We start from the raw sequence: 138270 nt of genomic DNA, 5'->3' as shown, positions 1-138270 counted from the left end.
ACACAGCGTGGAGCAGAGAATCAAGCTAATAGCAGACGCTCTGTCTTTGCTCTTGAGACGTGTGTGGTAAATCTCAACAGATAATTACTAAGAGTGGGGTTGTCATACTCTTCCTCAGAGAGAACGGGAGAGAGGGAAGGACAAGGCTCTTGAATATTTGGTATATGAGGAGGCTTCGTTCCTGGGTTTCTTTGGTCCATAAATACCTTTTAGAAGGGCCAGCCCAGAAGTGTTCAAATCATTGCTAGAGGTGTACTTAGAAGGGGCTGGTATGGAGAATTTCAAATATTTTGTGACATCTGAGATGTACCTAGAGAAGTCCTCTACTCAGAGAGGAAGCGGGTTTTAAATGCAAGGGGTGTAGGGGTCAGCCAGGTGGTTGTGCTTTGGAAAGGAGAGTGAGGTGGGGCAGGGCAGAAAAGCCAGTGCTCGTCTAGATTCCGCCAGAGAAGCAGTGTGTTCCAGAAATATCAGCGCTTATCTGAGGAAGAGAAGAGAATGATCTTGTAAGGTTCCTTGAGCTCCAGTCAGATGGGCAACCTGTTCTTGTGGCTTCTGTAATCAAAGGAATCTACTCCCTCCCACGTGGAAGAAAGTCTGCCCAGAGCTACCTCCATGGAGAGGCCATTAAATGTGGGCTCTGTTTTGAAAGACCTACTTAAATTTTGGTTGACTTCGTCAGAGACATTTTTCTGTTTTGCTGACTTCTCACCCCCATGTCTTCCCACATCCTCACCAGTTTTGCTAAGCACGTTAGGGAGGCCTGTGGCAGTGCTGACAAGATCTTTCTTGCTCTTTGAGTGGGTTTCCCTCCAGTCCCTTCAAACCCTGTGACATTGTAGGATCGGACTTCACTTCAGAAAGTGAAGGTTTAGGGTGCCTGGCTGACTCGGTCAGTAGAGCATGTGACTCTTGGTCTCAGGTTCATGAGTTTGAGCCCCACGTTGGGTGTAGAGATTACTAAAAAAAAAAAAAAAAAAAAAAAAAAAAAAAAAAAAAAAAAGTGAAGGTTTATAATTCAAGTGAATGCAGGAGAAATAGGCCTTTCTTCTGAACATATTGGAAAGGCTTTCCTTGCTTGAATGACTTCTTTTTCTTGGCTTCTCTCTTTTTAAAAAATTTATCATTTTAGAAAAACTTCCAACACATGCAAAAGTGTAGAATAGTATCGTGAAACCCTCATGCAACCAGCACCCAGGTTCAGTAGTGATCAACATGTGGCAGGCAGTCCCCTTCCTCATCTCCTTCATTATTCTGAAGCAAATACCATATCATTCCCCCCCCCATACATTTAAACAATTTTTAAATGTGAGTGAACACACCAAACTGTGCCTGGCAGCTCTCTTTAGCTTTTATCACATAGGTTTCTCTGTGGAAAAGTCCTTTTCGTTAGAAAAAACTTGTCGGAATGACACTATGACATACAGGACTGAATATCTTAAATCACGGATTTCCTTTCATTCTGCAGAGAGTATTGTCTACTAAATATGAGGGGAGCAGAGACCTGGACGGCAGCTACCCCAGAGTTCACTCTCTGATTACTCATTAAACCGTACATAAGCTTTATGTACTTTTCTGTGTATATTTCACTTTTTATGTACGTGATGTAGATGGTCCCTGTCCTTCAACATGCTTAAACTTCAGTCCAGCCCCCAGATATTTGAAAGGCCACCTGCACCAACACACCAGCCCTGGAGAAGCGTGATCAATGCATCCTAAGAACATACCCAGTGCGGTGGGTGGCCACTGTCTGATTTCCTGGAGGAGGAGGGCATTTGAACTGGCCCTGATGAACAAGCAGATTTAGATAGCTAAAGAGGAACAGGCAGTGATGAGCACAGAGACCAGCATGAAAGCACAGGGGTGTTCTGGGAAGAGACTGGATTGAAAGAGAGTCATGGAGTAGAATCGGGCCTGCGTTTTGCACAGCCTTGAGCGCATAGGCCTGTGACTCCCAAACCATCCCGAGGGGCCCTGGGGGCCGCGGTAAACTCACAGAGGCACTGCAACTTGTTTTCAAGTTTTGAGAGAAGCATAGCAGTACTCAACAAACAAATGTCAGACACCCTGTTCGAGATAGTTTGGGGTTTCAACATCAGCTTGTGCTGCTTTCCTTTCAACGACGTATCTTTGCAAGGCTGAATTTTTGGTGGTTGCTGTAATAAAATTCAAACACCACATGAAAAGCAATGCGGAATGGTAATGAGGGTGGCAGTGTCTAATCCGATTATAAGGTTTGGAATATGTGTGGCACCCAGCAGGGACACATCCCATTAGTAAGTAGTTATGGTTAAGAATGAAATAGTTTTCTTTCCATTTACATGTATTCCTTTGTTTCAAGTGGCTTTGAAGTTGCTAGTCCCTACATATTTAGGCCATTTGGAACTAACTGCTTAATAAATGGAACTGTTAGGCATTTCTTTTTTGCCCAAGGCCCTATGAAGAATTTACTGACACACGAAGGGTGTTGTGAACCAAGAAAGTTTGGGAACCTCTGACTCGAGCCACAGAGATGGAAGGTATTCCGTAGGCAGAGGGAGGAAGGAACCATTGTAGGGGTTTATGTGGAGGAAAGACGTGAACAGATTTGCCTGTGCCAGGCCCTTGCAGACAGTAGGTAGAATGCATGTCCAAAAGCCCAAGATGCCAAGATCTGAGACAGGAAGCTGGTTAGGAGACTGCTAGGTAGACCCAGTGAGATGATGGCTGCCTAGTTTTGGCAGTGGTAAAGGAGGACGTAGGTTTTGAGAAATGTGTGCTGGGTCGAATCTTACATGACTCAGCATCTAGTTGAATGGGAGCGGGTTAGAATTAAGGGGAGAGTCGAGGACAGCTCTGTGTTTCCGGATTGTGTGACAGGGCAGGAGTGGGGCTGGCCAGCCAATCTGGGAATGTAAAGGAGGATCAGGTTTCGGGGGGGTGTGACCTCAGGGTTGAGATACCGTAAGCAGCTCGAAGTGGGGCTGAGTCATGGATTCCACGGGAAGACGTCGTCAGATGCCATGTGGAAACCTAATAATAAGGATTTGCAAGTGTTAGATTTGGTTACTGGAACTGGACAGTGGCAGTTCTGGTCTTACTCCGAGGGTAGGGGCCAGAGAGCCGTGAGGTGAGAAAGACACAGAAGGCGAGAAGGTGAAATAAGATCCAGGATAATGGTTTCCTAGTTAAGAACTCAAATTCCCTGGCCTTACCCACAGAATCAGCTTCCTGGGGGAAGGACCCAGGAACCGACATTTAAAAAACCATAGGGAAACTTATCCTCTGCTGGTGGGCACCTAAAATAGCACGACCATTTTGTTTTGTTTTGTTTTGTTTTGTTTTTAACATTTATTTATTTTTGAGACAGAGAGAGACAGAGCATGAACGAGGGAGGGGCAGAGAGAGAGGGAGACACAGAATCGGAAGCAGGCTCCAGGCTCTGAGCCATCAGCCCAGAGCCTGATGCGGGGCTCGAACTCACGGACCGCGAGATCGTGACCTGAGCCGAAGTCGGACGTTCAACCGACTGAGCCACCCAGGCGCCCCTAGCACGACCATTTTGAAGCGCCGTGTGACAGCTCCTTGTCGAGTCCCATGTAAACAATATGGCTCCACGTTCCAGGTATTTTCCCAACAGAAATGAAAACGTAGGTCCCAGCGAAAACTTGTACCATAAATGTTCATAGCTGCTTTAGTCTCATTTTCCAGCCCCAAACTGGAAAGTGTCCCTCAGCAGATAAATTATAGCATATCCACACAGTGGAACACTGTTTAGCAATATAAAAGGACAGACCATGATACATGTGACGATGTAGATGAATCTCAAAAACATGATGCAAAGAAGGAAGCCAGACACCCAAGAGAACCTAACGTATGAACTGGGTTTGTGCAATTTTAGAACAAACACAACGAACCTGTCAGTGTTTATGTGGGGGTGAGAGTTGGTGCGTGAGAAGATGCTTTGGAGTGATGGGAATGTTCTAGGGTGTAAGGGTGGTTACGTGGATATGTATGTTTCTCAAGACTCGTTGAATCGTACCCTTAAAGTGGCTGCCTTAGGAGAGAAAGAAGAGCGTGTGCCAAAGAGAAGGGGGAGCCCAGAGGTTTAGTGTGTTTGTGGGCTGAGGGGAAGGAGTTAGCCAGGCAGAGGAGGACCTGTGGGTCCTTGGAGACATGGTACCACCTGGGGGCTGGGCAGTATCTATGAATATGGAGGTGGACGCATTGTCTCTGTATGGAGAAGTGAAGAGTGGGATTGGGCAAACTTGAGGAGAAAGGTAGGAATTTTGGGAGAGCTCACTCTGTCCCCTCTTATTCCTCCTGTGCCACAGAAGGCAGAATCGGGTGTGGAGGGAAGGAGGCCTTGAGGCAAGGAGTGCAAGTTTGAAAGAGGCCAACCAGGAAATAGACAAGTGTGCCTCCTACAGCATGGGGCCCAGTGGGCCATAGATGTAGAATGGTTTTTCCAAGAGTGACTGTAGTGTTTTCTTCAGCACAACTCAGAGCCTGAGTGGAGGAAAGGGGATTGCACAGTAGATTTTGGGGTGACGGATGGTAGAGCATATCTGCTGGATTATTAAAAGTAATTAATGATGGGGGCACCTGGGGTTAAGCTTCCGACTTCGGCTCAGGTCAAGATTTCGCGGTCCGTGAGTTTGAGCCCCGTGTCGGGCTCTGTGCTGACAGCTCAGAGCCTGGAGTCGTCTTCAGATCCTGTGTCTTCCTCTCTCTCTCTCTGACCCTCCCCTGCTCGCACTCTGTCTGTCTCTCTCTCAAAAATAAACGTTAAAAAAAAAAAAAAAAGTAATTGGTAATGGATGTCCAGGCTGGGCACGAATAGAAGTAGGAAATAAACTAACATGTAGTGATTGCTCCATTCAGTCAATATATTGAGCACCCCTCTGTGCCAGGCACTGTTTTAGGTGTTCAGAATATGGCAGACAACAAAAGACAAATCCCAGCCCTTATGTAGCTAATAGTAGCTAGAGTCAGGCATTTATTTATTTGTTAAGTTTATTTATTTACTTTGAGAGAGAAAGTGAGCATAAGCAGGTGAGAGGTGGGGAGAGGGAGAGAGAGAATCCCAGGCAGCCTCTGCACCGTCAGCGCAGCACCCAACACGGAGCCCGTGAGATCATGACCTGAGCGGAAATCAAGAGTTGGACACTTAACCAACTGAGGCACCCAGGCTCCCCAGAGTCAGACAGAGTAAGTAATGTACTGTACTTCAGAGGTGGTAAGTGTTGTGGAGAAAAATCAAGTAGGGAAGAGGGGTAGGGAATCCTTGGGGGGGGGGGGGGGGGGCGGTAAGAGGTGGTCATGGAAGACCTCTCTGAGATGGTGATATTTAATCAAAGACGTGGGCAGAGGGGGCAGCAAATGCAAAGGCCCTGAGGCAGGGACAGGCTAGACGGTATTTGAGGAATACAAGGAGGCCAGCTCGGCTGGAATAAGCAAGGAGGAAATAGTGGGAGAGCGTTAGAGGGTGGGAGAGTGGAATTGTGTAGGATTTGCAGGCCACCGTGTGGCCATTGACTTTTTGAGTGAGATGGGGACCACCAAAGGTTTTGAGTAGAGAGTACTCTGACTTCTGTCCTTAAAAGGATCGCTGTTCTCTGTGTCAAGGCACAGACTTAAAGTCTTGACAAACATTTCATCCTATTTAACCCACCTAGAGATGCCTCATGAGGTTGGTATTATTATCTCTCTGGGGTTTTTCCTTTATTGATGAAGAAATTCAGGCCCAGAGAGATTAGATAATTTTGCTGAGGTCACTCGGCTGGTAACTGGCAGAGCTAGGATTTAAGCATAGACTCGGCTGAATCCAAAGGCCACATAGGCTAGACTCCTTGAGAGGGAAGGGGCTTTGATGATGTTGGAGGGATATTGGGTGTAGGAAACAAAGTGATGATTATTATAGACATAGACCCTCAAGTTTGGCGACCGATGAGATGTATTGGGGAGAAATGAGTGTCAGCAGAGTCATTGGAGCCTGTCTGCCTTCCAAGAGAATAGTGGGCCGTTAACAAAATAGGGTAATCAAGAGTAGAAGTTGATCTGAGGTAAAAGACGGAGGGCATGACTTTGGGCAGGTGGTAGCTGAGTTCTGGTAGGAAATAGTGGAAGTGTCCAGTTGATCCAGAAAGAAGAGCTCAGGAAATGGGGGCCCTGGACTCTCCCCATGTAGGCTGAAGTTACGGAGATGGGTGTGTTCTCTGAGAGAACTCAGGGGAGCACCCGGAAATGTTCCTCCCTGTTGGGAGTAGAGAAAGAGGGCGCCAAGAGGGGGGGGGCCAGAAATCAGGCTGTGCAGGGCCACAGAGGCTGAAGGGCGGGATACCCGAGGGGCGGGGCGAGCCACAGAGTGGGAAGTGGCAGTGGAGGGGCTGCCTCCGACTGCGTGGTCCGGGGCAGTGGGCACGTGGGATTGCCCAAATGGTCGAGAAGCGGCAGAAAGGGTGGGTGGGGCCGTTGGTGGTGCTGGATGGAGCCACGAAGGCCCGTAGCTCAGGAGGGGAGCGGAGTCGAGTCCACGTGTGGCCCAGTCCCGAGGGAGAGGGCATGAGGTCCCAGACAGGACAGAATGGAGAACGAAGGTGAAAGAGGTATTCGTGGAACGACGAAAATTCACATCTTTTGGAAATAAAAATGTCCTTAGGAACTTGGGCAAAAGGAAGGGTGTAAACATCTGTTTTGAGCCATTTCTGTCCCGGGTTAAAAAGGAGGATTCAATTAGCACAGCAGTAGCAATGAGTTGTCACATAACCTCCCCCACGTTTCTCTGGGTGTGAAGACTGGGCCGTTTCGGGCTCGAGCTGGAGCCACTAGGAAATCGGGTCCCGTCCAGCGTTTGTTCCCTGGGGAGCAGTGAGGAGGTTTCTTCCTGCCCAAGTCAGTTCCTCCTCTGAGATCCTTGCCTTTACCTTGAGTTACACCTGTTTTCGTGCTTGTGAAGTAACCTCCTCTCCCACCCCCACCCCCTGCTTTTTTTTTCCTTCTGAAAGTAAAACAGCTTTATGAGATGGCTTTTATCCTTATCAGTCTCCATATAGATAGAGCGGTTTATTCTGGAGCAGTGTTTGTTTATAGCCTTATAGTTAGGCCAGGTTTCTGTTCACATGGCTGAATTGTTTGTTTACTTTTTTTTTTTTTTTTAAAGCAAGAATCTTGCCTGATACACATTCTCGTTATTAAACAAAAACAACCACTTTTTCACGTTGGGCTTTCGTTGCACATTTTCAGATGACGCCGCTTTTATTTTGCTGGCTTTCCAAATATTTTTATCTTTAACCTTTCACGTTATGGGAAATTTCGAGCGTCGGTAGAAGCCAAGCGACTCCCCACCAGTCCCACATTCGTCTGTAACAGTTACCAGCAGGCGGCCAGTTTTTGTTTTATCTGCCCTCCCCACTCCTCATGTGGGTTTTTTTTTTTTTCTGTAGTATTTTAAAGCAAATCTCGGATTCAAGCGATTCTTCAAGAAACAAACAAACAAATGGGGCGCCTGGGTGGCTCAGTCGGTTAAGCGTCCGACTTCAGCTCAGGTCACGATCTCGCGGTCCGCGAGTTCGAGCCCCGCGTCGGGCTCTGGGCTGACGGCTCAGAGCCTGGAGCCTGCTTCCGATTCTCTGTCTCCCTCTCTCTCTGCCCCTCCCCCGTTCATGCTCTGTCTCTCTCTGTCCCAAAAAAAAATAAACGTTAAAAACAAACAAACAAACAAAAACCCTAGGGCCTAGGTCACTGCCGTCCCTCAGAAGCCAAGCAGCGCTTGCTCGCCTGTCAGAGCTGATGTAATTAATTAATGGTGGTGCTGTTACCTGGCCTACGACTCCACGCATGTTCCTTCCAGGGACCTTATTTTACCGAGTGGGTGGGAATGCTAAGCCGACCTTCCTCTCCTCTTAAGCCCAGAGAAAGCACAGATCCTCAACAGCCGCGTAGCTGTCCCACTGGTCAGCTCCCGCCGAGGGCCTGTGCCTTCACTGGACACTGAACCTGTCTGGTGCAGGACACGTTTGGGGACTTGAGGCCTCAGTGTCAGGTGACCCGTGGACGACCTCTCGAAAACCAGGAAAATCCGCAGCTGAAGGCAAGACCCTGAGAGTGAGCCGGTGCCCGTACGGCAAAGATAAGCCTGCGAACAGGACTCGAAATCCTGTCAGTCTCCGTGTCTCATTTCTGGTGAAAGTGCTAGAATCTGGCAGTGTCTCCTCTTCCTCTGTGTGTGTGTCTGTGACGCCTTGAAGCAGCTGAAACGGACAACAAAGATGCCTCCCGACTGCCGTGTTTTCTTTGGAATGTGGCATTCCTGCTTTTCCTGGCTTGTGTGGCGCCAGGGCTGTGTAGAAGTAGCGGGTTATAATTGCACCTTGACTTTTTTCGGTGGGGTGAACGCCGCGTGTCCGTATTTCCTGTCTCTTGCATCAGTCTGTTTGTACCGAGAAGTGATTAATGGGAACGATAAACGCAGGCTTACTAACTGAAAGTTCCTCCTGTTTCCTAAAATGTTTTTGGTTTAATGAATTGTTTGTTTGCCGCCCACAGACCACATGTTCTGTGCGGTCTGTGTGGCTTCTGTCACTGTGAACACCGTATGCTTTCATGTCAGAGCTGGGCTTGTAAAGCAGAGTCAACAGATGATAAGGCTTGAAAGCGTTTTCTTCATCTGAGAGTCCCAGGTGACTGGGGGAGTCAGGCAGCCGTCTGTCACCACATGCACAGCCAGTGGAGCCCGGAACCCTGTATCCAAAAGTCCTGTCCCAATATTAGCCCTCCTTACCCCCAGCTTTGAAGTGGCGGACGGTGGGTCTGTGTAGCCCGTGGGGCTTTGGTTGCTGGGAACCCCCTCACGACTGAGCTGCCTCATGCCTGTGGACTTTAGCCCTGGTCGTGTCACTGTGTTCTCATGCCGCCATTGACCCCAGGGAACCAGGAGCGTCCTCTTGATTCGTGCCTGGGAGAATCAGGAGAGAGAGAGATAATGCTGTTTTTGACTACTGCAGATAGAAAATTGACTTTGGGAAAACCCTTTTTTTTCCAGTGTAAAAAGTACTGCCTGTTGTTATACAAGTTTTGGGAAATAAAAAAAAAAAAGAGGGGGTCATGTATACTTCCAACAAATATAATTCACAATTAGCATTTTCTGCCTTTCTGTTTTTTTCTGTGCATTGAAGATTTTCTCCCCAGTTGCATTAATACTCTATGTGTAATGTTATCTTTTCTCTTGAACATCATAATATAAAGATTTGTACCTTTTTTAAAAAATTTTATAAGGCCTTCTAGAAGCTTTGATTTTCTGCCAAGTGGCCAGTCCTTAACTGAGCAGAAATCAAGAGTCGGATGCTCAACTGACTGAGCCACCAGGTGCCTCCTATTTTGTGTTGCTTTCAAACTAGATTTTATAGAAATGGATCAAAGGGAATCAAGGGAAACAAGCCCTTGGAGGCTCTAAGATTGCCCTGTTGCTGCCCCAAAGGGGCATTCATTTACCATTCAACAAAATTCTCATCAACAGGAAAGTTTATTCTTAAGTCATCGTTTTGATTTTCCTAATGGGAGTACCTAGTACCACGCCAGATATCTGACAGGGTGATCATTTAGGTTTTAAAAGTCCTTGATATGTCAGATAGTGACGTGTGACCCATTGTCCACCATGGGTTGTGACTGGTTCTTCCTTCAATGTCCATCCCCCAAGTTATGTGCACATTTCTTTTAAAAAAATTTTTTTTTAATGTTTATTTTTGAGAGAGAGGAAGACAGAGTGTGAATGGGGGAGGGGCAGAGAGAAAGGAAGATCCAGAGTCCAAAGCAGGCTCCGGGCTCTGAGCTGTCAGCACAGAGCCAGACATGGAGCTCGAAATCACAAACCATGAGATCAGGACCTGAGCTGAAATTGGACTTTAACCAACTGAGCCACTCAGGCACCACCCCCCCTTTTTTTTTTAATGTTTGTTTGTTTGTTTGTTTGTTTAGAGAGCTAGCAGGAGCAGAGGAGGGGCAGAGGGAGAGGGAGAGAGAGGAGGAAATCCCTAACAGGCTCCACACTGAGTGTGGAGTCTGACGTGGGGCTCGGTCTCAAGACTGTGCAAGATCATGACCTTAAGCTGAAATCAAGAGTCCGGTGCTTAACCAACTGAGCCACCCAGCTGCCCCTGTGTGTATGTTCCTTGACAGCAGTTTTCTTCTACTCTGTTCTCTATCCAGCCTCGGAGACCATCATAAGAGCCTACGTCTGTGTCTTTGGGTGTGTGTTTCCTAAAGTACCTTCACGTGCATTATCTCATGTAGGTAAATTTAAGTTATTGGTGTCACTCGTGAGTGAGTCCTGGGGGCTCTCTCGGAATCCCGATATTTTAAAGTCTGTCTGACGATGCCTTTGTTGTTCTTTTGCACAGATCCGGTTCTGCAGGTTCCAACGCATGTGGAAGAGTAAGTCTTCTGATTTGCTTAAGCACTTCCCTTTAATTCATTTTCTAAACTAGTCAATTAATATTTAGGAAGCTAGCTGTTGGGAGTACATTATGTGCATAAAGGTAAAGTATAATGAGAGTGCTGGAGACAGGAAGTCTTACAGGTTCTATGATCAGGAAAGGGTGGTCAGCTGCTGGGGTGGGTGGCAGAGGCAGGGATATTAAAAAGTCTGATGAAAGTCAAGTTGAGTTTTGAGCTTAAGCTGCCAAAGTCCTGCCAGAGGGTTTAGATCTCTCCCTCTTCACTGTGTCGCACCATGGAGGGGAAACATGGACGTGACCTGCTTGTGCGTTATGGCCCCAGCAGGATCTCACATGATGGGACATCCTAAGTACAGAAAAGATTCAGCAACAGGTTTCTGAGTGACTAGTCAGAGCGCAGACTTCAGAAGCTTAACGTGACCAAAGACCACGTTGTATCTGCTTCGTGAGGAGCCATGTACTGGACACCATCCATCTCCTTGGCAGGTCCTGTCCGATGTCAGGCTTTCAGAGTCTGCTTTTATTGCCTCCAGTTTAAAAATAAATGTTTGTTGAACACTGAAGGTAGATTTGTCCTACCTGTTTATGTACTGTTCCATGCTATTAAATATTGATTATTAAAGTTCTGTACACAATTGACTTGGAAACTGGAAAGCAGACTTACTGGGTCCTTTTCACTTATTTATCATCATCCAGGATGCTTTGACCAAAAGACAGTTTACTCTTCTGTGGTTTTTCGCTTTTTTTTTTTTTTTTTGCAGGTTGCTTTTTTCTGCTCAAACATAGCCTGTCACCATAGGGATATTTTATTTGTGGCTAAAAGTGAAAGAGCCGTGGGTGGAATTGTCTTATACGCACACATCCTCCCCCTTCTCCCAATCATGGCTTTGCATGGCTTTGATATTTTGTTTTGTGCCCTGGGCTGTAATTTATTATTGATACTCATTGCTTAATCTCTAGGCCTGCCTTCCTCCCAGATCCCAATGATGGCAGCCTGTATACACTTGGGGGCAAGAATAATGAAGGCCTGACGGTGAGTGCATTTAGCTTCTTTGTGTTCTTCAGAGGTTCCAGACCAGTGGTCCTCAACTGTCGCACACCGAGATCACCTGAGAGCTTAAAAAAAATTCCCGGAGATCCTAATTCAGGAGGTCTGCAGTGAGACCTGGGCATCAATATCTTTTTTACAGCTCCCTAAATGAGCTTTTAACTGGCAGCCAGAATTCAGCAGCATTGATCTAGACCAGCAGGTTCTCAAGGCCCAGCCAACACGCTAGAGGGGTACGATACTCCCTTTAACAGCAGGGCTTACTCCGACTAGTGATTTCAAATTGGGGGTGGAGGGTAGTTTGCAGCCCTGCCCACCTCCACCCGAGCAGACATCCCTTTACGAGGTAGGGGGGCAGGTGATGTTCCATTCCCAACTTTATCTGAGAATCTAGACCAGTGGTTCTCAACCTTAGGTACACATTGTAATAACCTGGAGAGCTCTAAACCAAACAAAAAAAGACTGAGTCTGGGTCCCAATCCCAAAAGCTTCCATTTAATTGATCTAGGTCATCAGGAATTTTTAAAAGCTCCCTAGATAAGAGAATTTAGAAACAGGCCCACATAGACGGGCACCTGATTTCTGACAGAGGTGTGGCTGCAGTGCAGTGGGGAAGGGTGGTCTTTCAGCAAGTGGTGAGTCACCTGGGATATCCACGTGGAAAAAGAAGCTGAGCTCTTGCCTCACACCAGACATACAGAACTCCGTTCCAGAGAGATTGCATGTCTAAGTGTGAAACGTAAAAACAAAACTTTAAGAAAAAAAAAGAAAGTAATGGAACATCTGCACGACCTTAGAGTAGGAAAAAATTTCTTGGATGAGATAAACAAAACAAAACAGAACCCCCCCCCCCCCCACTAATGAGAAAGGAAAAAAAAATAGATATATTGGACTATATTACAATTAAGAATTTTTCTTTGTTAAGAGACACCATTAAGAGAGGCAGGCCACAATGTACTTGAAGTACACCTATGACTCCAACAAAAGATTCATAGAACTCTTGGACGCTGCTGGTGAAAGTGCAACTTGGTATATCCGGTTTGGAAACTGGCAAAATCTCTAAAGCCTTATGACCCAGTTAATCCTTCCTGGGTCAGCGTTTACCCACAGAAGTGTCTGTGTCTATGTTCCCCAAAGGCAGGTACCAGATGTCCCACAGCATGATGCAGAATAACCAAAAAGTGAAAACTGTCCAAACAGCATCAATAGTGGACAGGATAAATAAATTATGGGATAGTGATACACCTTCAATGGTCTCCACCAGTGAGGACCAACGGCCTGTGACACTACCCAGGAGCATGGATAAACCTCACCAACGGGAGGTTGGACAAAAGATGATAAACCAGAAAGGCTACACGCTGAATGATTCATTTATGTAAAGCTCAGAGACAGGAAAAACCAGCCTATGCTGTTTTGAAGTCAGGATAATGATGGCCCTGGGAGGGGATGATTGGAAGAGAAGGCGAGGGCTTTCGGAGCGCTGGAAATGTTTTGCTGCTTCATGTGGATGCTGGTTACATGGGCTGGTTCACTTTGCAAAACTTAGCTGAGCTGTGCACTCAGTGTGCTGTTTGTATGTTCTGCTTCGATAGGAAATATTTTTTCAAAAGCCTCCAAGTGACTCTGACGTGCAGCTAAGGCCGAGAAGCAGCGGTCTAGACTATAAGTGGCTGTGAACTCTGATTGGCATATTCTGACATTGTTTTATGAACGCCTGTGACTGGAACAGATGGGAGGAGGGCAAGCCTTGTGGAGAGGTGTGTGTGTGTCTCACCTCGAACATCTCTCTCCACATTCCGGAGCCTGTTTCCGAAGCACTTTTTGCTAGACCCTGTGTGGGACTATCTGTAGAAGTTGTCTCCTGTTTCAGCAGCCCTCTGGGATACAGGTGTTATCCCATATAAGACATGTGGAAACCTCACCCACAGAAGTGAAGGAATGTGCCCAAGGCCAAAGCTTCAAGTGTTGGAACCGGCCTTGAGCTCTAACCTCCAAAGGATGCTTTGACCACCACCCTTCACACCTTCCTGTGTTCCGGGAGCAGGAGCGAGGGGTGTGTTTCCCCCTTGGGCCAGGGAGTCCTGTAGAGCTGTTTAGCAGACGCTACAGGATTCCAGACTGGAAGCCTTGCGATGACTTTCTGATTCTCCAAAACACCTGACAAAAATCCAGTCAGTCACGACAGCCTCTCTCTGGCATTTGTCCTTTTCTAAGGCTTCATTTAAGTGTTGGGATAATGGGAAAATCCAAACGATTGATTATTTAAAGTTCTGTTTGTTAAAGCTAGAGAGAAATCTTTTTCTTTTTTGGAGAAAAAGATGACAGTGTGGTAGAAGCAGGCATATGTATAGAATAGTTTCAAGAACACAGAATGTTCCAAAAATAAAGTATACTGAAACGAATGTTAACCAGAAGAACCCCTCAGATGTCAGCTGTGTGGACTCAGAAGAATCAGTTTTCTGATGAAATGCAGTTGAAACATGTGGATTCCTTTGAGTTTCTTTTCCTGGCGCCTACCATAATTTCTTTCTAATACTGAAAAAGGCTTAATTTTCTGTGTTTTTCAGTAGAGAATTATTTTCTGAAGCAAACATCAGAACTTCTTTTTCCACCCCAAGCTCCTGGGTCACCCACATAATGCTGACTTCTCCTTTCCCTTCAAGCTTCAGCTGGGTGCTGGGGTCGCTTCTCTTCAGAATGAATCTCTTGGCTCGCACACACTCTGAAAACATGTCATTCCACTCAGCCTCGCTGGCTCTGGGTCAGTTTTCCAAGACAAGAGAATTCTTTCTGTCCACTCCTCCCCCCTCCCCCCCCCCCCCCGCCCCAAATTTCAAAGATTCTGTCACTCTCCATATTTGTGTGTTTTCAGCAAAGGTTTGTGTCTTCCCCAGAAGTGCTCTGGACAAGACACTCTGAGGGGCTCCTGGAGGGGACCCGGCGGCTGGAGTCTTGTCCACAGTGGATATGGAAGCCTAGGGCATCTAGGCCCCCCTTGTTCTTGGGTTTCCAGTCAGGAAGACTCCCATCTACCATCAACACTGCTTCTCTCTTTTTCGCAGAATTGGGTAACAGAAAGACTACAGTAAAATTATAATAATTGCACAAGACTTGGTTAACTTATTTTTTCCTTTCCTTTTTTTTTTTTTTAAAGAAACTTCCCTTTACCATCCCAGAGCTCGTACAGGCATCCCCATGCCGAAGTTCAGATGGAATTCTCTACATGGGTAAGAGTTCCTGTTTTCAACACCGAAACTTTGATCTCTTTGGAAACGAGTCCCAGGTTCTGGGACAATGGTGTGTCTGAGAGAGAGGTGTGCAGTCAGTCCCCACCAACCCTTCTGGGAAAGGTCTTTCTTGCCTTGGTTGTGCTTGTTCACGCCAGGATCAGCTGACCAATTAAGGAAAGGTTCCCCCCACTTGCGAGCAGACTTGACACATTAATATGGTTACTCATTTAACAAGCTTTTTAGCTGCTGTGTTGACTTACCCCTGTGATTTAAAGATTGCAACATACCCAGAAGCAATTGGATGAAATTTAAAGTGAACACAAGACTCTGAGCCAAGAAAGGGAAGCCAGGTTCTGCCTATTAATTATAGGACTTTCTTAGTATTTCCTGCTATCAGAATATTGGATAAAACAGCACTTAACAGCTTGGCTAGATAAGCTGCCTTCATACCTATGGGGGTCACCTCTTTCAAAGCATCAGATCGCCTCTTTTCTTTTACCATGTTGCTGCCAAAATGTCAATAAAAATGCATTTGTAATACAAAGGAGAGCTGTGTTTATCTTGAAATCATAGTAGTAATAATATCCTGTATTTATACAGCAGCTTTCCTTCTGAGGAACTGAAAGTTCTTATTGCCTATTCATGCCTCGGGAGCTTTATGTGTGTTTCTGGGCATTAAGTGCAGGCTGGATTTTTAAGTTTTTGCCAGGGACGCTGGAGCTGTTGCTTTCTCGCACACCTTCAGAAAGAGGAAGTCCCAAGCCTTGAAATTCAGAGGAAGTGATCAACAGAGGCTTTCTTTCTCCCCTGGGCCTCGCTCTGGGCCCATCTGACCATCTGTGTCCCTGTTTTCTGTCTAGTCTTCTAGCTTTTGCCAGCAGCTCATCCCTTATGATGCATTTAGGATAGTGTGTTTCCATCATCTTCGTGTGGTACCCTCTTAAGTGGTTCATTAAACATATTTAAAATTGTGGCAGTTGCCCCATCCATCATTAAAGAGGTAACTGAGTTACGCAGACTGTAATGGTTCTTGAAGTAAGGGTGCCATGCCAGATGGAAAGGGCTCATGGTCACAGCTGTTGGGTGATGTTTTCACTCTATCTGCAGATCTTTTTCATATTAAGATTTTGTTGTTGAGAACAGAAAGTTATCGACAAGTTTCACATATGTAGACTAGGCATATACATTGCATCTGTTAGAACTAAGTGTAGCTTTAGCAAATTCTGACGACCTGTGATCTTCCTGACATCCCTGTACTCTGCTTCCACGTTTCCCTTGAAAGAGGAACCTCGGCCAATAAGTTAGGAAGATACAAGTGACCACGTAAGGCCATGCCTTACAAAACGGAAATGCACACATTACGGTGAATGCGTTGACTTTCAGATGAGAGGCCCACGCTACGGGCTCACTATCACCGGGATGATGTTCTGGTGTATGTTCCGTAGATCGTAGATGCATATGCTTTGAGATTCCCCAGGAGTGTTGTTTGGCTGTGCTGTCTGCCTGTTCATACCTTTTAATCAGCTGACCGAGGAGTAGGGTGTAGTGTGTGGCTGGCAAATAACTTGCTGGCTGGCGTCAGGGGCTGAGAAAAGTTCGGCCTCATTAGCACCAGGTTGCAACCGACTACTGCCCGGTCAGAGGTATCAGCTAATGAGAGAGATAAACAGTGACGGTAGATCCTCTTAACATGTGGGCTCGTTAGTAGGGATGCGGAGATCTATGAATAATGGTTACCAGAGAGATGAACCCTTGGGTCCCTTTCTATATATAGATCCTAGTCTATGGGAAAAGGATTGTCCTTTATAGGCCAGGCTTTTCATATATATTTTTTAAGTTTATTTATTTTGAGAGGGAGAGCGAGCGGGGGAAGAGCAGAGAGAGAGGGAGAGAGAGAAAATCCCAAGCACGCCCCGTGCTGTCCGCACGCAGCCGGATCTCATGAACCAGAGCCAAAAGTCAAGACTCGGATGCTTAACCGATTGAGCCACCCAGCGCCCCCCCCCCCCCCCCCCGCCCCGAGGCCTTTTTATATTTAAGGCCACTAATCAAAGCAGTAAAATCTATGAGTTATTAGGTTAGTAGGTTTGAAGAAATTTTTAAACCATCATTAGGTTATTAAGTTATTATAAGACCCAGCGGCTCAACAAGTTTTATTATCTCATTTCCACTTACCTTGTCACCCTTGGAGCATCACGGGAATGTCTTCAACATCACAAGCACTTCAGGCCTCTCGGCACAGAGAACGTTTTGGCAGAGATACATTTTTTTCTCATATTGGATGAGCGTAAACCACAGCGTGTCCTCGTGACCTTTCAGGTAAAAAGCAGGACATTTGGTATGTTATTGATCTTCTGACCGGGGAGAAGCAGCAGACTTTGTCATCGGCCTTTGCAGACAGTCTCTGCCCATCAACCTCTCTGCTGTATCTCGGGCGAACAGGTAAGAAGGAACCTTTTATTACCTACCAGCTGCCTCTTTCCAAAAAAGAACCTGAAGTAGCCTTTGCCCGGGGCTTCATTCTCTAGAAGGTCTCCAGATCTGTTTTCTCCAAATGCGGATTTTTCCACATTGTTCCCCTTTAGAAGACCCCACAATGGCTCCCCATTGCCTGAGGGATTAGCCCAAACCACCGCAGCCTGCAAAGCCTCCACTGACTTCCCCTTTTGTCCCCTGCCTGCCTTGGCTGTGTTTCCCTCGCTCAAACATTTCCCAAGCAGTTCCCAGAAGAAGCAGTGCTATTTTTAAAGATGTTCAGTAGCGGGTCCCTCTCCGCCAGGTATGCACATTTTTGCCCTGATTTGATCTTGACCTTGAGGCCTTTTTTTGCAGTGAAAATCTTTTCCAGCTCAGCTGGGGCATCGGTTCTGAACCCTCTGTATTTTCTCTGTATTCACTTGAAAACTGAATGGTTTCTTCTTCAGCTTCTCTGTCCTGCATTATATTCAAGAAACTACTCGGGGTGCCCGGGGGTCGGGTTACCTCCACCAGATCCACAAAGTTCCCAAGGTGCTTTCTTGCACTTTTCCAAGTGACTGCAAGCACTGGTCTTCCTAATAGTGTGACCACTGTGTAACCTGGGCCATCCCTTTGCAGCTTCCGGTAGCATTTCCTTACTGCTCTTTCAGTCTCCACGGTGACCTGCCAGCCTCCAGCTGCCACCTTGTCCCGGTCAATGCTACATGCTTCGTTTTTTTTGTTATGGCCCTACCCCACTTCTAGGTACCCTTCTCTAGGATCAGCTATCTATTGCTGTATAACAAAGTACCCCATAACAGGTGGTTAAAAAAAAAAAACCATGATAAAAAAAAAAAAAAAAGTGATGTACAATTAAAAAAAGAAAACAAAACACCAACACCACCATGATATTGATTCGGTGAGTCATGAGTTCAAGGGTGCATGCAGTGTGACTGGCTTATTCCCGCCCCACATGCCATCGGCCGGGTTCACTCGTGTCTGGGACTTCAGTTCTCATCTACGTGGCCTTTCTCTTTCTACATGGATGGCCTGGACATTTTACACACAATTTAGAGAGGATGTGTCTGTAGTAATTTATTTACCTTAAAGCGTATTTATGTATTTTGAGAGAGGGTGGGAGAGAGAATCCCAACCAGCATGGAGCCCTACATGGAGCTCGATCTCACGAAACCGTGAGATCGAGACCTGAGCTGAAACCAGGAGTCGAGCACTTAACCGACTGAGCCACCCAGGCGCCCCTTGTCTGCTGTAGTTTAGATACGGGCAGCACCTCAGCGGGAGCCGTGGCCCCTCCAGGTAACAGGCTGGTGTGTGTTCTCCAGAGTATACAATCACCATGTACGACACCAAAACCCGCGAGCTCCGGTGGAATGCCACCTACTTCGACTACGCGGCCTCACTGCCGGAGGACGACGGGGACTACAGTAAGTGCTCCCTGGCGGCTGTGCGAGGTTGGCTGGGTATTTGTGACCCATGAGGAAGCAGTCTCTCCTGGACGCTGGGTTTTCTCTTAAGGCACTCTCGATCGCCAGCTTCTGGGCTTCTGGTAAATAATTTGACAGTGTTGAAGGCCGGGGCCGGGGTGAGAAGTGTGGAGGGAAACCTCAGTGAAACAGGTGGGGAGTTTAGCCTGAGAGGAGGGAGGGGTGTGCTTTGGTGAGTCCCTCCGTGTCACAGAAGGAATGCACCAGAAGCCCATGGGAGGCAGAATTAAGCGTCAGCTGTGACATCGACAGCCCACCCCGTTTCTCTCGCAAACACTCCCCCAGCTCAAGTGGACGCTAAAAAAAGGTTTTGCCATCTGAACACCGATACCTGAAAGTCTGCCAGAAATCTCCTCTGTGGGCAGACGTGGGCAGTGTCGGTGGTCAGCTTTGACTTTCAGCCTGATCAGTCCGTTCAAAATGATTGCTCTACAATATCAGAACCATAGGCCCCTCCTCTGGCTCTTTTCTCCTCCATATTTACTCTCACTAATTGAACAGAGTGCTGAAGAATCTCCCCCAAGTAAATAGCCTTCCAGGGAGTGATCCTCTTTTATGTTTAGAGCAGGCAGCTCTCACTGTCTGCATCGTGTCATAGAGCCTACACGGGTTCATTGGAAACCAGCGAAATTGTCGGGAGGATATCTGAGAATACTCCAGAAGTCTTGTTTCCTCTAGCTGAGTGACTGCCACTTGCCAGGAGAGAGAGAGGATGTGGTCACAAGGTGGGGTGAGACCGCATGCTTTGTTTATTTGATCTGTACAGAGATGTCCCACTTTGTGTCCAACGGCGATGGGCTGGTGGTGACCGTGGACAGTGAATCTGGCGACGTCCTGTGGATCCAAAACTACGCTTCCCCTGTGGTGGCCTTTTATGTCTGGCAGCGGGAGGGTCTGCGGAAGGTGATGCACATCAACGTCGCAGTGGAGACGCTGCGCTATCTGACCTTCATGTCTGGGGAGGTGGGCCGCATCACCAAGTGGAAGTACCCGTTCCCCAAGGAGACGGAGGCCAAGAGCAAGCTGACGTGAGTCTGGGTTAACTCGGGGGCAGAAGAGGGCAGCTGCGACCCAGGCGTCCCAGTCCTGCTGTAGCGTAGCGTGCCAGGGCTCGAGGCACACATCTCTGAAGCCGTGGGGTGTATAAAGAGCCAAGACGGGCTTACTCAGAAAGCTCATAATACGTATAAGAACCGGGGCATCCCTTGATGCTTCAGAACTTTTGAATATTAAATAAATTAAAATCATGAGCAGGGATAAGAAAGACACTGCCAGTATATAGCTACAGTACAATTTGGATATGTCTCAGCTGGCGCGAACACGGGAGGTGTATTTGTTTTTTAACTGTGGTTTCTGGATTTTTGCTGTTATTGAAACATTGTAAAAATCGGGAAGAGTGTTACAGTGTGTACATCTAAGACGCCCCAGGCTTGTGTTCGCCATCCCTGCCTGTTAACAACCTGAAACAAGGTCCCTTGGACTCACTGCCTCCCAGTCCCCACCTTACAGAGCTGCAGAAAAGAGCAAAGGGGACTGGAAAGTGTTCTCTGAGTTGTACACCTTTGAAACGTAAAATATTTGTTGAGAGAAGTTTCAAGAATTCAGTGGACGACCAACCCCAAAGTGGCTGTTGACAGAAACCAGAAGGGTCTGGAGGTGCCACCCCGACATCTTCATGCCGACACCACAGCCAAAGCCCAAGCCCACTCACCCCGGGGAATGGAAGTCTTACCCGGTTGGAACTTTCCGTGTATCCCTTGGCTCTAGCCATCCTGATTAGAGCAGTTGACTGTCTCTTAGGGCTTCTGTAGAACCTCTAGACTCCTTGAGAATCTGGAGAGAGAATGGCAGCTTGGTTGCTGGAGCGTGCTGTGGCCGGGACCATCTTATCTTAGAGGCTTTGCGACGGTTGCAAACATTCGGTCCTTCCCGGATGATCACCGCACATGGTTCTTTCTGCGGACATCGTGGGCATGCCGTAGTGTGGCCCTGCCATTTGCAGAGGAGGAAACCCAGGCTTGCACTTAGGTGACTTGTGCACATCTTTGTTTGTAGGCAGTGAGTGACAGCGGGGGCCTGCAGTCCGGGTTCCCAGGACAGTAGCTCGGCCTTTACATCCCCACCGCTCGGAAGGCTAGGGGTTGATCTGGTTATTCTTCTGAGTGGCATTTGGGGCTGGGATACTTCTCTCCAGAAAGGCCCCTCTTGCGGGATGCAGGAATTAAATGGCTGTGGAATGTGTGTGTCTGTTTGTCTCCTAGGCCCACCCTGTATGTCGGGAAATACTCTACCAGCCTGTATGCCTCCCCCTCCATGGTGCACGAGGGGGTCGCCGTTGTGGTAAGTCTACTTTGGGGGGCTCACAGATGCAGCCTCCTCCTAACTGCTCCTGTTCCATTTAGCAAAGATGACTCTGAGTTATAAGTGGACATGCTGTGGGTAAAGCATCAAGACACAGGTCTCAAATCCTCAGAGACAATCCCTGCCCGTACCGCATTCTACTTTGTGAGGAAAGATGCGTGACAAGAGCCCTGGTCGTGCCACTTTGCTTTCATGTTCAAGTCTAGAGTCCCCAGGCTGGTGTTCACGCCTTCCTCAGTCCAGTCAACGCAGGGCCCTTCGGCCACACTGCTGGCGTCTCTGGGAGAGTCGGATGGTCCATCTTCTCCCCGTTTCCAGAAGTTTCCTGTTCGCCTTTCTCCACCTTTGTTCAGGCGGCGCCTCGCGCTTCAAACGCTCTCCTTTCCTTTCTCCTGTCCGAAGCCTTCCCAACCTTTTGTGACCCGTCGAGGTCTCCTCAGACCTCGCCGGCCTCTCCAGACTGCTCTGTCTCTGCACGTTCGAGGCGTGATGATCGTGGCCGCTGGTCGGGTCCTTCCAGCACTGGAGCTGTCTGGTCGGCATCTCTTGTCTTCTCGGTTAGACTGTCGGCCGCTCCTGTGAGCAGGGCAGCGCCTGCACCCGGCTCCTGGCTGGAACTTGTTCTACCCTGGTCAGTGTCACCCTGCGGACTCCTTCACTTCCCTCTGCTCCTCACAGGAGCCTCTGGGAATTCCACACGCCTTCTGCCTGGTTCCCAGACCTAAGAATTTAAAAAGATGGCCACGATATAGGGCGCCTGAGTAGCTCGGTCAGTTAAACGTCTGGCTTCGGCTCAGGTCATGATCTCATGGTTTGGGAGTTGGAGCCCTGTGTCAGGCTCTGTGCTGACAGCTCAGAGCCTGGAGCCTGCTTCGGATTCTGTGTCTCCGTCTCTCTCTGCCCCTCCCCCGCGCACACTCAGTCTCTCCAAAAAATAAACATTGAAAAAAAAAAAAAAAAAAGACGTCCGTGATAAAGATGTCAACACGGCCTTGTCACATGTCGAAGGAGGGGCCTCTGCCGTCTTAGGGCCTTTGTGTCTTGTTCCGACTGTCCTGGACCAGCCCCACACAGAAATCCCTTCCCTGGAGGGTGGCCGTCCCTTGGGTGCTCGTCCGCAACGGCTGCCACAGGCCTCACTCCTGTTCTGTCTTCACAGCCCCGGGGCAGCACACTTCCTTTGCTGGAAGGCCCCCAGACTGACGGGGTCACCATTGGGGACAAAGGGGAGTGTGTGATCACGCCCAGCACAGACCTAAAGTTTGACCCTGGGCTCAAAGGGAAGAGCAAGCTCAACTACTTGAGGAACTACTGGCTTCTGATAGGTAAGAGTGGGTCTCTCGGCTCCTCAGGCAATGGCGTGCTGCCCCCTGGTGGACAAAAGCCCTCCGTGCTAGTTACTGTGGTTAATGCGCTGTGCTCAGTTCAGGTCCAAATTAGTCTTTTCAGACCTGGGAACAGTTTTACCCCCAAGGAAAATAAATAGAGTAGCTGTGTTACCAAGTCACTTCTCAAAAATTGCTTAATGTTACAGAACTCAAGTACCGACTAACATAAAATTCGTGCAGTTATCTGGCACGCTGAACGTCTTCCGTGTCGGGCATTGGCAGTAAGCACTTTAGAACCCGTCTCCTTATTTCTCACAGCGGCCCCTTGTGAGGTAGACACTCTTGGTATTTCCACTTATGGGGAACCAGGGCGGCTCCTATGGAAGAATTCCCTTGGGGTTGGTGTGGGAGCCAGGGCTGGGGGAGGAGAGGGTTGGAGACCCGGGAAGGATTGGGTGGGGTGAGGAGTCTGGTTCAAGGCTAGACTTGAGTCAGGGAGCCACAGCACAAGTCCCTGGTGTGTGTGGGGGGGTGGGGATGGGGGTGGGGAGGTGGTCCCTTTTCCTTTCTCTTCCATTTGTTGCTGTCCTTGCTAACGGCCCTTGGGTTGAATTGGGGGTCCTGTGAGCCACAGAGATAAGTTGAGATGACACCCGAAGGCAGTGAGTGTGACAGATGAAGGCAGTCATGTGAGAGGAGCTGTGTCTCTGGCAAGTGTCCCAAGCAATTAGAGCAGGACAGCGTTTTCTTGAATCTGATTTGCCTTCCTGTGCCCTGTCTCCCCCAAATCTGCTGACTGTCAGCCCCAGAGGTGGTGAGAGGTGAGGATGTAGCCTTGTGGGAGGAGAGAGGAGGCAGGGGGTGCCAGAGCACACGGGTTGATGAGGTCCCCCCACCCACCCCCACTACCCCTTTCTCTCCCCCGCCCCCCTACTAGCAGCTGACTGGAATGGAGGAGAGAGAGGGCAGTGCCAGAGGCACAGGGAAGGCACATAGAGTGGCGTGGAGGCGTGTGGGCCCAGGAGGCCGCAGGATCTGTCCCGCAGCGGCATCCGGACGGGGGTGTGTAACTGGGTGTTGCAGACAGGAGCCTGAGCGTCCTGGAGTCCCGATCGCTTCCTTCGTGGTTGTCCCGGTCCTGTTCTTTGTTCTTCCTGACTCCCTGTAGCCACTTTCTTCTGGTTATTTTTACAGAATAATGGGCAAAGGAGATAACAAAGTAATTCTACCTTTTTTTTGAACAAAAGTAGTTTCAAGAGCATGTGTGAGTGGACCCAGGTGAAGAAAAAAAATAGCTGATGAGTGGAGGCTATTAAAATCACAAGGTCACTTAGTTTTATGTACCAGTTAAGGGATACATAAATTGCCCACCAGTGGTCACGAAGTGAACAAACTGTTGGAAACTAAGGAAATGTGTATGTAAGAGTATAAAAAACATGGGGAGAAAGTCTTCATGGCTAGGTTGCAAAAAGATACCCTTTTTAAAAAAAAAAAATTTTTTTTAATGTTTATTTTTGAGAGAGAGACGGAACATGAGTGGGGGAGGGGCAGAGAGAGAGGGAGACACAGAATCCGAAGCAGGCTCCAGGCTCTGAGCTGTCAACACAGAGCCCGATGCAGGGCTCGAACCCACAAACTGTGAGATCATGACCCGAGCTGAAGTCAGACGCTTAACTGAGCCACCCAGGCGCCGCAGAAAGATATCCTTTTAAGATGTAAAGGTTGTCCAAGTAAGACAACTGAGAAACTCAACAAAGTATAAAGAAGTAATTAGGGGATCCTCTCACACCTCTGAAGTCCCCTTGAGGAGCTCCAGAGCCAGTCATTTTTAAATAAGGCAGTGGAACGACTTGACCATCTCTGCATAGACTCAGGGCCACAGGTACAATAACATGCGCTCTTTTACGTCCAGCCTTGTCCTTTGATTTGGTGTTTGTGGAAGACATTAAGGATCGTCCCTCTTTCCCACTGGTCTGGAAAATAAATTGAGTCCATTCACCTTGAGTGGCACAGCCTTAGGGTTTCCCCCAAGCAGTGGCCCTAACCCGGACTGCCCTTGGCTTCTCCTGGGGGCTCTGTCACAGAAACACGTGTGACCCCTGCAGATCCCAATTCAGTAGGTCTGGGGCAGGGCCTGTGCTTTTTGCTCTGGAGCCCAGACATGGTGATGGGGACAGATAAATCACTAAGACCAGGTACTGTTTGTACACGTTTGAGGATCTCATGATTGGCCTTGTGGAGCCGCTGGTTCGGAGTGTGCAGAATGAGATTCCTAAAGGCCCAGATTCGGGAGAAACCTGTTCAGGAGAAGTAGCCCTGGAGGAAGCGGGCTGCGGGCTAATCAGGGCTGCAGTGGTCTGTTGTGGGGGGAGTTGCAGGGTTGGGGGAGGCCCCCGCAGCACAAGGCGGCACATGGAAGGCACCCTGCTTTCCCCTAGAGCAAAGGTTTCTCATTAGTGAACCTCAGAGGCACCGGGAGAAATTCACATTCAGACCCCCGGGCCCCATCAGTAAGTCTGATCTCAGGGCTGAGGTAGGTGGACCCCACCTGAGGACACCCTGCTTCACGGCAAAGCATGTCTCACGGTCCTCACCTGGCGATGGTTTAAAACAAAACAAGGTTTCCCTTAAAGAGCAGTCTTCTCTTGTAGATAGAGAACTGACCTAAAGATAAAGGTTTTTTCCAGATCAAGGAATGTACACAGCTTGGACTAGTTCTTGCTTATTTTTGTCTTGGAAATACAGATCATAAAATCTTTGATAGGTTTGAGAGAACAGTGGAGGGATCCATAGGGTGAGACCCAAATCACAGTGAAAGAACAAAAAAGAAAGTATGTCAGGGGGCTGACAGCCCAGCGTGAGAGTGAACTGGTTCTTCTGGGTAGTTAGTACAGGAGTCATTTAATGTTAGAGCTAAACAGACTTTCCCGCCAGATCAAGTCCCAGTTGCTTATTTTATATTCAACTTTGTCTCTCTTACAGTGAAATGCACACAGTAGGCGCTCATTCAGTGTGTAACATGTACTAGATAGTGTGGAGAACAGGGAGTGGGCGCTGAGAGAGCCGTGACCCTCTGCTCCCCAGCAAATCCATCGTGTTTCTCTTTTATGCATAATTCACCACTTCCCAGGATGGAAGTATGCATGCAGATCATCGGAATAGAACTCCGCCTGAGCAATTTAAATATCAAGGGGGGAACGTGAGACGCTTAGTAGAGGGATATTACAAGGTAACTGGGGAGAACTGCGTGAATTTTTAATGAAGCTTCATGATGCTTGGGCAGCATACAGCCTAAAGTAGGAATTACCCACACAAGTCTTACTCTGAACACGTCTCGAAGGTCCTGATTCTTCTCATGACAAGGACACTTCTTTGTCCCTCATTATGAAATTCAGAATACTGTATACGTGCCACCGGGTAATCAAACTTCTGTCTCGATGAGATTTTTCTGGTAATTGCCTGTCGTTTTCTCTCACTTTACAAATGTGGGTGTTTGCGCTGTGGGCCCCTCAGCGGGGAGCCACTGTAGGCTAAGCTTAGCGTGGGGGGCTTTCACCGTGTGGGGGGGCTGCTCTCATGGAAGGCTTGTTTCCTCTCATAGGACACCATGAAACCCCCCTGTCTGCGTCTACCAAGATGCTGGAGAGATTCCCCAATAATCTGCCCAAACATCGAGAAAATGTGATTCCTGCCGATTCAGAGAAGAAGAGCTTTGAGGAAGTGAGTGGGGGCGTAAACAGTTAGTTCCTGGCTCCTCATGTGAGGTGTTGGGGGCTAAGGCATTTGCCCTTGGCTTTAGAGCTTACGGTGAACTCGGGAGGGGAGAGGGATGCTCGGGAATCCGTAGCACGCATCACCCCATGACAGACTGCTGGGGGGTTGGTGCTAAGGGCTTAGTGACAGCTGTAAGAAGGGTGGAGGGATGGGGGCGGGGGGGTCTGGCTCGGTGGGAGAGAGGCAGAGGGCACTGGAGGGAAGAGAGCAGCAGAGATGAGGGCCTGGAGGTGGGACTGACCTTGCCTGGGCACCTCTGGGGCCGATACCTACTCCGAAGCCACCGGGGGGGAGTCGTGAGAAGTGGGGCCGTGTCCTACAGAGGAACCATGTTACCAAGGTTCTCTGGCACGTGGCAGTGGAGCAAAGGGTTGATGAAAAGAGGACGTGGGAGACCTGAAGCTTCACGAAGCCAAGAGTGGCCCTTTGGAAGCAGCCTGCGTGGCTGCTCGGTCTGGTGGGGACCCAGGGTGCCCACGGGATGGAGCTTTGGGCAGTGGGGAGGCCCACCCAAGCGGTAGCTGCCATGAGCCTCTGACCTGGGCTGCCCTCCTGCAGCCCTGGGGAGGCAGGGTGCCAGTCAGGGTCTCAGCTGGACACCAGTGGCCACTCAGATTAGGACGATCGGAGGGCAGTGTAATGAAGAGATTGTTCACACAGATGTGGACAGTCCCAGGGCTTCTCTTAGCATCCTTTAGCCCGAAGTTGGGGGGAGGGAGTGGAAAGGGCCCCAGGCCAGGAGCCTAGAGGTTCAGTTGACATGTTCAGCAACCCCACGGAACTGGACCTCATTCTCCTCCCTCTGGCCCATCTGCTGGTGTCCCAGTCAGAAGCCAGGGGGCTGGGAGACCACTGCTATGCCCGTAGGTGGCACAGAGCAGGTGGAGAAGGCAGGAGGGTGGCTCTGCAGGCAGGGGTCCAGCATGGCCAGTGAGGTGGGGGCGGGTCCGAAGGTCCATTTGGACTTGACGAGTCTTGGCATCCTTGCCATGGAGACCCCAGGCCCGAGAAGGGGCCTGAGAAGGGACAAGGTCCAAGGAAGACGAGAGGGGCTGGCTTGCGGGGGGACCACGATCACGGCAAGTTCACTGTAGGGGTCCAGATTTTATCCAGAGAGAAAGGAAGGAAAAGCATGTGCCTGTTGAAGATTCTAGAGCAAGATATCTTGAGTTGCCTGTTACTCTAGAGGTAGCCAGTTGGGAAAATACATGGAGTCCTAGGACAGTGATTTTGGAAAGCATTGGTGCCCTAAAGTCTCCATCTGATTTTGATCTTATCAAAGTGACTCCTATCCATCCTGGAACGCTTAGAAAATAAAAGTATAGAGAAGAAAGAGGACAGTACCCTTAATGTAACACCCAGAGGTAGCCACAGTTAGGATTTTAATAATCATCCAAACTTGAACAGAGTTTTCTAAAACTCCATTAAAATACTCTGAAGTACATTGATATGGCAGTAAGGCACCTTCTTTAACAAACGCGTTTGAACAGAATCTAACCAAAGGAGGGTTGCTCCTGGTCACGTGCTCAGCAGACATTCCTGAGCTGCCGGCTCCACACCAGCCGTCCCACCCAGTCCCATGCACTGTAGGGGTGGGGCAGCTGCTGGGAGAGAGCCCTAGGCAGGAATTGGGACGGGAGAGGTGGGTGCGTGGGGTCGGTGTTGGGGGGGATGCCAAACCCTCTGCACTTGCCCAGAGGCCGTGCAGTCACTTCATTGGACAAGCAGTAATGGCACTCCTGGAACCCTGGATGTTCGAGAATGAATCGACGTGTTCTATAAACTGTTCTTGAAGTCCTAGAGCCTCCAAGAAGTTCAGACGGAAGGTCCACTTTTATCTGATTTCATTCTGGGCTTCCCAAGTAAAAGTTTTTTTAACAAAAGATTCTGATGTTTTTCTGAAACTTTGAAACAGAGTGGAATACTCGAGAAAATGATTTTGTTTTTGGAGTTGCACCGAAAGTTTATAAGCCACAGAAGCAAGCTGCTTCATTACTCTTCAGCCGCGTGTGTGAGCACACACATTGTTTTCCTTTTTATTTTTTAAATTTATTTATTTATTTTGAGAGAAAGGGCACATGTGTGCACACGAGTGGAAGAGGGGCAGAGAGTCGGGGTGAGAGAGAATACCAAGCAGGCTCTGCACCGTCAGTGTGGAGTCTGACACTGGGCTCGATCCCACAAACTGAGGTCATGACTTGAGCCAAAATCAAGAGTCTGACGCTTAATCCACTGAGCCACCTTTTTAATGTGACATGGTATTAATGACCGCCAACATTTTTACCAGACTTTGTTACAGATGATTTCAGAGTTTTCCCAGTTACCAAATCTACCATCAAAGGAGGAGGTCTCTGCCTTCAGTCAGGCTTTTCAAAAGAATATGGGATCTGAAGCCATTTCCCAAAGTACTGCTGTTAGAACTCTTCCTCAGTACTGATACAATCGCTACAATAAAGCATGGCCTCTCAGGGCAGTCACTTTGATAAAGACAGCGATTGTTTGGCTTTGTGATCTTTGATGAGCTTTAAAAAAAACACATTTTACGGTGGGGGTCATTCCTGGTAAATAGTCATGACTACTCTTGACTGTTTGGCCATTTCGTATCTGGCTCAAATTCTGCAGTGACATAGTCCCTCTGTCCCACACAAGGTTATCAACCTGGTCGAGCAGACTTCAGAAAATGCGCCCACCGCCGTTTCACAGGAGGTGGAGGAGAAGTTCGAGCATGCCCCCGCTAAGCCCGAGGCCCCCGTGGACTCTGTGCTGAAGGACATAGCCACCATCATCCTGAGCACCTTCCTGCTCATCGGCTGGGTGGCCTTCATCATCACCTACCCCTTGGTAAAGCTCGGCCCCTTCCCTTTGCCTTCCTGTATGTTTTTGAACTGTGCTGGTCACCTGATGTGCATGACAAACGAGCAGATATGTTTCCTTTCACATTTAAGAGTAAGTATGTGCTTCTCTTCAGAAACATTGTAATCAAAGAGACACTAGCTTCTCAGGAAATTTTTTTACCTATGTCTTAGAGTTAACTCATTGTAAAAGCTGATCTGTAAACCTTGCTTGCAGATCATTTTAGGGTTTTTTGTTTGTTTTTATTTTTGTTTTAAGAGAAGGAAGTCCTTCTTAAAGTTTATTTATTTATCTTTGAGAGAGACAGAGACAGCGTGAGCAGGAGAGGAGCAGAGAGAGAGAGGAGGAGAGAAAGAATCCCAAGCAGGCTCCTCACTGTCCGCACAGAGCCTGATGTGGGGTTCAAACTCATGAACCCGTGAGATCGTGACCTGAGCCGAAACCAAGAGTTGGGACGCTTAACCGACTGAGCCATCCAAAGTTAACTATTTCCCTTTTTGAGAATAGTCATAATAGATGAAAATCCACTTAACTTTCCTCCCTTACAAACTGCCTCTTAGAGACACTGGCACGAGTGAAAACGGCGGCCCCCCTTGCACTTTCTAGTTGGAAATGAGCGAGCTAAATTTACATGGTTGAATATGTTGTGGGTTGGATAAAACCTTGTAGAAGAATACTCCATATTCGAGTTGCTCAGAGCATTGAAGTGTCATCACCTGGGAATACTAGTGCCCAGGAAGCTCATGTCCCCTGCAGGAATGGCGATGACAGACCCTTCCATTGGTACAGATGGGTCCACTCCACGTGCACTGTTTTTTATTTTACCTCACACAGTCCTGCGAGGTCATTATTACTGTGCCCTGCCCACAAATGAAGAAGCTGGGCTCTGGGAAGTTAAATAACTTTCCCAGGGTTAGTCAGCCGGTGATGGATTTGAACCCAAGTTCAGAGAGAGAGAGAGAGAGAGAGAGAGAGAGTGTGTGTGTGTCGGGGGGTGTACACGAGAACCAGAAAACTCCCAGGGGGTGTTGGCTACAGACCCATCCCTTCGGTCCCCTTCCCACACAGGCAGTACAATCATGGCTCACTGCTGCTTCAAATTATGACAAAGAATTTCTCAGAACAGAGAGAAGAGTGTGGGGTATGGGGAGGGCAGCTTGATGAGATGGGGCTGGAGTGGGGCCTTGGCCAGGCGCCACATTTCAGCCACATTCTGGCTGTGTGGCCGTGGGAAGATGGCAGCAAGGTTCCGAGCCCCCGCTGCTTCCTCTGCCTGGTCGGTGGCTGTCTGTGCACTCCCCTCTGTCAAGTGCACAGCCGTAGTGGACGGCAAGCCTGGAGCTGCCTGTGTCCACCATGCTCCAAGCTACGTGGCATAACCATTCTTCCTCTTTGGTTTCATTTTTGCAACCACTCCCAGACTTCCGTGAAAGTCCCAGGATTTTAGACTTAAGTGGAGCCCCCTTCTTCTGGCCCAGCCTCCACCTACAGCTCAGTCCCCCCTCCCGCCCCTGTCGGGCCCGTCCAGCGGGGGGCGTGGGCTGTCCTGGGAACTCCTAACTGGCGAGAAGCACTCGAGTCTTCCAACCACCCTATCCCCCCTCCTGTGCCTTCTCACTGGTCTCCTCCCACCCCCACCCCTTGGGCAGCGTACCTGCTTCCTCTGCCACAGGGAGCCTCACCCTTCCAGCCTCCCTCTGTCCCCGGGGGAGCGGGCTGCACGTGTCTGGATGTGCGTTTCTCTCCCCAGAGCATGCATCAGCAGCAGCAGCTCCAGCACCAGCAGTTCCAGAAGGAACTAGAGAAAATCCAGCTCCTGCAACAGCAGCAGCTGCCCTTCCATCCCCCTGGAGACGTGGCTCAGGATGCTGAGCTCCTGGACTCGTCCGGCCTGTACTCAGAGAGCTCGGGCACCAGCAGCCCCAGCACATCCCCCAGAGCCTCCAACCACTCGCTCCACTCCAGTGGCTCTGCCTCCAGGGCTGGTGCCAGCCCCTTCCTGGAGCAGGACGATGAAGGTAAAGCGGGTTGCCATTTTGGTGCTGTTTTCTCTTTCATTTGAACACAACCCGAGAGGCATGTTCTTCGGGGGAGTCTCCGTGGGACTGTGAAGTGTCGTTTCTGAGGGCTCACCGTGTTCTCACCTAGGTCCCTTTCCCCCTGGGGGCCAGGCTTGCATGCCATCCGGGCCTCTCCCACTCGGGGGGCCTTTTGGGGTCTACCTTGTCCTCCTGCCATCTTGCCCCATAAGGGCTGGCAGTTGCTGCTGACCAGAGGTGCACTGGGCATCTGGCTTGGGGGAGTCCCTGCAGCCAGTCCGTGGCCAAGTGTGACTGCTGATCCCGGTCCCTCTGGGAAGTGGGTTCGGGCCGGTTGTCAGGGCCGATGTTCTGAGGGGATGGGTACAGAGCTAGTGTACGAGACCTGAGCCCCAGACCAGGCCACCCCTGGTCTCTTCATTGCACATCCACTGCCTGGAGGCTCCAGGCTCAAATCGTAGGCGGGTCTGTGGAGAAGCCCTGTCTTCTGACAATAATGTAAAGGCAGGAACAGAGGGCAGGAGGCGGGGGAGGTGGCAGCCCTGGGTGTCGATGCCCTGCGGGCGCTTGTTACCGGGGGGCTGGGAACCTAGAGCCTGTGAGATCCCATCTCTGAACCTGAGCTCAGGACGCTGCTACCGTTCTGGCCTCAAGGTGTTTCAGGTTAGGTTTGCTTAAAACAACTTCTTCCTGTTTTGTCCCAGATGAGGAAACCAGCATGGTGATTGTTGGGAAGATCTCATTCTGTCCCAAGGACGTGCTGGGCCACGGAGCTGAGGGCACGATTGTGTACCGGTGAGTGGATTGGAGAGCTCTGTGACTTGCCCTCACGTCCAGGTCTGTCGGCCTGCAGGTGGCACGCCAGGCTGGGGGGTGCCGCAGGGTCACGGTGGTGGCCAAGACGGAGGACTTCACCTCCAGGGAGGAAGTGCTGGCCGCGTGGTGGTCGGTCAGGGGCTACGAGGCTCCCAGGGTGGCTGCCGCATCGCAGAAGGAGCACCATGGGTCTGCGGGGTCTCCCGTTTCCACAGCCTGGCTCGCCCCCCCCCCCCCCCAAACCAACCTGTGGTCCTTGTCCTCAGGGGCATGTTCGACAACCGCGATGTGGCCGTCAAGAGGATCCTCCCCGAGTGTTTCAGTTTCGCGGACCGTGAGGTCCAGCTGCTTCGGGAATCAGACGAGCACCCCAACGTGATTCGTTACTTCTGCACGGAGAGGGACCGGCAGTTCCAGTACATTGCCATCGAGCTGTGTGCGGCCACCCTGCAGGAGGTGGGTGCCCCCGGGGCCGCTTTGCCTTCGTCCTGCGGCCTCCCTGCTCCTGGAGGCAGGTGGCGCGAGAGACTGTCATTTCTTTTCCCTTTATTTCTCTGTATTCACTTTACTGAAGTTACAACACCGCACACTCACGTAGATGAACATTTGGTGCATGTGACGGGGCTCACACCCATGTAACCACAAACAATCCGGTTGGAGGGTATTTTTATCACCTCAGCTTCAGTTGGGTGGGATGGTCTTTGGTTACAGTTAGTATCTCTGTCCCTCCGCCTCCAGAAAACCTGGCAGTTGTTCTCCCGGTGGGTTAGGGCTGCTCTGGGCTTGGAGGATGCTGGTTGAGGAGTCAGGTCATTGAGACCATCCAGCGAACTCCTTTTGCTCAGTCTCCAGGCTCACGTGACACTATGTCAGTATCAGACACCTGCAGGTTTGCCTGTAGGAGGCAGTGAACTTGAGTTCCTTGCCCTCTTACCTTTCTCACCGCACACGAGCCAGCTGGAACTTTTAAGTTCGCCTACGGCTGCCAGAGAAAGTCCGTGAGCAAATGTGCATTTGGACAGAGTGTGGTCAGTACAACTTCCCGTTTCTTTCTTAAAACAGGATCAGAGAAAATGAGCCAACCTAATCCCAAACATTAATTAAGGCCAAAAGTTGCAGGCAGGACTTTCCTGAATACAATTGAATCACTTAGAGAAAAAAAGTGCTGTGTGGAGGGGCCCGTCCCCAAGGGCTGTGTGCGTGACCTGGCTGTCGTGTGTCTCTTGCAGTACGTGGAGCAGAAGGACTTCGCCCACCTCGGCCTGGAGCCCATCACCTTGCTGCAGCAGACCACCTCGGGCCTGGCCCATTTGCACTCCCTCAACATTGGTGAGAAGCTTCCCCTGTATTTACCAGCCGCGGCCCGGTGGGGAGCTCCCTTGCTGGGGAGGGGTCCTTGCCTCTGCTGAGAATCTCAGCGTCCTCGCTGGTGTGCCTGTGGGGTTTTTAGGTGGCCTTTTGAGAATAAGAATTTGAGGAGGAATCTTTCACAGCTGCAAACCAGAAAACCCTTAGAGGTCTGGCGGGCCCGCTGGGAGTCCGTGAAGAGTGCACTCCCCGCCGCAGGAGGAGGCCCGACGCCACTGGTAAATACCAGACTGATCTGGAGTTTTCTATTAGTTCACAGAGACCTGAAGCCCCACAACATTCTCCTGTCCATGCCCAACGCACATGGCAGGATCAAGGCCATGATCTCTGACTTCGGCCTCTGCAAGAAGCTGGCTGTGGGCAGGCACAGTTTCAGCCGCCGCTCAGGAGTGCCTGGCACAGAAGGCTGGATCGCTCCGGAGATGCTGAGCGAGGACTGTAAGGACAATCCCGTGAGTAGTGGGAGCAGCTCTGGGGAAAACTGCCAGCCTCCCGCATCTTCGGGGACGAGAGCCTCCGCATTCAAGACTTGGGGGCTGCGGCGCACGTAGCTGGAACATGACAGTTCTTTATCAAAGAGCTTCTGTGTGAATAGCATGCTGCTGGCGTTTTCCATGTGGTCTCGTGTTCAGACAAGTGAAAGGGGCAGCTCCCGTAGTAGTGTGGGCAGTTGTCCGTGTCTCCCCCCTACTTTTCAGTCACTTCCAACCCCAGCCAGTCGGCTCTAGAGCCCACGTTCCACTGCAAACACCGACCCTCATGCAGCCCCTGCGGGTGCCAGCGCTGCTCTGGGCACTTCTGGCGTGCTAGTCCAGTCTCCCTGGACCCTTCAAGGTGGTAGAAGCAACGGCAGCACTCCTGTCCTTGCTGCTTCTCAGTGAGGATGAGAATTTTCCAGAAGCCTCTCACACCCTGCGTCTCTCTTTTCAGACCTACACAGTGGACATCTTCTCTGCGGGCTGTGTCTTTTACTACGTGATATCTGAGGGCAGCCACCCTTTTGGCAAGTCCCTGCAGCGGCAGGCCAACATCCTCCTGGGCGCCTACAGCCTCGACTGCTTACACCCGGAGAAGCACGGTGAGGGGGCGGCAGAGGACGGTCGGGAGCCGCTCCGGCTGACCACGTGGCCCCTGAGCCCTGGGAGGGCGCCAGCCCTGTGCTTCCAGAGGCCCTTCTTTCCAACCGCTGGCCCTGTGAGCCTCAGTGCATCGCTGACTCACTCCAAAGCTGGTAGAAGGTTGGGTTGTCTTTGGAGCATCTCCTCCTGAAGGCACACAGCTCTGAGGTTCCTTCAGGTCCCCCAGTTACCTGTGTGACCCGGGCAAGGACCTCTATTTTCCAGCTTTGGCTTGTGAGCATTTAATAGTCCCTTCCTGCGCTGATATTCAGGACAGTCGTCCGTGCTCCATAAACTCGTGTGCAGGCCAGTGATCAGGGGGTGTGGCTGGGCGGGGGGGCAGACACCTGGGTCTTGCTCTTTGGGTGCAGGGGCGACAGGTCTTTTTTCCTGACTTCAGCGTTTCCTGTGTTAAAATTGGCCCATGACACCCAGTGCCACCTTTTTAAAAAATGTAAAACTAACTCACTGTTTTGGATTAATTTTTATTATTCCTTGTAGAAAGAGATTAGCATAAAAGATCCATAATCCCATTACACAGTGATGAATTCCTGCTATTAATACTTTTGTATATCTTATTCCAATCATGTATTTAGTTAGATATGCGTACTTTTGTAAAATAAATAAATAGTACATACTCTTTTTTGGCATGCTTTTTTCTTACATGCCTTTATTTTTATTTTGTTCTTTTTTATGGGTAATTGTTTTTTTTTAATTTATTGATTTATTTTTAGTTTACATCCAAGTTAGCATATGGTGCAACAGTGATTTCAGGGGTAGATTCCTTAATGCCCCTTACTCATTCAGCCCATCCCCCCTCCCACAACCCCTCCAGTAACCCTCTGTTTGTTCTCCATATTTAAGAGTCTCTTATGTTTTGTCCCCCTCCCTGTTTTTGTATTATTTTTGCTTCCCCTCCCTTGTGTTCATCTGTTCTGTGTCTTAAACTCCTCGTATAAGTGAAGTTATATGATATTTGTTTTTTTCTATTTCGCTTAGCATGATACCTTCTAGTTCCATCCACGTGGTTGCAAATGGAAAGCTTTGATGCTTTTTGATTGCCGAGTAATAACTCCATTGTGTATATATATACCACATCTTCTTTATCCATCCACCCATCGATGGACATTTGGGCTCTTTCCATACTTTGGCTATTGTTGATAGTTGGCATGCTTGTTTTTTAACATCATCTTGAATATCTCTCCAAGTTGATAGGTATTTCACCAGGGCATCGTTTTTTTTTAACATTTTTTTTTTTTATTGTTTATTTATTTTTGAGAGAGAGCGGGAGACAGAGAATCCGAAGCAGGCTTCAGGCTCTGAGCTGTCAGCACAGAGCCTGACACGGGGCTCAAACTCATGAACCATGAGATCGTGACCTGAGCCGAAGTCAGACCCTCAACCGACTGAGCCACCCAGATACCCCTTACCAGGGCATCGTTCTAATAGCACAGCCCAGTACGTGGAGGCAGTGTTACCAAAGCCTCCGACAGTGGGTATTTCCAGTTACTTCTTTTCACAGACTGTGTGGTGAGGACTCCCCTTATCAGCTGAAGCTTGTGCAAGTTCTTAATTACGCTATTGGAGTGAGGTTGTGTCAGTAGAATCTTGAATCAAAAGGCACATGCACTGTTAAGGTTTGAGTATTTCATGGTGGCTGTGGGCCGGTGATAATCAGTTACTTGTTTATTTTCCTCCTCTGTAGAAGACGTCATTGCCCGGGAATTAATAGAGAAGATGATCGCAATGGATCCTCAGAAACGCCCCTCTGCGAAGCATGTGCTGAAGCACCCGTTCTTCTGGAGCCTGGAAAAGCAGCTCCAGTTCTTCCAGGTACATCTCTTGTTTGTGGTTTGTTTGTTATCAAAAGTCTTCATTTAACTTCTTCCAGATTTTGAAAGTACAGCAAAAAGCAAAAATAAAATAAAATAAAATAAATAAAATAAAATAAAATAAAATAAAATAAAATAAAATAAAATAAAAATAGAAAAATAAAATAAAATAAAAAAATAAAATATCAAAAAACAAATGGCTCCTAATCCCATAACCAAGAGATAACCATGGTCGACATTTTAACATACCTTTTTCATATAGATAAAAATGTGATTAGGATCAAACCGTATATACAATTTTGTATCTTTTTTTTTTTTTACAGTACATAATATTTTAATATATTTTATTACAGTATTAATAGTACTGTATTAATATGGTCTTTAATGTAGAATTTTAACATAATCTTTCTCCATGTTAAAGTTCTAAAACTTTAATGACTAGTGCTCTGTCATATGCTATATTCTGGGAACTTTCAAATACACACAAAAGTGGAGGGAATACTATAATGAACTCCCGTTTACCCATCAGCCAGCTCCAGCAATTACTACCTGAACCTCTGCTCTCTCTCCACCGCTCTCCACCCGATTACTTCGAAGCAAATCATAGGCATCGTATTTCATTCAAGTCTCATAAATCTAAACGTTTACTTACATTGGGCTCTTTCTATCCTTTTTAACTCAGTCTTTGCCCAGATCTCTCTTTGCTTGAGGTGGATTCTGAGATGTTAAATTGTAGGATCAGTAGCTGTGAGCTCCTTCAGTGGTTTGACTGTGTGAAGCCTTTGTAGTCGAGCCTTCTGGGGTCAGATCAGCATGGCTCAATCCAGACACACCAGCTCTGAGAAGCAGGCACACGCGGGCAGTGCTTTTCCTCCTGGGCCTGGATCAGAGGGGAACTTGGGTTTAGGAGTGATCATCAAAGTGTCCTGGAGTCTGACTAGAGCTTTGGTTCTGGTGTAACTCCCAACATGTAAGCGCCTTGAGGGCAGGAGTGGTTGGTTTCTGGATTCGTTGCTGTGTCCCCACTGCCCAGGACATAGCCTGGCACATGGCAGGTGCTTAGTCACTGTTTGGATGGATTGGGAAGGGGAGGGTTTCGTGCCCTTCTCCATGGCAGCAGTGAGTGTGGATAACATCAGGCTCGTTCTCTGTGTTGCACAGGTCATAACCTTCGAGTTCTGAGGTCACTTGTCCTGCAGGGACTTCTGAAAACTAGCCAGGTTCCTTTGATGATGATCAGATGTAGGGCAGGAATAGAGCTCACAGAAAGGGACCTTCACCCCTCTGTGGGTTAGGATTAAAACTCTTAAGTTTTGCCAAGTCCCATGTCTTGTGAACACACCGGGCTTCCGTTGTATCGACCAGCTATACCCGCTTTGCAGAAGTTGTCCCTCCAAGGCTTGCCCATGGCGGGTACAAGTCCTAGAGTTGGCCAGCCAGGCTCCATCTTCATCAGAGAAGGAAGAGACCGTGGCTGGTGACGCTGTGCGGCGCTAACGTGTGTGGGGCTCGCCGCTCCCGTTTCCTCGGCTGTTGGAGCTCGTGCCCAAGCTGTGTCCCTCAAACACGGTCCAGGCCCTCTGCAGCCCACACTCTTGTCAGCAGCTCTCTCCCTCTACAAGAGGGCTTCATCTGTCTTCTCTAATTGTTTGCATGAGGACTGATGGCCAGTCCTAGATTTGCGCTTGTCCCGTTGCCCTGGGTGGTGGAAAAGCGCAAGATGCAAATCAGAATTGAGCTCTGGTGGTGGTGGTGGTGCTTGTTGTCCGTTGATGAACACGGGTTGCACACAGGGGCTCCGTGTGGCACGTCGTACGTGTGCACATGGGTGACACGTGGGTGAGGCGTTAGGGTTTGTGGAGAGGTGTGGCACGTCTCTGTCACGGAGATGTCCGTGTGGGCCCCTCCCCTGTGAACCCCAGACACGGCTGCTCACGGGGGAGAAGTGAATGGATCGTGAGGGGACAGAGACAGGACGCTCGCTGCCGGTTCTGAGGCAGACTTCAGTCTGGGCCTGCGGCTTGCGGGGCAGTGACCGTTCCGTGACCTGGTGTTTCACTCCTCCAGCTTCTGCTTCTCTGCACACTGACCGTCACCTGCTGCCCTTGTCACCCTCATAGGACGTGAGTGACCGAATAGAAAAGGAATCCCTGGACGGCCCGATAGTGAAGCAGCTGGAGCGAGGCGGGAGAGCCGTGGTAAAGACGGACTGGAGAGAGAACATCACCGTCCCCCTGCAGACAGGTGACCGTGCCGAGGCCCTGACAGCAGATGTTGGCAGACGCGTTCCAAGAGCAGCGGCCGTTTCTAGGAAGTGAACGTGGAATTGGCAACTCCAGGCTGTTTGGGCTCCAAATCCCCCTCGCAGGGTTGAGGCTTTTGTGGGCGTGTCCTCTGGGGTTTGGGCACAAATCAGACCTTTACACTGACGTGGGTTTCGTGTGCGTCCCTTAGGGTGACAGGTGAGTGATGGCTGCCCTGCCCTCACTGGTTATTCCTGGTTGTGGGTGCAACCAGGAGGCAGAATTCAGACTGCCACTGCCCTCGGGTTCACTCTGGGGGGCACACTCCTGTCAGTCACAAGTATGGCAGAGTTATGTCGTGTCTCAGTCTGATCGCTTAATCCCGGGGAACCCCAGCAGTCCTTTTCTTTGGAAATGTGTTTGTTACATTGTAGTCCTTGTTTTTTTCCCTAGATCTGCGTAAATTCAGAACCTATAAAGGTGGCTCTGTCCGCGACCTTCTCCGAGCCATGAGAAACAAGGTAAGGGGGGTGAACCCCAGATGAGACCAGCAGCCGGGGTACAACCACCCTCCTCCTCCTTTCTGTCCTCTGGGGCCTTCCATTCATACTAGAATCCTGACCTCGCGGAGGCTCTTCTGTGTTGCCTTGGACGGGTTTTCTCTTCAGGGACGTTGTGAGGAGTTCCGCTCTGGGAAGCAGGCTCTCTGATGCTGCTGTTGTCTGTGGTGACTTTTGTATGCCCTGTGCCTGCCTGATACAGCGCCGCCGTATAAACTCCCTTAATGGAGACCTTCCCACGCAGGCCTGGTCCGCGGGCCACTCTGGTAGGGAAGCTCCCTCCCGCCTTCACAGCACTGGGCCAGGCCCAGCTCTGAGGCCCCCTCCTGAGGGAGGGGAAGCAAGTAAGATAAACAGATGGACTGTGGGTCCCTAAGCCTTTTCTCCTTTCAGAAAACCAGCTAACATCCTGTCTTCCTTGGATAGTAAGAGGGTCTTTTAGCGGTGTTTCCCAGCTTCCCAGCTGCTAACCGCCGTGTCTGTGTGTCCGCCCTGTTTGCAGAAGCACCACTACCGGGAGCTCCCCGCGGAGGTGCGGGAGACGCTGGGCTCTCTCCCCGACGACTTTGTGCGCTACTTCACGTCCCGCTTCCCCCACCTCCTCCCCCACACCTACCGGGCCATGGAGCCCTGCAGCCACGAGAGGCTCTTCCAGCCTTACTACTGCCACGAGCCCCCAGAGCTCCGGCCCCCCGTGACTCCAGACGCCCTTTGAGCCGGGGTGGCCGCCGTTCTGGTGGCCCCAGCTGTGACTGAGGGCCTGGTCTCTACCAGCCCGAGCCTGATGCCTCCCGGCTTAGCAGGGAGACCAGGCCCCCAAACCAAGTGCCTTGAGCCCGCTCTACAGCCAGCAGATGTTCACCCCAGGAAGTGGGGAACACGACCCCCCCGCCTTGGCCTGTAGGATGCTGGGAAGCTGTTGGCCATGAGAGCTTTACGTTCGGGGGTCCTCTGCTGAGGAGGGCCCGTCGCAGAGGCAGCGAAGGAGGCATCCTCCACCTCCTCGTGGACACACGTGCTTCAGACTTACACTTGTTTGTAAACTTCCTGTTTGATGTCGGCCTATGAGGAAGAGAGAGGAGGGAGTGCTACGTTTTGCCTACAGGCAGGACCAGGAGCATCTCTCTCCTCGACCAGCTAGGCTGAGACGCACTCAGTGCAGCCTCTGCTCGGAGTGGGGCTCCAGAGGTGAGCGGCGCTAAGGAGGAGGAAGACGTTCAGAGGGTGTCGTTCCCCAGGGATCACAGATGCCTCACTCATCATGAACGTGCCCAAAGCCTCCCAGGTCACTATAACCAGTGTTCCCTGGGGGCAGCGAAGAGTCTGGAGTGTGGGGCGTGGCATTGGGACAGATCAGCACCACATGCCCCGGTGGCCTTCGGTGGATTTAAGGGGGTGCTTAGGAGCATTTGGGGGCGAGGGGTGGTAAGTTCCCCATCACGAAGAGCAGCACCCAGGCGAGAGCAGGCCAAATAGGACCCTCTCAGCCACCCTGGGAGAGCCCTGGGCCAGCAGGTGGGCAATGAGGTTCCCCCATCCCTGGACCCGGCAGGACGGGCCAGGGGGGCGGAGCCAAGGCCAGGGTCACCACTTGCTTCGTGGGCAGGTTTTTATGTTTCTCCTGGCAGATTTTAATAACTTTCTCTTTTGAACATACTGTAGAATGCTGCGTTAGCATAGGTAAGCTGAACTTGAAGTTTACTTGTGAAGAAGCTAAATGCAAGATCTATAGTACACTTTCTCTTTTGTGTGGCACCAAAAGTCTCCACCCCCTCCAGAAAGAGCGTTCGTGTTCAGAACGTGCTCTACTGCTGTGGAGTAAAACATTAGAGCAAGGCTATATACACCCATGAAACAGCTTCGAAGTGATATTCTCTACATTATGTCAGTACCATCTTTTTTGCTAAAACTAGTTTAATTTTTAACTTTAGTTTCAGTCAAAAATTCCTCTGTCTTTTCTCTACCGAGAGCCTTAGCAGTTAAGTGAGATCAGGGTACGAAGTAAGGAGATGTCTCCCGTGTCCTTTGTCCAGCCGGGTGAGCACATCATCACGCTGCCTTCAGTGCTGGCGACCGACCTCCGAGACTCCACTCAGGAGCGAGGGTGTACTGACGGACCGAGAACTCACTGTTTCTTCTGTGACGTGCTTGCTGATGGATTTGTACGAGGGCCTTCTGCCTTCGTAGAATTCAGTTCCCTTTCATAATGCCTGAAGTCACTTTTTTTCTTAAATTAGCATTATCCTGCATCTTTAAACCTCATCAGTTACCTCATTGATACCTTGGAACCCTGGCGTTTTTGGCTGACATCGTGGGATCTTCTGCCATACTTCCCGTTTTTCAGGAACGCAGCCAGACGCCTCTCCTCTCCCTGCTCTGATGCACCCGCACCATTGTCTGTATGGCTCTGTGGTTGGTCATTTCACAGCCGGGCCTGAGTGGTGATGGCCTGCCAGGCAGTCAGGCAGAGAAGGTGCCACAGGGGACGAACAGGGCCGTCGGCCCTCTGTGCTGCCGGCACCTGGCCTGCTTTGGTCTCATGGCTGAACAGTGTCCTGGGGGGAGTAGTCAGGTCACTTCTGGCTGCCCAGGGTTTGTGTCCTCTCCGTATCTGGGCCCACCTTGTCTCCAGGATGGCTGTTTTTTAAATGCCTTTTCTCTTTATCCCCTTCATTTCTAACCACCCCCCTTTCTCAAACTCCTGTATTCGATGTATTTTATTTTGAGTAGTCACTGTGTGAGCAGGCAGGATCCTGGGTGCTGGGGATGCAGAGGTAAACAAGATAGGCAAAACCTCTGCTTTTTAAAGAGCGTGGAGAGAGAGAGAAAGTAAGAAAGTAAGCAGAAAGTAAGCACCAGTACTCCCGGAAAAGCCAGAGGGTGGGCAAGGGCATTCATTTGCTGTTCACACTTCTTCTTTCTTAAAGCTGCCTGTGACCCAGAACCCGTCTGATCTGGTCAAGTCTGCTCCGTTGGCCTTCTGTCCGTCGCTTTTCAGAATCTGGTCACTCATCAGTCCCTCGGGTGGTTTGAAGAGGTCTCTCGTGTGGGCACTTGTCGTGGAAACACCTTGGGCATCATCTGCTATATCTTGTTCTAATCTGTAGAATTCTGGTTTCCTGTTGTGCTCAGCGTAGCGGGAAGGTGTCTTTTGCTAGAACAGGGTTTTTCAGCCGTGTGCGTCGCGTAGCAGCTGAGCTATTTGATCTTTAGTGTGATTTCTAGAAGGCTGTTTAACTTTTTAGAAGTACGCTACTTTCATTTTTTCCGACAGAATTTAGTTGCATCTGTTAGGAACCCCAGGGACACTCTCATTAAATCTTGTCTTGAACCTCGCGTTGAATCGGTCTTCGGTGCGCCTGCCAGAATTTCTCCTGTTGCTTCTTGAGTCTTTTTGACTTCAGCATATAAAGAGCTCACGTGTCACTAGGTATCAGAGCACTTGCACTTTTGGGGAATCACTGGTGTCCTTGGTAAGTCACCGAATCATCTAGCGGCCGACATAAAACCCGGGGCGCGGCAGGCTCTCCCTCCCCCTCCCTCTCCATGCCATAGTCCTCCTCGGTTCTTTCCGGTGAGACCTCACTCTGGCACATATTAGAGGATCCACAGGTTAGCGGGTCCAGCGAAGTATTTTCTTTCTGCCAACTCTAGAGGAAAGGTGTTTATCTCAGAGTCAACTTTGGTGAGGTTTTGTGCGAATGTGACTTGTTTCCCGTTGCAGTTTCTCTCTCTGCCGTGAAAGATGAACCGGCTGCCCCCCTCGCACTTGTAGGGGGCCTCTGGCCTGTAGGCCTTTCTCCTCTCAGCTGCTGTCTCTTCAGAAGCCGCACTCTGGCCAGGCCTGGATGTCCCGAGACTGCTTTCATTCTCCAGCCCTGTTCATTGCATCCTTGGCCTTGAAGTCCTCACAGAGGGTAGACTGGTTCTTTGCCCCCCAAGAGCTGGATGAGGAAGCACGCAGCACACCTGTAAAGAGTCTCTAAGTTCTCTTTAGCTTTCTCTCTGCTCGTTTAGTTCCTGAAATCCCTTTTCTTTGTACGTGTCAGTGTCTTTTCCTTGCTGATGCCTTCACCATCCCGGAGCAGTCCTTTCAGTTGAGTTTGGCTTGGCATTGGTCTTTCCTAGGAGAGAGTCACCAGGTGTCCCATACGGATGGGCCCAAATTCCGCCTTCCAAGGTTGGACCATTACCTTTTAAATCAAAGTGTCCCTTCTTCCCATACTTTGTTTCTTTTATGAAACAGTGATTTCCCGTGAGTAACCCAGGTTCCCGTTTCTTGTATCAGCGCGTAAACCCTTTCTGTTTTCATTGGACAACCACAAAGAAAGCATCTGCGACGAGCCTACCACTGGAGCAGCCTTAACGCTTCTGGCCAAAGCCCGCACCCCGCTCGCTTCACCCTGTGCTCTCTGTGTGTTCGGCGGGTACAGTATTTCTTTTCAGTATCCCAAAAGCTGTGACGGGGGAGTCCCCACTTACCTAGAAAGCATTACCAGTCAAACATGCGGCATTCTCAGATGCAGACCTTACGTAGTGTTCCTTTTGCAATGACCTATTTATTTAACCTATTTATATTTATTTAATTTTTACTCTGACGTATACCCGGTTACAATTGCACTTGCTTTGAAAGCACATCAGATTTGTTTTGGACAACACACCCCTGACCATTTTAAAACTGGAAAAGTTCTACTGTATCCTTCCACGGAATGGATGCCTCACAGTGGTTTTGTCATTAAAGGGTGAATGATTTGGTCAGGGTAAAAATTTTCATTTTTAAGTGATTTTTTTTTAAAGAAAATTCTGTGCCATTGTGTCTTCTCTGTGGACGGTTGTTTAATGGGTATGTGTTAATTGTGTGATAGAATCCTCTTTGTGAACCTACAATCCTCTTTTTAGCTTTATATTTTATAAACTGCCAGATTGTACAATTTTTATGTGTATTTTTAAAGCTTGATGTGAGGGTAATTATCTAAGTTAAACAGCCTATTTTTGTACCTCCTGTACAGTTTTATAATTCTGCTGATTCATGATGGCGTCTCATGTTGCGCCAATGATAAATAAAGGTAGTTTTAGATCCGGAAGTTGATTTCATCTTCTTAAAGACTTGACCTTGACCCTCACCTTCAGGCAAGGGGTCACTCCCAGCTCTCTTCCTGGGTGTGATGTCTGGGTGGTGAAGGCGAGCGGCTGACTCAGCGGGTAGGGGGACGCGGTTGCCCGCCGGCATCCACGGCAGGGTCCGGGGGGCTGGAACGTCCTCCTTGGAGGCTGTGGGAAAACGTTCTTTGAAACCCTGCAGGGAGTCCCCAAAAGTATTGGTTTGGGCTGAATTCCAGGAAGCTGGCCAGGCTGGGACCAAACTGCCCCATGGCAAGTTTGGGGTGTGTGTACAGTGAATGGGGTACTGGACCGAAAAGCCCGTGAAGGGATTAAAGCCACTGCAGTCACGGCCAGCACAGTGCTGGGAAAGCCATGATCTGAGCGTGTCAGGCGCACGTAATCCGTCCACCCACACGCCAGGGAACGAGCCCAGTGGCCAGTCTGGTTGGAATTTTGGATCCTGCCAGCGTGCTTCCTGCTTTCCTCCCCCCATCCCGTCTGGTGAAAGCGGAGGAGGCTCCTCTTTCTCTTGCATCATGGAAAGGGAGCGCTCACAATGCACTGGGGCTGGCTTCTTCTGCTCTGCCTGCCACCGTCCCATCCTCCGGCCTCAGTGGGACCCCATGACCATCCCCGAGAACCGTGGACACACCCTCCCTCCGAAGCTCTGGGTCTTGGATGTGGACAAATCCCAGGAAGTGTGAGGGGGCTGCGGGATGCCGTGGACGCCTGCCCGCTGCCTCCTACCATCTGATGCAACAGCACAGACCGCTCTTGGGTTCCCCACGGAGCTGCTAAGCCAGGGCAGGGGCCACATGTTGAATTGGCCCAGGCCAGGGAGGCAGACAACTGGCTGCAGCCTTAGCTGGCTCTGAGAGCAGTGAGAGAGGTGCGGGTCCTCAGGAGGAAGGCCAGCAGGTAGTTGGGACACTGGCATGGCCAGGGCCATGGTTCTGGGCCACCGAGGCAGGGCTTGCTGTTTTGCATGCTGAGTCAATGTTGGGCTGTGAAAAAGGGTACTTTTTTCTGAGCGTTTGATACATTTCATGAGGTAAATGTGTATATACACACAACGGTATTTCATCAGCAAAGGCACCCGCTTGTACTCCATTATTTGTCCCCTTCATCATTTATGCTGGATGCATGCCATAGCTAGGAGAGCTCATGAAGAGCCAAGTAACAGCCCCACCCGCCTGCCCTTCCCACTGGGCCAGGCACTGCTGGGGCATCCTGTGCCCTGATCACACGTTGGCCTTCTTCTCTCCCCCTGCAGACCAACATTTCCTTTAAGATCAAAAACATACATCTTTGACTTTAGTGAGAGACTGACCAGACCCTTTGCCAAGGCCAAAGGTCCGGTGATGAGCTTGTATCTGGACCAGTTAGCTGTGGGCAGAGATAGTAGGGCTGGTAAGAACCTGGCAGCCTCTGGGAAACCATATTCAAAGATATCAGGCAGCAGAGGGAGCAGTTTCCAGAAACAGGAGGGGCTGGGCCGGAAGGACAGACCTGAGTGAACTTGGCCTCTGAGAGGGTTGGCAGGTGAATCCAGGAGGTGTTCTTTCCTGCCCTCCCCAACCTATGCCTCTCCAAATTCACCTTCTCCGTCCCAGGCCTGCTCAGTGTTTTGGGTGAAGCCACTGCAGTGTGCTCATTGGGTTTGCCTGCTGGCAACACAAACCTGGAAAGAGTGACGAATCACCCAACGCAATTCAGGGCCCAGTCAAGATTCCAGAAGATCTCGAGAAACTGGAATGCCAAGCCCAAACCCCAAGGATGATGGGAAGCCCTGCCTTGACATTACAACGGGGTTGGGGGAGGAGAGCAGAGCCCTGAGGAGCTTGGAAACTGTCACAGACACTTGAAACAAGAGCTGTCGTGGCCTCAGACATCTGTCACGTGATGAGAAACTGGCTTTGCAGTCTTGTCCCAGAGGGTTTAAGCTAGCCCAGTGGGGAGCATGGTCCGGACGGGATGTTGAGCTGCCCAACGGTGCCAAAGGAGGCTTGGCAAGTGAGTGAGCGCTGGGTCTCTGGAGGGATCCAGCAGAAGGGAAAGGCCTCATCCTGAACAGATTAGGAAGAAATTCTTCCTTGGGTCACGGGCTGGACTCTGGTCCCTTCCAAACAAGCATCTATGACTAAGACCCACCTCTTGCAGTGATGAGCTTCTGGAAAACACTGCCTGACCGGGTATGAATCACAGGAAGCAGGGAGTGGAGGCCTGCAGGAGAACTGTTGACAATTGGAGGGGGGTGGGGTGGTGTTCTCCAGGATTCTGCCAGGGCTATGTGGTATTCCAGACATGGGTGCCCTGAGAGTGGTTATACAAGGTAGAAAAACCAAGGGCCACAGTTGACTCATTTAGGACAAGTTTGCACCTCAGAATACCAGTTCTAAGGAATATTACACTTAGGGAAAAAAGGTTCTATGACCAAATAAACTTGGGAAATGATGGATTGAAGACGGTTTTCATATTTACTGCAGTACTATTCAGAGGCTTTTCATATACTAACAGAGGGGCGCCTTGGCTGGCTAAGTCAGTGGAGCGTATGACTTTTGATCTTAGGGTTGTGAGTTCAAGCCCCACATTGGGTGCGGAGCCTACTTAAAAAAAAAAAAAAAAAGAAAAACACCATGTACTAACAGGATATTCTCTGAGAGGGTACATACATATATCTCGAATTACTGCCTTCATTTTTTTTTTTAAAGCATGTTTGGAGTGGCAGAGATAATAATGTTTGTTAACAAATCTTATTTTCCTCTTTCTGGATTCCTAGGAAGACAACGTTCCCAGCCTCCTCTGAAGTTAGGTTGGGGTGTGTGACTAACTCTGGCCAATGGGGGGGGGGGGGGCGGGGTGGGCAGGGAAGGCGGAGTGGAAGTAAAATGTGGCATTTTTGAGTCTCAAAGCATTTAAGAGCTGGGGCACAACCCTCCAGCTCTGTCTTCCTTTGACACAGTGACGGTCCAATCGTGGGGTCTACATATTGAAAGGACACAAAATGGAAGCAACCTGAATCATGCAGTCACCACACGGAACGCAGCTGTCCTGAAAAGTCTCCTGACTCGGAATAAACTTCTTATCAGTAAAATAAATAAACAAACAAACAACAAACCCTTGTGTTAAGCCGCCCAGACGGGCTGGGTTAGTTACCACAGCCCAGCTGAGCCCATCTTGACTAAAACTTTAGGTGGAAAGTATCCAGGAGAAAGGCTGCTACGCTTCACCTGAAAGTTAAAGGTCAATGCCAAGCCATTTGTGCTTTTAGCCAGCTAAGGAAGTCGTACTGTTGACAATCTGAGGGGTCAGAGAAGAGGGATCCTCCTCCTGCTGCTTTTTCATCCACCTCCCCTACCCCCATCCTGAATACCCTGTTCGGTTTCTATGGTTACCCGCGGTAACATGATGGCTTGGCGGTTAGCTGTGCTCAAGGTGACCCGCGTTGAGAAGTGGCTGAACTCAGCAAGGGAAGGTGGGAGGGGCAGGGCCATAGCACCCCCCACCCCCAACACACACACACACACACACACACACACACACACACACACACACTCTTCCCTCGGCCCCACAGGGCCTGCCGGCTCCATAGTGATCTCTCCCAGGGCTTGGGAGGTCTGGGTTGGCGGAACTGGAGGAGGGTGAAGCTGGGAAGGAGCGTTCCTCTCATTAGCACCCACCTCCCCAGAACAATTTTAGGGGGAGGGAGGCGGGGACTGAGGGGCAGAAGGTGGACCATTTATGTTAGGCCCCAGGCAGCATGAAGCTGAGGGTCTGACCTCCATTCCGGAAGGCTCAGAAGCCCACCTTCTTGCTCTTATGCTGCAAAGGGAGGAAACTGAGGGATAGACACAGACAATAATGAAGAGAAAACTCGGGTGCCTTGGTGGCTCAGTCAGTTGAGCGTCTGGCTTTAGGTCATGATCTCACGGTTCGTGGGTTCAAGCCCCACATATGGCTCTGTGCCGACAGCTCGGAGCCTGGAGCCTGCTTTGGATTCTGTGTCTCCCTCTCTCTGCCCCTCCCTCACTCACACTCTCTCAAAAATAAATAACCATTTTTTAAAAATTAAAAAAAAATAACACCACAACAGCTATTGCTTAGCAAATACTGCTTTTTCCCCTTCCAACGTGTGCACCATGTTTTGTCACTCTAAGTGGTCAGGTGGCCGTCACAGGGAGTGGGAGGGCAGACGGAGTGGAGAACACGTTGGTTGGAAAGGAAGCCCTCTCAGGTAGGATTTGCTATAACCAGGATAACTCAACACACTGCTGTTGTCTGTAGGTCTTAGGATTTTTAGCTAGGTCAGTGTTTTTTGAACCTTGATCATATCAGAGTCATAGTGTGGGAAACAGGAAATTTACACAGGCCCGGTCCTATCCTGCTTTAACAAGCCCGTAGCTCTGCATTCTTTGATTTCCAGGTGATTCTGGCATACCCCAGAGTTTGAGCACCATTGATCTAGGCCATAGGGCTTATTGCAAAAAGGAAGCTCCCAAGACATACGGTCAATGCTTTGGCATATCTCTCACGTATTAAAAATAAATGTGTATCAGTTTTTAAATCCAACTTGAATGATATCATGTATACTTTTTAAAAATCCTGCTTTCCACAAACCAGTCCCTGGGGCTGAGAAATAGCTGTGGTCATCAGATTTCCGGTGGATTCTCTTACTACAGCAGAGTGAGCAAGGGGTCATCACCTGGTTTCCTTAAGCTACCAGCTCCCTGAAGAAACGTGGCCAAGCCCGCAGTCAGAGACCCCCTGCACCCACCACTGGCCCCCCGTAGAGTGTGTTCCATGGAAACTTTGGGGAGGATCTCGTTATTGCTTGTCCCTAAAGGCGTGTCTGCATGTGGGACTTCTTCCATTGTGCTGGACACTGGTGAGTTCTTTCAAACCTCAAGAAAGGTTGACTTGTCTAATTTTTAAATAATTGGCTCCCCTCCATTTTCTCTGTTTTTATTTTCTGGGAGTTTCAACAGTAGAATGTTAGAACTCTGGGTTTGATCCTTGGTGTCGATTATGGTTTATTTCTTATATGACATTTGTTGATTTTATTCCTTCTGGAACACTTTTCTTAGTTTCAGCAATAATTTTTATTTATTTTTTAATTTTTTTTAATGCTTATTTATTTTTGAGAGAGAGAGAGAGTGCACACAAGCAAGTGGTAAAGGGGCAGAGAGAGTGGGAGACACAGAATCCGAAGCAGGCTCCAGGCTCCAAGCTGTCAGCCCAGATCCTGAGGCGGGGCTTGAACTCACGAACCATGAGATCGTGACCTGAGCTGAAGTCGGCTGCTCAACCAACTGAACCACCCAACTGAGCCACCCATGTGCCTGCCCCTCAGCAATAATTTTTAAATTCCAAGGGCTCTGGATCCTTGACCCTTTCTTAAGGGAAAATTAGTATTTCAGGATACTAATTGGACATTGGGGGGGGGGGTAGTTCTTCAGTCCCCTGTATCATCTGTATATCGTTTTGAGTAATTTTTGTTTATCTTGATCTCTCTTTCCCAAGTTGCAGATTTTCCTAAGTGTTACTGATGCTTCATGGCTTATACATACTAAAAAATGAGGCAAATAAAAAGCTGATTGAGGCCCTGTGTTGGTGAGTAGAGTTTTCAGCTGGTATGCCTTGTTTTTAGGTTATTATATGGGGAAATCTTAGATGCCAAAGGGCAGAGGTCTTTGCTCCAAGGTTCTTGAGTGTGTTTGGACAAGAGTCTTCTGATTGTTGGCCTAGGGACTGACGACTACTATCCGTCCTTCTGCATCAAGGGTCAAATGTTTTATGAACCAACTTCTAGTTCATTCCCATTCTGACATGTCACTCCCAGCTTCCACCATCTTTCCCCTGAATCTCCAAGGTGAAGCCTCTCACTTGTTCTGCGAGGCAGATCTGCCCCCTCCTCAGCTCTGTCTCATTTATGCATTACTGTAGGCTGAGGCAAGTGCCCTTGGCTAAGGCTTCAGCCTGCAGGGGTAACTTAGCCTGTTGGGGGTGGGGGTACTGAGTGGGCACAGCAAGTGCTAAGAGGGGACACTGAGGGAGTGGATGGGAAAGTGGTTGACCTTGGGGTCCAGGCTGATGGAGGGAGATAGGAATGTGGTCAGAGAAGATTCTGGAGATGAAGAATACAGAGGTGGAGGAGTGTTGCATGGTGAAAAAGTAAGACTTGGCTGCAGGGATGGGTGGTGGAGTGAAGGTAAAGAAGACTTACAGCTTGAGGAAGTGAGTGGATATTGAGGCTCAGGTATAGCAGGGTCTTCTGGTAGACACTAGGGTTGCCCAGGGTGACAGCAAGAGTCAGGGGGCAGGGGAGGTAGGGGTAGGTAGGAAAACAGAGCCAAAGTCCTCTAGGAATCCCAGATTGGGCAATGGCCTTCTCTGAGATGCGGAGTTGGCATGGGCCTCGAGGGAGGGAGGGCACAGCACATGAGGGTGGGTTTGCTTTCAAAACACTGAAGCCATGAGGAATCAGCTAATACCCGACGCCCACCCAGCTCAGAGATACAGGAAGTCTCCACTCAGGAGGAATGGGGGAAAAGAGGCATGGTCAGAGGAGGGCCAGGCTCCAGCCAGGGCAAGGAATTGGAGGGTCTGGGAAGATGTGAGGGATATGGGCCAATTTCTCTCCAGTAAAACAGGTTTCAGAGGGCACATGGGAGGTTTGAGCCAAGGGAAGCACTAACCTGAATATGGGTGAAAGCTCAGGGCTGGTGGGGGCCAAGCATGGTGGTATACTTTAGACTGACAAGACCCAGGACTATACAAGTGGGTGGGTTAATGCTCCTTCAGGTTGTGATCTGAATGGACAGAAAGTTGGAAAGTTGCTCAGAAGCCAGAAGTGACTTGGGGCCCCCGGGAGGTGGTGGGGCCTTGACTTTGTCAGCTTCTGAGGCCCTTTTACACACCAACAGAGGAACGGAGGCAATTCTCTGTTGTTGGAACAGAACCTTACTGGCTGTGTGGCCTCCTTGTGGTTGGAGAGCCTGCGCAGCTGCGGGGGAACAGGGAAGACAGATTCAAGCCCCAGTGCCAGCCCCATGAGGTCCTGTCCCTGCCGCCGGGCCCTGACCCTGCAGCAGGTCTCATTTACAGAATATGCAGATTAGAACCATTTCAAAAATACAAAGACCTGGTAGTATCCAATTTCTAAAAAATAATCTTTAACCATATTCAAAAATCTCTTTTTTTGAGAGAGAGAGAATGCGAGCAGGAGAGGGGCGGAGAGGGGGACAGAAGATCCAAAGTGGGCTCTGTGCCGACAGCAGAGAGCCCCATGCGAGGCTCCAACTCATGAACTGTGAGATCGTGACCCGAGCTGAAGTCAGACACTTAACGGACTGAGTCACCCAGGTGCCCCTAAATATCTCTCAGTCTAACGTTCAGGTCCCAAAAGAGAATAGTCTCATGGTAAAATAATCCAAAAAATTACCACATAGATCTCTTCTTGGATTTTTTGCCTTTGTTCTTCCAACAAGCTAAGGAGCTCTCAAGGAGCTGCCTTTGGTGTCTGTCCTAAGGAAGCAGTTCATTTTCCCAACTGGGTTCCTAGTAAAGCATCTCAGTTTATTCTCTCCCTTGCAGGGAAGGGTAAAGGAAGGAAAAGACAGCTAGTGGCTCCCCTGACATCCATGTTTTCTGGAGAAAAGGCAACCTCCCTTCTGTAAAGACCCTCCCAGCTCTCCCTCCCTCAGCTCTTTGTCTGTTGGGTGTTTATGGGTACATTCACTGCCTCTGTATAGATCACCTTCCTTAAAAACAGCCTCTCAGGATCCCAGCCCATTTCCAAACTCCTTGTGATTGCAAAGAAATGGGATCTAGCACTGCCACAACACTTGGAGAACTCAACTGTCAGGCCTTTCAGACTGAGCAGGACTCCTGTCAGCCTCTAGATGGCGCCCGAGTGCAGCCTCTCTTCCTACTCCCTTGGTGGCAGCGTTCAGGTTCACCCCTGACCTGGGCGTGGCTACTGCTCCTCCTGCCAACTCGGCCAGGCTGCTCCATAGGAGATGAGACCGGAATCCAAAAACAAGGCCAAAGGACCTGGTTTTGTAAACAAAAGTCCTTCAAGAGCCAGTAGTTTTCGAAATAATGCATATTCACAAGCTTTTCTCACTCGAGGATGAACACGTAACATACTATGTACGGGTCCCTCCGTGTATGGAGGTGATCTTGGGGTCTGACATTCTGTGGATCCGTGCAGTAGTCAAGATGTGTACTAAGGCATTCTTGAGCACAAGGACACAGACAGGTGTACGTCCAGGCACCAGTTGTGACAACTATCATAAACTTGGTCAGGTACTTATCATGTACCAGGCTCTGAGCCAATGTTTTACAAATCATTGGATTTATTCCTTCCAGAAGCCCTCTGAGGGGGCTCTAAGGTGGGCGAGAGGGCCCTGGAGCTTAAATGTGGGATCCCAATTGCCTGGAATAATCTTTGCGTGGTCTCTTGCTGCTGCTGCTGCTGCTGCTGCTGCTGCTGCTGGATGCCTGTTCGGCTACCACCCACCAACTACTCAACTCCACATCCATATGGAGTAAGCAGAGCAGAAATGTAGTCTGTTAGGGTTTTCTGCATGTTACAGATGAGCAAACAGAAGCTCAGAGAAGTTAAGCAGCTTGCCCAAGGTCACACAGCCAGCAAGGAGCTGTGCAGAGATTCAAACACAGGTTCTTTTAACTCCACCAGACTGACCCCACAGTCTCCGTCATTCAGCCTGTAGGCCAATGAGTCTGTGAAGCACCAGCCTTCCAAGGACCTGGTCAGCATTTCTACTCTGAACCTCTGGTTTCTACTTGTACTTTATTTAAACCGAGAGCACTTTCCCATTCTTGCTAAAGCAGCACGGTCTTAGGACCAGAAGCATCAGCATCACCTGGGAACTTTTAGGGATACAAATTCTCAGGCCTCATGCCAGACCTGCTAAAACAGCAACTCTGGGGCTGGGGTTCTCCATGCTAATGCATGCCAGATTTGAGGGCACTTGCTGTAAAACTCATGTCTCCGAAAACCAAGTCCCTATGCTTAATTAAATCCAACAAGCATTGACTGAGCCTGCTCTTGGTGGCTCAAAGAGGAAGACACCAGAAACCTAGCAGAGAAGGGAAGGAAATAGACATGAAACGTGATCAAAATGGTGGGGAGCAGAAACAGGAGTTGTTGCACTGCTGGTCAGGGAAGGACCCAAATGATCTGTGCAGCTGTTTAAGTGGGCACATAGGGAGAGCCTGGGTGGCTCCGTCGGTTAAGCATCTGACTTTGGCTCAGGTCATGATCTCATGGTTTGTGGTTTCAAACCCCACATCGGGCTCTGTGCTGACAGCTCAGAGCCTGGAGCCTGCTTTGGACTGTGTCTCCCTCTCTCTCTGGCCCTCCCCCACTTGCACTCTGTCTCTCTCTGTCTCTCTCTCTCAAAAATAAATAAAGCATTTTTTAAAAATAAAAAACAAAGCAGGCACACAGGGTTATAATCGGACAGTTCTGGGGTGAACCCAGCACCTCTAGGGGTAAAACCTGCATAGACAGTTCTATTGGAGATGGCTTTTGGGGCTTTACAGCCAGGCTTCAGTCAAGTTGGGCATCCAGGTGGAGTATGATACTGTTTGCAATAGAATAGATGACACCCTTCCTTCTGAAGACGGATCGCCTTGGCCTTCCCCTTCCTGAGCTCACTCTTGGGGATTTGCGGATGACTTTGCTGCCTCTTCATGCATCTTCTGTGCTCTGTGCCCACAGCTGACCCCTGCCTTCCCAAACGCACCAAATTAGACCATGCCTTCGTGCGTCTCCTCCCGATTACTTCTGGACTTCTCACTCACATTTCTGCTTTTCCACCCCGTGTGCTGGTCCTCAGCATTGTGCATGCTGGAATTACCTGGAGAGCCTAAAAAACCACAACATATACATACACACACACACACACACACACACACACACACAGAATATGCATCTATTGCGATATGCAGCGAGGGACACATGCTAAAAATAATTTATCTGAAATTCCAATTTAACTATGTTTTAGGAGAGTCAGAAACAGCATTGGGGACCAGGTCTAGACACCCTGACAGGAGAATGGGTCGATGAGATCCACTGTAAATGCCGGGGCTCAATCCTGTTTCCTGAACCCCTTCTCTCATTGTGCCCCCTCTGAAAACAAGTTTGGGTCCGCAAGGTCGCACTCAGCCAGCAGGGAGGTCTAGCCAGCTTCCCCCGCCCCCCACTTCAAGTTACCACAGTCCTGGTTCTGATTAATGATTCTGGGGCCCGATGTCTCATGAGGCACGAGGGGTCCTGGAGGGGCTCCAGTGACAAGCCTCACATACCTTTCTCAGACAACTCACGTGTTCCCGTGGCCCATGGCGTGCCCTGATGCAGCAAGCCTCTGACAAAAGAGAGCAAGTCTGAATTATGAAGGAACAGTATGTGACGCAAAGCAATCTACAGTGAACTGCTTACACACTCCTACTTTCTTCAGTACTATGCAATTTGGCTCTTACTGAGAATTACGAACGCAATTGCCAAAATGCTGTGTTACTTCCTAAAGCTTGAACCAAAATACATGTGGAGATGTTCTCAAATATTGATGCCTTTTCCCCCATCCTCTTGTGAAGACCCAGCACCATATTAAGCCACTGGTGCTGGGGCCAGTCCAAACATTGTGCAATTTTATTCTGGAACATTCCTTGGTTGACTGATCAGGTTCTCTGGCGCGATTCATGGTTTCTTACTATGGACTCTGGTTGCACAAGGCAGAAACCAGCTGAAACTGGTTTAAGCAAAAATGGCAACAGGATAGGCCCGTGGAAACCAACCTTCAGGAACAGTCTTCAGGAATGGCTGGAACCAGGGACTAGAACATCATCGGAATATTTTCACCTCTTCTCTGTACATTTTGACTTCCTCGCCTTCTACAGATCCCATCTCTCCTGTGAATGGTGTGATAACCTCAGGCAACCTCTGTCCTCCAACTTCTGCAACCAGGCAGGAAAAGGCTCTTTCTTCAACCTGCTAAACAACGATCCCATCAAACAAAACAAAACTCAGGGTAAGACCTGAAGTTGGGGTACCATGATGCCAACCTTGGACAAGTCATTTGGCAGGAAAGCGGGGTTGAGTCGGAGGACAGAAGCTCCCTGGAAAACCTTCTGGAGTAGGGAAAGGAGGCGTTCCCCGCAAAAAGGGCCAAGTCCAGACGTAACTCCTGGGGAAATTACAAGTGGGATATGCATCCCAATTTATGTCTATAACAGATGCCATCAAAACTTTCAAGTCACATGAGCTCCTCCAACTTGGGCCCTGATGCCCTCCCACCCAACATTCTACATTGGCTTTGTTTTGTCAGCATATATGACAGGAAGTTTCCAAAAAGAACTTTTGTGAAGACACTGAGGCACAGAAGTACCAAGACAGATTGTTCCAGAGCCCAGCAGACCCTCAGCACTCATGCCCTTGACTGTCCTGTGGCCTCTCACACGATCTGATTTGTGACTTCGCTAAGCGAGGAATTTAAATGGTGTGCTGTGGGGCTGGCCTGTGGTCGCAAGATCCCCCGCTCGTGGGTGAGCCTCGCTGGCCGCCCAGCCCCCACCTCTGCACCCGGCTTTGATATTTTCTACCTACTGGAGCAAAACCACTCTGCTAGGGTAGGTTTTTTTAAATTGCTAGGCAACGCGGCAGGTGTGACAAGATCTGAGAAAGCAATGGTTCTTAGTCACAAATAGAAGTTTCTCGTGGCAGGGCATGTCAGGTACAGGGAATGCCACCTCTGTGGCATTAAGTAGCCTCGTGCGGGGGGACAACAGGTGGCTCATCCTGGAACTGGCTACTCGACAAAGGCCCCCAGTAGCGCAGAAACCGCACATCAAAAGAGAGAGTAGGGGGAAATGGTATGGCGGTTCCTCAAAAAATTACACACAGAACTATCCCGTGATCCAGTAATACCGCATTCACCTCAAAGAGCTGAAAGCAGGGACTCAGGGACATATTTGTGCCCACGTTCATAGCAGCGTTATTCACAATAGCCAGAAGGTGGAGGAACCCAAGTGTCCATCAACCAATGGATGGATAAACAAAATGTGGTGCCTACCTGCAACGTTGCTCAGCCTGGGTGGCTCAGTCGGTAAGCGTCCGACTTCGGCTCAGGTCATGATCCCACGGTTCGTGAGTTCGAGCCCCGCGTCGGGCTCTGGGCTGACAGCTCGGAGCCCGGAGCCTGCTTCCGATTCTGTGTCTCCCTCTCTCTCTCTCTCTGTCTGCCCTTCCCCTGCTCACACTCTGTCTCTGTCTCGCTCTCTCAAAAAGTAAATAAACATTAAAAAGAATTCTAAAAGGAAGTGAATTCTGACACATGCCACGACATGGATGAACCTCGAGGACATCACGCTAAGTGAAGTAACCCCGTGACCAAAGGACAAATACTGTACAATCCTATTCATATGCGGTCCCTAGAATAATCGAATTTGTACCGACAGAAGGTAGAACGGTGGTTGCCAGAGCCTGGTTGGGGGGACGGGGGGTAGGGTGGTGAAGTTAGTGTTTCATGCGACAGGGTTTCCGTTTGGGAAGATGATAAAGTTCCGGAAATGGATGGATGTTGGCGATGGCCGCACAACAACGTGAATGTACTGAACGCCACAGAACTGTCTGCTAAAATAGTGACCGCGGTAAATCTTCTGGCGTGTAAATGTTGTCACCATTTAAAAGAAGAGGGAGGGGTGCCTTGGCGGCTCAGTCAGTTAAGCCTCCGACTTCAGCTTGGGTCATGATCGCACAGTTGGCTGGTTCGAGCCCCGTATCCGGCTCTGCGCTGAGATCGCAGAGCCTGGAGCCTGCAGCCTGCTTCGGATTCTGGATCTCCCTCCCTCTCTCTGCCCCTCCCCGACTCGCGCTCAATCTTAAATAAAACATTAACAAAATTGAAAACAAAAACAGAAAAAAGAAGAAGAGGGAGCGGGCTGACAGGAAGTTAATCTGAGGTGGGAGCCCATCACAGGAAGCACGTGACCCGTGAGTGCCGCGGGAAGGGGAGGTCTGAATTCACAGACGCAGAACCACAGGTCCTGAGCACCTCGGCCTCTCTCACGTCTCCAGGCTCCAGACCCCAGGCCGCCCTACTTTCCTGGAACATTCCTCCGTTTAGCAGAGGACAGGTAACGTCATGCTTCTCCCTCCCTCCTGGGAGCCCGGGTCGGAGGGTCCAGGCCTGACTTGTAGTCCCCTCCCCTCTCTGGCCTGATTGCCCTGGACTGAGAGGAAGGCCCACCCTGGCGCCCTCCCGGGTCCCCAGAGTTCCTTCTGGGCCGATGTTCCCTGGGGGGGAAGCTCCCCTTGCGGTCTCTGAGTTCAAGAGTTTACTGACCCTGCTTCTGTGCCCGTTTCCTATTATTGTCCTCCTCTTTCCTGCTCTGTCATCGCTTGGCCGATTTAGAAGCAGGGGGCTGCCTTTTTGACCACATGGGTATGGCTCTAGCCAAGGGCACTGTGCTCGGAGCTGATGCATGGAGAAAGGGATGGTCCCCTTCCTCCCGGGATTGCATCTGGGGTTCATGATGAATCTCTTTTGTAACTTCTTACTGTAGGTCTTATACATATTTTGCTAGTTTATTCCTCTTTTTCTGCTACTATAAATGATGTGGTTTTTTAATTCTACTTTTGTACGTTACTGATACACATAAAAGCAACTTATTTTTGGACATTGACCTGATAGCTAGTTGCCTTGCTAAAATCCCTTATTATTTTTTTAATGTTTATTTATTTTTGAGAGAGAGAGAATAGGGGAGGGGCAGAGAGAGTGGGAAAGAGAGAGAATCCCAAGTAAGCTCAGTGCCATCAGAACAGAGCCCAACTCTCGGCTTGAACCTACGGACTGTGAGATCATGACCTGAGCCGAAATCAAGAGTCGGACGCTTAACCAACTGAGCCACCCAGAGACCCCAATCCCTTCTTATTTTGAATCACTTTTCTGATCATTCTTTTGGATTTACTACCCAGGCTACCATATCATATGAAAATACTGACAGTTTTGTTCTTTTGTTTTTCATCCTTAGGGCTTTAATTTCTTTTTCTTGTCTTACTGCTCTGTCCAGGACCTCTGGTGCTGCTAAATACCAACAGAGACAGTAGGCATCCTCGTTTGGTTCCTGCTTTTAAAGGAAATGTTCCTGGGGCACCTGGGGGCTCAGTCAGTTAAGCATCCAACCCTTGATCTCGGCTCAGGTCATGATCTCACGGTTCATGAGTTTGAGCCCCACATCGGGCTCCTTACTGATAGCGTAAAGCCTGCTTGGGATCTGTCTGTCCCTCTCTTTCCCCCTCTCCTGCTCTCTCTTGCTCTCTGTCTCAAAATAAACTTTAAAAAAATATAAAGGAAATACTCCTAAGATTTACTTATTAAAAATAATATATACATAAGCTTTTTGTAAATTCTCTTTATCAGGTTAAGGAAATTTCCTTCTAATCTGCTAAGGTCTTTTTCATGAAAGTGTACTGAATGTCATCATTTTTTCCCCCTGGATCTGTTGAGATGATCATGTGTTTTTCTTCTTAAATCCGTTAGTGTAAATTTTTAGTTTGAGCTCCTTTATTATTATTTTATTTTATTTTATTTTATTTTATTTTATTTTATTTTATTTTAGAGAGAGAGCATGTGAGAGGGGGAGAGGAGCAAAGGCAGAGAGAGAGAGAGAGAGAGAGAGAGAGAGAGAGAGAAAGAGAGAGAATCTTAGGCAGGCTCCACATTGAGCCCCCTGACGCAGGGCTCAATCCCACAACCCTGGGATCATGACCTGAGCCAAAATCAAGGGTCAGACACTTGACCAACTGAGCCACTCAGGCACCCTGAGTGTTTAGTTTGAGCTCCTTTAAAAGCAGAGCCTGGAACAAAGACTTGGGTTCAGGTAGGTTATTAGACAGGTGATTCCAGAAAGGAGGGCAGGGTGACTGAGAAGGGAAGGAAGAAAAGCCAATTACAGGAGCTTGACTGATGTCACGGCTGTAGGCAACGGGAGCTTGACTGTTGGGACCTCTGATAGGCCTGCTAGATGCTTCCCAGAATTGCCCAAGGAAAAGGAAGACACTGGAGCTCTTCATATCCACCAGCTCCTATCCTTCGCTGCTTGAGGGCTGCATCTTAGGGAACTTCTCTCCCACTTCTGGGAAACATTTAGCAGGCGTATCCTAACGCTATCCCTAATAAACACTTTTGTTGTAGAAGTTCTCTTTCTCTACTATGAACAGAGATGTCCCATTTTTCTTGTGGGTAGTGTTTGCCACGTATCTTTTTCCCCATTCTCTGACTTTGCAACCCTTCCATACTCTTAACGCCTAAGGTGTGACTCATAAACAACAGACAAGTGGGGTTTGTGTTTTCATGTTTTAAAAATCTAATCTGAGATGAGAATTTAGGAATAACTGAGTCCATGGCTTCCATTAAACCCTGCTGAATAAGAGTGGAGTTTTAAAACCTGCCTTTTCAACAAGCTGGCAAGAACCCTAACCCGGAAGTTTCTCTTCTGAGGTAGTGCGTTTGAGCTATTTTTAAAAATCGGCTTTTTTGTTTTTGTTTTTGTGTTTTTGTTTTGTTTTGTTTTAGAGTAGCTTTAGCTTCACCGCAAAACAAAACCGCCCCCACACGTGCACAGTCTGCCCTGTTGTCAACCTCCCCCACCGGATTGGTACATCTGTTACATTCAGTGAACCTGCATGGACGTGTCATTGTGCATTCATGGGTTTACATTTTTTTAAATGTTTATCTTTGAGAGAGAGAGACAGACAGATTGCAAGCGAGCGGCAGAGAGAGAGGAAAACACAGAATCTGAAGCAGGCTCCAGGCTCCCAGCTAGTCAGCACAGTTCGAGTGGGGCTCGAACGCACGAACTGCGAGATCATGACCTGAGCTGAAGTCAGACACTTACAGACTGAGCCACCCAGGCGCCCCATCGTGGGTTTAGACAAACGTATCATGGCACGTGTCCGTATCATAGCTCACACAGAGTAGTTCCAATGCTCTAAAAATCCTCTGTTGTCTGCCTCTTCACCCGTCCCTCCTCCCCTACCCCTGGCAACCACTGATCTTTCCTCAGTTTTCCTCTTGCTCTATCCCCTCATACTTCCGTGAGCTGGGCACATTATTAATCCACCCAAGCCCCTGCTTTCTCAAATGCATCATCAGAATGGTTCCTTATTTGTATGGCTCTGGTATGATAATTAAATAAAACAACGTATTAACACCTCCGCTCAGTCCCTAGCAGGGAATACAGGTCAACGAAATGTTAGTTTCCCTTTTCTTCTCCCTTCTCTTAGTAATCAGATGTCGAGTTTTGCTGAGAGAAAAACAGAGGGAAGTACTCCCGTGACAGGGTGTATCGCCAAAAATCTAAGCAGGGGAGGGCAGAAGTGGTTATTGTCTTCCGAACCCTCTTTCCAACTTGGAAAGTCCCTCCCTTTCTGCTTCCTGTTATCAGGGTTGCTGTGCCTGCCTTATCCATTTTCTCAGTCCAACACCTCTGCCCTACATCCGACAGATGCACAGGCACCCTCTGCCTGTAAGCTGTCCAGAAGCTAAAATGACTCAGAACTGAGCTGTATGTGCAGGACAACATGCCTGCAGGACATCAGAGGGAATCATGACCCAGGTCATGCCTGTGTGCTAGTCACATCAAATCTCATTTCCAAGGGCATGGCCGTGAATCACATTAAAAGTTTGCAGATTTGTCGAGATAACAGGTCCGTGAACCATTCCTTTTCCCGGCCCTTCTGTTGTGCCTGATTTATGAATACAAGGCTTTGTCCTTGCATTCAATCCAGACACCAGCCGGGAATAGATTAACACAGGGCAAGGACTTGAACAAAAAAATTTTGTTTAGATTTTATTTTGATTTTTTGATTTTTTGATTTTTTGAAATGTTTATTTATTTTTGACACACAGAGAGAGAGACAGAGCATGAGCGGGGGGAGGGGCAGAGAGCGAGGGAGACACAGAATCCAAAGCAGGCTCCAGGCTCCGAGCTGTCAGCCCGACGCGGGGCTCGAACTCATGACCCTGAGATCAAGAGTCACATGCTCTTCCGACTGAGACCACCAAATTCTTCTGACACCACCACGTAGCAAGGATTAAAAAAAAAAAATCGATCTGACAATTTATTCAACTATCATTAAATGTTTCATCTCTATTGTGATTATTATAAATCTGGACTTTTGAATACCATCTTTTTAAAAATTTACACTTGCCCCTCTTTTTCCATGTTTTTCTCCTTTAATTCTTTTGATTAAAGGTTGTTTTCATGCCGTTTTAAGCTTCTCTAGTGGTTTCTAACTTAAATACCCTATCTCTGTTGGTTTTTCTTACAACTTTACCCTGCTTCTATAACTTAAAGTATATCCTCCCTCCTAAACAACACAGAGTTTAGAAAGCTTGAACCATAATCCTCTTTTAAGTATTATTGCCCAGTATTTTACTTTTGAACATTTTAAGACTTCTCAAATTAAGTATTATAAATATTGTTACTGCAGACAGTGGTTGTTTTGTTTTCATTCATATTCATTTACACTTTTGTTTTCCCATCCTTCCTTCTTGCATAGAAAACGGTCCTGCAATCATTTTTCCTTCTTCTGGACGCACATCTTTAAAAGTTCCTCTAGTGGAGTATCTTGGGGGTAAACTCTCTCAGGCTTTGTTTATCGTGTCTTTATCTCACCTTGGTTCTTGAAAGACCGTTTTGCTGGGAACACAGGAGAAGTCACTGGATTAAGACCCAGTCAGGACAGAAGCCTTCCAAAGCCCTGTGGAGACATGAGTTCACTTCCCAGACTAACGCTCCAACCTCCCCTCCCCTCCAATCCTCTTGAATCTTCTGGAGCATCCTCACTCTTCCAGCTTCATTGTCCCCTTCATTGGAGAACTCAGAGACCCTAAAGAATAAGCCAGGAAGTATTTGGTGGTGGGACAGTGTTCCGAGACGGAACACCAGAATTTCTTCTCTCATCTACATCATGGTCGGTTTCCTTTTGTCCACGGGCAACTTCTTGGCATCAGGAAGCTTTGGTCTTCCTTCTTTGTTTGAAAGCATCCATCATGGCCTTCTAGGGTCTGATCATCAGGCCCCCGAAACCACTTTATTCTCTCTCCCAGAAGACCTCCAGGCCTCATGCAAGTAGAGCACCCTCCCTCCCACCCCACCCTCCCATTCTGTCCGGAAAGTTCCGTGAGGCAGAACAGGGCTCAAAATAACTCCCTGTGCAAGGACCCGTAGCCAGCCCTGGACTCCAATGGGCAGGTGAAGGGCCTGAAAAGCTCTTTCATTTTTGCCACACAGAATCATCGTGAGCCCTCAACCCAACTCACTTCCTGCCAGAGTCCACCCCACAGCCAGCACGTGACCTGGGACAATTCTGGGTCACTTTCCCTCCACTGCTGAGTGGCGTTCCTTTCTACCAGCTTCTTCACTTGCCAGGGCATACGCACAGACGGCTGCTGGCTCTTGGGTGCGTACTGTTAGGATCAGAAAGGGAAGGGCTCGTTTCCACCAGTTCTGGTTCAGAGTCCCGGGAAAAACACCGCCCAGGCCTAACTCTGAGTGCCCATCTTTGGGGAGTAAGGGGCCCTGGTTGGCCTTGTTATGTGTTCAGCCCAGCTCCGTGGCCTCGGGGTCGGCAGAGATGTCAGACCCCCATCCAATCTCGCCTGGGTTGTACATGAAGACAAACTATTTCTTCCATTCATTTACTCATCCATCCGTCCACCATCAACCGTTTGCCAGGCCTGTCTGCGTTAGAACAGCAGGATGTGACATTCAGCTTCAGCCCCCGTGGGTGGGAGGTCAGTGGGGAGGGAAAGCAAGTTGATGTGTAAGCTATCAGAGATAACACACGTCTAACACGGCCGTGTTCGTGGGCCTGGTGTGCCCCAGGCAAGGAGGGCCTGCCCAGGGCAAGAGAGAGAGAGAGAGCAAAGAGGAAGTGGTAGGTGGGAACAGGGGCTGACAGGCTTAGAGCAGAACCTATGGACCCCAGGAGCTTCACCCCTGTGGGGATAGAGTCAGGCTGGCCCAGCAGCATGTGTGGTTGGGATTCACAGTCACAGACCCTTCCAGAAGCTGTCTGGAGCTCCCTGGGCATGAGCCACCCTCCTCCCCCAGCCTGGCATGGCAAAGAAGACCCCAGAAATTTCCTCTGGCCTCCTGCTATCTTGCATTCCCCTCCCAAGTGTCTCCCGGGGATGAAGTGTCTAAGAATCCTTCTCTTGCCCCTGCCCTGTGGGCTTTGGCATCACCACAGCTCCTTTCACTCATATAGACTTCACGCTCCCCTAGGTATGTGACGTTGGACAGGTCAGTTAATCTCCCTCTGCCTCAGTTTCCCCATCGCTAAGATGGGGACAGTAATAGTACCTGCCTCATGGAATTGGGGGATTGGTTAGTTAACGTTTGTAGAGCCCTTATGATGGGGCTGATCAACAGTCAGTAAACGCTCACTATTGCATTACTTTTGTTATTATTTTTGTCGTTATTACTCTCATCATCATCATTCTTCTGACCCGGTGGAGACCACAGAGTCTCCGCACAGCAGTGCCTGCTGTCCGAGCCCCAGGGCCGCACCCTCAGCCTCCCCGAGGGTTCGGGGAGTGTTTCCTGCAGCCACACGGACCAGATCCCGGGCTGGGGTTACGGCTTGCTCTTTTCTGCATCTTCTCTCGGCATCACTCCAAAGCAGTGCTGTCCAGGGACGTACCCGGGTCCGGGCTGACAAGCGGCACTTGCCCACCACACGTGGTGGTGACAGCCTTTGGCCTCAGCAGCCAAAGAGAAAGGCACGACTTTACACTCGCAACCCAGGAATGGAGTTTGGCCTGAGCCCTGAAAACGCTGGGGCGCCCCTGATAAAGCAAGGAGACCTGCTCCTCTCCTGCCTCTCCCAGGCTCTGCTGGCCCCAGGGACTCCTGCTTCTGGAGATTCCCTCAGTAGGTGATAAAGCCTCCCTAGAAATGCACGGCAGTGCCTCAGGCCCTGAGCCCCCCATCCCCAGACCAAGGCTCCCTGCCTGGAAGGGCTGGGGGAGACACAATAAACCAGGCCCTGGAAATAGAGGCTGGGGTTTGGGCTACAGCCAGACTGACCCCCATTACCTCTGTGTCTGGGCTGCTGGGGACGGTTGTGGGAGCACTTCCCTCAAATTGTCCCTATCGGCTGAGTCAGGACAGGTCAAGGTTGCAAGTGGGTGGGTGTTGAGGTGTAAGTAGCTGTGCTGGGGGTCCGCTGGAGCGCCTCCAGTTCCTGCCCAGGTCTCCTTAAAGAAGTCTGGCTCCCTGCCCGCTTTGCTGTGGAGACTGCATGTCCTGGACCGGCCTGACTTTGAATACTGTCTTCCCAGAGGGGAACTGGACAACGTGTCCTTGGGATTTGGGGTTCCCAGGTCTGGGGCTCATAGGCATCACTGCCCTCTATGCACCCACAGTGCACCGAGCCCCACGCACACTCACGTCCCTCACAGACACGCGCAGCTGTCGCTCGCCCTGCCCCCTGCACAGCAGCATGGCAGGAGGCCAGGTTGTATCCCGGCTTATCGGCTACAACCCAGCTTCCTCTGCCTGTGTTCTTGCAGGCCTGGAGCTCTGAGAGCCAGCCTCCCAAGTGACTTCCCGAGAACCTCTCAGATAATGAGAGGAAATGTGGTCACCAGCGCATAGAAGGCTAGAGTTCCGGGCTGCAGCTCCAGGCCACCACTCCCTGACCTGGGCCCACCATCTCTCTCCAGGCAGCCCTCAGCTGTTCACCGTGAGCCTGTGGATGCCGCTCAAGATGTCCCCTTTTGGTTGCTGGGGCCTGCCCGCCGCCCTTCTCGCCCTGTTCTGCTGCCCAGGTGAGCTGGTGCCTGGGGTTCCTGACTTGGCGCATGCCAGCCCAGAGGGTGGGCCCCTGCTCCCCTGGCTTCAGGCGTGGGAGGGGGTCCTGGTCCTGAAGTCACTGAGGCTTTGAACACAGTGGCGGCCACCACGGGTACAGGATGCCGTGCCAGCCTGGCTTCTCCATGATCCTGGGGGCGAAGAAAAAAAAGCTAGCCTTTTGGACACAGCTTCGTGGCCTGTGGCAGGTCATGGAGGCCGAATGGTGGGCTGCACGGGGGCCTGAGGTGGAAGGGGTTGCTGGGGTTCAAGGAAAGGTGAGGGAGTGCCCCAGCTGTTCCTCAGATGTGGCTTCGAGACAGCACGGGGCAGCAGAGGACATTGCCTTTTGACTACGGCCTACAGAAGGGAAACCCACACATCTTCCAGGGGGTCAGGGGACTTGAAGGAAAATGCCACCATGTGCTGAGCACTCTGTTTTGGACAACCTGCCAGGTGCTTTTCAAGTACTATCTCACTGAGCTTTCACCACAACCCTGCAGGAAGGGGATTACTAGCCCATTTGACAGATGAAGAAACAGGTTCAGAGAGAGAAAGCACCTTGCCCAGGGTCACACAGCTGGTACCTGGCAAACTCAGGATTTGAATCCAGCTCTGTCTACCTGCAAAGCTCCTTTCTTGTCATTTCATTATATGCCACCAGCTGAGGGCTCAGTGGGGACATGCTGGAGCTGTGGGAGCACAGGGCAGGCCCAGTTGGTTGGGACCAAGGACCTTCTGGCCATCACTGAGTGGGAGGTGAGCACTGGGGACTCAATCTTTATGCATCAAGTACTTCCCGAATGTCTGCCATACACAGGGCATTGTGCTAAGCACTAAGAGAAACCTGAAAAATCTGGGCCCTGCCTTCCAGAAGCTCCAGAACATCTAAGGGAGAGTCAGCATGAATATAAGTCATTTGCAATTACCTTTCTAAACTCTTCTCCCCCTGCCTTCCTCCTTGCTGAGCTCCAGCCATCCCGATCTTGCCATTCCTCAAGCATACCAAGCATGCCCTTGACCTGGGGTCTTAGTGCTGGAAACACTCCCCCTCCCCAGATAGCTGCAGGGCTCACCCCCAGCCCCTCCAGGTCTTTGCTGGATATCTTGGTGAGGCCTGTGCTGACTATTAAAATGACGGCTCCACCCACCCCCATTCTCCTTCCCTGGGCACTTGTCACCACCCGGCAGGCTGGCTATTTCACTTGCTGATTATCGTCTGTCTCCTTCACTATAATGTGAGCTCTGCAAGGGCAGGGTTTGTTCTGCTTTGGTCACTGCCGTGTCACCAGAGCCTAGAATGGCACCTGGCACAGAACAGCTTTTCAAAGAGCATTGGCAGAAGAAAAGAAAGGAGAAAGGGTTAAACCCATGGCCACAGGGGCCAAGAGGACACAGTCCACCTCCAGTTCTGAGAGGCCTTCATGGAGAAGGGGACATTTGGGCTGGACTTTGAAGGTCAAATAGGATCCCTCCCCATGGTGATGGAAGATGTAAGAAGAATGGAGATGGAGAAGACTAATTTGAAGGCGATGGGCTGGAGGAAGAGTAACCAGAGGCAGGGAGACAGCTGGGGCAGCAGGGAGACCTCTGTCTAGAGGTGAGGTAATAAATAAGGCCTGAACAAGGGGAGAGTAGCAGAGGGGCCATCTCTGGACGTTCTTCCTGGGCACCTGTCCCTTGATCAGACAGCCCGTGGTGGGCAGTTCCATGGTGCAGGGCAGCAGAGACATTTGCTGCCCCGTATTTCTGGTCTTCCAGGGTCTGGTGAGACGTTTGAGGTACACACGTATCCAGAGCAGCTGGCGGTGGAGCCCGGAGGGTCCACGTTGATCAACTGTAGTACCAGCTGTGCCGTGCCTGACACCAGTGGCCTGGAAACCACTCTAACCAAGACTCTGGTGGCCAGTGGAACTCAGTGGAAGCAGTACTTGGTCTCCAATGTCTCCCAGGACACAATCATCTACTGCTACTTCACCTGCTCCAGGAAGCAGAAGTTAAAGAGTCTCAACGTCAGCGTGTTCTGTGAGTGCCACACGGACCCTCCTTCCCGCGGGCTGAGCCTGTGTCGGCTGCGTGTCTGCTGGGCTACTCTGTTACTGCTCCCGGGCACTACATATGGTTCCCACCTCCCTGGGCTGCTGGGGTGACAAGGAACAGGACCCCCCACCTTGGGCTCAGAATCTGCTCACACCCTTCACTGGCCTCCTTGAGCCTGCTGGCAACCCCAGGTCTGGGGCTTGCTCAGAGGACAATCTAAGCAAGGTCTGCACAAATCTGAAAGTCATTTCCCGGGCAGGGCCCGCAATCTCCTCCCCGCTCGGTAGCAGTGGACACCCCCCTCCCCGTGACGAGTAGTGGGGCACCAAAAGAAAGGCCAGTGTGCTCTCCAGTCGCCCCTGCCCTTCACGGAGAGAAGGTTAAGGCACCCCCTGGGGCTTTTATATTCCTGGGGGCCCCTGGAAAATGTGTGACCATCACACACACACACACACACACACACACACACACACTTGCATGTGGGCCACGGATACCTTCCCATAGGCCAGGATTCCCTCCACATCTCGGCACCAAGAGTATGGCTTGGGTCTTTCCCATGACCAACATCAGTGGATCAAGTGAATAGAAAGATGTCCTAAATCCAGCCTATTATCCTGGGGTGACTGGGGCAAGGTATTCTAGTTCACAAGAGAATCCAGGGTACCACGGAGGGCCCTGTTTAATAGATAAGGGATGGAGGCGGCTATGAATCTGATCCTGGAGAAGCAAGGCAGGTCTGACTCCAGTCCCTGCCTCTTAAGTGAGGACCCCACAACGCGCGGCCCTGATCTAACGAACACTCCCTTCTAAGTCCCAATATAATCATCCAGCTGTTTAATGTGGAAATCTGTGTTTGATTTCTGGAGGAGACCGATCCAAATTTTTTATTTCTAGCTGGCCGTACACTTTCTGGACCTCCTCTTTGTAGACACCTGACCACCTCCATTCTTGACCATTCCAGAAAATATCATGTTGGTAAAACTACCACCCAATATGTCCTTCACCCTGAAGTGTTTCCTTCTTCCCCTCTCTACACTCTAGAGCAGACCAGGCCCCAGCCCGCTTTCCCAAATCCAGCCAAGGACCTGATAACACTACGGTGCCAGGGGCTGGGCCTGGCTGGGTGGGGCCTGCTGGGACAGCACCCTCATTCTGACCAGAACCCCCGCTCTTTCTTCCCCACAGACCCTCCAAAGCAAGTGCTGCTGAAGCTGAAGCCCACTCGGGTGGCTGTGGGGGGATCCTTCACCATCGAGTGCTGGGTGCCCAATGTGGCACCTCTTGAGAGCCTCACTCTCACCCTGCTCCGTGGCAAGGAGGCCATGTACAACCAGACCTTTAGGACGATGGCACTTGCCCCCCAAGAGGCCACAGTCACACGTAACGCCACAGCTCACAAGGAAGACGGCCGCCACAACTTCTCCTGCCGGGCAGACCTGGACCTGCGGTCTCTTGGTGGGGACATCATTCACGGTGTCTCAGAGCCCCAGACGCTCAAGGTCTATGGTGAGGGAGAGCCCCCAGAAGGAGGGGGTGGGAGGGAGCATTCATCTCCCGTTCCTTAGAGGAAGAAAAAACCTTCACCACGTTCTCTGCCAGCTCAGGGGCCAGGCGCCCAGGGACCCCACACTTAATCCCAGGGGGTTCCCTCTTGCTCTCTGTCTTCCCCGAAGCTCTCTCCACGTGCCCAGTTTGGACCCCAACTAGTTGCTTGACCATTAGTGACCAGTGTGACCTTGACCAAGTCAACCTCCTCTCTCTGGCCACGGCCCCTGTCTACATCTAGAGATTTGGCCCTAAGATCCCCTGGAGCTCTGCCATTCTGTGACCCTTGATGGCCAAGGTGTTCCCTGTCTTCAGAGTTTGGTAGAAGCTCACTCACTTCTGGCCAGGGAAGGGCTTGGTCTGGACCACGCCACTGTCCAGGCCATGGTGTCCAGCAACCATGTGCTGGGGGACATCTGCCCTCATAGTCTCACAGAGGGCTGGCTGGTAGCCTGGACCCTGGCCCACCTTTCCCCTAGGTATTACACCATTAGCCGCTCACGTCTGCAACACGGGTGACTGCAAGATGGGGGAGGGCCGGGTGGGCGACAAGCACACCTCTGGGGCCCTAGCACGTGGGACCGGAAGACTTCTAAGACCACTGCCCCCTCCTGCCTCCCCAGAGCCCAGGCCAGACAACCAGATGGTCGTCATCATCACAGTGGTGTCCGTGCTGCTGTTCCTGTTTGTGACATCTATCCTCCTGTGCTTTGTCTTCGGCCAGCATTGGCGCCAGAGGCAGATGGGCGCCTACAGGGTACAAGGTGCTTAAAGGGGCCTGAGTCGGGCCTACTGGGCACAGCCTACATGAGTGGCATGGTCACCAGCACGGCAGCCACTGGAAGTCAGCGTGGCTCCTCAGGGTTGTGGTCCAGCCCTGGCTGCAGGACTCTAAGGAGCAGCAGAGGACTTTGGGACCATTTCCTCTTCTAGTCTAAATATAAATACCTGGATTAACCCTGTGCCTCAGTGTCTTCTCCTGGGATAGAACTCAGCAGCTGGGAAGGGTACCCACCAGGCCCAGACTTCTCTCTCCAAATGTCTCCTAAGTCTCCCTCCGCCCACTCATTCACAGGGGCCTTCTAGAGCGCCAGCCAGCCCAGATCCTGGGGTGCCCGCATGCTGACCAGCCCGGGCACCAGACACCCATTCTCACGGGGCCCTGAGTGACTAACTTCTGAGGGAGGGTGGGGCAGAGAGACTTCTCTTCCTTCTTGGCCCTCTGGGACCTCAGGCCACTCCCACTGGGAGCGGGACAGGGCTCTGACTTCTCCTTTCTGCCACAAGAACCAGCTTCCTGGGGTGAGGGTGGGGCCCAAGGGAACTGGCTCAGCTCCAGGACCTTTGAGCCAGGCCTCTCCCCCATCACTGTGGGCCTTCAGAGAGCCTCGGACAACAAAAGCAGTCCTCCCCTCACCTGCTCCATCATTAGGCCATCGACACCCCCCAGCCCTAGCCATCCCAGAGAGGGGTGAGTGGAGGAGGTCGAGGGAGGGCTCTGGGTCCCAGACCACGCCCTGTGGCTTCCCAGCCCTGGACGATGCTTAGACGGACTCTTACTCCGGGGCAGATATCAGGTCAGTCCAAGGTTTCAATGGGGTGAAGAGTGTATTGATTCACCCAGGAGAGAGCCTGGCTGCAGCTAAGGGAGGAGAAGGGCTGTTGGGCATGGGTGCAGAGTCACAGGCACTAGAGGGGCACGTAAGGGCTCCAGGGCTCTTTCCAGCCCTGCGGTAAAGCTGGCAGGGTCCCAGGGCTGGCATCTGTCCTCATGGTAGGCTCTCAGCATCATAGTAGTCTGGGGAGAGAACAGCACCTTCGCCTTGGCTCCCTTCCTGCCTCACTGGACCCCAAGGAAGAAAAGGGAAAGGGACAGGCCAATTGCCTACAGTAGTGGTGGTAGGAGCTCCCTGTCCCCCAAACGGCCCTCCTGGCCTCCTGATCCATCCCCGGCCTGGGCTTGGGCCCCACTGCCCACCCACTCTGCCCCTACCTGAAGCCGGGGGTACATCCGCACCCACAGTCCCTGTGGCACTGGGGGGTGGGGGCGGGGGGATGGCTCTCCTGAGATGGAGAAAAGAAAGACATCCCCCCCCCCCATCAGATACTCACCCCCACGTATCTCCACCCCACCCTCAGCCCCTGGTGAGCTCTTCCAGCCCAGCCCCAGAGCAGGGCCCTGGCAATGCTCAGATCCCCAAGCCTCACTTACGACCCCCTTCTCCCAGAGGCAGGAGGGTGGTGCTGAATCCTGGACGTGTCCTGCAAGTAAGGCTGATGTGGGGGCGGGGAAAGAAAAGGGACTGGCCAGGGTAGCAGGGGACCCGGACTGGGCACCGGGCAGGGGAGGTAGTGGTGGTGGAACACCAAAGGCCCTTCCTCCTGGGCTTGCTTCTCCTCCTCCTCCTCATATTCCTCTTGTTGACCCTCCAGGTAGACCTGGGGATTGTGGGAACGGGGGAGGAGAGATGATGATACCAGATCCAGCTCTCCCTACCCCGACTCCTCTGTTCCTCTAATTTCGCATAAAATGGAGCATTGTCTACATGCAAGCAAGCCACCTTGGAGACATTTATTTCTTATTTTTCAGGAGGGAAAACTGAGGCTCAAAGAGGCTGAACAACTTATTTAAGGTCACCCAGCTAATAAGTGGCTGAACAGAGCCTGGAAGCTTCCAGGTATGACTGCAGAGCCCTGGCTTTGCCCCCAACTGTGCCTCATCAGGGAGGTGGGGTGTTCATCCCGGGGACCCCCTGAGGGACGGGGCATGAGGAACAGCAGCAGGTCCGGCCAGCCTGGACGCTGGACACAACCTGGCCTCCTCCGAGCGTCAAAAGCCTACCTGGCTTTCAAGGGCGGGTTCTAAGGTAACCTGCTCCTCCAAGGAGCCTTTCCCCAACCAGGTGTGCACTCGGGCCTTGTACCTCTCCCTGTGACAGCCACCGCCAAAGCTGCCTTGTCTTCACGGCCATTCGTTTATTCTTTCACTTGTTCAACAAATATCACTTGAGCCCCTTATAAGTATCAGGCCCCCTGCAGACCCAGGGTACAGTGGTGCCTGTCCTCCCCGGCCTGTATTCTTGTGGTGGATGCACTGCAGGGAGACCTTGAAAACAAGACCTGGGTGGTCCGGATTTGGGGATCCCCACCAGATGGAGGCTTCTGGCATGGGAGTCTGGCACATAAGGGATGTCACAGGGGCCCAGCCAGGTCCACTGCACTGTTGTCTGATTCTTTTTCTCAAGGGTCCGCCCCTAGATGGATCCCCACCCTTGGACTCGCAGGCCAGGCGAAAGGCCCTGGTGGCCCACCTCCCGCGCACGCACCTGCGGGTGGGGCTGGGGCGGAGCTGGCCCTGGGTGGAGCGCTGCTGCCACCAGGCGACTCAGCAGCAGCTGGTGCATCTGCGCGTTCTGCAGCAACATCAGTTCCAGCAGGTCTGGGGCGGAGGAGCTCAGCGGGTCTATGCCAGGTCGCCCACTGCCCACGGCCCCAGGGCCTTTCCCACCGCCCACCCTCCTCCCCACCCCCCCCCCCCTCCGATCTCCCAACGCCCAGCCCAGGACCGCGCGGGAGGGATGTGCCTCGAGGAAGCCTAGAGAATGTGCGAGGCAGAGTGGGGTACACGGCGGGTGAGCCCGGAGTCTCACCTTCCTTCACTCGGCCCGGCTGCGGGGGCGGAGGTGGGGCGGCCCATGCGAGCGGCTGCAGGACGGTCACCCAGGGCTGGGGGGAGCGGGAGACTCAGCCAGGCCAGGCGGGCAAGGGATGGGGGACCCTCACCCCCCCGCCGGGACACCCCCGCCCCCCGAGTTGCCTCCCTAACCCCTCAGGGGCCGCGTTCTTCTCCCCGCGCGCCCACGGCCTCCCCCTTCCCTGAGTCTCTTCCTCTGCGGCTCACCCACCCCACTTCCTCCAGGGACGTCTCCCCAGTCAGCCAACCTCAAAGGCCGGCTCAGCCCTCACCGTCGGGGCTGCACTCTGTGATGGGAGCTGACCCCATCTTCCTCCGCTGCGGAAGGCCATGCTGGTTTCCGCGGGTCCGGGTTACCTAGGCGACGTGGGCGACGCGAAACTCTCCTTCCACGCATGCGCAGGTCCCTCCCCGGCCCCAGCGCTCCGGGCGTGTTAGGCTCTCCCACAGGAGGTGTCGCCTCTGAGGGATGCCCACCTCCAACGTGCGTCGGTTCCCCGGGCATCGCATCTTGCTCCTCCCTCTACCTCTCACCCTTGTGCACCTCCAATACCTAGCCTGGGGGCTCGTGTTTGTTGAGTGAATGAGTGAGGGGCTGGGGAGACTGGCCCGTAGAAAATTCTGTAGGAGCGGACTTGGCGGAGAGAGGCAGGTGAGTGAGGAGGGCAGAGGATGTGTTTCACTCTGAATCAGAGGGGCGTCCTTCAGGCTGGGAGTGGTTTCTGGAGCAGACCAAGGAAGCGAACATCAACCAAGTTCACAGAAAAGACCTGGGCCCTGGCCAGAAACAGGTGGCTGGCCCCTGGACTCCCCCCTTGTGGCCGTTTGCTCCCTCATTCCTGGCTGCTGCTTTACAGAGGTGGAGAACCCCAAGGAGTTCAGCACCAGTGCCCCCATTATTGTCCCACATCCTGGAAAAATTCCCAAAGCATGCATTCTTTTGACAGGAAGTTATCAAGGTCTTCTTTGCTTCAGAACAGGTGAAGGGAGAGATCTATTTCGGCAGCTGTGACCATCCTAAGATAGGCCCTGAGCAGCAGTCAAGGAAAATCCAGACAGGAAGCTGGGATTAGCACCCCTTGGGCTGCCCTTCCCCCACCCTCTACTTCTGTTCAGCTCCTCTTCCTGGCACTCCTGGTGTCTAGAACCAGAAAGACCATTCCCGCCTCCTCCTTTGTGCTTTAGAGTCGGGGAGGGGGGCCTGTGGACCGTGCATTAGCTGTGAGTCTTATAGCTTCCACGGCCATCAACAAGCTGACGTCAGGCAATGTAGTGACAGGCCCTGGGGAGTGGGATGGACACAGACATGCATCTTTCCATCTGCACCCTGGTTGCAGTTGGAGGGGCAAAACCAATCCTCGTGCTTACCATCAGCAAACCTTGACCAAGGAGATGCCTGTGTGTGCAAGGCGCCCTTCTGGACACTGGAGATACAGTAGTATATTCCTGCTGGTTCCAGCATTGCTGGGAAGTGGAAAATGTATTCATGAAGTGAAAGCAAAAATACAAGACTGTTGTATGGGGCACCTGGGTGGGTCAATCGGTTAAGTGTTCGACTTAACTTCAGCTCAGGTTATGATCTCATTGTTCATGGGATCTGTGCTGACAGCATGGAGCCTGCTTGGGATTCTCTCTCTCTCTCCTCCTCTCTCTCTGCCTCTCCCCCACTTGCGCCCCCTCCCTCAAAATAAATTAATAAACTTAAGAAAGATACAAGACTGTGCAAAGTCCCTGTGGGTGAGACATATAAGAAGGGGTCATGGGGCCCCTGGGTGGCTCAGTCAATTAAGTGTCTGACTTCAGCTCGGGTCATGATCTCATGGCTTGTGAGTTTGAGCCCCGCATGTGACTCTGTGCTGACAGCTCAGAGCCTAGAGCCTGCCTCGGATGCTGTGTCTCCCTCTCTCTCTCTCTCTCTCAAAAATAAACATTAAAACAATATTTTTAAAAGAAGGGGTCTTAAAAAGAGATGAATTGATCACTGAAGGATAGGATTCTGAAGTGGAGGAACTTTGGATGGGGCCAAGCAGTGTGAGAGACAGGGAAGCCCGGGTTGGGGACACAGACTGAACAAAGGCACAGGTGCAAGAATAGACAAGGCCTGAAATGCTCCAGTGGTCACACTCTCTGGCTGTGGTGGAGGAGCTGGGCAGAGAGAAGTTCCAGCGGCCCAGGCAGATGCAGGTCATACTCGCAGGCGGAATGGTGGAGTTCAGGCTGAGCTATGTGGGTAGTGGGGAGCTCTTGGTGAGTTTCGAGCAGGAGAGAAATAGGGCAGTGACGTGTGCACAGACATGTTTTAGGAAGATTCATCTTGTTCCTCCCATCTTTGTTAATGTCAACCAGACTCAGGAAGAACAAATGTCTGATGGGGATGTATCCTCCCAAAGGTATACAGTTGGTTCCTGCACTCACTTTCCGTGTTTCCATCTGGGGACATTTTCTGGCCACAAGTGAGGCAGGCCGGAAGTCATCCCAGAGACAACCCTGAAGCATCAAGGGAGAGCAGTTGATGGTAAATTCCCCAGCCTGCTGGCCTCCGGGGGACAACTCCGGGGGGGATCGTCCCCGAAGTTTTTCAGTAGTCCCTGTGGCTTTATGTCTCAGTTGTCCCAGTGATAATCTGCTCACCAACAAACACACACTTCACTGGTTTTTTCCTCTGTCATTTCTCCACTCCCTCACAGTGCTTCCTGGGATCCCCTTCCAAAGAAACTACTTGCTCCCAAATCCTTGTCTCAGGCTCTGCTTTGGAGGGAATCCAAACTATGACACTAACCTCCCACTTTCTCCGTGTCTGCCCCCAGTCTGCTGAAAACTCCTGGAGAAAGCAATTCTGGTAGCTCTGTGTTAAAATTTGTGTTCGGTGACATCAGATGCAGAAATAGACACGGAGGAAAATTCATCTGGGAGTATAACAGCCAATGGGTTCAACCGAGGCAAAGCTGGAGGCAGGGAGGCCAGCGGGAGGCCATCACCCTCAGCCCTCTCAAAGAAGCCCAGAGCGGGCTGGAGGTGGCTGTGGAAAACAGTCAGGAATTGGTGATTATTTCAGATACAAGATCGTATGTTAACCACACACGAAACTTGTATTTTGGAAGGCAGGGCCGAGATAAACGCTATCTGGCTTCTGTATTCAAGCAGAGCTCTTCATCAAAGGAAACGGAAACATTTGCCAGTTGAAGAATGGAAAAACCGCACATGCTTATCTGCCAGAGCTATTTTGCTTATAGACGATCTAACATTAGTCCAACAGTGGAGGTGACTTTCCATACTCGCCCTGCCTCCTACCACCTTCTTTGAGGCATCGAATGCTCCACCTACTTCCTCTTCATTTTGTCTCGGCGAGGACTCTTGTTTGTATCTTTGCCTTGTTGCTTTATGACTTTTGGGTTTTGTGTGTGTGTGTGTGTGTCCCACTGAAATATGTACCAAAGTCCTCCCTGTTGCCTTGGTAAATCTGTATCTGGGAATAAACCAAACAGGGAAAAAGGTTTCTACTAAAATGTGTTTGTCACAGTGTTATTTTTAAGAGTCGAAGATTGAACATATCCAGCGTCCTTTAGTAAGGGAATGGCTATATAAATGAAGGCAATTCACTCAAAGGAAGAGTGTGCAGTCATTAGAAAACCGTGAAAACTGGGCTCCCTCATCTCCTCCTCCGATGGAAATGGAGAGAAAAGGGAACTTTTAAGAATGTGGGTTGGGTAGGGCTGCCTGGGTGGCTCAGTCTGTTAAGCATCTGACTTCAGCTCAGGTCATAATCTCATGGTTTGTGGGTTCGAGCCCCACACCAGGCTCTGTGCTTTCGGTGCAGAGCCTGCTTGGGATTCTCTCTTCCTCTCTCTGTCCCTCCCCCACTTACACATGCTCGCCCTCTCTGTCTCAAAATAAATAAGCCTTAAAAAAAAAGAATTTGGGTGGAAATTTCAGTGTTTCTTTTTGGTACAGATGAGGAAGTGCTAAGCAGAGGCAGAAAACCCAGCAACAGACACTTTTCTTGGGCCCCCTTTCTAGCGAGGCACTAACTGGAAGGAGCTAGTTATGACTACTGGCTATGTGGGGAGAAGCCTTGAAAATATCACAGGAAAGAAATTCCATTTTTCTGCTTAGAGGCTCTATGCTGTTTGTCCAAATCATGGCTACCCTTGTGAGATGCGTGTGTGTGTGGTTTTGTCTGACAGGCCCCTGGTGGCACTTTGGAGACTTATAAATGTGTAGATGGCAGCAGTGGGATGCATTGTGAAGGGAACTTGCTTTCAAGGTCCCACCTCACAGGAATAGAACTGTGGGGTGGAGTCCAGAGCCCTCCCCTCCTTGACTCCCAGAATTGGGGTGTCACCAACCACAGGGGAGCACCTGCTGAAGCTCCCAGAAAGTCTCCCTGGCTGAAGACTCAGGGAGAGAACTGACTGCTCAGGCAGGGGTGAGGGGTGGGGAGTAGTGGCCAGGACAGGGTATGACAGGGTGGGTTCCTGTGGGTCACGGTGGGATTTTCTTTTTTGTCGTTTTTTTAAATTTATTTATTTACCTTGAGAGAGAGAGAGAGAGAGAGAGAGCATGGGCAGGGGACGGGCAGAGAGAAGGAGAATCCCAAGCAGGCTTTGTGACATCAGCATGGAGCCCGACACGGGGCTCGATCCTAGGACCCTGGGATCATGACCTGAGCCAAAATCAAGAGTCGGATGCTCAACCGACTGAGCCACCCAAGTGCCCCAGAGTGGGATTTTTCCGAAAGGTGCTTCTAAGAATTCTTTTGTCTGTGGGCACCTGATACTCAGCCTAAACCAGCCTAAGGAAAAGGGACGCTTTTTGGCTCATGTGATGGGGCAGACAGTGACATAGCTGCTCTGTAGTTTCACTGACCCAGGGGTCAAGCAGTGTCTTCAGGCCCCTCTCTCATCCTCCCCCCGCCCCTGCATCGTGTGTGGTGTTCTCGTTGGCTCGTCCTACAGATAGGCCCTTCCGCTAGGTGGGAAATACTCCTCAGGCACCTTCTGACTTGTTACTTCAATTACCCTAGACAAACTCAGAGAATCCTGAGGAGAGAGAGTTCATCTTTCTTTTGTATCAATACATATAACTCCCCAGGAAGGACTACGACTGGCCACACTTGCGCCACATACCCAGCTTTTGGACCGGCCACTGTGGCCAAGAGGATCGCCCAGATCTGGGTGACATGGCCATTTCCGTGGCCGGGGCGGGGTCATCGTCCTGCAATCAGCGGCCACCCCAGAATGACCTATTTGGAGTAGGGGAGGAGCAGTCCCCCAAAGTTAGGAGGAATAGTGTTATCAAGAGAGGGAGGCATTCATTCCCCTTGGGCTGTGGGGAAAAGTCATATTTCACATACAACTTTGGTTTTCCAATCAGCCTTATTCCTAGTCCAAATGACAACTTGTGCAAGTCAGAAAAATTAGCCTTGTCCTCTGGACAGTTTGCTACCATCTGCTAGACAATTATCATCTAAAATACATGAATCTATAATGATTGCAAACGTGATTGGTGCCCAGAATTGTACAGTAGACAACCCGTACAACTGAATGCAGCAGCCCTCCCCCTCATATATTACAATTCCCTTCAATTACTTCAATCCCTCATTAAAGTCGTTCTTACCCCCACAGAGCTCTTGGCAGGGCCCAGGCAGAGACCAAAAGGGAGGAGCCATATATGGGAATGACAGCTGCCTGCCCACCACCTCTCCTCAGTGCCCACGGACAGGGAGGACTGTGCTACCAAGGGGACAGTAGCCAGCAGCAAAGCAAACTGGAGCCATGGCAGGGCCCTGAGTGATGTCAGGGACCCCAAGGAACAGTTCTGGGGAGACAACTTGGCAAGGATGAGACAAAACGTTTGCTTTTCCTCTGAGCGCTAGAAGAAGAAGATCCTTGCAAAGAAAAGGCAGGGGTGACCAGACACCTGGATTACGTTAGCAACAAAACTACACGGCAAATGTGTGTCAGGAAAGGTCAGCGAGCAGAGCAGGATAAGAACCATGCACAGAGAACACCAACGCTCACACCTGTGGGTTTGGAAGACGAACCTCTGAGGGTGTGAAGTGACTCACCTGGAGCGAGACGCGGGAAGTCCGGGCATAGCAGGAACTTTGCAAGCCTCAGCCAGGCCTGGCCTTCAGGGAGGGGCTCCAGGAGGCTGCGGGCTGTGTCCACAGAGGGTCTCTGGGAGGAGAGAGGCCACCCAGCCTCCAGGACTGAGGGGGACCACTCCTCAGGCCTCCCTGCGCCCCTCACAAAGGCCACGCTCTGTCCTGGGCTCCGCGCAGCTGGAGAGCTGGCTACCAGAAAAGATGCTTCAGGGATGGTTGTGGGAGAGTGGGTGGGGGGAGCCTCGCCGGGAGCTTTGGGGTTCTCTTGTCCTCCTGGGGCAGGCGCTTGAGCTGTGAGACGGGTCATTTCACAACAGCTCCACTAGGGGTCACCACAGACCCAGAAAGGAGGGGGGAGGGGGGCTGAACCAATCTCAACCTGCCCCCCACCCTTTGTCCCCTCCCCAAGTTCTGAGGGACAGATGTCTAGCCAGTGGGATGGTGGGGGGGGGGGTGGTGGGATGGCGGGGTGGGGGGGTGGGTAGTGGCGGTGGAGAAATGACCCTTGAGACTGCTGTGTTGTCCAGCTAAGAGCTGCGTGTGTGTGTGTGTGTGTGTGTGTGTGTGTGTGTGTGTGTTTGGAGGTATGTGTGTGTGTGGGATGTGAGGGATGTGTGTATGTGTGCTGTGTTTCGGTGTGTATTTGGGTGTGGGGGGACGTGGGTGTACAGATAGGCAGACACTTGATGAAAGTCTCACGATCATAGGTGCACACGGGTGGCCCTGGGTACGCGTGAACAGGAGTGTGGACGTAGACAACAGTACGGATGTAAGTAACATGCGTGGAAATGCGTGAGTGCATGAGCGTGACCATGGGTATGGGCGTGTGCGCACACAGACGGACACTTGATAAAAGTTCACGCCCAGGGTATGCGACGTTTGTGTTCACCCGGCTGTAAGTGTACAAGTACACGCACGAGCCTGGTGTGAGTGTGGGAGTGTGTCTGCGTGAGCAGTAAGCCCGTTCGGGAACAGGTGTAACACGCAGTGCAAGTGTTTGTGTGCACGTGTGGAGGGTGATTTACACGTATGGCTGAGCGTGTGTGTGTGTGGCATTTGCGTGGGGAGGGGGCACACCCACAGGGCGTACCGGAGCAAGTGTGCGTGTGCCCCCCGGACTCCTGGCAGTGAGTGTGAAAGGAGACTGACACAGAGAACCAGCCCTGTAAGCTCGTCAAGGGTGGGAAAGGACCTGCGTGAGTGGGCTCATACGCGTGCCCCGCTGTGTGTGCGCATGTGCGTGTGCGTGTGCACACGTGTGAGTGGGAGAGTGTGCGGCCGGCCCAGGCTGAGCCTGAGCACACCCGGTGAGGGAAGCGCGGCCCAGGCTCCCACCTGAAGATTGGCCCAGTCCTCAGGTTTCACTCATGACCCTGTGACATCAGCGGCAGCAGCTGTCCCCGCCGCCCGGCCCCCCGGCCAAGTCCCCCAGAGTCCCAGCCCCAGCCGGAGGTGGGCACGGCACTCCAGGCTCGGCTGCAAGCGCTCCGCTCCTGTCCGGCAGTGAGTACCGCACCCCGCCCCGGCCGGCACCCCAAGGGCAGGCCACCCCAAGGAGCGGGGCACCCTGGCCCTGTGCCCAGCTGGCTTTAAGGAAGTCACCACTTCGCTCCGGGCACCGCTGTCCTCCTGCCCACACCGGGCCCTGCTCTGCCCCGGCCTGTGCCTTGACCCTCTGGCCCCAAACTTGCCTCTCGTGGCCCCGTCCTCTGCCCTCTGTGCCCCTGGCTGGCTGTCTTTGCTCTGAGCAAGGGTCCTTGCCCTGGTCACAAATGGCCCAGTGGCGAAGGCTCGGCTCCAGACGAGCACAGGGTGACCCCGGCTGAGTTTCTTCAGGAGGGGAGAGCAGAGGAGCCAAAACAGCCTGTTCACAGTGGCGGCTCAGCCGGTTCACAGTGGCTTGGAAGGCAGGGCTGTGGGGGGAGGAGAGCGGCGGGAGGCCGGGTGGGGGGTGGTGGCGGCTCCTTTGCTCTGCTGAAACAGGAATCTTCGAGATGCCAGCAGAGGACACGTCTCGGGCTGTACCGCCCAGGCTCTGCCCACCGCCCTGGCCTCTCCCGGCCGGCCCGTGGCGCGCCAGGCTCCCTCCCTAGACAAGTAAGGAAGGCAGAAAGCCTGGCGCCAGGGGAAGAAGATGGGGCCACGGCACTGAGGGGATTCTGGGGGATTCTGGAGGGGACTCGGGGGCCACAAGGCCGGTGCCAGGGCAGAACACAGCCCCCCTCCCTCTCCCTGCTGGTAGAGCCAGGAACTGGGGGCACAGGGAGGAGGGTGAGCAGTGGCTAGTGGAAGAGGCGGGAAGGTCTGAGCAGAGGTAGGAGAAGGGGTTTTGGAGGAGTGTGGTGTTGCTTATCAGAGGGGGGCATTTGTTCAAAAGACTGGGAGGTCCCTGCCCAGAGGGCCCGGGGGTGGTGGGGTGGTGGAGGCTTCTTGAGGCTTTCCAAGAAGGCGCTGGTGTGGCACAGAAGGCCTGAGCCCCTTCCCACTCCACCCAGTTAAGTACTGTGTCTCGCTGCCCCTCCCCCTGCTTGGGCACAGGGCCAGGTCCTGGTGAGGCCTCATGATGCCCCAGGGTGGGGAGGTGACCCTCCAGGTGGATACTAAACATGTCCCCCTCCCACCCATAACACTGGCAGCGGGGGGCCTGCACAGAAATAAATCACCCCAGAGCCTGGGAAGGTTAGAGCCCACAGGAGCCTTGAAGGCTGTTTAATTTAGCCTCTCTGGATGAATCAGCTTGAGGACAGTTAGCTAGAGACAAGTTTGGGGCCTGTCTGGTTAGTCTGGAGAGGGGAAGGGGCTGACAGAGAGGTGGGGAAGAGCCAGTGGTGGGCATTGTTGTCCCTCATCTATGACCAAGGCCACGACTGCCCCCAGGGCCCTGAGCTGAGCTAAGGAGACCCCTAGTGGTGGCAATGACCAGACACAGGTGGGGCAGGGCTGGGTTCGGGGGTAGAGAAACACTGGTTCTCCCAGGACCCTCCAGATTCTTCTGGGGTCATCCCCAGTCCCCTGCCCATGACCGGCAGCCTTACTCCTTATGGCCGTGTTGTGGACAGTTGTGGTTATCACACTAGTATTTGGAGCCACATCACGTTGTGTGGGCGATGCAGGGACCCAGACATAAAACACAATGGCACATTTCCATCTGCATCCCAGGCTTCTCTCAGGGGATCGGCTGGGATTTTTAGTGTGATTTTGGGAAGATAATTCCCAGGTGGCCCTGTCCTAGCCTGGCTCTGCTTGTCATATCTGGTTGGGAATCTGCCTGGAGTGGGGGCTCAGGACTCAGGGTCACCTTCCTAGCCATAGGCTGGTCTGAGTGTCAAGGGCTGCCTAGCAGGCTTACCTCACCAGGTTCTCTGGGCCCCAACCCCAGGCCCAGGCCAAGGGGAAGCCCCGAGTTCGATGCTGAAGGCACAAAACTCCTGGTCGGATGATGGGGGTGGTCCTGACAAAGTCCCTGCCTTCGGAGGCAACTCTGGCCACCAGAATAGAGAAAAGTGTAGATATTGGCGGGGAGGGGAGGGGGTGGCCCAACTGGGGGTGGAGTTCAGAGAAGTCTCCCGGGGCCAGGCATAGCCAGAGAGGAGAGAAGGGATTGGACTTCACAGAGAGGAGTAGAAAGGCTCTCTCCAGGTGACAGGAAAGAGATGCACTGAGTGGAAATGAAAAATCTGAGGCCTGAGGTTCCCCGAGAGCAGGTAGGGAGAAGCGAGGGGATGGAGCAGGTGGATGTCAGCAACCAGGGTACAGGTCATACAAACCTTCAGTTCCTTGACTCCTCTTGGAAGGTTCAGGCTCAGAGGGTCGTCACTCAGCCGAGGCACACAGCTAGCGAGTGGCGCCGATGCTGGGGCAGGGCTGGAGGTGGGGGGCAGAGCTGGCCCCTGAGACTGGGGGGGGGGGAGCGGGGGCAGGGGGGTTTCCAGTGGGCAGCCCTCGGGCTGGGGCAGGTGCCGGGCCTCCTGCAGGGGCCCCCAGCTCTGCAGTGGCAGAGAGAGACAGGCCATGGCCCCTAGTGGCTCCCGCAGGGGGTGTTTATGGGGCTGGGGGAATCCCAATTCCTTCCACCTCCACCACCCCTGCCCCAGGCCTTTCATGTGCTCTGGCCCCCATTCTGCCTCATCAGCAACAGCTATTTTTATTCCCTGCAGTTTTCAGTCAACAGCCATCGATGGGGGGGATGGGGCAGCAGGAGGAGCAGGAGGGGCTTGAGGAGCAGAGAGGGAGGGGGTGACAGAGAAGCCGCTGGACCCCTGGAAGGGCAGGCCGCCCCTGCCCCTCCGGTCTTGCTGCCCTCTGCCAGGAGCCCTAGCATGAACAGAAGGTGCAAATGCACAACGGTCACCAGACACCACTCCGTTTTTTAACTGGTTTGTGAAACCAGGTGCCCCTGCCCCCCTCCCCATCCCCACCAGGTAGGTGCTAGAAGGTCATGGTCCAGTTTAGACTTGGGTGGTGATATAGCTCAGTGCTTAAGAGCCAAGGGCTCTTTCGAGAGCCCCAGGAGCCGGGTTTCCAGTCTACGGCCTAAATAACCTCTGGCAAGTTACTTACTTTCTCCGTGCCTCAGTTTCCTCATCTGTCCAATGGAGTGTTAATAGTAGGACCGTGGTGAGGATTAAATGAGCTCATGAATGTGAGGTGCCCAGAACAATGCTTGGCAAGTAGTCAGGTCTCCGTAAGTGTTAACTAGTAGGTAATTATCACAGCTGTTACCAGGCTGTGACTCTGAAATCAATGTGGCCTCTTGGGGGTGGGGGTGGGGGTGGGGGTGGGGGGTTAACAAAAGGAGGGGAGGAGCCACAAAAGGTGGAGAAGGTGGGTCTGCCTGGCAGGAAGCGGGACGACCCTGTCTAGCTCTGGGCACATAGTTGGGAGGGGTTATATATATATTTTTTCCTATCTGGTCTCCCTCAGGTGAGGGAGACCCTTTTATAAAATGGACGGCAGACCCCCTTCCAAGAGGGTCTGCGGTTTATAGATGTTTGCCGTGAGGACTGTGAAACCAAAAGCAAAACAGAGTCCCTTTGCCTTATATTTTAGTAAGATCTGCTTGTGACTCTGGCCTTTTGGGAAGCCTGTAAGTTCTAGATTGGCCCAGTTTGGGAGAAAGAACTTTTATCAGGGTAGCTGGTGGGAAAACAGCCCTGGAGCAGTTTCTGGGGGAAAGCAAAGTTCTCCGAGGTAGTGACAGGGCCACGCTGGCTGAAGGGGCAGGGACAGTCCACCAGCCTTTCTTGTGGGTTTCCAGTTAGAGGCCAAGCTTCACAGGCAGCAAGCAAGGGGGCCACTCTTCCTGATGCTGGTGACCTTGATCCCCAGCCCCCAGGGCCTGGCAGGGCCCCCAGGGCCTGGCAGGGATGTGGGGACCTAGCGGGGAGGGCTCAAAGTTCACTGTAAGTGGATGGTGGGGGGTTGACGGAGGAAAGTGGGAGCCAGGTGGGCTCTGGTCAAGTTTTTTTTTTTTAATGTTTATTTATTTTTGAGAGAGAGAGACAGCGCGAGTGGGAAAGGGGCAGAGAGAGAAGGAGACACAGAATCTGAAACAGGCTCCAGGCTCTGAGCTGTCAGCACAGAGCCGGACACGGAGCTTGAACCCATGAACCGTGAGATCATGACCTGAGCCAAAGTCAGACGCTTAACTTACTGAGCCACCCAGGCGCCCCTGGCTCTGATCAGTTTTGAACAATCCTCTTGTTAGTGTCTCAGTGGACCCACAGAAGGAAAAAGCCTGTCAGCCACGGTCTGGGAAGGGTGAGGGTGTGGGGCAGAGAAGAGAATAGAGGCAGGCATCTCCCGGGGTAGACTGTAGGTGGAAATAGGCAGGGCAGGGGAGACAGGCATGTGTGCAGGGGGTAGATCTGCCCAAAGGTGGGTGAGGTGGGCCCAGATGTTCACAGGAGAGGGTGTGCACGCACAGGTTTTAAGGGTGGCATCCATAGAGCACTGGTGGTCATGCGTGCAGCTCCTTGGGAAAAGCCGAGCTAGCAGAGGGCAGGAAGCCCCAGGCCTGGCTGGAACTAATCAGCCTCCCCACCCTTTGGAGCAGCTGGGAAATGACTCATGGAAGTGATGCGTGTGTGTGTGTGTGTGTGTGTGTGTGTGTGTGTGTGTACAACTGGGCTGCAGAGGGAGTTAGGGGGTACATGAGGGTCGACTGGTGCAAAAGAAACCCATACCTCGAGGAAGTCTCTTTACCAAGCTGTTGACCTGTAGTCCCCATTCCCACAATTCTTGACACGAGGCCCCAGGAGACCTGAGTCTAGTCCTGCCAGGTGCCCACCCCAGCTGGTACATTTTAGGGGCTTGGCCCAAGGACCCCAGTCTGCCCTTTGAAGAGGACAGACAGGTGAGGGTCAGGCCAGCCCAGTTCCCCAGGGTAGTAGCCGGCACATGGATTTATGTCAGAGAGCGGCATTCAAATTCTGCCTCTGTCTTTGTTAGCTGGGACATTGCTGGACACTCAGGAAGCACCCAATGAACATACCCATGACTGCTTTTCCTCAAGAAATAATTCTGAAGCCTCCACCTCATGGGCCTATGCATGTCAGGATGCCGAGTGAAGCTACTGAGATTTGGGAGCCAGAGGAACCAACCTCCTTCACTCCTAACAGACTCTTCCTCAAGCTGACTGAGTTGGAATTCTACATCTTAAGATGAATTCCTTTGATTTGAGGCTCAGTCTTGCGAGGGTAAACCCACTCTTGGGCCTTTGCTTCTAGGAGAAAAGGCGTCTAGGGCCGCCGAAAGATGAGCTGGGAGGGGTTAGAAGGAAGGGGGCACAGCTCACAAAACCCAAACACAGTCCATTTGAGGATCTATTTCCCATTTGTGGGTTTTTACTTCATCTGGCCCCAAGCCGACCAGAAACACCCTGGGGGAAGGAAAAGAGTCAGGTTTGAGAGGAGGAGGAGGCAGTTTGGGGAAAACTAACTGATGCTTTTTGAGAGCTACTGGGGACGGGCAGAGAATGGATCTAATTGTGGGGGTGGGGGAGGGGCTGCTGACATATCCTGAACAACAAAATAACCTTGGCATATAGTAAGTACAAAATAAATGTGGCCACGCCTCTCTTTCTTACCCCTCGCGAAGGACACATAATTAGGTTGGTAAAATCGGGTGCCTAAAGAAGGAGGAGGCATGCGTTGATCCAGTGAGCCCCACATGGAAAGCGCAATCAACATTAGCCCACCCCTTGCCTAGAAACACCCCTCATGTGACCCTGATTGTTTCCGGAACTCTCGGGGCTCCTGAGTGTCCGGAGGTTTCCGCTCCCGGCTCTAGGCCTCCCTCCAAGACCTCTTGGAGCAGATTTCCTCTGCAGAGTATTAGATCAGGAGGGGAGGGCACCCGGGGTGACTTCCTCCAGGCCCCTGGCCTGCCAGTGCCTCAGCCCTAAGTGCTGGCAGAGAAATAATACAGCTACCCCTTTCCCATCCCCCCTTCCCCCAGACTGCCCCAGCTGAGAAAAAGCTGTGACTTGAGATTTGTAACTAGGGGGCATGGGGCTCTATTTTGTGTTTTGGAGCTGGGCCACATTAGGAATGCAGGAATTTGGGAAGGAGTCCACCCAGATGCCCGGTGCTGTCTTTGGCCAGGATAGAAAAAGTTTGATCTCTTTCAATCTCCCAGAAAGGTGTGAGTCTGAGCCCCCACTGCAGGTGAAGCTAAGGAGGGGTCTCCGCTGGCCACATGCAGCTCTAAAGTAGTCTTGTTTCCAATCCACAGAGAAACAAAACAGCCTAACCCTGGAATGCAGCTTTGCAGCAGATGAAAGGCATGGTTGGTTGGCAAGAGGCATGGTGACTGGGGCCCAAGGAAGGCCAGCAAGCCACCTGCCATCTCTGCATCCACAGGGATGCACCCTAGAGAGAACAGGGAAGGCTGTGAGGGGCAGGTCACATCTGTTCTCAGGCTGGTATGGAGAGCTTCTCACAGTGGTTTTCACATCTCAGGGTGGTACAGCATGGCTGATACTTATCGGAGGATTCCAGGCCAATACAGTGCAATTTGGTGGGTTTCTGGATGTTTGAAAGAGCCTCTTTGAAGGCATAGGTATCCTAGGAGAGAAGGTTCTAGAAGCATATGGTGGGAGCGGGGGGGATGGTGGTGATGGTGTCTATCCTGAGCTGTGTTTGGCCAATAATTTGGGACAGTCAGGATCACAGATACATAGCTGTGAGAGTGTTGAACTGAGAGGAAAAAAATCAAGATCTGATAGGCTTTCACAAAAGACTAGAGGTGAAGAGGTATAATGAACAAGGGCAACTTGTAGGATGTAAAGTCCTATACTTTGATTTATTTTAACCTTGCATCCTGAAACGATTATTAGTTTCAGTTTGTTTTTTTCAGTTCTTTTGGATTTTATACATAGACAATCATGTCATCTGTGAACAAACACAGTTTTATTTCTTCACTTCCAATCAGCATACCTTTTATTACCTTTTCTTGTCTTATTGCATTAGCTAGGACTTCCAATATATTTTGGAAAGGCGTGGTGAGAGGCAACATCCTTGCCTTGTTCCTGATCTTTATGGAAATCTTCTAGTTTCTCATCATTAAGTACTAGGTTAGCTGTAGGGTTTTTTTTTTTTTTTTTAATGTTTATTTTTGAGAGAGGCAGAGAGAGCACAAGCAGGGGAGGGGCAGAGAGAGAGGGAGACACAGAATCTGAAGCAGCTCCAGGCTCTGAGCTATCAGTACAGAGCCCAACGTGGGGCTCCAACTGACAAACTGTGAGATCATGACCTGAGCTGAAGTCAGACGCTTAACTGACTGAGCCACCCAGGTGCCCCAGCTGCAGGTTTTTTTGTAAATGTTCTTTATTAGGTTGAGGAAACTCTCCACTATTGCTGAGTTGTTCCTGTTTTTTTGTTTTGTTTTGTTTTAAATCATGAATGGGTGTTGGATTTTGTCAAATTCTTTTCCTGCATCTCTTTATATGATTATGCGGTTTTTCTCCTTTAACCTATTGATGTAATAGATTACATTAACTGCTTTCTTTTTCTTTTTTAAATGTTTATTTTTGAGAGGTGGGGAGGACAGAGGATCTGAAGCTGGCTCTGTGCTGACATCGGTGAGCCTGATGTGGGGCTCAAACTCACGAACTGCGAGATCATGAGCTGAACCAAAGTCAGACGCTCAACTGACCGGGGCACCCAGGTGCCCCAACTGATTTTCTAATGTTGAACGTGCTTGCACACTTGGGATAAATCCCACTCGGTTGTAGTGTATACTTCTTTTTATACACTGTTGGATTTGACTTGCTAATATTTTGTTTGGGGTCCACCTGGATTTAAAAGAGAAAAATCAATTGCACAACGTATAGGATGGGGGAAGATCTAATCTGACTACAGTTCATGAGGAGAAGATCAGGAGTGATTGTAAATGCCACCTTATGAGGAGGTGGCTAAAGAATGCCATCTTGGGATGAATGAATACAAAGGGTGTCTAGGCTGGGGAGAAAAGGCCTCTCTCTCTGTGGTCAGACTATATCTGGAATTGAGTGTTCCAATCTGGCAGCCCCACAGAGAAAGACAATGCTGGGCTGGACCTGCTCCAGAGAAGGGCCGCCTCACCCTCTAGCGTCCTTACTCTCGGCTCCCTGCCTATGGACAGCTGGCCCCAGCCTGGCTCCCCGACTCCTCACCCTTCTTTCCCCACCCTCACCCCTGTCTGCTCACCATCTCCAGGCCCCCAAGATGGCCTCACTTTACGCACCACTTCCGCCCAAACTTCCGTTTCAGTGCAGGTTCCGTTGGGGCTTCTCACTTGCTAAACGGGCTCTAGCCCTGGCACTCAGGGAGCTGGGTTTTATTCTTGGCATGGCCTCTCATTTATCACTCTCTAAAATTATCTTATTTGCTTCCCTATTTATTATCTGCCTCCTCCCTCTGGAATGCAAGCTCAATGAGGACAGGGAGTTTGCCATTGTTACATTCTAGCTCCTAGCACGAGCCCAGCACAGAGCAGATGCTCAAGAAATGTTGGTTGAATGAATAAATGCATGATCTAGGGTGGGGGTGGGGGGTTGCTGCTCCTCTCTGGGCCTCAGGTTCCCCATCTGTAAAATGAGGAAGCTGGACTCCTTGATCTCTTGGGTCCTTGCAACTCCAAGGTTCTTAAATTCCGTGGGAAGAGGTTGTGTAGAGCCCCCTGCAGGCCCTCAGCTGCCACATCTCAGGAACAGACTGGGGTGGAGACCAGAGTCTAATCTCTGGCTGGTGGAAGGAAGATTTAAGCTGTCACGTTGGCCCCGTTTACTCCAGGTTGTAGCTGGAAGAGCCACGTGGAGATGGGCCAGCATGACACCCAACCCATGCTATGGGGCATTGTTTTGCTTGTCCCTGCCAGGAAGCCACCATGCACATATCCCAGGAAACCTTTCATTCCTCCACTGGTGTCCACTGGAAATAGCACAGTTTGTCCTGTCTACTCTAGACATATCGAAAGGGTGGACACACTGCCCCATGTGAGGGGCTCTCCAGGGTTGCAGGGTGAAGTCCAGATGCCCAGGCCTGCTATAGCCAGCCAGCTGCCCAACCCACCTTCCCCCAATCCCTGAATAGATTCTGTGCCCCACAAAGACTGACACAAATGCATCTCCCTATGTCCTGCTTCTGTCTTTGTTCTGGCTGCTCCCTTTCCCTGGAGTACTATTCCCCTCCATTCCTCTGTGTTTATAACTTAAGCATCCTTTCAGGCCCAACTGAAAAGCCACATCTTTCCTTCTCTGACCTGGAAGTAGCCATTCATTCACCTGAACTTCCATAGCACGACGACCTCCCCTGTTTAGAGTAAGCATTGATTTCTCCTCATGTCATAGTTATATGTCCCCATGTCCCCTTTCCCCTAACTACCAGCTCTCAGAAAGCAAGATGCCCGACTGGTGCATCTTCGAGTCCTGTTCGGGGCTAGCTTAGCTTCTGGCTTATTAACAGGATGGATGGATGGATAAATAAATGAGCAAATGGATGAAACAATGAAACATATCGGAATCCATTTTAACTATGGAAAGGTCTGCATCCAAGTTTTCATCCGCTCATTCTTTCAGCAAACATGTACTGAGCGCCTACTCTGTGCCCAATCCTGGGACTGGGCATGGTGACCTAGACAGACAGTTCCTGTCCTCTTGGCATTTCAGTCTAGACAAATAAATTAGGCAAGTTACTTGTTTAAGTAATTACCAATTATGACATATGATGTCAAGGAAAATACAGAGGACTGTGATAGAGAGTAGAGAAGGAGAAAGCCACTTGGAGAAGAGACATTTGAGCCTAGACTGGGGTGGGGGTGGGGGGGGATAAGATGGAAGAGCCATGTGAAGAGGGAGGGGAGCACAGGGCCAGGTAAAAGCCAAAGGCAAGCATAAGCCCAGTGGTCCAGGTGCTGGAAGGAGGCCAGTGGGACTGGGGCAGAGGGAGCAGGGAAGAATCAGGAGACAGGGTGGAGAGGGAGACAGGGGCTGGATCCCCAGGGCCTTGTAGGCTACCATAAGACATTTAGGTCTTGTTCTAAGCACAACAGGAAGTTGCTGGAGAAATTTAAGCAGGAGAAACAACATGATTAGTTTCTTATTCTTAAAAGATCACTAACTGCTCTATGGAGCAGGTTTGCAGGGGGGCAGGGCAAAAGCAGTTATCAGGAAACAGGTTATTGTGAGAGCTTATTGTGATATGGTCTAAGGGGAAAAGGTGGAGGACGTGTATATTTTGGAGATGGTATTAATGGAACCTTGGATGGGCTGGACGTAGAAGGCGAGGAAAAAAAGAGCATTCAAAGAGGCACCCTGATATTTGACTGGAGGAACCAGATGGATGGATAGATGTTTTCTGGGTTGGGGAAGCCTGCAGGTTGGAACAGTTGAGGAAGGCAAATGTTTCATTCCAGATATCATAGGTTGGGATGCCTGTTAGCTATCCACACAGAGTGGTTCAGTAGGTAGTTGGATATATCAGTCTGGAGTTCAAAGGAGATGTTACGATATTCCTGTAACACAATTTACAGTCCTAAGAATGATGCCATCCAGACCCAGACTGGGCCCTGAGAAGCTTTAGAGATTGAAGAGAGGAAGAGGAACAAGCAAAGAAACTGAGAAGGAGCAGCCAGAGAGGTAGGAGGGAAGCCGTGGCTATGCTCTCATGGAGGCTGAGCGAGTAGAGGCTTTCCAGAAGGGGGCTGCAGCCAACTGGGTTGAATGCTTCTGAGAGGTTGAGGGAGGTGAAGACAGAAAAGTGTTCAGCAGACTTGGCAGCAGAGAGGGTGCTAGTGACTTGACAAAAGCCATTTCAGTTGAGTGGGGGAAATGGAAGCCAGGTTGGAATGGGTTAGAGAGCAAACAAAAGGTAAGGAAGTAAAGACAGCTGGTGTAGACACTTTCTAAGAAGCTTCTCCATGAAAGGAAATAGAAAAATAGGGCAATGGATGAAGGGGCATGAGACCGGGAGAGCTTTTGTCACCACTGCCATTATTTTCAAGATGGGAGATCCTGGTCATAGCCAGGAGGAGGTTCACAGTGGTAGAGAGAAGATAGCTAGAGAATGCGGTCCTTGGGAAGGCAAGAGGGGTCGGGGCTGAGCCCATGTGGAAGGCCTCGCCTTTGGTGATTCTTCTTCCAGTTTTGCGGGATGGTGAAGGCAAGGGGCCGGGCATGAAGATGGTTTTGTTGGTTAGATAGGGTGCGATGCTATGTTCTCATCGAAGACTGAGGCAAAGTCACCAGCTGAGAGCATCACGGGGAGGGGGGTGGTGGATTAGAGGAAAGAAGAGAAGGCATGGAATAGTTTTCTCAAAAAGTGGAAAAGCAAGAGGCGCCTGGGTGGCCCAGTTGGGTAAGCGGCCAACTTCAGCTCAGGTCACGATTTCACAGCTCATGAGTTCGAGTCCTGTGTCAGGCTCTGTGCCGATAGCTCAGAGCCTGGAGCCTGCTTCAGATTCCGTGTCTCCCTCTTTCTTTACCCCTCCCCACTCACTGTCTCTCTCAAAAATAAACATTAAAAAAATTTTTTTTTCACTATTACTTATGTGGGCTTTTCTTTTTTTTTTTAATATGAAATGTATTGTTAAATTGGTTTCCATACAACACCCAGTGCTCATCCCAAAAGGTGCCCTCCTCAATACCCATCACCCACCCTCAAAAAAAATTTTTTTAAGTGGAAAAGTGAGGTGAGACCATCAGAGAAACCTGCACTCCCCAGGGCAGAAGTGAGGATAAAGGTAGAGTTTGTAACCACAAAGTCACCTGTGAACCCAGCCAGGCCTGGTCTTTGCTCTGGCAACGTCCGGCTGCCCAGGGGCTGATTCAGAAACACAGCTGGGAGAGGGGGGCTGGGATTTCCCCAGGTGAGTGGAATGGAAGGAGAGAGAAGGCAAGAGTTGAAGGTATTTTCGAGGAGGGTTTATAAGGATGGCTCTTGTCATTGAGACAACACGTAGGGAAGTGAGGTCAGAGGGCTCTGTAGGAGAGGGAGAAAATGCAGAAAAAAAGGCGTGAGGGCAGGAAGCAGCCCAAGGATCACAGTGACAAGGGGCACTTGCACCTGAGGGTGAACTGAGGAAGGAGGTGGGGGGAGGGGATATCAGAGCAGATGTGGTCTCTGGTCATGATTTAGGTACAGGGTGTGCTTACAGGAGAAAGGGGCAAAGGTGGAGGGTTTCTCGAATTCATTCATTCATTCACTCACTCACTCACTCATTCATTCATTGACTCATTCAATAACCTTTTTGCTCCGTATTAGGCACTTTGGTGGTACAAAGAAGCAATCCATTCAGCCAGGGTGCCCAGGTAGGTTGAGTCTAGAAAGACTAAAGTTCTCTGGGGTGACAAAAAGAAGCAGTGTTCCAGGAGGCAAGCAGACCATAAGCAAAGGTGTGGGGGTAGGTGTGAAACAGCTTGGCCCATTTGTGAGGACGGACGTAGCATGGCCAGAGGATGGGCGCGTGTGGGGCAGGAGGAGGGGGTCAGGTAGGGATTGGATCGTGGCAAGCCTGGGGAGCCAGGTGGAAGGGTGTGGACACACTACTAAGCAGTGAGAAGCCACTGAAGGAGGAGGCGGGTTTGATCAGATTTGCGGCTTTGGCAGTGCGGATGGTGGATTGCAGGGGAGCCCAGTGGGGAGTAGGGAGGCAGGTGGGGTGTTTGGATGGAGCAGGTGAGGGGTGATGAAGCCTGGAGGATGGAGAGCCTCGTGGGTGCTGGGCCTGGGAACGGAGCAGGTATACACCAACCAAAACTGTGCCTCAACTGGCCTAGCCAGGGAGGGCACTTTCCCTCTCACATACCAAGACATCCAGATGCGAAGGGCTTCAGGGCTGGTGAAGAGGGCGGGAGAGAAATTTAGGGTGAAGTGCAGATTTTGAAGGGAGAGACAAGGAGTCCGTCTGGGGCCGCTGGGATCAGCGGGAGGAGGTGCCAGGCTGGCTGTGCCATCTGTGGGTCTGGAGCCCAGGGTTGAGCCCAGGTGAGCGGAGAGAGGCGGGGACCGGGCGGCAGTCGTTAAACAGACCTGTACCAACGTGCCAGGCACCAGAATCAGTGGTGACCCCAAACCCCAGGCTGTGAGGAGTCTGGTGGGGGAGACGGATACCACCAGGCAATCACATAGGCAGGGCATGAATTACCATTTATCTTAGAGCTTTGAAGGCTCTGGCTGCACAAAGCTCTGACCTGACCGGTCTGGGGCCATTGGGGAAGTGGGAACAGATGCGGCAAAGCCATAGTGACCATGGAAAGGAGGTGGGTGGTGGCTACCCCCCGGGGCAGGGATGGACACAACGAGGAGGGGTCCGTGCTGTCAAAAGGAAAACGGGGCTGGGGCGCCTGGATGGCTCAGTCGGTCGAGCGTCCGACTTCAGCCAGGTCACGATCTCGCAGTCCGTGAGTTCGAGCCCCGCATCGGGCTCTGGGCTGATGGCTCGGAGCCTGGAGCCTGTTTCCGATTCTGTGTCTCCCTCTCTCTCTGCCCCTCCCCCGTTCATGCTCTGTCTCTCTCTGTCCCAAAAATAAATAAATAAATAACGTTGAAAAAAAAAAAGGAAAACGGGGCTACAGACCAGGCCCTGGAGAAGCAGTGTTTTCCAGGAGTGGGAAGGAGGAGTTCACAAAGCTGAGGTGGAGACAGTGGCCAGAGGGATAGGACAGGCCCTCCTCTCAGGAAGAAAGGCAGTGGCAATGTGAGGTGCCTGAGGGGGACCAGGAGGGCCAGCTGAGGAGACACCGCTGGGTCTGTCCTCTGGGGGCCTCCAGGGACTCCAGTGAGTGTAGTTTCCACGAATGCTGGGGCGGAGCCAGACTGTCTCTGGTTCTCTGTCGTCCCGCTTGGGCCCCTGTGAAGGGCAGAGTGGACAGCATCAGGCCAGAGGATTGTTGCCAGGCATGGCCTGTGAACTGGGAGGGAGCCCAGCAGCCATGGGGGTCTCTCTCCAGGGCCATCCGGCAGGTCAGTGTCTTCTGTGTGGGCGTGTCTGTAGGGCAGCGACGGGCTGAAGGCGGGAAGGTGTGTAGCAAATGGTAGGGTATGACTGTGGGGTGTGCGTGTGTGTGTGTGCACATGTGTGTGCTCACACACGCGCTCCCATGCACACGATGGGGCCGATGAGCAGCTGAGGACGGGGTCAGCAGGGATGAGCAGAGTCATCCCCGTGGAAACACGACTCCCTGGGTGATGGTAGGGAGCAGCTGGGCAGCCAGGCCCGGGGGCGTGGCTGGCTCTGCCCAATGGCTCTGGCCTCTCCCTGGGCCGCCCTCCCCACCTGTTGACCAAGCCTGAGGAAGTGTCGTGCCGGCCAGAGCAGGGGCACTGCAGAGGCATCTGCACCCTCTGAAAAAGAGCTGCCCTCCAGTGTAGCTCTGGATGTCTCTGGCGGGGTCTGTCCAAGCCCTCTGGGTGGAGACGTGGCTCTGGGGTGTCTATCTGTGCAGACCTTGCATGGTTTGTGTGACCGGACCGCAGAGGTCTCCCTGGGCCTGCCTTTGGATGTGGGTCATTCCCCAGGGCCTTTCTGATAAGTGACCTACCACCTCCCTTCCACAGGGAAGGCTGGGCAGGAGTGAGGCTGCCAGGAGAGGCCAGAGGACAGTCCACACAGTTTCCACAGGCCTCTAAGGCTCCGGATGGGTGCCCCTTCATCCACCCGGTCCGTACGGGGACCACCAGCCAAAAACCGTCTCTGGGAGCTCTAGCCCTGCCCCCACCATTGAAACTGTCCTTGACTTTGTCCCCATAACCTTTCCTTTGTACCCTCCTCTTCCACATTAGTATCTGCAGGCTCTCCTGATGTGGCCCCCCGCACACACCTTGCATCTTCCTGTTCCAGCTCCCCTGCTTGCCCGTGGGTTAGATCCCACAGGTTCCATCGGAGGGGGCTGCTGGAACCCTCTGTGGAGCCGGGATCCCTTCCTGCTTCCCTCTCCCAGCCCGACATCATGCTTCCCCAAACCTCAGGACAAGGTAGTCCACACCCTACATCTTTCTTTCCCCTTCCCTCCAGGCCAGGAATGGCAAATACAGGCAGATTCACTACATTCTCCTTTCTCGTGCCCTGGCAGACATCACTAATCAATCATGGCAGTCTTTTTGCACCAAGTCTGGCCGCAACCTCGATGGTATCTGCCCGCATCTCCAGGCAGCCAATAGCAGCTGATCCAGGTCAGCCCTCAAGATGAAATTCATGTGCCCTTCCTGCTTTAGGCTCCTCCCAAACAGGCCCTTCATCTTGGTGCATCCTCTGGGCCCACCTGCACATTCACATCTGACTCCTTTCCACCTCCCTACACAATAGACGCCACTCTTAAGCATGGCCAGCTGTGGTTCTCTCTGTCCCCATAGGCTGAAGCCACCCAGTTCCGGAGCGTGGATCCAGGAAGTGGTTGAGGGCACTGGGGCATTGGCCCCAAGTCCTCAAGACCGAAGAGGTTGGTCTGCTGTCAGTCCCGAGGGCAGCCAACCCCCTGCTGGGGAGAGCGTGGTGCAGGGCTGGGGGTGATGCGCTTACGTCCAGCACCTGTGTGGCAGCAGCACCCAGGCCTTGCAGGTGCATCTCCCAGTCCCGACAAGGCTTGCACGCCGACCTCTCCGGCCTGGCCTCCGGGGCAGGCAGGAGGTGAGTAGCGGACAGCAGGCCCAGGGCGGGGTAGCCGCCCAGTTCCCCGGGGGGCTGCGCACAGCAGCTTTCCCGGCTACCTGCCACCCTCCTGGTCGCTGAGCCCAGGATGCGAGGATGGCCAGCTCATCTCTGCCCACTCTGGTGCCTCTGGGCCCTGAGAGCCTGCGCCCCTTCACCCGGGAGTCCCTGGCAGCCATAGAACGCCGGGCAGTGGAGGAGGAGGCCCGGCAGCAGCGGAACAAGCAGATGGAGATTGAGGAGCCTGAAAGGAAGCCACGCAGCGACCTGGAGGCTGGCAAGAGCCTGCCCCTTATTTATGGGGACCCCCCACCGGAGGTCATCGGCATCCCCCTGGAGGACCTGGACCCCTACTACAGCAACAAGAAGGTCTGGGCCTAGGAGGGTTCCCTCTACCCGTCTGTCCATCATCCGTCTGTCTGCCTGTCCGTACAGCTCACAGCTCTCTCTCTGCCTCAGACCTTCATCGTGCTTAACAAGGGCAAGGCCATCTTTCGCTTCTCCGCTACACCAGCTCTCTACATGCTGAGCCCTTTCAGCATCATCAGACGTGGTGCCATCAAGGTGCTCATTCACTCATATCCTGCCCAAATGGAGCGAGAGCAGGGGCACGACGGGGTTGGGGACGGGCAAAGCCAGGTGCTGTGGGTGAGGAGGCCCTCCGTCCACCTCCCCTCCCCACCTGCTCCCTCACTTTCCTTGACCCTCCCCCTGACGCTGTTCAGCATGTTCATCATGATCACCATCCTGACGAACTGTGTATTCATGACCATGAGCGACCCGCCTTCCTGGTCCAAGCATGTGGAGTAAGTCTTCCCCTTCTCGGAGTACCCGCCCCCCCAACCCCAGGCTTGGGACACAGCTCACCCCGGGGGGCTGTACTTTGAGGATACTGCTCTTGTCTTCCAGGAAGACACACACTCTGTAACTGTCACCCCATCAACACCGTAAGCCCTCGGGGTGGTGCACATTGTCCCTCTCACCAATATCCTCAACCCCCTGGGTAGCATATTTCTTTTTTGTGACCTCCCTCCTGGGAGGTCTGTCGTTGCCACACCTGCCCCTGCCTGCCCTCTCCCCACCAGGTACACATTCACAGGGATCTATACCTTTGAGTCCCTCATCAAGATGCTGGCCCGAGGCTTCTGCATTGACGACTTCACATTCCTCCGGGACCCCTGGAACTGGCTGGACTTCAGTGTCATCATGATGGCGTGAGCGGGGCCCAGAGGGCGTCCCAAGGCTGAGGAGGGGGAGGGGAGGGGGCCAGGCTTCAAAGAGGGCAGCTGAGTGGGCTGACCCTTTGGGAGGGGTGAACCGTGGGGATCACAGGCAAGTGTGCAGTGAGCTGTCCAATTCCAGGAGCTGCCATTTCTGGAGTCTGGCTTGGAGGCTCTCCCAGCGCATGTGCAAACACACATGGCAGCCCTGGACCCCAGTCCCACAGGCCCTCCAACACTGGGACAGCTGGGCTATGCCCAGCAAAGTTCCTGCACTGTCTTTCCCAGCTCTCGGGCCCCAACAGGAACCTTGGGGTGTCTGACCTGGCCTTTCCCCCAACCCCTGTGGTAACCCAACCACAAAGATTCCATGGGAATCCTCATTCTGGGCCTGGAGAAGCTGCGATTTCTGCCCTAACACCCACTTCTGACTCTGACACAGCCTTCACCTCATCCCCCCTGCCCAGGTACCTGACAGAGTTTGTGGACTTGGGCAATATCTCAGCCCTGAGAACCTTCCGGGTGCTGCGGGCCCTGAAAACCATCACAGTCATCCCAGGTACTGGGGAGCTGGGGGACCCCCTGCCTGGGCCAGCAGGCCTCGCCCCATGCCCAGGCCTGGAACGTGACACACAGCTCCAGGAGGCTGACCTAGGGTCATAACACTCTCACACCAAAACCTGGATACACAGGGAGGCCCCCACTGCCAGGGAAGAGAAGGGGCCAGAGGCTGGAAGATGAGCACTGGAAAGGAAGCCCAGCACAGACTCTGAGCCAGACTGCCTGAGCTCAAGTCTCACTAGCTAACTGGGCCTTTACGCAAGTGGTTTCACCTGTCTATGCCTCAGTTTCCTCCCCTGTAAAATATGGATAATAATGGCACCACTCATTGGGTTGTTAGGAGGGTTACATGGGCATGTTCTCCCCTAGTCCAACCCCCTCAAACTGTGGCTGAGGAAGGTGAGACCCTGAGAGACCCTGGGAGGGGAAGTGCCTACCAAAGGCCATACTGCTCGCTGGCCACCGAGGGAAGCCACCGTGCCTTTCCTCGACGCCAGCTTCCAGCATCCTCAGAGCTCAGAGTGTTTTGATAAGAGGGCGGTTGAGCACCTGTTTTCCCAACAGGCTAAGATAAGGAAATGAACTAATATGGAAGCGAGAGACACTCTGATTAGGCCCAAAGAAGTTATGGCTCTTCTATAAATGATGGGAATCTGTCCCTGGAATTCTGTAAGATGTTTTATGCCTTTGCCCAAAGAGGCAGGTTTGGAGATGTTATTATTATATATAGATATTATTATATATAGATATATATTATATCTATATTATATATAGATATTATTATCTCCAACTCAGTCTAGAGCTTCTCAGAGTGAATCCTGCTGTTCCTTAGATGTTAATAAGAAAAGGGGTTCTGGGGCACCTGAGTGGCTCAGTGGTTGAGGGTCCGACTTCGGCTCAGGTCATGATCTCCCAGGTCGTGAGTTCGAGCCCCACATCACTCTCTCGGCTCTCAGCACAGAGCCTGCTTCAGATCCTCTGTCTCCCTCTCTCTCTGGCCCTCCCCCACTCACTCTTGTTCACACTCTCAAAAATAAACAAACATTTGAAAAATGAAAAAAGAAAGGGGGTTCTGTTGTCAAGTAAGTTAAGGACACATGGTATTAAAGTTTTTGCTTGTTTCTGTAGGACTTGTCAGACCTTTGATGGGATAATTTACAGTGACTCTCCAAGAGCAGAATCTAGAGCTGAGCCCTTCCCAAACATGATTGAACCCCTTCTTTTAAGGGCACAGCTTGGGAGATCAGTGTTGTGTAGAACACACTTTGGGAGTGTTGACCTAGTGACATTCATGCAACTCCACCGTGTGCCCGTGTGTTACTCTACGAGTCAGGCAACAGCCTGGAAAGTCCTTATGTAAAGTGCATTCTTCTGGTGGCCGAGGCCCTGTGGCCATTCGAAGGCTCCACATCAAGGATGTGATCGGAGGAGGGTGGGGTTAATCTGGGAAGGCTTCAAGGAAGTGGTGCCCCTAGTAACTCACGCCTTGAAGGAGAGATGCAGTAGGCAGAGGCTCCAGAGGATAGCGGAGTGAGTTATCACCCCGCCCACCCCCTTCTCTTACCCTCCTCCCTATGGTCAGGGCTGAAGACGATCGTGGGGGCCCTGATCCAGTCGGTGAAAAAGCTGTCGGATGTGATGATCCTCACCGTCTTCTGCCTGAGTGTCTTCGCCCTGGTCGGGCTGCAGCTCTTTATGGGAAACCTGCGGCAGAAGTGCGTGCGCTGGCCCCCACCCTTCAACGACACCAACACCACGTGGTACGGCAACGATACGTGGTATGGTAATGAGACGTGGTATGGTAATGAGACGTGGACCGGCCACGAGAGCTGGGCCAGCAACTATACCTTTGACTGGGACGCCTACATCAATGATGAAGGTAAGGAATGCGGGGGGGGGGGGGGGGGGGGGGGGAAGGCTGGTGGGATCTGCCCCAGCCCCTAGGGCAGCCCCTTGTGAGATAAGCAGCAGGGGAGACCTGAGCTTAAATCTATCACTTACCAGCTTGGGTATCCGCTGACACGTCCCTCGGTCTCCCTAACCCTCAGTACCCTCCCCTATGAAACTGAGGCAACAATACCTTTCTCAAAGGGTGAGCGTGACAATAAATGACCAATTGCTCTGAAAATCCTAAAGCTTCTGCTATGAAAAGCAGCGGCCCATAGTCCGTATTCCCTAACCTACACGTTCCTTGTTTTCCTCCATAACACTATGTGCTGGCACCCTGGCAGGGTCACCACCAGGCACCCGCACGCTCGCCTATTCACATGCCATACTTCACGGGCACACACGCGCAAGCCACACAGTCTCGCCAGCCACACTTAGTCTACACAATGCCTTCTAGCAAATTAGAGAAAGGTACCCCTTCTTCAATCTGGCCCCTGGATTCTAGCTCCCCCGCCCCCCCCGGCCTGCTCACCCCTCAGTCAGGGGCCCTGCTCAGGTGCGTGGTGGCCCCAGGCATGCGCATTGCAGGTATGATCCTGCCGCCTCTCTGTGCCCCTGCTGTATCCCGACTGCCCAGCCACAACCACAGCAGGGCACTGAACTGACTGCTTGCGGCCGAGATCCCTATAGTGCATCTACCCAGAGACCTTAAAGGAGGGGGAGGGGCACCCAGAGAGCATCCATTTGGTGTATGTGGTCCACACAGATGTGTCCACAGGAGTGCAATGGGTGCATGTGTCCACAGTGTGTCCACGTGGGTGACATGTTTCCTTTGTGGCCTCTGACTCCCAAAGGGAACTTCTATTTCCTGGAGGGTGCCAATGACGCCCTGCTTTGTGGGAACAGCAGTGATGCTGGGTGAGTGATACTGGGGAGTGGGAAAAACTGTCCCAGGGGTGTTGGAAGATGGGAGCTGATTAGGGACAGGAACGTGGGGGTGATGGGAATTTGAGGAAGACCCATGGACATGACTGAAACACTTCCCTGTTTGGGGGATACAGACAGAACTATAGGATTTTTTTCCCCTTGGGCTCCCCCATCTGTCCCTCAGCTGGTATTCCCTTCCCTCCCTAAAGCCAGCACCCCATTTTATCCCCAGGCACTGCCCCGAGGGTTACGAGTGTATCAAGGCTGGGCGGAACCCCAACTATGGCTACACCAGCTATGACACCTTCAGCTGGGCCTTCCTGGCTCTCTTCCGCCTCATGACACAGGATTATTGGGAGAACCTCTTCCAGCTGGTACAACTGCCCCCACCCTGCCTCTCAGCCCTACGGCCACCTCTCCCATCCCTACAGTCTTCTCAGGGCTTGGCGGGACCCAGAGCAAGGCCACCTCCTCCCTGAGACTCCCCTCAGTGCCCCTACACACAGGTTCTTGGAGCCCTCTGACACTGGGGACCCAGCCACATCCGAGCCACAGCCTTTTCTCCCTTTACCAGTTTTGCCTTAAGTACTGAGATCTGGGCCTGGCACAGACCCCCAGGCCTCACAGGAAGCAGTCGGGCCGCTTGGAAATTCAACTCTGCTCTTACACAGTTATTTAGCTTCTACTGTTTGCATGGAAGGCAGGTTGAGTCTAGAGCAACAGTGCCTTCTGGCCACTGATAATGTTTCTAACACTGACGATATTAACGATAGTAATAATGACAACTACTATTTGTTGAGCTCTTACTAGCTGCCAGGAACTGTAGAACTGTAGGATTCAACTGACCCCAAAGCTCATGTTCACCATTTTTTAAATCCTGGCTCTCTGATCTCAAGATGTCTATCTCAGGTCCTCAGGGATCTCTAAGCCAGGAGACCAGGGAAGTCTGGATCCCAAGTATATATTTTGAAGCTCCCCAGAATGTGGCTTAGCCTGACAAAGCTGACCATACCCTGCCTCAAGGTCCTCAAATCACCAGGCTCTGTGAGGGACCTGTTTACCTATCTGGGCAATGGGTATGTGGAGAGGGGTGGTGGGTGAAATCCAGCAGGGTACCATGTGACACCCCCTCTCTTCCTCCCCCCACCTCTTAGACCCTCCGAGCAGCTGGGAAGACCTACATGATCTTCTTCGTGGTCATCATTTTCCTGGGCTCCTTCTACCTCATCAATCTGATCCTGGCAGTGGTGGCCATGGCATATGCAGAGCAGAACGAGGCCACCCTGGCTGAGGATCAGGAGAAAGAAGAAGAGTTTCAGCAGATGCTGGAGAAATTCAAAAAGCAGCAGGAGGAGCTGGAGAAGGTCTGAACTCAGGGAGAGGAGGCCGAGGATCCAGGGAGCTCCCTGCCCCTCAGCCTGGGTTCTCCCGGGCAGGCGGAGGGTGAGGGAGAGTCATGGGGTAGAGGTTGCAAGGCAGGGCGAGCTCTAGGCCCCAGGCCTAGCTGGGGGCTGTGGTGGGATGGGAGGTCTAGGCAGTAGAAAGAGTAGTTTGCAGCTTTGTGCCTCTGTTTCCCCATAAACAACAGGGATCTGGAGCAGTTAAACCTGAAGTAGCCTTCCAGCTCAAATATCTATGGTTTTGTGATTCTTTTGGGGCAGGAAATGGGTCTGTGCTGAGGGAGAGGTGGGTCCTGATGAGGCCCCAGGGAGCAGCTGCCCATTTCTTACCATCTCATCAAGTGTGGGGTCAGTCAAAGCTTCAGAGAATGGAGGGTCTTTGGGGATGAAGGTCTTCAGTCACTTTGGCCCCTACCCTGTCAGCCCCACTGCCGCAGAGATTGCCCCCCAAACTGCACCGGGCTCAGTGCAGGAAAAGAAGAGGGGCCCCCGTCCTAAAGCACTTGGAAAGAAACTCTGAGAGTCAGTCCATCCACTGGGCTCAGAGATGGACTCCATGCGCACCACCCTTGCTGACCCACAGGCCAAGGCCGCCCAGGCTCTGGAAGGCGGGGAGGCACATGGGGACCCAGCCCACGGTAAAGACTGCAATGGCAGCCTAGACACATCACCGGGGGAGAAGGGGCCTCCAAGGCAGAGCTGCAGCGCAGACAGCGGTATCTCTGATGCTATGGAAGGTGAGTGCTCAACACCCCTGTAGACATCCTGTTCTGCCTGTCCTGCCCATCAGGCCACTCGGGCTCCTGGTAGGGGGGTGCACTTGGGGACCTGGCTGGGCCCAGCATTGGGAGGACAGTACTTTATACAGGTGTGGAAGAAATGGCTGTGATAAATATAGTGCTGGCTTAGCTTGGCCCAGTCCTGACTGCAATGCCAGGCTGCTGTGGGAACTGGGGCTTTCCAGGAGAGCCTGGGGGGCTGCCAAGGCAATGGGGAAGGACAGGATAATAATACTAACCAGCAAGGCCCAGTGTTCTGCTAACTGGAAACCCTGTTCCTCGGTGTCTTCTGGGTGAAAGTTAAAGGTCAAAGATCAAACTCCGCCCGGGTAGAGTCACAGATTCTCCATACTAAATCCCTGTACTGCCCTTATAAGTCTCAGGGAAAGAACAGGATACGGTAACAAGGGCAGGGTGGATAGACACAACATGGATAGATGGATGGATGGAAGATGGATGGAAGGTTGGATGGATGGGTGGGTGGGCAGATGGATGGATGGATGGATGAATAGATATATGGATGGGCTGAAAGGTTAATGAATGGGAAGAGACATAAGTGTATGGATAGATGAAAGGAAAGGGGGGAGGGAGGGAAAAGGGGAGGGAGTGAAGGGAAGGGAAGGAGGAAGCAAGAGAAGGAAGAATAAAGGAAATCTGACAAAGAAGAGATCTGGTCCCCTTCCCATGTCCCCCTCCCCTTCCTTGTGCCAGGAAGGACCTGGAGGGCCGAGAACTTTGCAGACCTCTGGAGGGCACCATCTCACCTGATTTTGTGTGACAGGCATCCAGGAATCTGTGCTCTGTCAGAGAATGCCCCAGGAGATGCTCAGCATCACTGGCTGAGGAGATCACTCAACACTGCCCTTGCTGGGACCCTTGTGAGAAGTTTTGGGTGTCAGACATTGTTTGAGGCACCTGCCCTAGCACCCAGCTTGGGGGTAGGGATGTTACCATCAGACTAGAATCTGCAGCCTTTGAGAGGTCCAATTCCCTGCTAATTCCCTGGGGTGTCCCAGTCATACTGTCAAACCCAGGTCCCCATGGGACTGCCCCCCCTCCAGTCCCCTTTCCTCATCTACGAGTTTATTGGCTCATAAACTTCTGGTGGTAACGAAGTGAGATCATGCCTAGGCTGAGGACACCCACAGGCAACGGAGGCCTTGAAGGCCAGGAGGAAGGGCAGCTTTATCCATGGGCCTAACAGCGTTCTAGTGCTAAGGTGGCAAGAATAGACAGTGATTCCAGAAAGCCACTGTGGTGGGAAAGGACAGACTGGCTGGAGACACTCTGGTGGTGTCAGCTTTACTGGGAATGGGAGGGAGAGCCCTCAGGGGGAACCTCGGTCTGCTCCTGAGTGGCCCTGGCCAGCAGCAGGTGGAATGGGACCCAGCCCTCTACAGTGGCCTCCCACCTCTCCCTAGGGACCCTCGCGCCCAGCCAGAGATCACAGCTCCAGACCTCCGTCAGGGAGTGAGAGTCATTGAGGGGCAGGCTTTGTGCGGTGGGTGCCCCGAGAAGGAGCAGCTGCAGGTGGAGCCTTAAGAGAAGGGGCTTCATGGGGCGCCTGGGTGGCTCAGTCGGTTAAGCGTCCGACTTCAGCTCAGGTCACGATCTCGCGGTCCGTGAGTTCGAGCCCCGCGTCGGGCTCTGGGCTGATGGCTCAGAGCCTGGAGCCTGCTTCCGATTCTGTGTCTCCCTCTCTCTTTGCCCCTCCCCCGTTCATGCTATGTCTCTCTCTGTCTCAAAAATAAATTAAAAAAAAAAAAGTTAAAAAAAAAAAAAAAAAGAGAAGGGGCTTCAGACAAGCCTGGCTAAAGGGGTGGAGTTTTCAGGGTCAGAGCAAATGGGCAGGGCTTTGGGGGTTGGACCCTGTGGGCGGGGCCTGCAGGGGCAGGTCTTGAGGGTGACTGGCTGAGAGAGGGGCTTGGTGTAGGCCTGGCTGAAGGCTATGGGTTGGAGAGGTGGAGTTCAAGGGGCAGGCCTAGAAGGTGGGACCTAAGATACAGGCCCGGGAAGGAGGACATGGGTGGGATCCTCATCAGGTGTGTTTCTACCCTGTTCCCAGAGCTGGAAGAGGCCCACCAGAAGTGCCCACCGTGGTGGTACAAGTGTGCCCACAAAGTGCTCATATGGAACTGCTGCACCCCATGGGTGAAGTTCAAGAACATCATCCACCTGATTGTCATGGACCCCTTTGTGGACCTGGGCATCACCATCTGCATCGTGCTCAACACCCTCTTCATGGCCATGGAGCATTACCCCATGACAGAGGAGTTTGACAACGTGCTCACCGTGGGCAACCTGGTAGGGAGGAGAGAGGGAGAGGTATCTCTCCCACGCAGGACAGGAGAGGGGCCGCAGGGCCCTATGGGGCCAGCTGGGCTGTTTGGAAATATGTGGCACTATTGGGGGGCATACAAGGGTCATTTTCCCAGCATAGGGGGGGCATGAGCTGATGTACAGGGAGATATATGGGGTGATCCATGGGACGTGGAGTTTGGGTTTTAGGGTATTTGCAGGCAGAGAGAGTGGGGATGAAGTGCTGGACATTTTAAGACCCAGAGTCAGGGGATCTGGGGTCTAGGTCATGCCCTGGAGGCAGAGGTGGGGGGATGGTTGACAGGTCTCCACTTTCAGAGGTTGTTGTGGGCCTAAGAGGGACCAAGAGACCTGAAAGTGGGGGCATATAGCCATGGGCACCCAGGCCCAAGAGGCCCCGGGGCATAGTACCCCAACCCTAACTCCCTGCCCACTACCATTTCTCCAGCACGGTCAGGCCAGCTCCCCTCCGGCCTTTCCTGCCCCGCTATTGTTGACACACACTGATCCGCCCGCTTATCCCTGCCCATTAGGAGCATTATCACCTCATTTCCAGCCTCCGTGGAGCCTGACAAAGGGAAAAAGCCGCCTCATCCTCCAGCCCTGCCCCGCCCTTCCCAATTCCCTTAGACATTTTTCCAGATGGCAGATGGGCAAGATGTTCTCCCCACCCCGAGGGTGCGGGGAGCCCGGGGAGAATAAAATTTGGGGGCCAGCAGCAGTAGGAGGACTGTGTGGGTGGCATGGACATCAGACCCTAGACTTCCCAGCCTGTGCGAGGCGGGCACTTCTATCCCATGGAGATGCCTGTGGCAGCCATGCCAGGCTGGGCTGGAGGGGCAAGGGCGTGCTCTGGGCGTGCAGCTGCTGGGGTGTGCGTGATGGGCCTCGCCCGCTGCCTGCTCACCCCCTGCCCACACTCTGCTGCCGTCTGGGCACCTGCCACGGCCAGGGACAGCTACTGGGAGGGGCTCAGCATGTGCACAGGCAGGCTGTGGACCAGGGCAGCTGGTGCCCGGCAGGAGGGGGCCATGCCCAGGGAGCTTTCAGAGGCTAGGCAGCCCGTGCACCCCTGTGCCAGGTTTGTGGGGAGCAGCTCTGGTCTTCCCATGGATCCCTGACCTCGCCCCCTTTTGGCCCCTACCGTAGACTTCTGAGTCCACTGAGATTTGCTGAGTTCTGGGACCCCTGCCAGTCAGGGTAGAGAGGGTAGGGTGTAGAGACAGGAAGACTGAACTAAGCACCCCAACACCTGACTTTGAGATCTGACTCGTTCCCGGATGGGTGGCAGGAGCGAGCACTTGCTGTTTCTCTCTCTGAGCCCTCATTGTTCTCATCTCTGGGACAAGTGACAGTCACTCCCAAGTGCGTAGGGAGCGGCACATCAGTGAGGTCATGATGTGAACCACAGAGTGCTCTATGAGTTCTAAGTACTGTGGTGGAGGTTGGCCCCAAGAAGTTAAGTGACTGGCCCATGGTCACAAGGCCAGAAGTGCATGGGTTCGGGTCTGTCTCTGCTCTGTGGCCCGGCCATTGCACTCTTCACTCACATCCACACACATGTGGGCGGTGGGTTCCGCTGCCTGCCCCTCCCCCACCCCCCACTCAGGGCTCTGGACCGCCCCCCTCAGGCCCCGTGGGCTCTGCCAGGAGGTGGAAGTCACGGGGAGACTCCAAAGGCCCCGGGCTCCCTGAGGCTCTGTGACCCGGATGGCACCCCACCCCACAGGTTTTCACAGGCATCTTCACAGCAGAGATGGTACTGAAGCTCATCGCCCTGGACCCCTACGAGTACTTCCAGCAAGGCTGGAACATCTTCGACAGTATCATCGTCACCCTCAGCCTGGTGGAGCTGGGCCTGGCCAACGTGCAGGGACTGTCCGTGCTCCGCTCCTTTCGGCTGGTGCGTGAGGCCCCGGGGCCAGGCTGAGGAGGGGTGGGGTGGGGGTGCCAGGAGGGTCAGAGGAGAGATCCCCAAGAAGCCACTTGTGCTTCTCAGAACACTGGGAACCTCTCTTCCTGGAAATGGGGAGAAAGAGAGCACCCCCCTTATCACAGATGGCTGCCGGGGGCCGAAATGACAGCCCCAGGAGCTGACCCCTAGTGACCTTGGGTGACAGTGGAGCAGGGACCATATTGCAGACCTGAAGCCTGGGACTCAGGAAGCATCAGTAGTAGAATTGGGAGTCCAATTTACTATCCTGTCCACCACCCTATAGGAGTGCTTCTGTATTTTTTTAACTTCATTTTGGGGCCTTTCGTTCATGCACAAACGCATAGAGTATAATGAACCTCTGTGTACCTGTCACCTACTCCAATGGCCATTAACCTTCTGTCATTCATGTTCCATCCGTCCCCCACTTCTGGGGGGGGGGGGAGGGGAAGTAGGTGAAAGCAACTCCTGACACAATGTCACTTGTAAATACTTCAGTCTGTATCTTTAAGAGATGAGGGACTCTTTCTTTTGAACACATAAAGAGGATGAGGTGATCGGATAGGAGTATTCCCATTTAATAGAGAGGCAGACTGAGGCCTCAGATCACTCATGGGAGAGTTCTTTCTCCTAAAGATGCAGCTCCCTTTGGTTGGGCCGGGGGTCCCTGGGCCTCATTGTCCCCCGCCCTCCCCCTGCCCGGCAGCTGCGTGTCTTTAAGCTGGCCAAGTCGTGGCCAACGCTGAACATGCTCATCAAGATCATCGGCAACTCAGTGGGCGCGCTGGGCAACCTGACGCTGGTGCTGGCCATCATCGTGTTCATCTTTGCCGTCGTGGGCATGCAGCTGTTCGGCAAGAGCTACAAGGAGTGTGTGTGCAAGATCGCCGCGGACTGTAGCCTGCCCCGCTGGCACATGCACGACTTCTTCCACTCCTTCCTCATCGTCTTCCGCATCCTGTGCGGGGAGTGGATCGAGACCATGTGGGACTGCATGGAGGTGGCCGGCCAGGCCATGTGCCTCACCGTCTTCCTCATGGTCATGGTCATCGGCAACCTAGTGGTGAGTTACGCCCACTGGGTGGCTCCCCCACCCCCACCCGGGAAACCCACGCATATCCTTTTCCTTTATTTTTTTTTAAATTTATTTTTGAGAGACAGAGCAAGCAGGGGAAAGGCAGAGAGAGAGGGAAAGAGAATCCCAAGCAGGCTCTGCGCTGGCAGCACAGAGCCCGACATGGGGCTCGAACTCATGAACTGTGAGGTCATGACCTGAGCCAAAATCAAGAGTCAGACTCTTAACACCCCCCACGCTTTATTTCCTTTAATCGGGCTGTCCTTCAAGGACTTTTTTTCCCCATGTGGTCACACTGTATGAAATCCCTAATACTTGCCTGTGTCCTACCTCTCCCACCCAAGAAGGCAATTTTATATGGTTTAACCCAGTGGCTCTCTAAATATCTTTTATTTATTTATTTATTTATTTTATTTATTTATTTTTTTAACGTTTTTATTTATTTTTGAGACAGAGAGAGACAGAGCATGAACAGGGGAGGGTCAGAGAGAGAGGGAGACACAGAATCTGAAACAGGCTCCAGGCTCTGAGCCGTCAGCACAGAGCCCGACGCGGGGCTCGAACTCACGGACCGTGAGATCATGACCTGAGCTGAAGTCGGACGCTTAACCGACAAGCCACCCAGGCGCCCCAACCCAGTGGCTCTCTAATTTTGACCTGCTTGAGGATCACCTGGGAGTTTCTTAAAACCCAGATGCCTGGCCCCACTCCCACAGAGTGATTCAGCAGCTCTGAGCCAGGACCTGGGAATCTGCATTTCTAACGAATGCGGCTGCTGCCGGTGCAGAGACCACACTGTGAATAGTACTGTTGAAACTTAATGTTTGGGACAAAGTAACATGATAACTGGAGTCAGACCCACGCTCCAGTCCCAGCTCCGTTGTCATCTGTGTGACCTTGAATAAGTTACTGCTCTCTGGTCAGCTGGTTTCTCTGACTTCACATGGAAGAAAAATGGCGGGCACCTCACGGGGAGGCTGAGAGGCTTGACTGTGACAATGTGCAGGAAGGTGCCACGTAGGGTTGGCACCAGAACTTCTGGGCCTCCTGTCCTTCTCCCACCGGCTCACCCCTCTCCGTTCCTGGAATCACCCGGGAGCAGGGAGAATCCAGAGATGGCATAAACTGCCTCCATCCTGCCGCTTTCTGTGGCTCAGGGCTTGGCCTGTGGGGCTGGCGCAGGGGAGGAGCTGCAGGAGGCCACGAGGCACAAGAGTGGGGGCCGTGACCAGCATTTCTGTGGTAGGGCCCGGGAAGGCGTGTCTCCTCGTCCTGACACCCACGACTCCTCCCCTGGTCGGGGTGGGTGGTGTTCCTGCCAGGACTGCTGTGCCTGGCTGCCCCCTGCAGCGGCCGACACTGCCCTGGGCAACCGGGGTAGGAAGCCACACGTCCCCACGTTCCGCAAAGTCTTGAGGAATCCTTGGGCTGCTGGGTCAGCGCTTCTCAGATATCGCTGAGCTCTGTCTGGGGGCAGGGGTAGACCGATGGGGAGGGGTGTCACCTCCACTGGGGAAGAGACCATGGGACGAGGTCCTGAGCCCCCAGGGAGAGCTAGGCAGGAGAACCCAGAGGCTGGCTGTCGAGGGCTTGCAGAGAGACAGAAGATGCCCCATCAGAACTTCGAGGCAGGATTGGGGAGGGGGTAGCTGGGTCTGAGAAGTTTGTGAAGGTAAGTTTAAGAGGCGAGGGTGACCAAAAGGGTCTGCTGTGGGTTTCTGTCTGAAAGTGTGTAAACTCAAAAACATTCCAAGTCCCTGCTTTGCCACTTACTGACTAGGAGACCTTGAGCAAATTATTTAACCTCTCTCTGGCCTCAGATTTTCTCATCTGGAAAATGGGGACGATGATGGTGATGACCTATTTCACAGGATGGTCTGAGTGCTCACCAAAGCGCATGGTCTACAAGGCCAGGGGAGTCCAAATGTTACAGGCCTGTGGGGGAAGAGGGAGTGGTGGTTTAGGTACCCGCCGTTGGCATCACACCCCCAAGTATTAGGCTCCTACCATGTGCCGGTCCCTGCACAAAGGGCTTTACATGCGTTATCCCTAATGCTCTCCACAACCCTGGGAGGCAGGTAACGTTGGTGCTGTGCTCCGAGGAGGCACAGCCTGGAACCACACAGCTAGTGTGAAACTGAGCCCAGACTGGAACCTGGGCCTATGTCACGCCAACAACATCAGTAATAGCAGCAGTGGTAAGAATGACGGTGTCAATACCAGCAATAACAACGGTGAGACTGACCTCTATTTACATTTGTCTAGCATTCTGAGCACTTTCTGCGTATTTCTCTCTAAATGCTCACCACCGCCCGATGGGGACATGCTGTTTTATCTCTGTCTTGTAGATGGGGAAGCAAAGGCTCAGGGAGGTAAGCTAGGAACCTGCACAGGATTTGAACCCAAGCAGTGTGGCTCCAGAGTCTGGAACCACTGCACTGCCTTTGTGTGCATGTCACTCTCACCCCCACCACACACACACGCACACACGTGCACACACACACATGCACACACGCCACTGATACCCTTTTCCAGCCCAGCTCTGTGGCTCTCTCACTCTGCTCAGAGGGAGTGGAGCGGCCCAGGGAGGCGGCACTGTCCCCGCCCACTGCCCCCCCCCCCCCCAGTCTCATGGGAGGTGATGTCTGCCAGAGGACACTGCGGCATCCTGCCAGAGAGTGTGGGGACCCATGTCCCCTGCATCATGGCACTTGAGCACTTCCTCTGGGTTACTGTGAAGAAGAGGAAATGACCGAGGTCATAGGTAACCTGCCCCTCAGAGCCCCTGGGGGGAACATGGTGTCCATCCCCCTTCCCTCCAGCCCTCCTCCCCACGCCTTGCCCGAGGCAGCTATTTCTGTCCCAGGAAGGAGCCGTGTGCAAACCCTGCTGACCCAGAGAGCAGCTAATTCCCATCTCAGATGTGTTTCTGGCAACTGGATGCTTCCCCCCGACAAAGGGAAAGAAAGACCAATAAATTTTGGTTGGGGGCAAAAGCAGAAAATTCTCTAAGGAGTATAGAGATGGGGAGGAATCCCCCTCGCATGTTCTCCCCAAGAGAGTTATACATGTATACACACACACACACACACACACACACACACACACGCACTTTAAAGATCTTATCCTAACATGATTTTTAAGGCAATGATAAAAAGACCTTGGAGGACCCGGTGAAAGCCAGGCAGTGAGAGACGCATGGCGAAGTTGGTCAAGGGTGGCAGGTGGACATGTACAGGCTCCCCTACTCTTTCGTGTCCACTCACACACCAAGCCCTGACCCAAGGCCCCCAGTACGACCCAGCCCTGCCACCCCAGCAGAACTTCACCTTCCTCCTCATTCCCTGGGGGCGGGGGGATAGAGTGGTGGATGGTAGGGCCACCATACTGTGCAACTTCTGAGGTTACCATTCACACTGTAGCCTAAACGAATGATGTCCTCTAAAGATGTGCAATGACTGGAAGCCTGGGTCTAGTCCTGGTTGTGTTGTGTGTCGTAGGGCAAGTCACTCCACCACTCTGGGACTCAGTCTCATTATTAATAATATGCTGAGCTGGCCTCAGAGTTAACCATAGTCTTCTGTGTACCTTGTACCTTCTGTCATTGCACGCATAACAGCCAACAAGTTTTGAGTGCCTACTGTGTGCTCTATTGATCTTTTAATCCTGACAACAATGCCGGGAAGTGGGCACTGGAATCATCCCCATCATACAGATGAGGAAACCGAGGTACAGAGCAGTGATATGATTTGCTTCAGGACACATAGCTAGTAAACTGGGTTTTACCCCAAGCAGAATGGTTTCAAAGCCTGTGCAGCCCCATCTCTACTGCCATGAAAACCCACTGCATTGTATTCATGGCACTGATCGAATGTCTGTCTCTACTAGGTTGGAGAGCCACGACACCGCAGTGGGAGAGACTCAGCACATGCCTGTCCCTGAAAAATAAAGCTAGAGACCAGAGGGGTAGACCAGTCACCTCTTAAGGCCTTCAATAGGAATACGGGAAGGAAATTAGATGGAGCAGGGAATCCCAAAGAAAGAGAAGGGGGTGAATAACAGTAGGTCAAATGCCCTTCCCAGAGCAATAGGGTACAGGGATATGAACACCAGGGAACACAGCCTCTATTAACAGACAGGAAAAAGGAGCGCCTGGGTGGCTCAGGCAGTTAAGCGTCTGACTTCGGCTCAGGTCATGATCTCGCGGTTCACAGGTTCAAGCCCTGTGCTGGGCTCTGTGCTGACAGCTGGGAGCCTGGAACCTGCTTCGGATTCTCTGCCCCTCCCCCACCCCCACTCTGTCTCTCTGACTCTCTGTCTTTCAAAAGTAAATGAACATTAAAAATAAATAAATAAATAAACCAGACAGAAAAAAGAAGGCTCAACAGATTCAGGGTCTCAATAAGTCCTGGAAACTCAGAGACATGAGCTCTGTTCTTTGTTCTGCATTCCCCAGCAGTGGAGTTAGAAGACAGGATCATGGAAAGAGTCCCTGTCACCCAGTGGGCCTCCCCAAATCCTGCCTCTGCCATGGTCTTACGGAATCCTATCGTGCGCCTAGGCCTCAGTTCCCTTATCTACAAAGCGGGGCGATAGTAACACTCCTCACTTCCCCAAGCAGCTGTGAGAATCCCATTAGGTAATATTCTTTCAAACGCCCAGCATGTGGCCGTTCTGATCTGGAGGCCTGAGGCCCCTCAGGCTGGCCGAAGGCGGCACCCTCACGGGCCCAGGGGTTGAGCTGAGCTTCCTCCAACCTCTGCCCCCCAGGTCCTGAACCTCTTCTTGGCGCTGCTGCTGAGCTCCTTCAGTGCCGACAGCCTGGCAGCCTCAGATGAGGACGGTGAGATGAACAACCTGCAGATCGCCATTGGGCGCATCAAGTGGGGCATCGGCTTTGCCAAAGCCTTTCTCCTGGGGCTGCTGCGCGGCAAGATCCTGAGCCCCAAGGAAATCATGCTCAGCCTCGGGGGGCCCGAGGAGGCCGGGGAGGCAGAGGAGGCTGGGGAGAGTGCCTCAGAGGATGAGAAGAAGGAGCCGCCGCCCGAGCAGGATGACAAGGACCTGAAGAAGGACAATCACATCCTGAGCCACGTGGGCCTGGTGGACGGCTCTCCCCCCAGCATTGAGCTGGATCACCTCAACTTCATCAACAACCCCTACCTGACCATTCACGTGCCCATTGCCTCCGAGGAGTCCGACCTGGAGATGCCCACGGAGGAGGACACTGACACTTTCTCAGAGCCTGAGGATGGCAAGGTAAGCCCATCACGGGGCCTGGCTTGACGGGGTCAGGGTTGAGATAGATATGGCTTCAAACTTTGTGTGACCTTGGACAAGTCCCAACTCTTCTCTGAGCCTCACTTTCTCCATCTGTAAAATGAGGGTAATGGCACCTACCTCGGTGAGCATTTGGTGAGATGCTGTGTATAAAGCACATGGTACGCTCTCTGTGCCTAGTGACTGCTGTTACTGCTGTCAATACAGTGATTCTGATGGGCCTTCCCTAGTGTCCCTTCGCTCTGCAACGCCACCTGGGCCCCATCTCACCAGCAGGTGGTGCTCTTGGACAGGATGTTCTTACCTGTGACACCTTAGCTCCAGGATTGGGACCCCAGAGGCCTCTCTCAATCCTCCTCTGGGCTTGAAGTCCTTGCCATTATCATGTGTTTCTGTTTAGTCCCCACTGGGGCTAGTCCCAATCTCCCAGTGTGGGCCAAAGTGCTGGGTCTGCGGTCTGAGGGGTGGAGGGGGTTGGGGGCCAATCAGGTTGGGTATAAGGAGAGCAGAGGGCTGGGCACAGCCTCAGCAGGAGCCTTGACCCACCCACCCAGGAGATGCCCCTTCCTCCTGCCCCTCCCCTGCAGGGGTGACAGAGGGACTGGTAGTCATGCCCCAGCAGCTCAGGCTGAGGCTAGGGCCTTGCCTGGACCTCCCCGGGGAGCTGGTTCTGAGCCCCCAGGCTTCCCCTCGCCTGGCAGGGGAAGGGCTAGCAGATCAGCTAGGGCAGAGCCCCCTGCCCACCCCCACCCTATCGGCCTTGGGCCTGGCTGGGTACTGGAGCCTGAAAGAACTTTGCCCTAAAAGCTCTTGACTCCTTATTCCCCCTAAATATGTGGCATGCTGTCTTACCAGGGGGCCGTATGCCTGCCAAGCTATAAATACCCAGGGAAATGTGGCACCAACCTCGGTATGAGGAGCGGGGGTGGGGGAGTGCTGGAGAGCTTGGAGGGCCAAGGCTCTGGGGACTCTGAGAGGGGCAAGCATGGCTCCAAGGGGGATTGTGGCAGCTGGGACACACAGGCAGGACAGATGACTCAGTGCGTGAACTAATGTCTGCCTCAGTTTCTCTTTCTGTCAACTGGGCACAAGGACCTCTGTAATTTTCTGGTCACCATTCTGGATCCAGAACTGCCCCCCAAACTGCCTGTAGGGGTCTTCAGAGGCCTCACCTCCAGCCATGAAGGGGTCCCCTTGATGAGGGAGCCTAGGGCTAGGAGCCTGGCCTGGGACAGTGCCAGCAGGATGTGGCAGAGCCCCGGCCAGGCCAGAGCACCAGCCTCCCCACCCCCCACTCCCACCCCCAGGTTCCTTTGGCCCCAGGCTGGAGCTTTAGCTGAGGAGAGTTTTCCTTTCTTTCTGGATTCCTCAGCCCAACAGACCCTGGGAATGGGAAGGCTTAGACCTTCATACCTGCAGGCTGTGGCAGCCCCAGTGCCATCCTGGCCCCTTTCTTGCTCCCTCAAAATCCCTTCAGGCCTCTCATTCCTCTACTATCCCACCCTGTGCCTCCTAGGACCCCCAGCCTGGCTCAGCCACCCCCCAGCCTGCTTGTCTCCAGCCTCCTCCCTTACCTGAGGCCCTCCCCTGCCTCCTTGTGCCCTCACCATCCCTTCCCAGGCCTCAGCCCTGCCCTGATCCACATCTAAGTGCCATGGTCACTGTGGTTCTTCTGCAAGGGCCGCAGTGCTGACTCTATAATCCAGGGTTGAGTGGATGAATGAATGAAAGAATGATGAATGAATGAGTAGGTCTGCTCCACCCCCTCTTTCTCCTCTGCCTCCTGGTCTCCCATCCTGACCTCCTCCGCGCACCTGGTGGGAGGACCCAGGGGTCATGTGACCCTGTGGCCCCTGCAGCAGCCACCGCAGCCCCTCGATGGGAACTCCTCCGTCTGCAGCACCGCCGACTATAAGCCCCCCGAGGAAGACCCCGAGGAGCAGGCTGAAGAGAACCCCGAAGGGGAGCAGCCTGAGGAGTGCTTCACAGAGGGTGAGGACAAGACTGTGTGCATGCACCCCCCACCTCACCTGGTGCCTCCCCCAGCCCGGCAGCCCCTGGAAGGGACAGGCCATGCCAGGGGCCTGGGGCGGGGGGGTGGTGGTGGACAACAGCCCTGGCCTGGCCACAGCCAATTGTGCCCTTGAGGACATCTCAGGATCCTGTGCATCACAGAAACCATGCAGAGCCTTCCCCACCCCCCCACCTGATGCCGCCTGTTCTGACACACCCCAGAGGGAATACAACCCCAGGGAGGGGTGTCAGAGCCTGGGATGCCTCCCAGCCCCTGATCCCCTGAACCTCAAGTACACACAGCCCCTGAGGACTGCCTTGCAGAATCCCCGCAGGGCTCTGAGTGTGACCCGGCCCAAAGCAAGTGCCTGGGAATGGCTGCTTTAAGACCAGTCTCCTCCTTGGCCTCATCCGGGGAGAGGCCTGCCCAGCCCAGCCCTTCAGGAGATAGCCCTGCAGAAACACTGGGGCTGGGCTGGGCAGCCTGAAGGCTGCTTGGGAGAGGCGGAGAAGATGAGGACGGCTGCACCTGGGAAGGTGGTGGGAACACGCTGATTGTGCGTCCAGAGGCCGCCCCCAGTCCTGTGACATGGCGCCCTTGCCCCCTTCCCTCCCCCAGCCTGTGTGCAACGCTGCCCTTTCCTCTACGTGGACATCTCCCAGGGCCGAGGGAAGATGTGGTGGACCCTCCGCAGGGCCTGCTTCAAGATCGTCGAGCATAACTGGTTCGAGACCTTCATTGTCTTCATGATCCTGCTCAGCAGCGGGGCCTTGGTAGGCACGGCCCTGGGGACGGGCATGGGCAGAGGACCTCCCAGGGCTCCCTCCTTTCCACACCGTGGGAGGGACGAGACCTGGGCAGTCTGGGCCCCCAGAGAATCCTAAAATGACCTACCTGTGGTTGCAGGATATGAGGTAGAATGTGTGAATTTTCTTATAGCGACAGATGGGGTCCAGCTCCAGTGCACCCCCAGCAACAGGTGCCAACCAGCACAGAGGCGGGACGGCCCTGGGAAGGTTGAGGTGGGGGGAGGGGGCCAGGGTTGAAGATGTGGCACTGTGAAGTCCCTCCGAGCAGATGACTGAGTGTTGCCCCTGGGGAAGGGGAGCTGAAGGGCTCCTCCCCGTGGGAGAGCTCACTTGCCCCCACGGTGGGCCCGGGGAGTCTGCGAGAAGCCAGCAGCCTGCCCCTGGCCTGGCCCCCAGTGCTGCTGGGAGGCAGCAGCATAGGGCAGGTTTGGGGGGGGGGGGTGCGTGGCTGTTGCCCCAGCCTCCTGCCCCGGCCACCCCTGGCTGTGCTGGCCCCCAGGCCTTCGAGGACATTTACATCGAGCAGCGGCGGACCATCCGCACCATCTTGGAGTATGCTGACAAGGTTTTCACCTACATCTTCATCCTGGAAATGCTGCTCAAGTGGGTGGCCTACGGCTTCAAGGTGTACTTCACCAATGCCTGGTGCTGGCTTGACTTCCTCATTGTGGATGTGAGTGTGCCCCCCACCCCCCAGCCCCGCGGCCAGATCCAGAAGCATTCCTGTGGCCAAGGACCTTAGGGAGCCCTGACTCGGAGGCCCTGCACCTCCTGATCACCCCACCCTCCCTTTGCAGGTCTCCATCATCAGCCTGGTGGCCAACTGGCTGGGCTACTCGGAGCTGGGACCCATCAAATCCCTGAGGACACTGCGAGCCCTGCGTCCCCTGAGGGCGCTGTCCCGATTTGAGGGCATGAGGGTGGGTACTGAGGGGGACTCTGAGTAGAGCTAGGGATCGGGGGAGCAGCCAGTGCAGGGCAAGGTGAAGGGGGCGCAGGTCTATACTCCAGCCACCACTGGGGAAGGAGAGGCCTTGAGCTCTGGGCTCTGCTGAAGGCCAGACTTGAGGGCCCCCAGACATCCCACACCACCCAAGTGCCCCTCCGTAGCTTATCTCTGCCATCACTGGGAGGCAGCAGAGACTGCATCAGCTCCCAGGAGGGGCCATGAGGGCACCGAGGCCTGAGAGAAGAAGAAGGAAAGCAGGTCTGGGGTGTATAGGTGTCCCTCTGAGCCTCAGACTGGGGCCTGCCAGGGCTCTGAGACCTGGATGAGCCGGCAGGTGCTTGTGCCTGCCCGTCCTTCCCTCAGGCCCTTGAGAATAGAAGTGACAGTAAATACAGGGTTTGGCCAAGACAAATGGGATTTCCCCAGCCAAGAGAGGTCTGTTGGGAATAAAACCCACTCAGAGGGACAAACTTCTGTGAAGCAGCTGGTTGTAGGCCAGCAGTGCACTCAGCCCAGGTGACTCCCTCCTGTTCATGCTAGGGGCTGGCCAATGCTGGACACCTCCCCAACCCCCACCCCCACCCCACCAAAACCAGGGATCCTTTCCCACCAAGGGGAAATGGCCTCCCCATGGCCATGCAGCCAAGAATAGAGCTACCCCAGGCATCACCAGGTTTGTGCCACCTACTCTATCTGGAGGTCCTAAAGAGCCTCTCCTTGAAAAAGGACAGCTCTCAGATTTAGCCCGGCCTGACATAGTGAGGTTGGCCTGTGTGGCCAGCCCTGGCCACAGGGCTCCAGTCTCAGGTTCCTTCTGCTTTGAAGACCCCAGTGGCTTCTTTTCTGTGTCTGTGTCTCTGATGCTATGAGCAGATGAGCAGGGGGCCGGGTCACGGGGGCTGAGTTTCCTATGGGGGCTGAGGAAGGAGTGTTTGTCTCCTGCCTAGTGACCCGTGGCCAGGCTGCTTCCAGAGAAGCCTAGTGCCCTGACTCTGGGCTGATGGCTCCAGCCAAGCAGAGAGCCCTCTTCAACCACTAGGCCAGCAGCACCCCCAACCCTACTCTTCAGTTCCCCATCACCCACCCCCACCCCCAACATATAGCCCAGCAGACTTCTCCCCCTGGCCTGGCCCAGATCAACCCTCCTCCAGGAAGCTGTCCCTGAATAACAATGCCCAGCCCTGTCTGGTCCCCTTGTTAGTGTAGGTGGAGGGCCCTGTCCTAAAGGGGATTGGGTAAAGACCTGGCAATGACCCCTTCCCCCGGCCCCCCAGGTGGTGGTAAATGCCCTCTTGGGAGCCATCCCCTCCATCATGAACGTGCTGCTTGTCTGCCTCATCTTCTGGCTCATCTTCAGCATCATGGGCGTCAACCTGTTTGCCGGCAAGTTCTACTACTGCATCAATACCACCACCTCTGAGAGGTTTGACATCTCTGAGGTCAACAACAAGTCTGAGTGTGAAAGCCTGATGCACACGGGCCAGGTCCGCTGGCTCAACGTCAAGGTCAACTATGACAATGTGGGTCTAGGCTACCTCTCCCTCCTGCAGGTGGTGAGTATAACCTGCTGCCCTTGCACGAAACTGGCATGGAGGTGCTCCTAGACTGTCATTGTCCCTAAGCCCACTGCTCCTTGTTAGGAGGCCGCCCACCTTGCTTCTGGTGCTATGGGACCCTGACGTACTATCTAGACCACTCTGGTCTCTATTTGATGCCTGCCCCTTGGGGCTCTGGGGAGGACCAGGCAGGGGTGAGGAGGGAGACTTATGGATGGTGGAAACAGGAAGCAGCCCCTCCCCTCACGCCCAACCACACTCTCACAGGCCACCTTCAAGGGCTGGATGGACATCATGTATGCAGCTGTGGACTCCCGGGAGGTGAGTGGGGCTCCCTGAGATACGGCTGGTGAGCCAGCCAGGGAAGAGGACTCAGACCAGACACGCACAAAGGCACATTCTGCCCATCCCCACCCCCGTGCCGCCTCCTCAGGAGCCCCCAAACTCAGCAGCCTGGGGGGGTGGGTGGAAGGGTCCACCCCTGGGCCCCAGGCCCTTCCTGCCCACAGTGAGATGGGAAGCAAGGGGCAGCCAGCATGTCCCCCCAGACCTCCCCATTCCATCCCGTCCTGTCCTGTGGACTCTGCAGAAGGAGGAACAGCCACAGTATGAGGTGAACATCTACATGTACCTCTATTTTGTCATCTTCATCATCTTCGGGTCCTTCTTCACCCTCAACCTCTTTATTGGCGTCATCATCGACAACTTCAACCAGCAGAAGAAGAAGATGAGTATCCATCCCAGCCATCCCGGGGCTCTGTCCTCCCTCCCTCTGCTCACCCGTCCCTTCATATACTCACTCATGCCACCTCAGCACCTGCTGTGCTGTGGCTGGCTGCGTGATTGGGGCAGCAAGCCTGGGTTCACATCCTACCCAGCGACTTTGAAGGTAGTGATTTGACCTCTAAGAACCTTATTTAAAAATGAGGTTGATGCTACCTGCCTGACTAGGCCATTCAGAGGACCCAACACGATACTGATGGAGAGCATCTGGCCCAAAACAAGCTATGGGGCAGTGCTGATCCTCTCCCCTATGTCTGTCACCTCCCTCCCCTCCCTCCCTCCCTTCTCCAGACCCCTCAGTCCCCCTTCACTTCTTCCCTCAGCCCCCATCTCTGGCCCCTCCAGGTTCCCCTCCTGGCATGGGGGTTGCTTTAAGGGTGGTGCCCGAGGTAGGGAGGTCCTGGAGGCAGAGAAGAGGGACCTCCAACCTTACAGGCCCCATCTCATTATACTTTGGAGGGAAAGACATCTTCATGACGGAGGAACAGAAGAAATACTATAATGCCATGAAGAAGCTTGGCTCCAAGAAGCCTCAGAAGCCAATTCCCCGGCCCCAGGTACCAGCCCTCTGAGCCCCTCCTCTGGAAGCCTCTATGAACCAATGAGGGCAAAATGCAGGCTGCACTCTGCCCACCAGGCTGTGTCGCTGGTGTGAGGCCGGGTCCACCTGCAGGGAAGCTGGGGTCACCAGCCAGGAGGAATGGGGCCTCTTTATAACTGCACAGAGGCACCGCGTGCAGGAGCGGCAGCTGCCTGATAAACCCCAGTCACTGCTTTACCCCTCACTTGGCCCTCCACAGCCCCCCAGTGTCCGCCCACCCCTCCAGCTGGTGGCCTCAGGGGCAAGGGCCCCTAGAAGTGGAAGGAAGAGGACCCTCCTGAGTGAGCAGTGACTTTGGGAGAAGGATGAGAGGTTGCTGGGGGACCTTTATGGGAGGAATGGTCCTAGAGTGAGGAAGATACCCACAGACCCCACAGGATGATCTGCTCTGAGGGATCCCGCCCCCCCTCCCCCACTGCCCTGGCCGACTCTGCCACAAGCCCTGACACACCTCTTCTCTCTCTCTCTCTCTCTGTCTGTCTGTCATGCTGTTGTGTCATCTTGTGTCTCCCTCCTGTCCACATCCTGTGTGGGTCCTTACCACTGCCCCCCCACATCCACCCACGTGCACCCCTGCACTCCTACCCATGCTGCAGAACAAGATCCAGGGCATGGTGTACGACTGCGTGACTAAGCAGGTGTTCGACATCACGATCATGATCCTCATCTGCCTCAACATGGTCACCATGATGGTGGAGACAGACGACCAGAGCCAGCTCAAAGTGGACATCCTGTACAACATCAACATGGTCTTCATCATCATCTTCACCGGGGAGTGTGTGCTCAAGATGCTCGCCCTGCGCCAGTACTATTTCACCGTCGGCTGGAACATCTTCGACTTTGTGGTTGTCATCCTGTCCATTGTGGGTGAGCGGGGCCAGGCCGGGCTGAGTCATCCAGGAGGACCGGGTGCTCCCGTTCTCGTGCACCTGCTCGTGCACCTGGAAAGCTCACATGCACACTTACACCCACACGTGTGCCCATGCACCTGGCATTCACAAAGGCACCCAGGGTGGGCTCACGGGCAGTCCGTCACCTGCGCACACGTGAATGCACAGCTAGAAACATTTACCTGACCGGTAGATGCACACTCAGGTGCCCATGTGCTGAGCGGAAGACATAAGATGGTGCCACTATCCATACACACAGGGGAAGTGCGGAGACGTGTGTGTAATTATGATAGCAACTAGCTACCATTTATTGATCAGTTATTACGCACCTGACACTGTGCTATCCTGGGAGGCAGGTACTGTTGCCGCGTCTGCTTTACAGATGAGGAAACTGAGTCACAAACAAGTTAAATGTCATGCCCAGAGTCACACACAGAGCTGTCCTCCCTCTGTCTCATCTGTGGCATCTGCAAATAGCCTTGGGAGTCAGCCGTACCCTCACCCCATCACCTTGGGCATATCCCACCCCCATCTAGCTGTGTCAGGGCAGAGATGTGGCCCCTGGCCCCAGGGCCCTGGAAGAGCCCGGCCTAATGGGTCATGCCATTCGGACCATGCTTCTACCTCTCCCTTATGGGGAAGAGCACACCAGGCTAGGCCCCCTTGAGCCCTGCATGCCCCCTACTCCCTGACCCAGCCTCCTACCCAAGGGCAGTGGTCCTCACCACTTCCTCCCTGCAGGACTCGCGCTCTCCGATCTGATCCAGAAATACTTCGTGTCACCCACACTGTTCCGAGTGATCCGCCTGGCGCGGATCGGGCGTGTCCTGCGGCTGATCCGCGGGGCCAAGGGCATCCGGACTCTGCTCTTTGCCCTCATGATGTCCCTGCCTGCCCTCTTCAACATCGGCCTCCTCCTCTTCCTGGTCATGTTTATCTACTCCATCTTCGGCATGTCCAACTTTGCCTATGTCAAGAAGGAGTCGGGCATCGACGACATGTTCAACTTTGAGACCTTTGGCAACAGCATCATCTGCCTCTTCGAGATCACCACGTCGGCTGGCTGGGATGGGCTCCTCAACCCCATCCTCAACAGCGGGCCCCCTGACTGTGACCCTACACTCGAAAACCCAGGCACCAGTGTCAGGGGCGACTGTGGCAACCCCTCCATCGGCATCTGCTTCTTCTGCAGCTACATCATCATCTCCTTCCTCATCGTGGTCAACATGTACATTGCCATCATCCTGGAGAACTTCAACGTGGCCACTGAGGAGAGCAGCGAGCCCCTTGGTGAGGACGACTTTGAGATGTTCTACGAAACGTGGGAGAAGTTTGACCCTGACGCCACGCAGTTCATTGCCTACAGCCGCCTCTCTGACTTTGTGGACACCCTGCAGGAGCCACTGAGAATCGCCAAGCCCAACAAGATCAAGCTCATCACGCTGGACCTGCCCATGGTGCCAGGGGACAAGATCCACTGCCTGGACATCCTCTTTGCCCTCACCAAGGAAGTCCTAGGTGACTCTGGGGAAATGGACGCCCTCAAGGAGACCATGGAGGAGAAGTTCATGGCAGCCAACCCCTCCAAAGTCTCCTATGAGCCCATCACCACCACCCTCAAGAGGAAGCATGAGGAGGTGTGTGCCATCAAGATCCAGAGGGCCTACCGCCGGCACCTGCTCCAGCGCACTGTGAAGCAGGCATCCTACATGTACCGCCACAGCCAGGATGGCAGTGGGGATGGGGGTCCTGAGAAGGAGGGCCTGATCGCCAACACCATGAGCAAGATGTATGGCCACGAGAATGGGAACAGCAGTGTGCAGAGCACAGGTGAGGAAAAGGGCTCATCAGGGGACTCTGGACCTTCCATAGGACTCATACCCATCAGCCCCTCAGACGCTGCCCTCCCTCCTTCCCCATCCCCAGGGCAGACAGTGCGCCCGGGGGTCAAGGAATCTCTCGTCTAGGCAGTAACGAGGTGGCCAGCTGAGCCTGGCACAGCCCCAAAGCTCCCTCATGGTGCCTGCTCACTGAGGGAGCAGGGCTTTGAGTCTGCGACTGATCGGCTCTCTGTTGGGGACAGGATTTGGTCACGCTGGGGCTGACACCCAGGCCATGGAAAATGGGAATTGCGCTCAGAGGCTCCACACTGGGCCCGAGGCCCCAGCTTCCATGATTTCTCATTTCAAGTTGTCCTCACCTCCTCATGGGCCCTGCTGCCTCTCCTCTTGGGGGGAGGTCAGAACACCAGAATCTCTGCCCCCCACGTTGGGGAGGAGCCAGCCTACGATGGATGGGTTAGCTGCCCTCCTGCCACCAGAGTCTTAAGGGCTATAGGCCTCTCCTCAGGAAGTGGCTCAGCCCCCCCCCCCCAGACCCCTCCTGGATAAAGATATATTTTAAAGATTTTATTTTTAAGTAATCTCCACACCTCACGTGGGGCTCGAACTCACAACTCCGAGATCAAGAGTCGCAGGCTCCACTGACTGAGCCAGCCAGGCACTCCCTGGATAAAGATGTCTTAACCTCAGTGAGAGTGGACACCTGACCCCAGGGGCCTACCAGCCCGCCCCCCAGCTGGGACATAGCTTCATCCTGCCAGCTCATGGATTCCCTGGAGAAGGGAAACGTCACTGGTCCAGAAATGTCTCCCCAAGTCTGATTGGCCCCTGGATCCTAATGCATCTGGCTGGGGTTGTGGCCCCCGAAACCATTTCCTGCTTTGTCCATTGTGCAGGCCCCTGGCTCCCCTGGCTGGCCCCTAGGGGAAGAGCGGACAGAGGGTTCCACTTGAGAATTGTCTTTTTCTAGGAAGCACGGATGGCTGGGATAGGTTGGGTGTTGTCAGCTGCATCACTGCACTGGAGGCTTTCTTGGCCTGAGCACCCAGACCTGGGGTGGGGCAGGGACCCTGGAGCTCCGGAGGTAGATTTCTGTTTCCTCCCTCCCTTCTTCACTCCTCCATTAGTGTCACAGGGCTCTTTGTAGCCTCACCAAGCCCTGAGATGCTCTCATCCCCCACCACATCTCTCTTTTCCTTCCTCCTCATCCTCTTCTTCCCCATCCTCAAAGTGATCCTAAGAGTGTTGTCGTTGCTCCCGTGTTAGAGATTTCAACACTGGGATATGCACAGCTCTCCTGGCTCAGGCCCAACCTTCCAACTTCCATTTTTGTTGGCACCACTGATCCGGGCATGGCAGAACCAGCCAGGCCTCTGCTGGCTCCCGGAGCTCAGAGGAGGCAGGGAGACACCTGCACAGGTGTCATTGGATTTATTCACTTGTGTGTGTGCCTTGTGTCTGCCTCACACCTATGTGTACAGCTGTGTGTGTGCATTCAAGTACGTGAAGTGCTACGTCCTGTCTCTGCAAGTGTGTACCATGTCCGCGTGCCCCTGTAGTCTGACTGGTGTGTGTGTGTGTGTGTGTGTGTGTGTGTGTGTGTGTCTCCTGTGCAGGCCTGTTGGTGTGGTGTGCCTGTGCTATATGTGGATAAATGTGAACGTGTGTGGGCAGGTTTGCACGTTGAGTCCCTGTTGACCTTAAGTTCCTCTTCTCTTTCTTCTTGTTTCTTGTGAACAGTTTGATTAAAACTCAGGAAGCAGCAAAACCTCCAAAACAATGTGTGTGTGTGTGTGTGTGTGTGTGCGCGCGCGCTCGCGCGCATACACCCTCGTGCGTTCCTGTGGCTGGAGCCTTCCTTTCTGTCTGCCCTGCTCGCTGGCCTCCTTGCTACCCGCTCTCCCTTCCTCCTAGTCTCTTTATCACACCCATTTGTCCCAGCCCTGCTCCCTGTCTCTTGCCTGTGTCCTCTGTGGAAGGAGGCCCCACTCCTTCCATCTTCCTGCACAAGTTCTGTCTCTTCCTGCAGAAGGTGCATCCTACAGAGGGCAGCCTCCTCCCTGACCAGCACCCTGCCCATGCCCCTTCCCTCCTCAGGCCCCAAACTAGGGTAGCCCCAAGAGCCTCAGCATCCGTTGGACTGGATACTTGCCATTGGACTGCATCCAGATTGCAGAGCCTCCCCTGCCCGTGGCCCCCTCCCCCACACGTCCACATCCATTCCCACTCTGGGTGGGAACAGGCCCAAGCCAGGCTGGCAGGCAGGCTCCTTTGTACAGTTCTTATAATAAACCTCCCCCTGGTGCCTCTCATGTGCGAGCTTCTTCCTTCCGCACCTCCGCATGTGGACACTGACAGGGTCTGAGGGCTGCAAGGACAAGAAGGGCTGGTGGGGATTGAAGCCGAATGAGGAAGGCTCGGGGAGCCTCAGGGTGGGGAGAGGGCCCCAATTCCCCCTCTGGCCCAGTCCAGCTCTTTCTTGCCCCCCTCCAAAAGGAGGCTTGGACTCTGAAAATTAAGAAAGGGGAACCTCACTAAAATGGAGTCGTGAGGTTCAGCAGAGGAAGCGCTCAGGCTCCACCACTCATCATCAATGTAGACCCAACAGAGATGACCTTGCAGGTGGACACCAATTTACTATCCCTGAAGCTGAGAAGAAAAGCTTTCCTCCTGCCCTGGCAACAGCCCAGCCAATGAGAGACAGTCACAGCTCGGCCAATGAGAAGCCACCATACTTCCAGCTCCCACTTCACACCAATGGACTTTTGTTTACAACAGCCTTCCCAAAGTCCCCCTTTCCTCCGTAAAGGAGCGCGTCCTCTCCTTTGTGGACATGCCCGCGGTTTTGCCCTCCTTGCTTGTTTGGCATTGCAATTTTCTGCCATTCCGGAATCAACCTGTCTTTTGCTGGTAAAATACCTGGCAGTTTTATTTTTAGGGTTACAACTCCCACCTCTTAGCTGGAGTCCAAGAGGCCAGGTAAGGTCATGGGCCGTGGCCCTCCACCCCTAACAGCACCACGCTCCCTCTCCCCACCCGTGATGGTGCCCAGGAAATGGTATTGGGACCCAGTGGCCCCAGTCCCTCCTCTCTGGACCCTTCACTTCTCTGTGCGCCACCCCCCCCACCCCCGCCAAAGGCCCAGAGGTGCCTGAGGGACACTTGGTGTGACCCCTCCCTCTCCTCAGAGATACCCCCCTAAAGACCCTGCCTCTGAACCCTGACCTCAGAGAGCCCAGGGTCCCTATGGACCTGTGACAATGAGTAATATGATGTAGTGAGATGAGTCCACAGTCCTGGTGGGTGAAATATAATTTCATATATAATTTTGTTTTCTACAACTTGATTTCTGATTCCCAGGGCTGTATGTGTTCAAACTAGTAAACACTCCTTTACAAGATTCCTGCACCCCCTTTTCCTGGGTCCTGAGGTTACGTGGCATCACAGGCCACCCTGACATCCGTCAGCCGTCTTCCTGAGGCCCCTTCCCACCTTGCTGTTCTCTTTGCGTGGGGAGAGGGGCTCAGCATCCCTGCAGGGTCCTGAGCCCCCCACCAGGGTGCTGACCTCCCTCCGTGAGGTGGGGGTGGGGCTCCTTCTCACTGTAAGTTTCTGCAAACCGTGCCTAGGGCTCTGTCTGGCTCCAAGGACAGGAGATCTCGCGCAGTGCCCTGACCCACCCTTCCCCTGAGCCTTGAATAGTGGAGGAAAAGAGGCAAAATACTGGATGAAAAACATAAGCTAATATTTCAAAATTATCCACTTTGGAGAGCCAGTTATCAGTGCTACTCCCCACCTTCCTGAGGGTAAACTGTGCTCCCAGATTTCTCACCAAACGCTCAGATACTGGATTCCCTTCCACGCTTATGACGGCCCCGAAGTGAAGAATGGATTATTACGATTACTTCTGTCTTACACGAATGAGGAAACTTGGGCTCTGAGGGTTAAGAATGGGTGTTGCGTAACTGGGGCGCTGTTGACATGTGGAGCAAGAAATCTGCTTTGTGAGACACTGTCCCTCCCGCTGCAGGGAATTCAGCACCCCTGGTCCGTGAAGGCCAGTGGTGCCCATTGGTCACTGCGACCACTGAAACGGTCCCAGTACCTTTCCGAATGCTCCCAGGGGGGCGGGGGGAGGGGGCAGGATCACCCCTTGTTGAGAAGCACCAGGGAACGTGGGGCGGCTTTCTACCTGGTACACGGCAGGGCCGGGAATCAAACCTTCTTAGCCAGCAGGCCTCTTCCACAAAACAGCCAGCGGAACAGAGCCAGGAAGCATGGACCGAGGGGAGGGCAGAACTCTGAACCCCTCCTTCCAAATTGAGGTTGTGTCCTCTCCCACCCTTCCCAGGGTTGCTGGGGGGGGGGGGGTCCCTGACCTCTTGCCTCCTCAAACTCCTAAGCCCCTCGTCCCCTCTCCGCATGCCCCCATCTCTTGTCTTGATGCTGTCTTCCTGGAAAGGTGAAGTGGGGGCTGCCAGATGTTGGGGTCTTTTGCAGCCCAGGGAAGCCGGGGGCAGAGGCAGGAGTGGGCTTATAAGGCCTCCTGTTCCAGGAAAGAAAAGACGTCACTAGCCCCAGACAGAACTCTGTACTGTTGTCACCAGAGAGGGAACAGCACGGCCCCAACTGTGACAAATAACCCCGAAGGCGCAGGGGGCGGGTGGAGGGGGGGCACCGCTTCCACCCGCTCCTGAAAACGGATCCCCGCCCGGCATGAATGGGAATGAAGTCCAAAGGACACATCTGCATCCTTGCGCACGGGGGGGACGTGGATGTGTGGATGTGTTTGCAAGATGCCAACTGCCCCCAGCCTCCATCCCCCATGAGGCCACCCTGGGCCCCGGGACCAGCTCCTGAGCAGGGCCCGCACCACACAGCCCAGGCAACACACCCGTGTGAGCATACACCCGTGCGCACACATAGGTGTGTACCCCAAGCCTTCCCCCATTAGCTTCCCAACGTCGGGGGGACACTAGCTCCAAAGCTAACCAAGGCCTCCATTATGAGGAGGTACTTTATTAAATGCAAAGACCCCTGGATTCCCCCCCTCCCCATTCCTCTGGAGGGTCTCCAACCACCGCCACCAGCACAAGGGGACTGTGGTCCCCAGGCTGACCTCAGGTGATGTTTATATTCCTGGGCTGTTTGTTCTGCGAACTGAACATCTGACACCTTTTCAGAGAAATGTTTTTTTTTCATCTGGAACATCTGGGAACAGCAAGAACATCTGGGACTGCCAGGAACGAGCTGTACCTCGGATGAAAACTTAACTCTCCAGTCCCCATTTTCTATAGCTCTGGTCCTGGCTGGCACTCCTTGGGGGTAACCCCTACTAGGGGCCTATGCCCACCAGGACTAAGGGGGTACCACCCAGATCCCTGCCTTTCTCATTGTCAACCCTGGCGTGGGAGGCAGCTCCACATCTCTCTAACACATCTCCAGAACACTATGGTTTCATCCACCACTCTACTGACTGGCAAGATAAAGCCAGAGAGCCTCTTAGTTTCAGAATCTGAAGATTCCCCAGCACTAGCCTCCTGTCCCCCTGCCCAAGACCCGAGAGCTATGGACAAATCCCTGGGAGTCCCTTGATTAGCTGAGTTGTAGGTTTTTTCTAAGCTGTCTCTACCTACCTAAGTTCACCCCCTTTTTGAGAACAAATTCTCTCACCAGGTGAGGAAGGGAGGCCTCTTGCCAGGGTCTGGACCATGTCTTGTCCCAGGTGGCTGTCACACCTGGCTCTTGCTCAAGAACCTCTGTGGCTCCCTTCCTCCACAGGGTCAAATCTACGTCAACCCCCAACATGGCTGCCTGCACTCCAGCCAAGAGGCTGCACTCTGGGCCTCTCCAGGTGCCGGGCCTGGGCCCATAGCTGCCCCCCACACCCCTGTACCATCCTCCCTTGGTGCCTCTCTTCCTGCAGAGCGCAGGTTGAGCCCGAGCCAAGGAGCTGTGCTCACACTCACCCACAGGACCCATGTGTACTCAGCTAAGTGCCTGGGAATCTGAACTGTACAATAGGAGGCCGGGGGACTCCAGGACATGACCATCAGTGGGGTGGGGACAAGGGGAGGGACGCACAAGCTACCCTCAGAAGACTGAGAGGCTCCTGCCTCCCAGGGTCCCCCCACCACCACCGTGGTGGACCCCAGCTGTGATGCCCTTTGAGCCTTAGCAGCACAGCTGACAAGAGAGCCCTCCCTCCCCCGCCCTCCCCCAGGGTCCCCGGAGAGCTGGTGCCTCCCCTGGGTCCCAATTTGCATGGCAGGAAGGGGCCTGGTGGGGAAGAGGCGGGGAGGGGACCGGCTGCAGCCCAGGCAGTTACACGTTTTCCCCCCCAGGAGCCTCTGTCCTCGTCACCAGCTCGGGGTCAGAGACAGAGACGGAGTGGTAACCATGGCCGAGCTGGTGCTGTCTCCCATGCCCAGCAACTGGCTGGTGGTGTTGCTGCTGCTTCTGTCAGGTACGGCACCCCCGAAACGAGACCCGTGGTTTCGCTCTCTGTCACGGCCTGTTTGCTTGTTTCCACCGCTCTGTGTCCTGCTCTCTCCAACCTCCCCCTTCTGTCTCTCACACTTTCGGCCTCCTGTCTCCCTCTGACTGCCCCGGGGCCTGGGTCTGGCGTATCACCTACGCTGAGGAGCTCAGGGGGTCCGTGGCCCCAGCCCCTCTCCTGTTTGGAGGGCGTCAGGCCGAGCTGGGTGTGAGGTGAGGGGTTGGTGTCCATGACGTGGTTCACCCCCAGTCCCTTGAGGGCATTGTGTGGGGGCGACACAGGAGAGAGGCTGCCCCCAACCAGACCCTGGGACGTGCATGGTCCAGAAATGGTCCCCTGGGCTGGAAGACAGGACAGCCATCCAGCTGTGACTTCCCTCCTGGTCTCATCCAGGGTGCCTGCTCAAGGCCGTTGGTCAGGTCAAAGGCAGAAGGAGGGGGCGGGAAGTGGGTATCTGGTGACCCTGCTCCATTCCAGTCTCTCCGGAGCGCTGCTGCGGTGGGGCTGAAGGGTCTCGAAGCTGATGTCCTGAGAGGAGGAAGTGGGTCTAGGAATGCTGGGGGCCCCAGGGGTGGGGCAGCCACTTTCCAGGGGAGAGCCCTGACCCAGCCCCGCCTACTTCCTCCCACCCAGCAGGTGTGCCAGCAGCCAAAACAGAAGACCTGTACCAGGATCCCAAAGGTCAGCCACTTCCCCTGCCCCTTCTGGGGGCAAGTGTGCCTGCGTCCAGTGCTGGTCCCGGTCCCAGGGTCCGTGCCATGGCTGCCCCTTGTGCCCTTGTGCCCCTGCATCTCCCCAGCCGGTACACCCATCTCTAGGCTACCTTAGGGTCTCCATCTCAGAGGCCTGGCTCCAAGGGCCCCCCAGCACCCCTCCTGCCAGCTGTCATCCTCATTAGACATAAGTGTTCCAGTCCCAGAGACTAAGGGGTGTGACTAAACCCAAGCTGGGAGGCGGGGAGCCAGAGGGAGTTCCACTGGGGACTCAGGCTGGGTCTGTCTAGTGGGGGGGGGGGGGGCGGTTGTCGGACTCAGCCCGGGAAAGAGTCTGTAACTTTAGGGGCTCTGACAGGCCATAGGGCCTCAGGGATTCCTACGGTTCGCTTACTGGGAACGAGGCAGGAGGGAGGCTTCTTGGAGTAAGTATGTGGGAGAGAAAGAAGATATAGGAATAAAAACGAAGGGAGAGCACCAGGCCAGGTGGGGGGGCTGTCCTATGGGCCTCTGGACCCCAGCAGGAGAGGCCTAGATCAGGCTGCTGTATAGGCATGGAAAGAAATCGGAAGGTTCCAGAGCCCTTCTAAAGGAAAATCAAATGCTGGGGCACAGGGGGGTGGTGCAATCAGGAAGGGGCGGGACCCGGTGGTTTGGCCTCTGGCCACTCACATGGCTCAGCTCCTCCACACCTCTGCCTCATGACCGTCCTATACCCAAAAGCAAGGACAGACAAGGGCGGGGGTCCGTGGTTGGGCTGGCAGTTGGGAAGATGCAGAGCGGGATTTTGATCCCGGCCTCGGTGCCCACAGGAAGCACTTGTGCCCGGGTCTGGCAGAACCCACGTTTCATAGCCCGCAAAAGGGGAGCCATGGTGGAGATCAGGTGCTACACAAAGGACCTGGGAGCGGTGAGCTGGCTACGGAAGCGGGAGACGGACTTGGAGCCCAAGCCACTGCTGGAAGACGCCCGCATCCTAAGGAGCCAGAACGGCACCTTTGCCACCCTCACCATCCAGGGCATCCAGTTTCAGGACAACGGCATCTACTTCTGCCAGCAGAACTGCTTGAAGGCGTCCCCCGGCACGGGCTGTGGCACTGAGCTGCGAGTCATGGGTGTGTTCGGGGCCTGCCCTCCAGCCGGGGGGGGGGGGGGGGAGAAGGGGTGATGGGGCCATGGAGCCTTCACTGAGCCACCCTCACCCCTGCCCCAGCCCGGCCTGCCGCCCGTGGGGGGGGCCACATGGTGAAGGTGGCCGCGGCCACAGAACACCCAGGAGAGCCGCTGAGGAGGTCCTGAGGGGTGCAGGCCCAAAGAGGGGGCCCCAGCCTCACCACCCCCTGCCACCTCCCCACAGGATTCAGCACCATAGCACAGTTGAAGAGGAGGAACACACTGAAAGATGGCATCATCATGATCCAGACCCTGCTCATCATCCTCTTCATCATCGTGCCCATCTTCCTGCTGTTGGACAAGGTGACCACGGGGGCCGGGGGGCGGCCATGGGGCAGGCCAGACGTGGGCAGGGTCTCCATCTCCCCAGGCCCACAGCCTGCCCACTGACACCTGTTCAAACTCTCCTTCATTCGTTCGGTTGTTCTGGCAGAGGGCACCTCACCTCCTCACCCCTCGCCCCTCACCCCCAACCCCTCCCCCCGGGCCAGTCTCCCTGGCCCTCCCCGGCCTGGCCCAGCAGTGGATGGGGGGGGAGGGAAGCTAACACTCTGCTCTCCATCCCTCGCCCCGCCAGGATGACAGCAAGCCCGGAATGGATGAAGACCACACCTATGAGGTAAGGGACGGGGGGACCCCCGCGGCGCTGGGGGCTGTGGGGTGCTTGATGGCACCGTCCACTGGCGTGGTCAAGGAGTAACCAAGGCCTAAGCACCGTTCCATGTCTCCAGGGCCTGAACATTGACCAGACAGCCACCTATGAGGACATAGTGACTCTACGGACGGGAGAGGTGAAGTGGTCAGTGGGAGAGCACCCAGGCCAAGAGTGAGGGGCCGGCCCTCCCCACGCCTCTGGGCCCAGCCAGCTGGGCCTTCGTGGACTGCTTCAGAGCCACTGCCAGCTCCCAGCTCATCTCTTCCCCGGACCTCGGTCAGCCTCCGAAGCTGGCCCACCAGATCTGCCTGCCCCTCTAGCCCCTGGTTTCCAGCTCTTACCGAGGAGACCAGAGTAGAAGGGGTGCAGGGCGGTGATGTGGAGTGAGGAGTTCTCTGGGGACAGACTGGACCCAGCCTTCTGGGGGTGCTATGTGGGGATCCATCCCACGTTCAGGACGGGGAAGACAGAGGCTTATCCGAAAACTGCAAATGGACTCAGAGCAGACCAGCTTCCTGCAGAGCCTGGGAAAGGTGGTGGCCCGTCCCACTTGGCCACAGAGGGGCCAGGGAGAGCCACCTGCCTCTCCCACTCTCTCCTTCCCTCTGCTACCCCAGGGAGCTCCTAGCCTTGATCCCATTGTCCTATGTAATAAACGGTGTGTCGTGAAACTACACACAGGCTTGTGACATCTATGGGTTTGGAGTGGGTGAGAGTCTCTCTGGGCACAAATGTTTGGGCCCCTGTGGGCCCGTGGGGTGCGGGAGAGGATGACTGCCATAGGGCTCACGGACCTCTCCCGTGCTCACGGGCTTCTCTCTGAAGGCCTGGCTGGGATCTGTGGACATGCCTTCCATCTTCCGTTAGCTGGGCCCAGCCTGGAGAAAAGCTAATAGCCCTTATTGGCGGGCATGCCCCCATCCTGCCTTCTCTTTAGCCCACGAGCAGCGCTTGGGTCCTGCTCTGTAGGGCAGGGGTCTCAGCCCTGGAGGAGCTTGCCCTCACCCACCCATCCCAACCCTACTGTCCTTTAATGCCCTCCACCTACAAGAAGCCCTCCCAAATATCCCCAGGCCCTGCCCCAGCCCTGTTACTGGCCTGTGCTGCCCATGCTGGCCATGTTCTCCAGATAAATGAATCCCTACCAAGCCTGGAAATTTTGTTTTTAAGTTTGACCCAGAGCCATGCAAGAGAGAGATTCCTAAAGAGGGAGGCTTTGCGGTGGTGAAGTTTGGGGGTCCTTCGTCAGGTGACTCCTTCAGCCTTTCCCAGCACCACATCAGAGGTCCCCTAGGGCCCCAAGCTCCCCACAAAATGATCCCTAGGGCCCTACAAATTAGGGCCCCGACTGCCAGCTGCAGGAGTGACTGGGAACAACTCCCAGCTAGGATCTCAGGTGCCATTAACCTCTATGTGCAAAGCCAGGCCTCGCTCTACTTCCTGTTGACCTTGGGGGGACCCTGAAACACCTCTTTGCCACTCATGCTCTGGCTTCGGGCCAGAGAAATCTCTGCCCCCAGGGTGCTGCCAACTTAACTGGAGAACCAAGCCCAGCATGTGGGGGCCAATAAGGGCAGCCATCAATTTTTACTAACTTCCCCCTGGAACTCCAGGTGGAGCAGGGGGCTGAGGTACCTGGCCCTGGGGTTTCCAACAGTCATTCTCTGCATCGCTCGGTGGTGCTCCCTCAAAGCCATGCTGGGCAGGCCAGGTAGGGCCCTCTCCCTCCCTGGTCTCTGGGCTGCCCGAGAAAACTGGTTTGTTTTGGCATCTGCCTCCACTGAGCCAGAGCCCTTCCTCTCCTGCTGCTTTGCATAGGGGCGCTAATTCTGTCCTTCTACCTCCACGAGGGACCCTGGCAGCCGGGCTGGGGGTGGGAGGGAGTCTTCACTTCTCCCCCAAGCAGGGTCTCCCCCAGCCTGGGGCTGCCCTGAGTCTAGGGAGGCACTGACTTTACGAAAAGACTAATAGTTCTGAATAACTGAGTTTCCGTAATGCTTTGCAGTACTGTTGGCAGGGAACTATTCGAGCAGCAAGGCCTGCCTCCTTCCCCAGACACCCCTAAAAGGTATCTGCCCCCATGGTTATGATGTAGAAGACCTCCCTGGCCTGTTTTTCTGTCTTAGGGGCTTGTGCCATGGGTATCGCCGTCTCTATCTTATGGGTCCCTGGCCCCCAGAACTGACTGAGGCAGTGGAGATGAAGCTGGATGATCCTGGTGGGGATGATGAAAACCCCGGGTCTCAGTTGCTTCATCTGTAGAATGGGAATCATCAGAACTTGTCTGAGAGAAGGGCGTTGAGCCAGATGCTGTTTTTTTAAAAAAATTGTGCCGTGTAGTAAAATTGACTATGTTTTCTTTCAGTGTACAGTTTGATGAATTTTAGCACATGTGCAGATTTGTGTAACCCCACCGCTGTAATCAGGATACGGGACGTGAACCAAAATCTTTTACTGGGCCCCCAAAATACTTATATAATGAGCACCTCTTAAATGTCAATAAGATTGTACTGAATACCTCCATATTCATGTACATACTCTTGCGTGAGCCCCAGCATAAGCCTGGAAGGAGGCAGCATTATCCCCATTTGGTAAATGAGCAAATCAAGGCCCAGGAAGATCACAACTGGCCAAAATCACACAGAGACCTTCTGACTCCAAACCCGGCATTCTTTCCGCTATATCACAGCTGCCTCCCTCGGAGGACTTTGCAGCACTGAGACACCGAGGAGGAAGAAGGAGGAGAACCAGGGAGGAGAGAATCCTGGGACAACTCTGGCCATCTTTAAATACTTCCCATTGTTCGCAAGTCTCAACACCCTGAAGGACCCACTCCCTTCCCAGCCGGGCTGGAGATCACACCATTGGGCCATCCTTCCAGGGTGCCAGCTCTGGGCGGCTTCTCCAGGCCTCCCCCTCCCCAGAATACAGCCCCAAGGTGCCTCGGTGGGCACATGCCCCACTGCCCACTGGGGGAATCCAGCCCAGTCCCTCGGGGCCCTGGTGTAAGCATAGGCTGGTTCCTTCTTCGTTCTAGCTTGACTTCCGGCCTTTATCGACGCAGGTGCTGCTAGGCCTGGGGTGCTCTGACTCAAGGGTTTGGGTGTTTTTCCAGCAGAATCAGAGGTAAGAGAAAAACAAAACAAAATGTGAAAAGCTGCCACTGTTTGAATGTCACTGGCAGGTAGTGTTTGTCCCTTAGCAGGTGTCTGGGTCTTCTGTGAAGGGCCTCAAAGGCCATCTTGGAACACGGGGTTTGGGATTCCCAGATCCTGTCCTCGAGTGTTCTCTTTGGGTGACCCCAGTGGCTGGAATCAGAGCCCACCCCTGTGGAATTACCAGATGTGTCCGGCTCGCCACAGTGCTCCTGGTTCTGGCACCTTCCGAATCTGCTGGGGACTCAGCTGCCAACAAAAACAGAACAGCATCAGGGGCACCCGAGTGGCTCAGTCAGTTAAGCGCCTGACTTCGGCTCAGCTCAGGATCTCAGGGTTTGCCGGTTCAAGCCCTGCATCAGGCTCTGCAATGACAGCTTGGAGCCTGGAGCCTGCTTCAGATTCTGTGTCTCCCTCTTTCTCTGCCCCTCCCCCACTCGTACTCTGTCTGTCTCTGTCTCAAAAATAAACATTAATAAAAAATTAAGAAAACAAAAAAAAGCAACAAACCCACTTGGGATACCTCAGCTGCTCCTCCAGCTCCAAAGCCTTCACCTGGAAATGGTGACTCCACAGAGAACAAAAATTAGCTAGCATTAAATCCTGAAGATAGAGTACAGGGTGTTAAAAACACATTTAGAAGGATCCTAGTGCATTTCTCAAATTAAAAAAAAAAAAGCCAAAAAAAACAAAAAAACAAAAAAACCTCTTTCTCTCCGACCTAACACCACTTTCTCAGATGGCGAAAACAGGGGGGCAGGGGGGCGGGGGGAGGCGGTGCTAAACACCTCGTGAGGACCCGCTTAGGGCTCAGGCACAGCAGGTCATGAGTCCGTGCAGAATATTTGTGTGGACTTGTGATCAGCATCTGCGTACTGCCTTGCCTATTTTTTTTTTCATTTAAATTTTTTCATGGATGTAGTGCCGTGCATTGCAAGATCTTGTACTTTTTATTTATATTTTTGGCACTAGTTATTTGAATTCATTCTATGAGGAGGACATTGAGGCACAACGTGGCCTACCTTACCGTTTCTGGGTGGGTGGGCGTTTGGGTTCTTTCCTTGGCATTGTCTTGCATTTGCATTCATTCAAATCCACCTAGCACATGCTTGTTGAGTTCCTGGGTCTGGGGCTGTGCCCCCCTGTCAGTGCCCCCCTCTCCCCAGGCTGTTCTCTCGTCTCTATGTCTTGGCTATTTCTTTCATGGCAGTTTTCACAAGATGAAATTTCCTTATATATTTTACCATTATGTATTTATTTGTTTCCTATTGTCTCTCTTCCCCGGGTACTATAAGCTTTAGCCAAGAAAGGATCATGTCTTTCATTCATCAGGGTATGCCCATCTGCCTGGTACAGTATCTGGCATACAGAAAAAGCGACAGCTACGTCTAGAACCAGGTAATGCACAAAGAAGAGTGGCAGTGAACGAACGAGTGGATGAGAGGGATGAATCCAGCTTCAAAGGGTTTGCAGTCCCATAAGGGGGCTAAGATGTTCACAAATAAGCATAGAATAAGGCAAAAAGAGTAGAATGATTTCCAGTGAAGGGCACCGGTCAGGAAAGCACCCCAGACTTCCCACAGCTGCTGGACACAGCCGGGTACTTACTGCTTCTTTTTCAATGGGACTGTCTCCCTGGGGAATAGTCCCCAAAGTGGAAATGACTTAATAATAGGTCTAGTTATGTAGGCTGTTATGCACTTCTAGATGGTTCAGAGATCCTCAACCAGTGTAAACAACAACCTTATCGACCCACAGGAGTGCCCACCCCCATTCGACCCCCCACCCCCAAGCCCTCCAAGGCCCTTCCTCCATGCTTGGGCCCTCTGGCAAACCCAAGGGTCCAATGAGATAAAGGAAGTGAAAACGTGATGTACACTGAAACGTGCAATACACATGTGAAGGATGATGTGATTTGGTTCATTAAATCGGGCTACATTGGGTTGTTTTTTCTGCCGCTTTTCTTGGTGTCCGTGGACCTCATTCTGGGGTGAAGTTCCTTCCGTTCAATTCCCCCCAACTTCACTGAACATCTTCTGAATGGGGACTTGACCTTACTCTGCTAGCTTTGTGCTGAGGAACGTTCTGTCCACGCCCCACAGCTCCACTGTCTCTCCTGGATGAGAGTTCTAAAGAGTTCGTGCTGGGGGGTGGGGACACGGGGGGGGGGGGACGGGGGCGGAGATAGGGGCCTTCAGCAGCTATCACTTAGAGCAGAGAAACCGTGGGAAAACCACTCTGTCTCTTTGAGTCTGAGCGTGTCCTCATACGAAATGGGCCTCCAGCTCCTATCAGCCAGTGCAGAGCCTGGCATACTCAGGAATAGTGATCCTTTCCCCACCTCCCCTGACGAAGCCTTTGGGAATCCCCACATAATATTCTCTAGAGCCCTTGACCCCACGCTGAATGATTGACCGGTACTCAGACTCATGCTGGAAGCAAAGAAGAGGTGGAGTATGTCCCAGGGGCAATCCCAGCCTCCAGCCTCAAGGAAGGCAGGACAGAGTTAGTGGACGTCAAGTGACCAGAGTGGGGGGGGAACGGAAAAAATGGCCATCAGTCCCTCTGAGGCTATTTCTACAGCCAGGGTAAGTAAGACCCCCAAAAAGTTGGCCCCACACCCCACGGATTGAACCTCAGAGGGGCTCCTGAACCCTGAAAGAGGCCGCTTTTAGATCAAAAGCAAATCTGTGAGCTTCCACAACAGGTACAGAAAACTCCAGATTTCAATTCTGGAAATAGGAAGGGCTTCCAAACACACTGAATTTCACAGATTCCAAGATAATGGGCAGTTCATCCTGAGCCTTTTTTGGCTGCCCCCAGAGATGCTAATCATGGCCTCTTCCCTTCAGCCACCATGCAGAGGCCGTGGTTGGACAGTCTCTGAACCTGGAGAAGCCAGGGGGTTGGCCCCGTGGTGCCCCAGGAAAGGATGGGTGACTCCCCAGTCCTGGAGGGAAAATCCCAAGTCCATAGCCTTCAGTGCCTGCCTCTTGGGTCCAGTGACTGCCACCACGGTAAATCTTTCTGTAAAGGTGTATCCCCAGGGACCCCCAGAGTCCTGTGAGCCGATCTAGTTCTGGGGTCAACAGAAGTTGGTTTGGTGAGAGAAGACACTCCCCGGATCTGGCTAGTTCCACCTATTCTCAGCAGTACACTGCCTATGCAGACAGAGCCTCAGCCACCTTTCACCTGTGCCCACCTTGTGTGCTTCTCAAGCAGTCCCCATCTTGGGCTCCTGGACTCTCACTCCTAGGGGAGGTCTGAGGCTTCCCCCCTGGTCCATAGTTCACATACAAGTCTCATTAGCTAGAAACTGGTCATGATGGGTTTCACATCAGTTCCCCTCCACAGGGTGGAAAGATGGGGGTGGGGAGGCAGAAAGCTGTGTGGGGCTCAGAGAGCTTCCTCCATTTCCCTCCTGGCCCCTCCTCTCTGGTAGAGCTGCAAGGAGGAGAGGAAAGCCTTCTCCATGCTCCCCCTCTTCTTCAGGCCTATAATTTTTTTTAAGTTTATTTTCAGAGAGTGAGAATGAGTTGGGGATGGGCAAAGAGAGAGGGGGACAGAGGATCCGAAGCAGGCTCTGTGCTGACAGCAGAGAGCCCAATGTGGGGCCCAAACTCTAGAACTCTGAGATCATGACCTGAGCTGAAGTCAGACGCTTAACCGACTGAGTCACCCAGGTGCCCCAGGCCTATATCTTTAATGACAGCCCACTCTGATCCTTCCTCTGTCCTGCCTGGAGAACAGCTCCATGGGTCCCAGTGCCTTCCCTAGCAGAT

At 52.9% G+C, this 138270-nt stretch overlaps 5 protein-coding genes across 15 annotated transcripts in view; 4 read left to right on the top strand and 1 right to left on the bottom strand.

Annotated features, from left to right (window-relative positions):
• Nucleotides 1-44049, top strand: part of ERN1 (endoplasmic reticulum to nucleus signaling 1) — a 78709-nt gene extending 34660 nt beyond the window's left edge. For 2 of the 3 annotated variants that reach the window (XM_078438296.2, XM_078438295.2), the window contains exons 3-22: nucleotides 10377-10410; nucleotides 11394-11466; nucleotides 14636-14708; nucleotides 17031-17153; nucleotides 18512-18613; nucleotides 19440-19701; nucleotides 20935-21013; nucleotides 22194-22359; nucleotides 25964-26082; nucleotides 28786-28977; nucleotides 30740-31007; nucleotides 31733-31823; nucleotides 32111-32300; nucleotides 33074-33173; nucleotides 33465-33664; nucleotides 34143-34290; nucleotides 36036-36163; nucleotides 38283-38406; nucleotides 38859-38926; nucleotides 39468-44049. In XM_078438296.2, coding sequence (XP_078294422.1) covers nucleotides 10377-10410; nucleotides 11394-11466; nucleotides 14636-14708; nucleotides 17031-17153; nucleotides 18512-18613; nucleotides 19440-19701; nucleotides 20935-21013; nucleotides 22194-22359; nucleotides 25964-26082; nucleotides 28786-28977; nucleotides 30740-31007; nucleotides 31733-31823; nucleotides 32111-32300; nucleotides 33074-33173; nucleotides 33465-33664; nucleotides 34143-34290; nucleotides 36036-36163; nucleotides 38283-38406; nucleotides 38859-38926; nucleotides 39468-39680 — 2753 coding nt within the window. In that variant the 3' untranslated portion in view covers nucleotides 39681-44049. Of the gene's footprint in view, nucleotides 1-10376; nucleotides 10411-11393; nucleotides 11467-14635; nucleotides 14709-17030; nucleotides 17154-18441; nucleotides 18614-19439; nucleotides 19702-20934; nucleotides 21014-22193; nucleotides 22360-25963; nucleotides 26083-28785; nucleotides 28978-30739; nucleotides 31008-31732; nucleotides 31824-32110; nucleotides 32301-33073; nucleotides 33174-33464; nucleotides 33665-34142; nucleotides 34291-36035; nucleotides 36164-38282; nucleotides 38407-38858; nucleotides 38927-39467 lie in introns of those variants that run through there. The other variant, XM_078438297.2, reaches the window with a different exon arrangement.
• Nucleotides 44050-57104: 13055 nt separating this feature from the next.
• On the top strand, nucleotides 57105-69495 carry ICAM2 (intercellular adhesion molecule 2). Its single transcript, XM_060645706.3, has 5 exons — nucleotides 57105-57229; nucleotides 64678-64935; nucleotides 66719-66982; nucleotides 68183-68503; nucleotides 69166-69495. The coding sequence occupies exons 2-5, from the start codon at nucleotides 64743-64745 to the stop codon at nucleotides 69312-69314; spliced, it is 927 nt and encodes a 308-aa protein (XP_060501689.2). The 5' UTR covers nucleotides 57105-57229; nucleotides 64678-64742; the 3' UTR covers nucleotides 69315-69495.
• A 636-nt stretch (nucleotides 69496-70131) lies between these two features.
• On the bottom strand, nucleotides 70132-72622 carry PRR29 (proline rich 29). Of its 6 annotated transcripts, none has more exons than XM_060645708.2 (6): nucleotides 72509-72622; nucleotides 72193-72268; nucleotides 71869-71981; nucleotides 70755-70981; nucleotides 70536-70606; nucleotides 70132-70385 (listed from the first exon to the last, which is right to left on the bottom strand). In XM_060645708.2, the coding sequence occupies exons 1-6, from the start codon at nucleotides 72566-72568 to the stop codon at nucleotides 70312-70314; spliced, it is 621 nt and encodes a 206-aa protein (XP_060501691.2). In that variant the 5' UTR covers nucleotides 72569-72622; the 3' UTR covers nucleotides 70132-70311. The 6 variants fall into 6 exon arrangements, with proteins under 6 accessions (XP_060501691.2, XP_060501696.2, XP_060501690.2 ...); XM_060645713.2 differs by having other exon boundaries at nucleotides 70132-70340; XM_060645707.3 differs by having other exon boundaries at nucleotides 72485-72568.
• Nucleotides 72623-78891: 6269 nt separating this feature from the next.
• SCN4A (sodium voltage-gated channel alpha subunit 4) lies at nucleotides 78892-124605 on the top strand. 3 transcript variants are annotated; one of them, XM_078438301.2, is made up of 25 exons: nucleotides 78892-79845; nucleotides 95175-95838; nucleotides 95929-96047; nucleotides 96186-96275; nucleotides 96555-96683; nucleotides 97157-97248; nucleotides 98833-99129; nucleotides 99992-100055; nucleotides 100297-100438; nucleotides 101219-101428; nucleotides 102048-102201; nucleotides 104309-104547; nucleotides 106292-106465; nucleotides 107202-107558; nucleotides 112341-112829; nucleotides 114710-114842; nucleotides 115483-115637; nucleotides 116173-116346; nucleotides 116471-116593; nucleotides 117897-118175; nucleotides 118446-118499; nucleotides 118768-118905; nucleotides 119414-119518; nucleotides 120159-120429; nucleotides 121194-124605. In XM_078438301.2, the coding sequence occupies exons 2-25, from the start codon at nucleotides 95566-95568 to the stop codon at nucleotides 122417-122419; spliced, it is 5487 nt and encodes a 1828-aa protein (XP_078294427.1). In that variant the 5' UTR covers nucleotides 78892-79845; nucleotides 95175-95565; the 3' UTR covers nucleotides 122420-124605. The 3 variants fall into 3 exon arrangements, with proteins under 3 accessions (XP_078294427.1, XP_081647217.1, XP_081647218.1); XM_081791091.1 differs by lacking the exon at nucleotides 78892-79845 and adding an exon at nucleotides 81953-82046; XM_081791092.1 differs by lacking the exon at nucleotides 78892-79845 and adding an exon at nucleotides 94909-94994.
• A 3983-nt stretch (nucleotides 124606-128588) lies between these two features.
• CD79B (CD79b molecule) lies at nucleotides 128589-132007 on the top strand. Of its 2 annotated transcripts, none has more exons than XM_060645714.3 (6): nucleotides 128589-128759; nucleotides 129426-129473; nucleotides 130318-130620; nucleotides 130863-130981; nucleotides 131256-131297; nucleotides 131410-132007. In XM_060645714.3, exons 1-6 carry the CDS (start codon nucleotides 128693-128695, stop codon nucleotides 131506-131508), a joined length of 678 nt encoding a protein of 225 aa, XP_060501697.2. In that variant the 5' UTR covers nucleotides 128589-128692; the 3' UTR covers nucleotides 131509-132007. The 2 variants fall into 2 exon arrangements, with proteins under 2 accessions (XP_060501697.2, XP_060501698.2); XM_060645715.3 differs by having other exon boundaries at nucleotides 128593-128759; nucleotides 129429-129473.
• The last annotated feature ends 6263 nt before the right edge of the window (nucleotides 132008-138270 follow it).

This window comes from Panthera onca, chromosome E1, assembly GCF_046562875.1.
Source record: "Panthera onca isolate mPanOnc1 chromosome E1, mPanOnc1 haplotype 2, whole genome shotgun sequence".
In the NCBI taxonomy this organism is placed as follows: domain Eukaryota; kingdom Metazoa; phylum Chordata; class Mammalia; order Carnivora; family Felidae; genus Panthera; species Panthera onca.
This window is presented reverse-complemented; position numbering and strand designations above follow the sequence as displayed.

Bases quoted from the DNA above. Each gene is read 5' to 3' on its own strand.
- ICAM2 (XM_060645706.3), top strand. From the start codon at position 64,743: ATGTGGTCACCAGCGCATAGAAGGCTAGAGTTCCGGGCTGCAGCTCCA. The intron at 64,936-66,718 runs GTGAGCTGGTGC...CTGGTCTTCCAG, and splicing joins CGCCCTGTTCTGCTGCCCAG to GGTCTGGTGAGACGTTTGAG. The intron at 68,504-69,165 runs GTGAGGGAGAGC...CTGCCTCCCCAG, and splicing joins CCAGACGCTCAAGGTCTATG to AGCCCAGGCCAGACAACCAG.
- PRR29 (XM_060645707.3), bottom strand. From the start codon at position 72,568: ATGGCCTTCCGCAGCGGAGGAAGATGGGGTCAGCTCCCATCACAGAGT. The intron at 72,269-72,484 runs GTTGGCTGACTG...CGCTCCCCCCAG, and splicing joins GGGCTGAGCCGGCCTTTGAG to CCCTGGGTGACCGTCCTGCA. The intron at 70,982-71,868 runs GTGCGTGCGCGG...CACAATCCCCAG, and splicing joins CGCCCCAGCCCCACCCGCAG to GTCTACCTGGAGGGTCAACA.
- SCN4A (XM_078438301.2), top strand. From the start codon at position 95,566: ATGGCCAGCTCATCTCTGCCCACTCTGGTGCCTCTGGGCCCTGAGAGC. The intron at 102,202-104,308 runs GTGAGTGCTCAA...CCCTGTTCCCAG, and splicing joins TATCTCTGATGCTATGGAAG to AGCTGGAAGAGGCCCACCAG. The intron at 118,906-119,413 runs ATGAGTATCCAT...ATCTCATTATAC, and splicing joins TCAACCAGCAGAAGAAGAAG to TTTGGAGGGAAAGACATCTT.
- CD79B (XM_060645714.3), top strand. From the start codon at position 128,693: ATGGCCGAGCTGGTGCTGTCTCCCATGCCCAGCAACTGGCTGGTGGTG. The intron at 129,474-130,317 runs GTCAGCCACTTC...CGGTGCCCACAG, and splicing joins CCTGTACCAGGATCCCAAAG to GAAGCACTTGTGCCCGGGTC. The intron at 130,982-131,255 runs GTGACCACGGGG...TCGCCCCGCCAG, and splicing joins TCTTCCTGCTGTTGGACAAG to GATGACAGCAAGCCCGGAAT.